Source organism: Ctenopharyngodon idella, chromosome 8, assembly GCF_019924925.1.
Source record: "Ctenopharyngodon idella isolate HZGC_01 chromosome 8, HZGC01, whole genome shotgun sequence".
NCBI lineage: Eukaryota > Metazoa > Chordata > Actinopteri > Cypriniformes > Xenocyprididae > Ctenopharyngodon > Ctenopharyngodon idella.
The window spans coordinates 28,773,279-28,895,174 of NC_067227.1; the positions used below are offsets into that span (position 1 = coordinate 28,773,279).

The following is a 121,896-nucleotide window of genomic DNA, read 5'->3' on the forward strand; positions in this document are numbered from 1 at the left end:
CTCTGCATTAATTTTACACCTCTATACTCTTACTGTACATCATTTGTGTCTATATTTAGTTCTCGTTTGAAATCTTAGGAGAAACATCTGAAACAAAGTTCATACATTGCACATCTCAGCAATGAAAGAGCATCTTCTGAGCAGTCAAATATTCCTCTGGGTGTATTGTGGAAAGAAATGATAAAAATATAATTGTGATTATAAATTCTGTCGTATTTAAAAATAGGACAGATGTTGCATATAAATGCTATAAATAATACACCACAAGCATTAAACACATTGACGGTGGCACAATATGCTTCTTTGTTGATTTGTCAACAGAGGAGATTTTCAGCTTGGATTTGTAAATATTCAGATATTGTACGGAGCATTTGCTCGGAAACTTGTTTGTACTGTTTTGCGGTGATTATGCAACAGCAGCAGGGATGATTCAGCAGTCAAATGTTCACTCATAGATTCCAAACATGCAAATTCTCGCCAGCTATTTGACTCTCATTTTAAAACCAGTTTGCATGCGAGGCACTCGCCTCCATCCTTTGACTGCCATTCATCAAACCAAACTGAGGAACTGAGCTTCTCCACAGTTTCACTCTCACACGCAGGTTCCTATTAGCACCAAAAAAAGGTTTTACTGCCTGATGCCATAGAAGAATCTTCTTTGAAGATAACATGAAATTATTTCAAGAAAAAAGAACCCATTCATAATAAGCTTAAGAACTTGCGTGCCTCTGAAATGAATTTCCTTATCGCCTGGGCCACAAAGGTACGGAGCGCATAGGGGACATGCCGATGGAAAAAAAATAAGAGATGGGAGGTAAAATTATATTTGAATGCTTTTGCATTCGCTCGCAAAAGTATTGCACTCCCCTGAGAAACTTTGCGTTCGCTTGTAAAAGCACTGAAATATAGTTTCTTAAGGAACGTATACGTTTCTCGTGGAACGCAAAAGTTTTGCGAGTGAATGCAACAATTTCTTGAGCAAACTCAAATTTTCTTGGGGAAACGCAAACGTTTTGTGAACGAACGCAAAGTTTCTTGGTGGAATGCAAAAGTTTTGTGAACAAATGCAAAGTTTCTGGGGGAAACGCAAAAGTTTTGTGAACAAATGCAAATTTCTTGGTGGAACGCAAAAGTTTTGTGAACAAATGCAAAGTTTCTGGGGGAAACGCAAAAGTTTTGTGAACAAACGCAAAGTTTCTTGGTGGAATGCAAAAGTTTTGTGAACGAACGCAAAGTTTCTGGGGTGGAACGCAAAAGTTTTGTGAACGAACGCAAAGTTTCTGGGGGAAACGCAAAAGTTTTGTGAACGAACGCAAAGTTTCTTGGTGGAATGCAAAAGTTTTGTAAACGAACGCAAAGTTTCTGGGGGGAACGCAAAAGTTTTGTGAAAGAACAAACTTTCTTGGGGGGAATGCAAAGGTTTTGTGAGAGAACGCAAAGTTTCTGGGGGGGAACGCAAAAGTTTTGTGAACGAACAGTTTCTGGGGGGGGGATCTCAAATGTTTTGTAAGCGAATGCAAAGTTTCTTGGGGGAACGCAAAAGTTTTGTGAACGAACACAAAGTTTCTGGGGGGGAATGCAAAGGTTTTGTGAGAGAATGCAAAGGTTCTGGGGGGGAACGCAAACGTGTTGTGAACGAACACAGTTTCTGGGGGGAACGCAAACGTTTTGTTAAAAAGAACAAACCTTCTTATGGGGAATGCAAAGGTTTTGTGAACGAACGCAAAGTTTCTGGGGGGGAGCTCAAATGTTTTGTGAGCGAACGCAAAGTTTCTTGGGGTTTTACAAAGTCACACTTTTTAATTCGGCAAGTGTTTACTCACCATCTTGTTTTTTCCAACTGGTATGCTGTTCATTTTTCTGTGGAACACAAAAGGAGAATTTTTGATGAATCTTCAAGCAGATCTTTTCAACATTTCATAGAGCATTTCAAAAAGCAAACATTTCAAAAAGCAAAAAACATCAAAGATAAAATAAAAGAACACCATAAAAGTGCTCCACATGACTCTATATCCATGCCTTCTGAATCCATAATATCTTTGTGTTAAGAAGAGACCCAAAATGTAAGATCTCCAAGTCTGATTATGGATGTAAATAAGATTTGAGAGCTTCAGCAGAGAAGACTATACAGATAAAATATTCTTGATAAGAAGAAGGTTACATGTTAAACCTAATGTGCTATTGAACAACCTTTATTTTTAAGAGTGTACACAATCTGTGTGCTAGCGTTCACATGTTGAAGAATATTGAACTTGGTATCCACTAATTTGGCTATTTTGGCTCTGCTCTGGTCATTTGTCAAAGCTTGAGAAGGGATGTGTGAATGAATCAGGCGCTGTTTCCCTCTTAAATCGGCCCACGTCAGGTTTAGTCACAAACCCCTTCGGATGCCGACTGATCAGGTGCGCCTCGGGTCATATGCGCCGCATTGTAACTCATTTAGAGCTGCGGTGTAAACTCTTGAGAAGGTTTTTGTGAGAGGATTAATGAAAGGCTTAGCAAGAACGTTCCCTGCTTGGCCGTGTGTTTCCTCATAGGGAGGGCAGCAGCATTTATGGGCCCACAATGGGATCAGGTCAGGACGCCCCATACTGGGGGGCATGCTGTCCTGGGTTGTATGGTACATAAGAGACAAACAGCAATCAACAAATCAGGCTTATTTCTCTGATAAGATTTACCTTAAATGTTCTGAATCAGAGCACAATCTGAAACTGATCACTGGCAGATAATTTATTATTATATTTAACCTTGATGTGACATGACAGTAGGGTTCCAGAAGTATAATTTAATTGGATTTTTAATGACGCTTACAGTTTTCTTTCCTGACATATATATTTTTGGGTGGGCCATATTGAATGGCTTTTTCAACATTTTTTTTTTTTTTTTTTGCTATTTGCTATTGCTAAATGGAATCAGGTGGTTTGAGAGAGCATTTTATTGGGTAAATATTTGTATACGCCCCCGAGTGCAAGATAAGTTGTCAATATTTTTGGTCTGTTTTCCCAGAAGACTGTAAATATTTAAACCGTTTATCAGCTTTTAAGAGTACACAAGCTTACAAATGACCTTAAAGCTAATAAACATGGACTAAAAACTACAGAGGTCTAATATTGATTTAATGGTGATGATAAATGCATGGTTACTTTATTTTGAAAATAGTGTTTAAACATACAGTGTGTGTGTGTGTGTGTGTGTATATATATATATATATATATATATATATATGCTAAACACGTAATCAAAGACTATAAGCCAACAATTTAAAGGGTTAGTCCACCTAGAAATGAAATTTCTCCCATTAAGTACTCACCTTCGTGTTGTTCCAAACCCGTAAGACCTTCGTTCATCTTCAGAACACAAATTAAGATATTTTTGATGAAATTATGTTGCTTTCTATCCCCCATAGAAAGCAACATAATTACCGTCATTCAAGGTACAGAAAAGTAGTAAAAACATTGTTAAAATAGTCCACGTCAACCTTAATGTTATGAAGCGACGAGAATACTTTTTGTGTGCAAAAACAGAACAAAAATAACGACTTTATTCAATAGTTTCTTCTCAACCTTGTCAGTCTCGTACGCAGTTGACACAGTGCAGCACTTCCATGTTTATGTCCGAATGCCGGCTCAGTATTGGCCGATGCTGTTCACGTGAGCAGCACGACTCATGCGTGTGATGCTGATGCAGGAGCCAGCCAGTAATTAATAATGCAAAGAAGAAATTGTTGAATAAAGTTGTTATTTTTGTTTTGTTCCCGCGCACAAAAAGTATTTTTGTCGCTTCATAACATAAAGGTTGAACCATTGTAGTCACGTTGACTATTTTAACATTTTTACTACTTTTCTGGACCTTGAATAATGGTAATTATGTTGCTTTCAATAAGGGATAAAAAACCTCTCAGTTTTCATCAAAAATATCTTAATTTGTGTTCCAAAGATGAACGAAGGTCTTATATATTTGGAACGACATTGAAATTTCGAAACACTTATGACGTAACAAAGCCTCGTTTACTGAAATCATGTGACTTTGGCAGTTTGATACACACTCCGAACTAGGGATGCACCGATACCATTTTTTAAGGACCGAGTACGAGTACCGATACTTTTTTCTGGTACTTGCCGATACCGATACTACGGAGCCCCGCACATGACATGCAAGAAAAAAAATTAAATCGTGCGCACGATTTACTAATTCGTTCCCTCGATTTACTAAATCGTGCTCACGATTTACTAATTCGTTAGCTCGATTTACTAAAATGTGCGCACGATTTACTATTTCGTTCCCTCGATACCGATGCCTATACATTTATTAATTTCTCTCTCTCTATCTCTCTTTTTTGGCGATGTTGCAGTTTTCCAAGCACAACACAGTGAGACTAATGAATGTAGGACAGCTTCTTTATTATTACTCCAATGAAAAAAGTAATAATTTTTATGTGCTTGTCACAAACTTAAAGAACAAAAATTTCACAGTGTCCAATAACCTTCAAAGGGCATAATTTCCAATATATATAATTGTTGTTATATAAAAAGAAATGTACAAACAAATTAGAAACAATACAACAAATACTACAGAGATACAAATTAAATATTTTTCAGAGACAGTAGGTGTATTTACTATGTATACATTTATTTAAAATCTTTTGTTGTTTTATTAACATTAATGACAAATATAGGCTACGGTCCCCTTAAGACCGAAACCATGGATACTGACACATATCCTGTTTTCACCCAAATGTTTACGTCCACTTAAGCCATAACCGACTGTATTTACGTGAGATACTCCACACGATGGACATTTTGACAACTATGTGTGCATTTGACCATTCAGGCGCAAGGAGGACTGATCGCGCGCTGTCTGAGAGAACTGGGATCGCGCGCAAGAAAGAGAGCGCTTCTGGTCTGTCATTCAACGTGATTCCGCCTATCCCGCCTTTACTAATCGATAACGAATTACGATTGAAAGCATGCATTTCGCAACGTGTGTGTTGTCATTCATTTTGAAGTATTTCCACACCTCTGAGGCTGACATTGTGTCTCTGTGCACGGAAAATTCTGTCAGTTACGTCACGTGAGGTATCGGTCTTTGGTATCGGGGGTATTTTTACGAGTACGAGTACAAGTACATGAGGGGCCAATACTGGTATCGGTATCGGTGCATCCCTACTCCGAACCACTGATTCGAAACAAAAGATTCGTAAAACTTCAAAGCTTCAAAAAGCAGTGTTTTGAAATCGCCCATCACTAGATATTGTTGAATAAAATCATTATTATTATTATTATTTTTTTTTTTTTTTGCACACAAAAAGTATTCTCGTCGCTTCACAACATTAAGGTTGAACCACTGTAGTCACATGAACTGTTTTAAATATGTCTTTAGTAGCTTTCTGGGCATCTGAAAGTGTTAATTATCTTGCTGGCAATGAGGAGGACCTCAGGAGGCCTCACTGAGCCATTGGATTTCATCAAAAATATATAAATTGGTGTTCCGAAGATGAATGAAGGTCTTACGGGTGTGGAACGACATAAGGGTGAGTAATTAATGACAGAATTTTCATTTTTGGGTGAACTAACCCTTTAATTACATCAATTGGAGTGAGTCCTGTTTTATTATTATTATTTAAATTTTGTTTCATGGCTCAGATGTTTAAGAACAATTTCTTTGAAATGCCTATGGAAAAAATACTTCTGGAGCCAAGGCCACAGAGCAAGTGGGCACTCATAGTCAGGCTTTATGTATAGCTCTATATCTTTATATGTTTTAAAAAGAACGCTATCTTTTTAATGGTATTTAAAGCATACTTTACACTATCTACAAAAACACAGATAAAGTATATGCATGTATCCAGTTCAGGAGTCCGTCTTAAAGAAATCTGGACCCCTGTGGTTATAATCACCCCAGATTAAAGATACACTATCAATATAAAACGATAAGAGCGTTATTAAAGTCAGCTAAATGGATTTACAGCTAATACCATTGCAATCTGTCCATCTCTGCTTCTCAAATGGCATCTGCTGCTTGTCCATTTAAAGCAGTTTATAAGACCACCAACTGATATTGCTGTAATCACATACAGAATCTAAAAATCCAGGGAATACCAGGGAAACCAGAATGAATGTTAAAAAAATATTTATTGACAACTGTGTAAAAAAATAGCTTTCTAAACATAATTTACATTGCTAAATCAAAAAACAAAACAAAATCCAAGTTGCAATCATGCCTACTAAAAGTGAAAAAGAAACCATGTAAAATCACTCGTTCCTCAAACATTCACGAGGTCATTTTCTCTAACATAAGCACAGCAGACAGTTTAAATTAGGTGACAAACAGGACTTCAGACTGGTAAGGTTTACCATCAGCAGTTCTCCATGCATCGAGAAACGGAAGTGCTTTTGAGGATTATTTACAACATATGTACACATATCGTTCTCAAAAAGGCTTTAAATATGGTAAAAATACATTTAAATAATTTGTGGGCCCTTCGGTGGTGGAATGAGAAAAACTTTGCTTTTCTATAAATAAATAAATAAATACTTCCACTTCGATCTCGTTTTTTTAAGACACTCCAATAAATATCATTTACACATAAGCCTTGTCATGGAATTGAGTCATCTGACCTAGCTATTTACATTATAAACAAAAATAATATGCAGAAAATGTAGTCTTTTACGTTGTAGTTGCATTGCTTTGTGCATCTGTGACAACAAGTGGTAGTTGTTGAGGGTTACTCAGTACAAAGGAAGAGGAAAAAAGAGTGAGGTAAGACTTTTCATTCTGCAGAGGTTTTGTGAGGTCGATTTGGTTACTCTCTCTCTCTCTGACGTATTAGAGTAAGACCGACAGTTACCTGCCATAACACAGGTAAAGTGGAAGCAAGAAGGTAAAAAAAAGACATCTGGTTAAGGAGTAGAGTGTTACAGTGGCTATTACTCAATTCAAGTTTTTCCACAAAAAAACAAAAAACAAAACAAACCCTTGATCTTTCACAGAAGGCACTAAAATTATTAAGCTCGGCTGATCTGCTTCTTAAAGGAACAGCCCTGACAGCGCACCAAAGCCTCCCATTGTAGCAGATCGACTAGCCGTCATCACAGCACGACTTCTCGCCACCGCTTCGGGTGTTCCCGAGCTCCTCCCTACACTGGCTGCGAAGACCTAGCCACGTCCGACAGCAGTTTTGACAGTCATTTGGTTCCTACGAGCCAGACTTTCGGGACCCTGAGCCACAGGGGAGCAGGAGACGAGAGAGATAACAGATCTCACTAAAAAGTGGACCTCTCCCTTTTTTGGCCTAGCCTAGAACTCCCACCTAGCAGCAATGCTCAAAACAAAAGAATAACATGTTTGTTTTTTTTTCATTTGCACTGCTCAGTCCACAGGTCCCCGGGGGGGGGTTGCTCTATGTCTCTATGTATGCATTCAGATAGAATCATTTGCACACAGTGACTGCTGGGAAAGCAGCAGGCTGATGCTCGTGGCTGATGCTGTGAAGCCTGATGTTGTCTGTAGGGGGCGCCGTGTTCTGCATCCAAGGGTGGTTGATGATGTCCTCGAAAGACGGGCGATCTGCAGGGCGGAGGGCTAAGCACCACTTGATAAGCTGCTGACATTCTGCAAAAGAACAGGATATGATTATAGCACGGCAATAAACGCATAAAACTCCTCGAAGGTGCGTCATATGAACAGGTCTTACCTGTGGAGATTCTCCGCCTGAACAGCACCTGTCCTCGTACGATCTCTTCGTCCTGCTCGAATGGGATGTCCCCACAGACCATGTCGTATAGCAGAATGCCCAGCGACCACACAGTGGCGGATCTACCGTGGTAGCGGTGAAATTTGATCCACTCTGGTGGACTGTAAACACGTGTACCTGAGAACAAAAAAAAAAGAAAAATGCATTTAAATCCATTATTCTGCAACACTCACACTTTTATAAAAAAAAATAAATAAATAAAAATAAAAAAAATCACATAAAACTGCAAATAACCCTTCATTTTATTAGGTGTGGCAGGAAAACGAGGCACTAAACCAAACACTGTAGTAAAAGGTGTGGCAGGAAAAGGTGTGGAGTGTTTGAACGTTATTGCTATGGCACAACATTAATGTGCACAGTCATGTGCTACGGGAGCGTGACAGTAGGCTTGCGCATGTGGAGAAACTGGTTGCCATGTGACTTGTGTTTACAAACTTTGAGTTGTAATAATTCCAATTCCCACCGGCGGGGGCGCCAAAACCACATCCCAGCGAACTGCGTTTTCCCAAAGCAACATTATACAAAAAATAAACAAATCATCACGCTGGCCGATTAATTTAGCTCAACATCGGGTGTCAACGATGAAAGGGGGTCATAATACACATTTATCAACCGAGCAATGCCAAGTTTATTTGATACGCATTTTAAAACGCCTCCACATATAAACACACACCCTTTCTAGATCTTGACAGGGTTCCCAAACCCTATGAACCTCAAATATCCATGTTTAAATATATTCAAAATATATTTAAAAACACACTGAGCAATTTCTACCCTAATTCCTGTTATATTTATATACATTTAGAAGTCATTTAGGCCAATTTTTTTAAAAATTTTTTAGATTTTAATTTTTTTTTATATAAACATTTATATATTCACAGTAGAAATGTCCACGAGGCCGTATTTTAAATTCCTTGGTTGTGCCACGTTTTCCGTGACCGTGGGAACCTTGGCTTGAAGGTCATGCAAATGGCTCTTACCGTCGAAATCGGTGTAAACGGTGTCTTTGAGTAATGCCCCTGATCCGAAGTCGATGAGCTTCAGATCGCCGGTTCGCAGATCGATGAGAATGTTCTCGTCTTTAATGTCACGGTGAACGACGCCACTGTTGTGGCAATGACGCACCGCTTCCAGAACCTGGCGGAAAAAGTTCCTGGCCAGCTCCTCCGGTAACGCGCCCTTCTCCGTGATGAAATCAAACAGGTCCTTGACTGCCTCCGGTCTTTCCATGACGATAATGAAGCTGTCCGGTCGCTCGTACCAGTCCAGCATCTTGATGACGCCACGGAATCCAGTCCCGACCTTCTTTAACAGGACGATCTCCATAGGGACGCGCGCGCCATTGGGCTGGAAACGGAGGACATGTACGTTTTAGCGACGCATGTCGCATTTAACAACACATTTTCTATACAAATAGTATGAAAAATAGTATTGAATACTCACCAACTCTCCCCATTCAGTCACACGATCTTTTGCAACATGCTTGATGGCAACCTAGAAATATAAACAAATGCATCATTAAACAGTGAATATACATATATCATATTATATATTATAGACGTGTTTGCTATACACGTTATATACATTATAAACGTTCACACGGATGTAAACAATAATCATTCATTCAGGAAACCTACCGGCGAGCCATCAGCGATCCTTAAACCTGCGTACACCGTCCCGAAACCACCGCTTCCCAGCACAGAGCCGACCTGATACACCTTCTCGAACGGCTCTTTCTCCTTAACTGTCGATAAAAGATATGATAGATTCATAAGAATGGATAAAAGTCATATAATTAAATAAAAATGCGAAAGCTGACGCACGCGCTATTCCCAGCACTCAGTCTGCTGACGTGAACGAGCCCAAGACCACAACACGCACACACAAGCAAGCAAGCACGAGAATAACCGTCCACTAACCTTGAAGCTGGATTTTCGCCGGCATGTCCACGGTGGAAATGTGAGCAAATGTGTTGAATTTTGATAGAAGCATTTTATAATCCGAAATGAAAGTTCTTCTTAAAGGTTATTCCAATGTTGGGGTCGAAATCCGTCGTGTAGAGATGGATGTAGGGAAGGTCTAGGTGAAGGATCCGGTCTGTAAACCTGTAGAAATCCCTTCTCATCGAGGCTCGATGGGTTTTGATTCTCAAGACGACCCTAAACGACCGCACGACGTCTATTCCAGTTTGGAATATAAAATAAACAAACGATTAATATTTCGAAGATAAATATTATTGTCTGAGATGCGCGACGGACACAAATACCCGGCTTTCTAAATCGTGAAGGAGGGGCAAGAGTCGTTATATACCAGTAGTAAAAGGGAGGGGTAGCTCCAAGTACGTCAACAGTAGTCCCGCCCACAAACACGATACAGCCAATGAGCAATACGCCTGCCTCTGCAGAAAAAGGTCAATCAAATATGAAAATAGAGGAAAACGTAGACGTGGCGGGAATCAAAACGCGCCAAATAGTGGAGGCTTTTTTTTTTTTTGGATGGCGTTGAACCGGCGTGGGGTAGACATGGAGAATGATTCACATGGCTGCGTATATAACAAAGCCCCCGTTGCAAATTCGGAACATTATTTCATAGACGTATGAAGTGTATTACAAAAATAGATGCATGCTTCATACATACAATCTTTTAAAATGAAAGGGAGCTTTAGTACATTTACAGTTTAAAAGTCAATGTGCAACAAAGTTTTCCCTGCATGCAAGGAACACAATCATTTCACATGATCTGGGATGAAGAGACAATAAAGTTAAAAAATAAATTATAAACAGTAAATTTTAAAAAGCTCTGCAGTTTTAATGCAACCCACATTTTCCTTCTCTATACATGAAATAAGCATCATCATCCCACTGGACGACTCTTTTGTTTGTTTTGTTTCAGTCATGTGAAGTAGGTCTACAAAGTGTATATGAAGACCACGTGCACCACATTACCTCATTAATCTCAAATTAGCGCGCAAAGTTTTTTCTCCTATTGGCGGTCAACAGGCTTTATTTAAGTTGAGAACAATGCTGGTTGCTATATGGAAATGAGGCGCATACCAGGCATTCTTTCAAATTGGGTGGCCGGTTTTAAACTCGGCGGCAGGATGTGGGAAACTTGAGATAAAAGACTTGCAGACCCATCCCCCATGTCTCTTGTCCTCTTTTCCCGCGCAGATTATTGTTTGAATGGCACTTGTTCTCCTGGTTTTCTGTATTTTCCCTGCCCTTTGGTTATATGCCTAAACATAAACAAAACAACTGATGTAAACCTATATTTGGGAGGTTTTACACCTGGTCAACTTCTTTACAGAATGTATAGTTAAGTAGTAAAGAACAAATGCCCTCAATGACCCATTTGAGATGGAGAGTAATCCGATCACTCAAACACATACAAAGACACAACCAAGTGTAATTGCATCTGGTTGTTCAGGCCACATATGTAAACTTTACTCCTCCCAAACAAAACAACATCAGTATACAGAAGTTTGTGAGTCCTTCAAATGACACGTGGATGAGACACATGGATGGAGAAACTAAAAAACTCTAAATAAGAATTGCCATATGGGCTGAAGAGGGCGTTTAACAGAATGTTGCTGCCCAGCATTAGCATCATCACGGAAGTGAACTCTGTTATATTTGCATAGCGTGGGAAGATTGTATTTATATCCATTCTGCGGAGACACATTTTGTGGCCAAGTGTAAATTTAATGTGCATATACAATTAGATAGCAACTAATAAAAACATATGAAGTGTCGATAGTAGCCCCAAATAGCCTATATTTTCGAACACTTGAGTCACACTTAAGATATATGAATTTCATTGCATTAGACCAGTATTTCCCAACCTTTTTTCAGTCACGCACCCTTTGAAAGTGTTCAAAAATTTGTGGCACCCTAGTGTTGTCATTATACTGGAATTTCTAACTACAACATCTTGAAAATTATCGATATTCGATACCACGGGGAAAACCTGCCATATCATATAGATATTTTTAATATCAAATTTTTTGTCCATCCATATGCAATCAATAATTTCTTCTGAGCACTGTAAACCCTAACGCTCAAAATAATTAATAGGTTTGAGTAGGGCAAACTCAAATTAAACAAGCTAAATTTGTTTATTTATTGTAACTTTTATGAGTATTTAGAACTTTCTTTTTCTTTTGAGTTCATGAAACTGACACATTTGAAGTAATCTGAATCGTTTCATTGTTTTGAGTTCTATGAACTTTTTTTCTTTTAATTTAGACAAACTTAAATTTACCTGAAACTGAGCTATTTCCCAGCACACTTTGTCATGGCACTTGAAAGGGAGAGTAAATGCTAAAATTAACGCTCAAAATAATTAATTAGTTTGAGTAGGGAAAACTCAAATTAAACAAATTAATTAAATCAAATGAATTTTTATGAGTATTTAGAACTTTCTTTTTCTTTTGAGTTCACGAAACTGACACATTTGAAGTAATCTGGATGGTTTCATTGTTTTGAGTTCTATGAACTTGTTTCTTTTAATTTAAACAAACTTAAATTTACCTATCTAATAATTTAGAGGGGGGGGGGGGTTCTATATTGCCATACTCTTTCAGCAATTGCTATGCTATGCTAATGGTATCAAAACATTGTGTTACCATACCAATTAGCATTTGCTGAATTGGCTATAGCTAGCTACATTTCCACTACTAAAAATATTTGAATTGAGATTACATGATAAATTTAAGTTAAATGTATGAATTAACTTGCTCAGAATTTTCAAGTTGAGCAATTAAAATGTATGAGTAATCTTCCAGTTCTGCTTACTTAAACTTTTAATTTCTTAACTTAAAAACTAGCTTAAAAACTACGCCACGCGTGGCCTTTCCAACATGATTACGTAATGCGTGGCGGATCGCAGAGCTAGAGCAAAACAAGCATTTGTGATTAAAAAGTAAATCAATTTTTATTTTTTTAGAAAATGACCGATCGTTTCACTGGATAAGACCCTTATTCCTCGTCTGGGATCATGTAGAGCCCTTTGAAGCTGCACTGAAACTGCAATTTGGACCTTCAACCCGTTGAACCCCAGTGAAGTCCACTATATGGAGAAAAATCCTGGAATATTTTCCTCAAAAACCTTAAATTCTTTTCGACTGAAGAAAGAAAGACATCTTGAACATCTTGGATGACATGGGGGTGATTAAATTATTAGGAAATATTTTAAACCTATACTGTATTTTCTGTACTGTATTTTTGATCAAATAAATGCAACCTCAGTGAACATATGAGACTGCTAAACTTGCATCAGTATTATAAGTTATAACATTCACTCTATTCCATAAAACTTCAATCACGTTTTCCCTTCCGTTACCATTGTGACAAGCTTGTGCTTCTCAAAAAAGCCAGTGAGTCATAAATTTGCAGATTAATGTGTGTGAATCATAAGTTGGCTTTTGTGCTTGTGTGGTGTTTCTTTTTTTACCCAGAATCCTGTTTTTGTTCAGTTCAATCACAATTGTGGCGCTCAGTTTGATGACTCAGAGATCTTAACTCTCTTAGATGAAGATATGCTCGACTCCCCTGGTGAGCCGAAATGAAGAATACTCAGAAATGCCTTGCTTCAGGAAGCAAAAACCATAGAAATAAAATTGAATGCATAAATAAATAGCACTTCAAGGAACGACAGATAACCAAACGGCGTTTGATTACTATCATTCAGGCAGCTGTCTGTTCAAGATCAGCACAGGCATAAATTGGAGTGCTTTATGCATGTCAGAATAGTGCTCTTTCTTCACATGCACATTAAGTCTTGTACATCATCATCTTACAGTGCACCGCTGGCCCCCAGTGGGACTCGCTCAGGATGATTTAATAGAGCTGGTTTAACGGCTGTGTCCCGCTATAATGAGTCACCTTCTCTTTGCACTTCAGTGCTGATTATGGGCAGCGCTTAGGTAAGAGTGAGAGGCGCTCTGAAATGGAGATGCAGTGGGGGTCTATGTAATATAAAGCTGCATGAAGGTATGACAGCACTGACGTCTGTGGCTGCCTGCTCAGCAGAGGAGAGAGTGACAGCCGCCCGCTGGCCCGGCTCATCTGACACGAACAGTGCTCGCTCTTTTATTAGCCCACGATGATAAAGACGACTCAAGTGCTAGTTTGAAACTTCAGACCCCATTCCTCTTGTATCTTTAAGTGTGCAAATCCCTCTCTCCACCTCCCAGATCCTGATTGGAGGGAGGGACATGAGTGGACTTCAAAGCCTGTGAGAAAGGCTACTGGAGAGCAGGGGTTTACACGGGGTCATCTTTCATGTCGGTAAAAACATGAGGTCAGAGGTCACTGACATACCTGTTCGGCATTCCACGCCCTCCTTCAGGAAATGACCCTCACTTGTCTCAATTTGGGGGGGTTGCCTGAAAGCATAGCCTGGTTTAGGAGAGCTCACAGCACGTCCCAGGATAAATCATTGTCTCTGTTAGGACAGGAGCGCCAGAGATGAGTAATTAAATGAGATGCTTTTGCTCCTGTAATGTTTGTTTGGTTTGGGTTTGATCCTATATGCAAATAACACTAGCCAACAGAAGAGATAGCGGAAGATAACGGATATGACTCATTTAATGTCAAAATAAACATGTTGAATCATTGTCATTGGAAGGCTTTGAATATATGCAGCTAAAATTGAAACCACAGCTGTCAGTCTTCTCCATAAGAAAAATGACAAATAAATCACTTTAATAATTATTAAACTTCTAGACAGCAAAGGGACTAAAATGACAGTTTTGATTTAAAGGGGTCATGAAGTGCATTGTTTTATAATGTTTCCTGGGGTGTACTTATAATGTTAGTATGCTTTTTACATCAAAAGTTGTCATCACTTAGAAATAAAAGGCATTTTTCCTACCCTGATTTTAGCCTTCTTATTTAAACGCTCTGTTTTAAGGGGCATGTCTGCTGTGAGACTTCAGTGTAAACACCCACTGCTGTGATTGGCTAACATCTTTGCCTATGAAATAGCTAAGTATTACTCTCTCAAAAACTTTTAACACGTTTTTACTAATACAGCTCTCAAGGTTAACTAATCGTGAAAAGTATTGATTACAGCATTATATTGCAGTGATGAGCATTGTATCCGATCACAGACATGTTGTTGAGCGCATGAAAGCAGTGATCTCAACATTGAAACTTAATTTCTGCACACTAACGAATGCTTTCATTATAACAGTGCAAACTCGATGTAACTAAGAGGTTCATTGAATAAAATGGGAGTTTTGGCGCAAGTCCAGATCTCAGTCACTGATAAACTTGCACTGTTTGATTGACAGCTCCAGCGATTGTAAAGGGAGCGTTCTTTGATCGCTTTCTATATATAATTTAATCACCATTTAAATAACAGATTATTTTCATCCTGCTAAGAGAAACAACGTGAAGTTGACAGTTTAGTCACTGGTTTGATTTACTGACACATAGACAAAGAACATCTGACTGTACATGAATCATTACAAATCAGATCAGGCATTAGAATTAACACAGTTTCTTACATGTTGTTGCATTACTATCGAGTCCATATCGTAAAAGTCTTATTGGAAAGTCTGCGCTGAAATGTGATTGATTTACCAAAGAATCCACAGTGAAATGTACTGAATACAAATAAATAAAGCTCAACAGAGACATTCACATTGTTGAAAATAAATAACCATATTTCTAGCTTTAGGATCCTTTGAAAGGTAATGTTATTTTTAGTCCTGTATCGCTCTTCTCTCCTCCTCATCTCACTAACATGCCAGTGGGCGGGGCTAACATTGCAATGAAGAAGTAGGCGTTGATTTCTTTTGTGGAGGCGGCGTTTCACTTATAGTTAGGCACAGTCATTTGCTGCGCTTGGTGTCAATAAAAACTTTTATTGGACTAACAAGGAAGGTTTCAGTTCTGAAACAGGATATTCTTATAGTACGATGACCTCTTATATGTCAAAAGCTCAAGGAAAAGTTGATTTCTCAATTCATGACCCCTTTAAGTCTCCTGCTTCTCAGAATTTTTATTTTTATTTTTATTTTTAAGGAGAACGCAACATCTCAAACTATGCTCAGATTTGCCAAAAAACAAAGTCAATATGAATTCAAATATTTCCACATCCACATCTGGTCTATGTCATTATGTAGTATGTGACACTGAAGACTGGAGGAATGGCTGCTAATAATTCAACTTTGCCATTACAGGAATACAATTTATTTTTAATATACATTTAAATAGTATTCACAATATGACAGTTTTTACTTTATTTTTGATCAAATAAATGCTTAGCGTAAGACACTTTTTTCAAAAACATTAAAAATGTTTACGCCTTATTACGCTTACTGTACTCTTACTGTACTATTTTAAGTCTTTTTATAAGAAAATAATGACTTGTTTTAAAAAGGTTTCCCCCTTCTGCCAACTGTCAGTCAAACTGATAGTCCCGCCCCAAACTCAAGCCATTGGTTGAGTCAATGTTGCTGTGCCAGGCTGGTCTCAAACAGACTAATGTTTTGATAGTGCCACAGAGACACAATGTTTACACTTTTCAGGGAAGTCCCCTTTGCGAATGGCTTGCTTGTATTTCCTGATCAATAAGTGAAAGCATTTTTGACAAATAAATTACATAAACCACCTAAGTCTCCATATCTATGAAAGTGAAACAAAATATTCCTCTGGGTCTAAAAATTCACATTATATGACTTTTATGGACAAGTGCACAAGGTTAAGGTCAGGAATGTCCCTCTGCTTTGTGTCCCTGACAGTGTCCTATCAGTTAAGCACTCGTACACAAGCACTGGATGGCAAGCTTTCCTGGCCTCCCTCCCGTTTCAGCAGATCTGATGATAGCCCCTCACTACTGTAATGCTTTTAGAGGTCACAGAGCGGCAAATTACCTTCTGCAATGCGATTCAGATTGGGATGGCCAGGAATTTGCTGAAGCAGTACTAGCGTATGTCACTTCTCTGCTTGGGCAGAAAGAGCGTAAGTGCATTTGTCTGCGTGTATGAATACAGCGGTCACATTTATCTGCTCGCCATAAACAGGTTACCATAATTATCCTTTAGCAAAACAGATTATAAAGTACCCATCTGATATATCATCATCACATGGATATCTACACGTGTTTTTCTGCTCGGTATTTCATCTGACCCATTCCCTCTGTTTGTGTTTGTGTTCGTCTTATTTTTAGTCAAGGGGATTTTTCCGAGTCATTTCCTCGTGATAATAGCGGCCCAGCTGAAGCAAAACACAGACGCTGATCCGTCACCCATTACTCAACATAACCTCATGGTAAAACCCCACATGAGCTGGGGGAGAGCTGTACACTTCCTTTTGATTTGCATCATGAATGAATCCAACTGTCTAAAATGCCTTGCCAAGCAACGGCCAATCACATTGTTTGGCAAAAGGAAGCTTTGTGACCTCACCATATACAATCACAGTTTCAACTCCCAAATGGAAAAACAGATGCAGTGTCTGAACTAGATTCATGCACAGTGATTTTTCCCTTTGCCCTGATTAAGTGATGTAATTTCGGACTGCTTTGACAAAGAGCAAAGCAGAACAATGATCTATTTTTTTCCGTTCAGACCGTCAGAGTCTTTGTCTGAAATTTAAAGCTTTTTTTATTAAAGCCCCCTGGAACTGATTTTCAGGGACATTTTCTTTCTTTTTTAATGTTTAATGGGCATTTTATGTTCTAAACATAAAAAGAAAAAAATACTACTTGACAATCAATTAACTGAAATAAATTCTCAGTCTGAACAATTGTGGCTGTTTTTAAAACTTAGAAACACTACTGTTAAAATACAGTAAAACAGTAATATTGTGAAATATTATTACAATTTAAAAGAACTGTTTTCTATTTGAGTATATTTTATAGTGTAATTTATTCCTGTAATGACAAAGCTGAATTCTCAGCAGTGTTCACACCGTCAATGTCGTAATTACCATAATTTCGAGATGACAATATGTGATGTTCAGGGCTGTTCACGACCTCGGACTGGAAATGATGTGTTTTTATGGCAACACTATCAATGCCTAAATGAATCTGGAGCAGTCAGGTTGTACAGCGGTCACTTGATACAAGTAGGAGCTCTCAGAAAATTCCCAGTTTACAAGTTCTAATTAAGAGTTCTAGAGGACATGGAAGCTTTTTACAAGTTGGAATTTCATAATTACGTTAATTAAGGGTATGTTTACATGACAATGGTGTAAAAAAATGTAAACGTTTTTTTCTTTGTATAGATGACAACACTGTCAAAACGTTTTGCTGTTCACACAGATCCGCGAAAATGACTAAAAGCGCTGTATTAGGCGATGTCACTTTATAAAGAAAGACTACGAGCCCGCGCACATACGCAATCTTTTACAGAACACTCCCGCCAATCGCGCAATACGCATGTTCATGCCGTCACCGTTTTCACAGATTAGCGTTTTTGCGGTTTACACAAAGACGATAACGGTATCGTTTTCAAAAACTTTCACTTTGAATGCCATTTTCAGAAGTTTGTGTTTTAAGGCCAGCTAAATGAACAGTAAATGAACAGCTAAAATGGTTTTTCATTTTTAGTTGAAACCGGTGTCGTGTAAACAGCCCCTAAGACATGGTGTGAACGCACCTCTGATCTGGTCTTCCGTGTCACATGACCCTTCAGGAATCATTACATATGCTGATTTGCTGCTCAAGAAACATTGCTGATTATTGTCAATGTTGAAAACAGTTGTGCTACTTAATTTTTCTGGAAACCGTGATGCATTTTTTCAGGATTCTTTGATGAATAGAAAGTTCAAAAGAACAGCATTTATTTGAATAGGAATCTTTTGTTACATTATAAATGTCTTTACTGTCACTTTTGATCAATTTACCCCAAACTTTTCTATAATTACTACAAAATAAATCATAACACAAACACTAATTGGCTAGTTGCTATGTTAGATTTTGGTCATCGTGATTTTGCCAAGTAAGTTCCTGGATCAACATATTTTGTTGATCCTGGAACAACATTCCTGTCCAGAAATTTAGTCCTAACCCTGTCCCTTCCTCTAAACCTAACCCTACCCATAACTTATCCCTAAAATCAGGTGAAATTATAGGTGAGTAACACTGACGTAGAAGCGCCTAACCCTGGTTGTAAGCCTAAACTTGACATAAACTGTAAACTTGTCTTTTAAATCTGATTGGTTGATTGGAATGTTTTCATTTTGTTCATAGTCCTGTGTATTCAAGCAACAGCTCTGACTAAACCTAAACCTCAACTAAACATGCCTTGAATAGATTATTATGTAATATTTCCACTCTTAGGTAACAGACAAATTCTCTACAAGGGGCATTTTTGCCACTTTTGGTGACAAAAAAATGTTCATTTCTGACTCTGGTTTATGTGTAAAAGAAAGCATATGATTTAAGGCTCACATTTACACTAATTCTAAAATGATTAAACTAAATCTTCAGGGTTGCATTTATTAATGTAAAATTCAGTTCACAAGTTGCTGTTCTCCTTCTGACTCAACATGCCGCCCACCGTACACATTCACAGCCGCGTGCCTACAGGACTCGCTCGGCTATAGGCACAAGAGAATTCCCTGCATGAATGTTTACAGTTTGCCACACTTTACGCCCAACTGAGCAAGTCCTTACGTGTTACCTTTAAAGAGGGTGTGAGAGGTGTATATAAGCAAACACGCATGTATCAAACAAAGGGTGTTCCCCTAACATCGCAGTTCCTTGTAGTAAAAGCCAACTGTTGACTGGTGCTTCTCCAGGACAGAAGTTACACCCAGCAGTCAAATACACATCAGAGCAGCAGACGTCAATGAAAGTCGTGTGCTCAAAGCTTAAAGGGATAGTTCACCCTAAAATAAAGTAATGATAAATTACTTAACCTGGTGTTTTTATAATGCCGTATGCTCCTCTTTCTTGTATGGACCACAAAAGGAGAATTCGTAAAAAATGTCCCGCTTGCGTTCGTCCTGTAAATGGCAGTGAATTGTGACCAGCATTGAGCTTTTTAAAAAAAAGACGCAAAAAATATCACAGAATGATCCCCTGCGACACGTGTCATATGGCGCTTTCCACTGCGTGGTATGACTCGGCTCGGCTCGGCTCGCTTTACTTTCGGTTTGCTCTTCCACTGCAGTTTAGTACTGCTTCAAAGTGGGTGGGATTATAGACTGATCATGTAGTTGCGCCGCCTCTACTGCCGTGGATCTGCTCCTCGGCTATCAACGAGTCTGCACCTTTTTTCAAGTTGCGTGCGACGGTCGTTTAAAGCAAGTCGTTTTTAAAGGTCGCGCGAACAAATGATACTGCGGTGGCTGTTATTGACTATTTAAATCTAACAGGTTTGGTGTCTCGTGTTTTAAATCCAATGACGCTGACAGCGATGATTCTCTCTGACCAATCAGTGATCTGCAGTGTTTACAAGTCACATTTAGTATCGCTGAGTACTGTTTAAGCGAGCCGTACCGTGCCGTACTGAGCTGTACCATGCAGTACCATGCAGTGGAAAAGAGCCAAAAAGTGAGACGTACTGAACCATACCATGCAGTGGAAAAGCGCTAATACATTCCAAGTGTTCTGGGGGTATAATCTATGAAATTTAATGTATCATTTAACAAAAAAATCCTGACTTTGGCCGTTGGTCTTCAGTGCAAGGCTACGAAATGCGCATTTGTGAAACTCTATTAGCACCGCATTTCACTCCATCTCGCCCAGAAAAAACAAACAAGTTGTGAGAAATCAAGATTAACAAATGCGTGACATAAACTACAATGCCTAGAAATCCTAAAAAAAGTATCCATGTAGTTTCTTCAGTGAGTTAAATATCTTCGGAACGGAACTTCGTTTGTCTGATGACAGTCAGAATGACAGTTGACGGATGTGAACGTGATAATTTCTCGTTATGACGAACACAACGGATATATTCACCTCAGAGAAGAAGATACATGGATTGTATTTCGTGTTAATCTTGATTTCTCTCAACTTGTGTGCTTTTTCTGGGCAAGACGGAGTGAAGACCAAAGGCCAAGCACTTTTGTTAAATAATACATTAAATTTCATATTGTATCACTTGGAAAATACGACACGTCACATAAGATCATTCTGTGATACGCTTGTGTCTTTTTTTAAAAAGCTTGATGCTGGTAGCTGCCATTATATGGACGAGTGTGAGCGGGACATTTTTAAAAAATTCTCCTTTTGTGGTCCATAAAAGAAAGAAGGGCATATGGCATTACCAGGGTGAGTAATTTATGATTTAAAGGGTTAGTTCACCCAAAAATGTAAATGTTGTCATCATTTACTCCCCCTCAAGTTGTTCCAAATCTGTATAAGGTTCTTTCTTCTGTTGAACACAAGATATTTTGAAGAACGTTGGTCAGACAGTTGACGGTAGATATTGACTTCCATAATAGGAAAAAAAATTATGGAAGTCAATGACTATCATCAACTGTCTGGTTACCAACATTCTTCAAAATATCTTCTTTTGTGTTCAACAGAAAAAAGAACCTCATACAGGTTTGGAACAACATGAGGGTGAGTAAATGATGGCAGAATTTTCATTTATGGGTGAACTATCTCTTTAGCTTTCATTTTAGGGTGAACTATCCCTTTAAGAAAACTCTTATTGATCTGGAAGGGAAGATGCAGCTATTGGTGCTGGAGAAGTAAACGATACAAATCTTTTATTCGAAGATACAAGCCTTCACGATGTGCGATTGATCGGGGTGGTGTGCTGCATTGAAGATATTGATTAGTACCAGCGGGAGCCATATGCCTCAGCTTCACCTTCCTTTGGGAATTTCATTTTCTTCAGGGCCGTATTGACCTTGCTTTCTCTGTTGTATATGAGTGAATAAGAAAGCACATACTGGGGGTAATGAAGCATAGAATCCTAAATACTGGTGCAGGGTCAAAAGACTAAAGGCCTGTTCACACTAAGAGCGGAAAAGCAAAATGAATCACACACAAAAGGCCTATTCACACCAAGAGTGAAACAAAAAACCACTGCATTTATCCACAAGCTTTAAAGCAAAATTTGACAATACAAATGCCATTTGCTTTAATGCAAAGTAAAACTCACATTAATGCAAAACAGGGATATTTGTTCTTGGTGTGAGTAGGCCTTAAAGGGTTAGTTCCACCAAAAATGGAAATTCTGTCATTATTTACTCACCCTCATGTCTTTCCAAACCTGTTTGACCTTCTTCCTTCTGTGGAGCATAAAAGAATATATTTTGAAATATGTCTCAGTGAAAGTCAGTGGGGTCTAATTTTGTTTGGAGCCCAACGTTCTTCAGAATATCTTTTATGCTCCTCAGAAGGAAGTCAGTCAAACAACAAGAGGGTGAGTAAATTACTGAATTTTCACTTTTGGGTAAACTATACATTTAAAATGAGAAAATTTAGCAAATAAACAGTGGCTTTGGGCAATTTATTCTAACAGTACAAGAACTGCACGTGTGCATCTGCACTTACAGTTCAGAACTTGTCATCTGATGAATGGTGCAAGATGAAATGCGGTGACACAGATGCTAACACTCTCAGTGTCAGAGTAGCAGCGTTCTGAGTTGGGTTAAAGTTTCTGACAGGGTCACTGAAATGAGACAGGCACGGGCCCACATGTGCCAGGCTCGCATCACATGGCAGCCTGACACACTGGGCATGTCACTGGAGAGCTCAACTTCCAGCTATGCGTCTCTGTTCCAAGCTCACAGAGAGTTTCTGCACATTAGCATGATGCACAATTTGTGCTTAATGGAGGTTCTCAGTTATGTTTCACTGAACTATTAACTTTTTCCTCAGATGTTTCTCCAAAATGATATATGAGAAATCCAGGCAAACAAATTAGTACATATTTTGACATACAGTAAGCGTATTAATTAAATGAAATTAAATAAATCTATAATTTAATGAGACACATTTGAGCTCATGTTGAAATCTAAACAGAAAACTAAACTCAAATGTAAGCACAGTTTGAGACTTTTTTGTGCATATTTAGCTCTGAAAACATCATAGAAAATTAAAATAATGCATTTTTTTAAATTTTATTTAAAATAATAAAATCGGTAAAAGTCTCGGAAGTTAAAATCATGCTATTAAAAAAAATAATGGAATTTAAAATTAATAAAATCTCCAAGAATCATGGAAATTAAATCATGCAATATATATATATATATATATATATATATATATATAAAAGATTTTATATAAAATTAATAAAATCTGTAAAAGTCTTGACACTTAAATTCATGAAAATAAACAAATTAATAATATCTAATAATTAAAATAATTAAAAATGTAAAATCTCCAAGAATCATGGAAATGAAAATTACGCAATTAAAATAAAAAAATACAATAAATAAAATGATGGGATTTCAAATGAATAAAATCTTGAAAAATCAGAGATTTCTACATTATAAATAGAAATTATAAATTGACTCTGCTCCATATTTCACTGACTATAAATGGCTTTTTCTCAGAGCAACGTCTTTAAAAAATGTATTAAATAATTAATTAATAAAAAAATTAAGCAATCATAAACACATAAAAATGCTGAGGATCAATCACAGAAAAGTCATTAGCCAAAAGGTGTGAGAAAGAAGAAGACCTAAGAAGCAGGAGACTGATTTGCTTTCCGTTCAATCTCACTATTGTCCAGCAGAAAAAACTAAGATTATAAATAGGTCTCATTTGTCCTTTTTCTTTGTCCTCTCTTAACATTGTCTCCAAGTGTCTGTCCATTCAAACGGGATATAAACACAGCCAGCACGTTGTTCTAACAATAGCAGGTCTAATTACATACACAAACACGGATTTAGAAGTTCCCTTTCTTCCTGTTATCCACCAATCTCCTTTTCCTCCCGCCCACTCGCTGTCCTACGTAACCGTGCAACCTTTCGGAAAACAGAAGCGCTTACAACGGAACAAAGACGTAGGAGCGCTGGAAATTAAGCCCTGTCCGTGTTTACATTCATGACTGTGGACGTCAGCACGAGGACAAGCCACACGGAACGTGATGCATCAACACAGACGAGAGGTTCTGTTGACTTATTAGTCGCATGGAGGATGCACATTAATGGAAGGTGGGGGGGTTAACTGTACTGGAAACAAACACATTGTTTACAGGACCTTGGCATTGACTAGGATGGAGATAGAGAAATCCGATCTGTTAGCACACGTCATGAGTGATCTCTGCTGGTTCTGTCTTTTCTCATCTAATCCAGCCGGAACATCTCAGTCATCTTTGTTCTGACCTCACTGCTAAACATCACAGAGAGCAAACACACAGCAGCTGATTCAAAATTGCTGCCCTTTTGTGACGTCCTGTCATTTGAGGCAACAACCATTCAGAACACCTTGGCAACACCCTACAAACCATTTAGAACACCCCAGCTACACAACACAAGACATTTAGAACACCTTGGCAACCACTTCTCACCCTAGCAACACCCTACAAACTATTCAGAACACCTTAGCAACACCCTTCAAACCAATTAGAACACACCCTAGCAACACCCTACAAACCATTCAGAAGACATTAGCAACACCCTTCAGACCATTCAGAACATCTTGACAATCACCTCACACCCTTGGAATACCCTACAAACCATTCAGAACACCTTAGCAGATACCTCACAAAATCTAGAAATCATTCAGAACACCCTAGAAACCACACAGAACACTCTAGCAACACCATACAAAACATTCAGAACACCTAGGCAACCACCTCACACCTTAGCAACACCCTACAAACCATTCAGAACACCTTAGCAACACCATACAAAACATTCAGAACACCTAGGCAACCACCTCACACCTTAGCAACACCCTACAAACCATTCAGAACACCTTAGCAACACCATACAAAACATTCAGAACACATTAGCAGCTACCTCACAAAATCTAGAAATCATTCAGAACACCCTAGAAACCACACAGAACACCCTAGCAACACCATACAAACCATTCAGAACACCTTGGCAACCACCTCACACCATAGCAACGCCTTACAGACCAGTCAGAACACCTTAGCAACACCATACAAAGCATTCAGAAAACCTTTGCAACCACTTCTCACCCTAGCAACACCCTACAGTCCATTCAGAACATCTTAGCAACACCTTACATAACATTCAGAACACATTAGAAACCACACAGAACACCCAAATCTAGCAACATCCTACATACAGAACACCTTAGCAACACTCTACAAAGCATTCAGAACACCTTGGCAACCACCTCACACCCTAGCAACACCCTACAAACCTTTGAAAACACCTTGGCAACCACCTCACACCCTAGCAATGCCCTACATACCATTCAGAACACCTTAGAAACCACGCAGAACACCCTATCAACATGCTACAAACCATTCAGAACACCCTGGCAACCACCTCACACCCTAGCAACACCCTAAATACCATTCAGAACACCCTAGAAACCATGCAAAACACTTTAACAACATCCAAAATAAAATTCAGAACACCTTAGCAACCACCTCACTCCCTAGCAACACCCAACAAACCATTCAGAACTTTTTGGCAACTACTGCACACCCTAGTAACGTCCTACATACCATTCAGAACACCTTAGAAATCATGCAGTACACTCTATTATCAACATCCTACATACAATTCAGAACACCTTAGAAATCATGCAGAACACTCTATTATCAACATCCTACATACAATTCAGAACACCTTAGCTACACCCTACAAAGCATTCAGAACACCTTGGCAACCACCTCACACCCTAGCAATGCCCTACAAACCATTCAAAACATCTTAGCAACGGATTAACAAATACTAGGAAAGTTTTCAATCCAACTCCAACACTGCAGCTGCACAAAAAATATTAGAAGTATTTTCCTAAGTCTATTAATAGTTGACATTAACTGTTGTAGTAGTGCAGTTTGGGTGTGTGCAAGACCTTCGATACAATCACATTTCAAAAATTACCTTTGGAAATTCTTTTAAAAAAACTGACCTCCCTAAAGACACTATAATTCCTAAACTGCTTTCTGAAATTAGAAGGGATTTTTCAGATGACTGTGGGACATTTTTTGTCCTAGTTTTATGGCAGGTTCTTGCGCGTTATGTAATGCGCTTCTGTGAAACAGCTGCTCGAGAGCAAGAGGGGAGTCTGGCCTTTGCTCTGGGGCAAGTTCTTATCGTGTATGAACTTTCTGCCTCTTCCACACTTGCAGCAAGTTTGATCAGATTCCACATTCCAACACATTCTGCCACTTCCTAGCAAAGCAGAAGAGAGAAAAAAGAGGAGAGTGTATAGCACAGCAAAGGATTATTCAATTATTGATAATTCATGCTGTCTTAATGCAAGCACTGTTAGCACTGCTAAATAATTTCTCTGATTGATGATGATAATGTCTGTCTGTTACAGTCGTGCGTCACGGCCTAAAGTCTAAACAGATGTGACTGATCACCAGTGTGTTAACACATGAGAATATGGAGTGATCATTTACATACTCACTCAAACGATGCAGAGGTGAAACAGACAGATGTTTGGATTGGACTCCAGGGGGTCCCTCAGATGCATCTCCCATGATTCAGACCCACATGCAAAACCAAAGTTGTGTAGCAGCGGCACTCTGGACTCATCATCAACTTTCTGACACTCTTTTTACATAAGCTATATTGAAAGTGAAAAGGGCTATCAAGGTCCAAAACGAGAGTGAGAAGAAAAAAACAAGTTTCACAGAAATAGCTGATCATAACAGAACTTCTTTATATACAAAGTTAAAGCAGCCCGTTTAATTAATAAAAGGGTCAGAAATGGCAAAAATGGTCACATAAAAAAATAATTACCCTAACCCCTAATAATTATACACCCCTAACCCTAACTGATTATATACAGTATGTATACAGTACTGTACTGTATCTCCCTACAATAACCCTACCACTAAACCCATCACACAAATTCACACATTTTTAATAAAAAATAATTTAGTATGTTTATTTTGCATTTTTAATTTCAAGGACATTGGCATGTCCTCATTATGTATGGGGCGTGGCCTGAAAACTGAATACACACCATGATATAAGGACTTATATGCATCCTCATAATGTAGGTCAAACCAGTGCACACACACACACAACCAGTTTGTTGCGTATGGGGCTACATAGCCGCAGACCAGTCAGGGTGCCCATGCTGACCCCTGTCCACCGCCGAAAGTGCCAACAGTGGACACGTGAGCATCAGAACTGAACCATGGAGCAATGGAAGAAGGTGGCCTGGTCTGATGAATCACGTTTTCTTTTACATCACGTGGATGGCCATCGCTTACCTGGGGAACACATGGCACCAGGATGCACTATGGGAAGAAGGCAAGTCGGCGGAGGCAGTGTGATGCTTTGGGCAATGATCTGCTGGGAAACCTTGGGTCCTGCCATCCATGTGGATGTTACTTTGACACGTACCACCTACCTAAGCATTGTTGCAGACCATGTACACCCTTTCATGGAAAATGTATTCCCTGGTGGCTGTGGCCTCTTTCAGAGGGATAATGCGCTCTTCCACAAAGCAAAAATGATTGAGGAATGGTTTGAGGAGCACAACAACGAGTATGAGGGGTTGACTTGGCCTTCAAATTCCCCAGATCTCAATCCAATCGAGCATCTGTGGGATGTGCTGAACAAATCATGGAAGCTTCACCTCACAACTTACAGGACTTAAAGGATCTGCTGCTAACATCTTGGTGCCAGATACCACAGCACACCTTCAGGGGTCTAGTGGAGTCCATGCCTCGGCGGGTCAGGGCTGATTTGGCAGCAAAAGGGGGGCCAACACAATATTAGAAAGGTGGTCATAATGTTATGCCTGATCGGTGTGTGTATATATATATATATATATATATATATATATATATATATATGCCGAAACATTGATCTATTTCTCTCTCTCTCTCTCTCTATATATATATATATATATTTACAGTAACAGTGTTTCTCTATGTTAACGTATGTTTCACTTGGGTGTAAGCAGAAAGTAACTGAATGAGGTGTAGAGAGCTTGAGTAAGCAGTGACATTTAAAACAGCACAGAGGAGGCACTTTAAAATGAGCACATGCACACATTACATACTGTGTGTGTGTGTGTGTGGACCTGCATCTCGCATTCACACACACATACCTCTCAGCAGCACGGGACCGCTTTAACCACTAGGGTGTTATCTAGTTCAAGTTCACAGTGCTCCTTGTTCTCTTTTGACACTCAGGTGAATAACTATTCATTCACACAATTGTTGTGTGTCACGCCACCCCCGGTCCCATAGAAAGACCTGGAGTTTGGCTTGATACAAAGGGTACATGAAAACCAGAAACACTTTGTGCTTCTGTCTTATATGGTTATATATTAGTGCTGGAATGAGAATTTTGGGACGCTCCAAGTATGGAGGGAACAGTATGTCCAGTTGATAGGAGGCAAGAACAAGTCATCAAAGCCCATTGTGTTCTGCACACAACAGATATCTGGAGTGTGAGCTTGAGAAAAGAGTATGTGCTAGACCTAGATGGAATCTGCTGACTTTTTATATATGTTCTGTGCTTATTTGGAGTGAAATCTGCAGAATTCTGTGGAATGGATTTAAACATTGTAAAAGTAGAGCTGAGAGTACTACATACTTTTTGAATGACAGGTGTTCGAATTCTTCAAAGTAGGCCTAACTTGAGAGCAAGCTTACACAATATCAGTCAAGAAGTGATAAGAATCAGCTGAATCAATGGAGGCAACCAGCATGGCACTTAAAGTCAACTGAGAATTTTTTTTCCTGTGCTAACCCAAACAGTATTGCAGTTGGTTTTCTGCTTAAATACCAAAGTTACTATAGTTATTGTTTACAATTTACTTTATATTTATTTTAATACAAGTTCCTGGTGATATCATGAATACTCCATCACTACATGTTATTCCAAAGAAAAAACATGTTTGTCAAATCTCTTATCAAAGTGTAACTTGCTTCACTTCTGAAAAAACTTCAACTGTTCAACTGCCATCACTAAGGCTTCTTATATTTTAAAGGGTTAGTTCACCCAAAAATGAAAATTCTGTCATTTATTACTCAACCTCTTGTCATTCCACCCCTGTAAGACCTTCCTTCATCTTCGGAACAAAAATTAAGATATTTTTGATGAAATCCGATGGCTCAGTGAGGCCTGCATTGCCAGCAAGACAATTAACACTTCCAGATGCCCAGAAAGCTACTAAAGACATATTTAAAACAGTTCATGTGACTACAGTGGTTCAACCTTAATGTTATGAAGCGTCGAGAATACTTTTTATGCGCCAAAACAACAAAATAATGACTTTAATCAACAATATCTAGTGATGGGCGATTTCAAAACACCTCTTCATGAAGCTTCGAAGCTTTACGAATCTTTTGTTTCAAATCAGGGGTTCGGGGCGCGTATCAAACTGCCAAAGTCACGTGATTTCAGTAAATGAGGCTACGTCTTTCGAAATTTCAATGGTTCACCACTGGGGGGCATGACTTTGACAGTTTGATACATGCTCCGAACCACTGATTCAAAAAATATTAGATTCGTAAAGCTTCGAAGCTTCATGAAGCAGTGTTTTGAAATCGCCCATCACTAGATGTTGTTGAAAAAAGTTGTTATTTTGTTTTTTTGGCGCACAAAAAGTATTCTCATCGCTTCATAACATTAAGGTTGAACCACTGCAGTTACATGAACTGTTTTAAATATGTCTTTAGTACCTTTCTGTGTTAATTATCTTGCTGGCTATGCAGGCCTCACTGAGCCATCGGATTTGATCAAAAATATCTCAATTTGTGTTCTGAAGATGAACGAAGGTCTTGCGGGTTTGGAACGGTATGAGGGTGAGTAATTAATGACAGAATTTTCATTTCTGGGTGAACTAACCCTTTAACCCCTCCCCTTCAATCACATGACCTTATTCTGGTATTAAACACCCACTTTCCATGATCCAACAATTCCAGATGTATAAAATGAAGTCCCACCCAACATTTGTCTTGCTAAATACACTTTATCACACAGTAAACTGGCTTGTGAATGTCACTTCATCTTTGTACTTTTTATAGAAAACAACAAAGAACTATTTTGCTTCTTAATTAAAGAAACTTTAATCAGACACAAACTTGTGTAAATCCAAGGAAATATGTAGTGATAAAACAAAGCACTAAACATAATCGCCCTAAGACACATCCCTCATAAACCACATATAGCCCTGCTCTTTCTCATTTTCTCTATGGCCAATAGTGTTCAATAGTGGCTTTTTCTGCCTTTGATTCATTAAGAAAAGAGTTTGTATGTTTAAAAGAAGGAAGTCTGGTTGAAACTGACCTCAAGAGAACAAAGAACCCAGATTGCCTCCAAAAGGAACCGTTTGCTGATTCATGCACAAATAATTTCCCTATCTAATCACTCTCCTCCCTAATGTCTGCAGGGAATGCTTCGTAATGATACAGTGTCCAGAGTAAAACCTCCTTAAATCTCAAACACATCACTCACTGTTACTCACTATTATGGGAAACACATGTGTAATCTTTGTACAGTTGCCAGTAAAGTTCATTGCATTCCTGAACAAAAAAACCCGAAAAATCAGTAAAAAAAAGTTAAAATTTCCCCCTCTAGTTTTCTTTTCTGTGTTAACATATTTCCTATTAAAATAAAGTTTAGTCAGGACACATCTAGTTACCTCATAGCCATGAACCATGATTTGCAACCTGCTGGTTGGTTGCAGAGGGAGCAACATTCTCATTTTAGAGAGCATCTGATTGGATAAAAATCTGTTTAGTGCAGGATGAGTCATCAAAAAGTTTGCTCTGTTTTCCTGGAAAAGAAAGAAAATGTTAGAAAATGTACATTTAAATTGTGTATATCTGCTAAAAGTTAATTTTGTCATTTAGGAGAACACCTGCATAGAGCAGATGACCTGAAAGCTAAAAGACATGGACTAAAAGATAAAAAAATTAAATAAAATAAATAAGCTCTCAAATTGATTAAAATTAATGCACTTAATTAAAACGTTCTGTTGAAATCTTTATATCTGCCAAATATTAATTGTCATTTACGAGAACAAATATATACAGTAGATGTACTAAAAACTAAAAGACATGGACTAAAAGCTCAGATAAATCAATAGATAGATAGATAGATAGATAGATTAGTCTAACCTCCTGCAGAAACCATGTACTTATCTCTGTGAGTTACTTTTAAACATACAGAAAGATATGTTATCACTTCTTTAAGCCTGTAGCGGCAGGTATGTCTTACATAAATTTGTGGAGGGGAGGACAGAACAACCCAGAAGTTATGCTGTGTCCTGGGGGTTTTTTTGCACAAAGTGCAAGTTCTCAGCGATGCAGCATTCAGGTGTTGTGCTCAGCGCACTGTGCTGCAACCTGGGGCCCAGCAGACCTGGAATGCTGCTATTGTTACCGTGGCATTCCGTCGCAACAATTACGGGATTGAGAAGAGTGGCACAATGCGGCCATGCTGATTTATGCGAATCGCAGTGAAGAAAGGAGAGAGATCGGAACCAGGTCAGATCTGCAGCGCGGCGATGACGCAACCAATAAAACTTCCAAGTGTGACAACTCTGTACATGCAATCCTGCCACACTAATATAGTAGATGACCTGAAAGCTAAAAGCTTATAGATAGATAGACAGACAGATAGAGCCAGACAGAAAGAGACAGACAGACTGACTGACTGACAGATAGACAGACAGACAGAACGATAGACAGATACATATAGATAGATAGATAGTAGGGGTGGCACGGTTCACAAAACCCACAGTTCGGTTCGTATCACGGTTTTAGGGTCACGGTTTTCGGTTCTGTACGGTTCTTGTTGTTATTTTTTCTTTTAATCTTTAACACTCCGGAAATTTCCTTCAGCATATGATATATAGCTTATTGGCTTAATTATCCACAATTTAGGATACAGTATTAACATTTTTGTAATGTAATCATGCACTAACTGAATTTGACTTTACTTTAAGCACATTATTGGGACCATCTCTGAGTAAAAGCTAGGTGAGATTTTGATGATGACATGCTTTTCGTTTATTTGGCAAAAAAAAAAAAAAAAAAGGAGAATGTGTATTGTTATCTCTACAGGAACTTGTGCCTTTTTAGCACACAAAGATTGAAATTAACTTGCATTTATCAAACTGCCAACTTCAGTGTAGCTCTTACAAAAAAAAAATATTTTAAAAGAAAAAGAGAGGAACTCTTAAAGCTCTGTCTTTTGAACAAGTCAAAATACTTTAAACATAAATATATATTATAATGTAATAATATAATAGCAAAGGCCATAATCATAAAGTCAAGCATAAGTTTAACCATCTTAACACAAAAACAGTGTAAACAATGCTTCTATTCCCTGAGAGTGAGGATACATTTCTTTCACTTGAAATTAAAGTGCAGTACTTGGAAACTAGAGATTAAAGTGCCACTGTATATATATATTGCTTAAATGCTGTGGACAGTAGAAGTTGTTTCCTAACCGGCTCTCTCCTGTTTGTGCTTATCGACACATTGGCGTGATGTCTTCTCAAATGAACTGTCATATTAGAAGTGTTGCCATTAGCATATTGAATGCATTTTGCACAATGCTTGCACACAGTCGCAGTTCTATCTACTGTTTTATTTCAGTTGTCATCGTAAGTAACATGAAATTCAAAATGTTCCCACACACCGGATTTGAACGACGCGGGCGCATCCGCCAACTCCGGGCAGCCTTCATTATCTCCTCCACTTGCCATTTCTGCAGCACTCCTTACTCCACTTTTACTGTCTATATGTATGTTCGCGCGAAACTGTCTGAGGCGAAACTGTCTGGGCACGGGGCTACATTGTGCATGCGTCGAACCATGCGACGCACACACGAACCGAACCGAGACAAGCGAACCGAACGGTTCGGGTGTTTTTTCATGTACCGTGCCACCCCTAATAGATAGATAGATAGATAGATAGATAGATAGATAGATAGATATAGACCCACCAACAGATAGACAGACAGACAGACCAAGAGACGGACAGATACATAGAGACAGATAAACAGACAGACAGACATATAGACAGATATACAGAGACAGACAGACAGACAGACAGATAGATAGATAGATAGATAGATAGATAGACAGACAGACAGACAGACAGACAGATAGATAGATAGATAGATAGATAGATAGATAGATAGATAGACAGACAGACAGACAGGTAGATAGACAGATACATAGAGACAGACAGACAGACAGATACAGTTGATAGACAGACATATAGACAGACAGACAGACAGATAGATAGATAGATAGATAGATAGACAGACAGAAAGATAGACAGACAAACAAACAAACAGACAGACAGTCAGATAGACAAATACACACATAGACAGTCAGACAGAGATACTTTTACATAATGATTTAAAAGATTAAACATCAGCAGAACTAAATCAACATTTAAACGGCTTTCAAGGAGAAACATTTGCAAAGTGGCATTGAGGTTTTTTTTGTTATGCAATCTTTTCAAATACTTTTACAAACTTTTCGCCCTTGCATAATAAAAACTAAAACAATACAATTTTATAGAACAGAAAGCAGACAGAAAAAGGGAAGAATGTAGTTCCCTTTCTTGGGGAATGTGCTTGAGAACTGGAATTCAGTGTGGGTTAGAGCTGTGTCACAGTGACATACTAACTGAGCAGCTCATTCACAGCGAGTGGGGTTTCAGCTGGTGGAAGTGACTCTATTACGACTGGGGAGAGGGAAGGGGGGAAACTTCCCTGACTCTGTAAACAGCAATGACTGTTAAACAGCTGCGAGGTGCACTTAGCAACAAACAAATGCTTTATCGTGCTGAAAAAAGCCTGCACCGGTCAGAGCTATATTAAAAGGCCATTATGGGGTTAGATGCTGGGATGAGTCATCTGGGTCAATATGGATAGTAAACACACACACACGCATACAGACCATGTGCACTTCTCACGGTCACACACAACTCCCTGCCATAGATACACCAAAACAAACAGAACTGTTTCCAATTGCACACGCGTCCATCAGATGACGGCAACTGTGAATTCAGACCAATTTGAGTGAAAACTGTCAAGAAATGTTCAGGAAAGAAAATATATAATAAGAAAATAAAGATCATTAAAGATTTTTTTTGCATTGTGTCATTTTCTTGACAATTAAGTACCTATGCTTTTTTTTTTATTATTATTATTTTGCATTACACTAATGAGAATCAGACTTTTTCCACACCACTGTCCAAAAGTCTGGGGTCGGTAAGATTTTTTTAATGTTTTAGAAGTAATGTTTCAGCATCATTACTCCAGTCTTCAGTGCCACATGATCCTTCAGAAATCATTCTAATATCCTGATTTGCTGCTCAAGAAATAATTCTTATTATTATCAATGTTGAAAACAGATGCGCTGCTTCATATTTCTGTGGAAATGGTCAGATTTTCAAGAATTCCTTGATAAATAGAAAGTTTACGTTCTACAGAAAAACTCAAATGAGGCGAGTCAAAAAACTTCAGCTGAAATCAAAACATCTGCAGAAAACATTTTTGACTTGATGAAACTAATCATATTTAGACATGATTTCTGCAAACATGTTACCCACAGTAATCATGTAAAATGAATTATCAAAGATATATTAAGTTTTTAGAAATTGCATTCAAAATCTGAGGGGGCATGAATGAATATGACACTACTGCCCATTTATGTGGCATTTTGAGGAATTCATGGTGGGGTTGTGAGAAATGTGCAAAATGTGCATAATGAGCATGTGGGGAAAAAAGGACTGCATCTCTGTGTGTGAGAAATGCATGAAATGCATGTACATGCAAGCGTACATGCATGCAGCTCCTGGAGCTCGGCTTCCATCACCAGATAACAGAATTCACCCGTGGGCTCTGCTCCACCCCAAACAACTATTTTACAACTCATGGTTTCATTAAAGAGAGAGAAAAGAAGATCACAAAAAAAAGAAGAAAGAAATGTACAAACACATAAACCAAACACATGCTGATACATGTAAAAATGACGGAGCACAATGAAATTCCACACCTGAAAATGCACACATCAAAACTCATCTGTCACCACAGGCATGCAAGCTAATAAAAACATCGCAAGTCAATAAGATCTACAGATATGAGTCATTAGCTCTGTTCCTAAACTTATGCTGCCTATTTTCCTACATAAGCAGCTGCCTCAGAAGTCCCATAAGAGTGTATTTGGGTTGCACGCATGTGCTAAGCTAATGCAGCATTCCTCTAATAAGCACAAAGCACAAATATTAGAACAAATAATAAATTTTCAATTATACTGATTTATTTTTAATCAATACTTAATAGTAGCCCTATCATGCTTTTTTGGATATTATGTTTCATGCATTGTGTAATATGGCTGTTTGTAAATGTAAAAGGTCTGCAAAGTTTCAAAGATCAAAGTGCAGATAAATGAAGTTATTGTCTCCCAAAAGAAAGATTCGATTCTGAACTGCCTGGAATGAGTCGTCAGTAATTCCAGTCTTACTTCCTGCTCCAACCTACACAGGTTTGTAACAAATTTGCATAATGCCAGCCTATGGTCTTCATGGGCTGCCCATGAACGATGTCTATTTTGACCCTCAAACACTGTAGTTGTAGCTGAGTTCTGGAAGAGTTTGGTTCGTGTTGTCGACATGTCGAGAAGACGCTGTTTTCAACACTGCCAAAGCAAATCCACTTTGCAAGTGTAACAGACGTAGGCCGGTAAGAGCTGTGAGTGTAAACCTCATTCCCCTGATCTCAAGAAGTGCTCTAGCGACTGACACTAGAGACTGCGGTCTTTAGCCTCCTTGTTAGAGCGCCTGACTCCCATGCTGGCGGACCCGGGTTCGATTACCGCTTAGAGCGGGCGGTTCGAATAGGAGGGGTTACACACGCGCTTCCAAAAGATGAGGACTTGCGCTCAAATTGGCTCGAATGCCATTGTTACTGTTCGTATCACAGTGCTGAGGAAGCCTTCAGAGCTGAAATTCAGATATGGTAATGGACGTTTCGTTTCTGATGCTCACTGTAAGCGGTAGTCAAATCACAACAGACCGGGCCATCTGACCAATCAGAGCAGAGTAGGCTCTCGGAAAGGAGGGGTTTAGAGAGACTGAATCTTTTATCAAACCGTTTCAGACACTGTTAGATAAGAGGAGATGCTGCATTGTATATTAGAAAATTAAAGTGTTTTTTTGAAATTGGATGCATGTAAACCTATTGCAGGAGACCTCCAAAACAAAATTAGGATCCTTTAAAACAATAGCATAATAGGGGCACTTTAAATATATACAACTGAAATATATGTTTATTTATAATGCTTCTTCCGCGTTGGGAATACAGCCTCTGTAGGCAGCTTGCCAGGTTTTGGAAGAGAGCTGTTTCATATCCATGTTTACATGACACTGTTTTGAAGAATCCACTTCCAAGAATATTAAGGATACTGTTTATGGTTTATTTAATTTCTTTATTCCTGAGCATTGCAATGCCAAGAAAACAGGCACAAAAGACAAAAAACATTCGTTTGGAAAGAGGCACACCTGGAGGTGGGGTGAGGTGAATAGATGTTTCAAGGGCGTTTACATGAATTTTGACCGGGAACAAGAGCAAGATGTGCCAAAATGAAAGCTTGACATACGCTAGCACATCAGATCCCCGAGGGCACGGTGAGAAGTTGCACAGGTTGTGTTTTATATGCCAGATCAGAACATAAACTATATGTGTTGCTCAATGCACCACAGGACAGATCCTAGTGCCAATGAAAATACTACAGTCAATGCTATGATCTTTGTGGGTTATGGCATTGTGCACTATGACGCACACACAATTGCCTCATTGGCACTCTTAAAATCATACAGATTCCTGCTGTGACAAACAGGAAAAAGAACTGGAAAAGAAGTTGTTGAAATGTTGCCGTCATAGCAAATCAACATGCCTAGAGAGCTACTGTAAAATTAATGACCGTCCCTTGTACAGTGATGTCTGTTTTAAATGGCCCTAAAAGTTCTATTAAATCATCAAAATATGAGGAAAATATTTTATTATTATTATTATTATTTTAATATTTTAAATATGAGGGAAAAACAAAACACTACACTTGGTTTTAAGGTATTTATCTGAAAAAAATTATTTGGCAAAAAAGGCAAACTACATCTACAGGTTTTATTTTACTATGCAAAAAAAAAAAAAAAAAAAAAAAAAAATGCATAGAAAATATTTGTGTGGAAAAAGCATACACTGACTACAACATAATGAGTTAATAATATTTTGTTGGTGCTCTCTTGTTTTTGCATGTGCTCCTAATTTCTTTGTATGACAGCCTGACTAAAAAATTATGTATGCAAATTTTTGGGATGTTTCATTGCGTTATCACAAATAAAACAATCTCCAAGCACAACTATGCAATATGATTACAAAATCTTTAACCAATTTTAATAATACTTGAATAAAGCACGATGTTGTCAAATTTTCTAGGCTGGACATTTCTTTTGGCCACTGCTGTAGGTCTTGGTTGAAAAAATAAAATAAAATAAAATAAAATAATACAAAAATGGGGTCGTAAGACTTTGAATATTGAATATTATTTTTATTATATTTTTTAATTTTAATTTAATTATATTTTGAATATATATTTAGTAATGAATAATAATAATAATATAATAATAATAATAATAACAATAATAATGTTTATATAATATAATATAATATAACATAATATTCACACTGGGTATGTTTAAGAATTTTTTTTCCATACAATATTACTGTTTTTACTGTATTTTTAATCAAATAAATGCAGCCTTGGTGAGCAGAAGTGACTTCTTTCAAAACAAAAATTATATTTTGAAAATATATTTAGTAATGAATAGTAATTGTATTAAAATTATTAAAATGTATAAATAATATAATAATAATAATAATAATAATAATAATAATGTTTATATAATACAGACATTAACAGAAACAGACATTTTGTGACAACATACCCCAATAGTGTGCATTAAATGGGTAACACTACACTGGATGAGATAAACTTTAAATTTAAATAATAAAACAATAATGAAAGACAAAACAATGAATAAAACAACAAAATGTAACATACAAATACATTGTCATTGATAAATTCTTTAAATTAAATATTTTAAGTATATTGTATTGCAATTTAAAAATTCTTTAAATGTGTGAAACACAACCGTCAAGTTAAAATCTAACTTTTTTTAAAGATATATTTTGATAAAACATTATACATTGTAGCAATATTCAGAAAATAGAAACAACCCTCAAGTCTCTAATTAGTAACACGCACTATTTTAGTTCATTAATCATGTTTGCTGCACGTTTCTATTGTCTGTGTATAAAATATCAACACTGCACTACGTGACCTCTCGCCCTTTTATTGGCTCATAACCAATAAAGATTCTGCGTAACCGAACCAGCATGTAAACATAAGTCGTGTCTACGGTAACAAAGCCAAAGCGACACACGCACACTGTTTACATCCAGGCACCTCTGCTACTCACTCAACAGCCCAGCCAACACTTACAGAGAAATTCAGTGGAAGTCACGGCCCACTGCTTATCTCTCACTGCTTCTCTCTTTTTCTCTCTTTCTGTGTGTCACGGGTTCCAGAGAAGCAAGAAAAAGTTATGAGAAATGAGAAAGGGGGCTGGGAGGGGAGATATAACGGCGCTATATCTCTGGTGTACTGGCCATGTGTGCGCTTCAGGCTTCTGATACCTGTGCAGCATTTCAATGGAAACGCATGGGGCTTCAGTTGTCAGGATTACACACTCGCCACAGTCTGCTGCAAAAAAACATGGAACTGCTTTCATTTAAAGGAAGACCTCAAACACATTTTCCCTTCAATCAGTAGTGCAACGGCCAAGGTTACTCATAACACGGAGAGACATTCCTGGAAAATGTCAAAACCCCTATTACAATATACTATATTTACCCAGGCTAGACTAACAACCTTTCTTCACCTCTACTTCCCCTCTTATTTTATTGGCTTTACAGTGCAACACATTATTAGCTACTTGATACCATGGTCAAGCAAAAGGCTAATCATATTAATTACCGTTATGTGTCCGACGTTGTAAAGAGCGATACCATTGTGCAGCGTTTACCTCAGTAAGTTGACCGAGTGGATCTCTGAGCTCGTGCGAGTGAGTGGAGGCGGGGCTAATTAGCATATTCATAGATCCACGTATACTAAATGAAGCAAGGGTGTAGAGTTACATTCTAGCTATTTTAAGGCATTAAGATTTTTTTTTTTCACAGGAAAAAACGTTCAAATATGTATGTATGTATGTCGAGTTTAAAGGGATAAAATTATTTACTACAGGGGGAATTTAATTGATTAATTGATTGATTTTCATATACTTCATATCAAAATGTCAAGTGAAAACAATAAAGAGCTTGACTTTTTTTTTTATTTCAGTAAAAAAGACAAAAGTATATATTCTTTTTTGAGAATTATAAATAACTCATCCCATGAAACATTGAGAATGACATAATTGATCAAAAACAGTGGTACAAAATAAAACTTGATTTATATTCATATTCATTATAAGTATCAGAACTATATATTTTAAATTTATTGAAAAAAATTTTCACGTTTGGGGTTGGTAAGACTTTTTAAAGGGGGGGGGGGGGGGTATCACACACAGTTTCTGCCAATCTCATGTTAATCTTGAGTACCTATAGAGTAGTAGTGCATCCTTCATATCTCCAAAAAGTCTTTAGTTTTATCATATTTATAAAAGATACATATGCTGTACCGAGTATTTCCAAAAACAGAAGAGTGCCTGGAGGCGTGTCCTGTGAGCGGAGATAGGGTGACGAGCTGTCACGAGCACGCACAACTTTTGTGTAGAGATCGGCTCAAGCTATCAATTGCCAACAAAACAGACATTTGAAGCAGTTTTACTCACCACCTGCGGTTCCGACTCAAGACCCGGGATCATTACCGCTGTGACCGCTCCATCTTTCAGTTTCAAACGATCTGTAAATCCAGCGTAGAACTGGGCCTTGTTTATGAAACCATAAGCACCGATCCTGAGGGCTCGAGCAGCCACTGAAAAACACAAGATATCCATTCATTTTAACCAATAAAAAAGTGATTGCAGCTATCAGTTTCTATGGTTATTTTAATAACAAATGTTGAGAGCGCAACAATGTATTGCGTGAGCACAAAACTCTCAGCTCCACTTAACGCTGGGTTCTTTGGGAAGCAAGGCTATCTTTCCCTCACAACCAAAAACACACTTCTTTGGTGACATTGTTGTGTGACCTGTGCAGCGCTGCCGACGACTTCCATAAAGCCGGACGCGCGTTGATGGGCGTGCTCTTGCTCTCTCGCTCTGGTCGACGTGTGCGTGCGCGCCCTTCCGGGAGAAGTGTCGGAATTCCGACCTTGTTGACATCACTCAGGCCAATACTCGAAAAAAGATCCCGAATCCTGTAAGGATTTGGAAGAGAATTTTTGTCACAGAAATACTCCGTCATTCGTCCAACTCGTGTTTTGAAACTTTGGCCACGTTTAGCATGAGAATCCAACTCTTTAACAGTGTAAATAAGTCAGAATACATGAAATAGCATTATACCCCCCCTTCAATGTTTTTGAAAGAAATCTCTTTGATCAAAATACAGTAAATATTGTGAAATGTTATTACAAGTTAAAATAGCTGTTTTTTATTTGAATGTATTGTAAAATGTAATTTATTCCTGTGACGCAAAGCTGAATTTTCATCATCATCACTCCAGTCACATGTCACATGATCCTTCAGAAATCATTCAAATATGCTGATTTGCTGCTCAAGAAACATTTCTTATCAAATTTGTGCTGCTTCATATTTTTGTAAAAACTGTGATACATATTTTCAGGATTCTTCAAAATGCTGAGTTAAAAAACAACCCAAGTTGGGTTGAAAATGGACAAACCCAACGATTGGATTGTTTTAACCCAGTGGCTGGGTTAAATGCTAGTAGTTTTATTTAACTCAAGTATTGTTTAAAAATTACTGTATTGCTTGCTTAAATGAACCCAAAATATGTTGGAAATTAACATTTATTAATTTATTTAGTAAATCACCTTTTGAATATTATTGTTGCCTCTAGTAATTATGTGTCTGATTTTTAATTTCCAACCTATTTTGGGTTCATTTTAAGCCAGCCATATAGTAATTTTAAAACAATAGTTGGGTTAAATAAAACTGCCCAGCATTTAACCCAACCGCTGGGTTACAAGAACCCAATCATTGGGTTTATCCGTTTTCAACCCAACTTGGGTTGCATTTTTAGAGTGTTTGAGCTCAGAAGATGAAGATACATTTCTTTAAAAAAAACTAATCTTTTGAATGGTATTGTACTAATACATAAGTAGTCATCAGATTCAATTAGGTGGTGATGCAGGATTATGGGTAGTGAAACTGACTAAGCAGACTAGTTAAAAATTGAAAATTCTACACAAGAATTAATCATCAAATTACACATGATGGTAGGTCTGTCTTGAAAAGTTTGTTATGCTAAAAATCTCTTTCTCTATGGAGAAAATGAATGGCTCCAGAACCCTACTGTTGCCCTATAGTCTTGTTTCTCACCTCTGCTGACACTCTATTACTCTCAAATGCCGTCAGCACAGAGGCACAGCAGTGGCAGTCGCGAGTTCTTAGAAACCATTGGTAGGTGATCCATTATAGGCTGGAATCATGGGCTGGAACCGCTAACATTCTTTCTGAAAGAGATCACTTTTCCCATGGTGTCCTTCACCGCCTTTTCTACTCTCCCTCCCTCTCTCTAGGCTTTCTTCTGACCCTGCACAGCTGTCTCCACATCCAAACTTCAGATAAGTGTTTTTTTCCTCTATGAAATATGCAGTCTGAGTCACTGTCTCTGAATTCCAAGGTTTGGTGGGGCAGGACACACGCCAAGCTCTGGTTTTGGGTGTTGCCCATGTACATTACCGTAAGGGACTAATTAGCAGGTCTGGGCCATTCCTGCTATGCAGTACATTTCCATGTCACAGTTTTAATATACTGAAAACAATATTAGACTCGAGAACATACTTTTAGACAATACAAAGTTCAAAAGATATGCCTGTATATCAGGAATCACCCACTTTAGTCATTTGAAAAGCAAATGTGAGACAGCCAAATACTACCGTTCAAAAGTTTGGGGTTAGTAAGATTTTTTTTTAATTTGCCTTTTTTTTTTTTTTTTTTTTGTAATTGATCAAAGGTGACAGTAAAGACATTTATAAAGCTACAAAAGCTTTCTATTTCAGATAAATTGCTCTTTTGAACTTTTTATTCATCAAAAATTGTACACAACTGTTTTCTACAGTGGTGCATTGCTGCCACATGCATATGATTTTTTCCACTCGATTATGTCGTAATAACGAGATGTTATCGTTTTAACAATATATTTTCTCGTAATAATGAGATGCTATGCTATGTTGTTAAAATGACATTTTTCTTGTTAAAACGACATATTTTCTAATAATAACAAGATGTCATTAAAACAATATTTTTTTGTAATAATGGGATAATGTCGTTAAAACGATATATTTTCTCAAAATAACAACATATTATGTCAAAAAACGATATGCTTTTTCCATTATAACGAGATGTATAGTTAAAATGACATATTTTGTACATGAAGTGACAACATGGGAAATAGGCCTTTATTACAGTCCAAGTTCAAAAAGTTGGAGCTTCAAATAGGCTATAGTAAAATAAATTCTGCTGTAGCCTGTATCAATGGCAGTGCTCATATCACATGATTGTTGTGATTTATTGATGTACATTTCATCAAAAAACATCAACCACAGAAATATTAAGCAGCACAACTGTTTTTAACTTTGATAATAATAAGAAATGTTTCTTGAGCAGCAAATCATCATATTAGAATGATTTCTGAAGGATCATGTGACACTGAAGACTGGAGTAATGATGCTTTGCATCACAGGAATAAATTACATTTTAAAAGATATGAAAATACAAAATAGTTATTTTAAATTGTAATAATATTTTACAATTTTTCTGTTTTTACTGTTTTTTTTTTTTTATCAAATAAATGCAGACTTTGGTGAGCATAAGAGACTTCTTTCAAAAACATTCAATATGTTACCAACCTCAAACTTTTGAATGGTTGTGTAAGAACGCTTATATTTAACCGTTGCATCTTTTAACCCACTGCACAGAAATGAAATCATCACAGAGGTGAGTGTCTATGTCTATTTGTAGCACGACAAAACACTTACTGCACATTGTGTTTGAAAACAAAAGGTCTGCATAAACAAGCCAAATTAAGCTATTTATATGCATGATTGAGGGCTATTTTGGTGTTCTTCACCTAGTTAATGTAACGAAAATCTGCATTGATATGGATGCAAATACACTGCATAAAACCAATATCTTGACACATGTGCATCTTTGTCCTGTTTACATTTACTTTAGACATAACCGACTGTCAGACAGTGTAATGCTGGACAAATTGATCTGCGCTGCTCTATCAGTGGATCACTTAAGTAAATGGATTCAATCTGTGCCTTTCAGGCTAAATACATCTCATATTAAATAAATAGAACTATATACATTCATACAAACATACATAATTCAATTAATATTACATGCATTTATTTAAAATTTAAATATACACTACCTTTCACAAGTTTGGAGTCAATAAGATTTCTTAAGGTTTTTGAAAGAAGTCTCTTATGCTCACCAAGGCTGCATTTATTTGATTAAACATACAGTAAAAACAGTAATATTGTGAAATATTATTACAATTTAAAATAACTTTTTTCTATTTTAATATATTCTAAAATGTAATGTTTTTCTGAATTTTTTTTTCAGCATCATTACTCCAGTCTTCAGTCACATGATCCTTCACAAATCATTCTAATATTCTGATTTGCTGCTCAAGAAATGTTTCTTATTATCAATGTTGAAAACAGTTGAAAAAATCGTGACACATTTTCAGTATTCTTTGAAAACTCAAAAGTACAGCTTTTGAAACTGATCGGATATCAGATACATACCTGATTTAGAACCACATATGGATGCAGTCCAAATCGGATGGCGTAAAAAAAATACACATCTCATAAGTGTTTTTGTTGTTTCCACACAAGCAACAAGATCCAATCTATGCCACAAGTTTAGAACATAAAAAAATCTGAATTGAGTGACAGTGTAAATGCGGCCATTGTGACTGCAGATATTTCCTTCTGCTACGGCGAACTAACCAATAACCAAAAGTATATAATAATAAAATAAACATTTAAAAATAAATTTTTAAATGTTCTTAAAAATCATTCACCAAAATGTACTTGCATAATTATTATTATTATTTATATATGTTAAGCCAAATAATTCACCATGCAAAAAATATGGTGGTCAGTACAAACAACATTTATTCTTGTTGGAAATTATCCTAAATTTAAAAGTTGCACTCAGTAATTTTTCCTCATTAAAAATGTTTTAACCCTAATGAAATGTACAGTACATATGAAAAAAAAAATGTGTAAATTGATGCACACTCACACAGTAGTGAGTAGTTTTGTACATGCTTTTTAAAAATGAGGGAAGATCACGCAACCTGTCCATGTTGACAGACTAAGTGACTGATAAATCTGAGGTCAAAAGTCACAGAGAAAAAAAAAGTGACTCACAGCCTTTGCCTTTATCAACATTATAAGAAAGGTTTTCCCCCATACTAAAAGTAGATACGTCTATTTATTTTGCCATATGTATGATTATATGTTCGGTAAAATTGTATTTGCATTTACTGTATCTTGTATGTGGCTGCACACCTGAATTACAGAGGATTTGTATAAGTAGCGGTTTCAGTCAGCACTGAGTTTCATATGGAGGGACAGGAAGTGGGCCAAGCTTCATCAAGCATTTGAGTCACCTAAAATAGTTTCTTATTGGCTTCCCTGTGGTCACCTCGCTGGGATTTCTGTCTTGATCTCTTGCTGCCAAAGTGCTCTCTGGAAACATCCCGCTGTGCATCCGCTGGGTATTTAAGAGCCTTTCTCTCTTCTCAATTTCTCTTCCATTCTCCTTCTCTAAAATGCTTTACCGATACATCAACATTTCCCTCACTACAAGGAAAGAAGTCGAATCATCAGCAGAGATCTCGAGAGGTTCTCAGAAGGCCTGTCCTCAGCTCGGGGTTATCATGTCAGCCGAAAACCACACGGCAGCACCCAACCTCATCCTGTTTCTCACACATCGAAGAGGAGCTCACCGCACATTTCATAACTGCAAACACTTTCAAAACAAAAACACCAGCAACAGCGAGTTTCAGGTTGAGCCATTAGCAGCTTTGTATTGGTGTGCAAGGGGCAAATAAGAAAACAAGCAGACAAACAACCTGTTTACTGAGGCGACATGGCAGGATCTGGGTGGAATTTACATTGAAATGTGACAGAGTGAAGAATGTTACTCAGCATCTGATTTCCTGTGTTTCTAATTGATGCATTATTATACACAAGGGTCAATATATATCATACCACAGTCATTTCTAAGGATCTTAAATCATAGCAGAGAAGCTGTGGGAAATGTTATTGATGAGCTTGTAAAAGCAGCCTGACCTGGAGATAAGGTGAAAGCCAACGAACTGCAGACTCCTGCGATTTTATTGGCAAACGCCTGGAATGTGCTCAGGGCAAGGAGCCAGGCCGCATTAACAGACGGACTGCTGACTTCCCAGAATACCACCACTCTGCAAGTCCATTCCGGAAACGGCTCTCGCTCTATATCTGTGCAGGGGATGAATTAAGTGCCGTGATGTGGTTTTCCCTCTATCACTCACTCATCCTTCAAAAGCCTAGATATCTATCCTTCCCTCCAGAGCTTTGAGAGTTTTGATGCCAGATTTGTAGTGCTCTTAGAGGTGGAAAGAGATCCCAGAGCTCTAATGGGCCGGAGTAAACCACGCGCCACATTCTCAGAATCCACACCAAACCTTGTGTTGCATTTGAAGAAATGAAATACTAGCAGTATCATAACTGAAAGCAAGTGGGAATTGTATATAACAGAGTGTATATTAGGTGGAATGTTTTTTCACTAAAAACTTCTGGTATTCTCCCATAGCAAACTATGGTAGTAGCAAAGTCTAATAATGGTTGATAACTAATTTATATATATATATATATATATATAAATGTATTAAATAAATTTAAAATAAATAAATTTGTTTGCTTACAACTAGGGTAGGTACTTTTTGTTATACTGGTTGAACCTCTTCACATACTGATAGCAATCAATAATAGTGGTCTAAATATAATAAAAAAAAGTGTATATAGCCTGTATCTTCTGTGGAAATCTCAGGGGTTGTTGATATGTCACTGTTTTTAAGAAATTTTTGGCCGTTCATTAACATGACAACGGCGTTTTGGGGGCCTGGAAATGCAAACTTTTGAAAACGATACAGTTATCGTCTCCGTGTAAACTACAAAAAAGCGAATGTGTGAAAACGGTGATGTCATGCGCATGTGTATAGGCGCATAGTTGTTCTTTACAAAGTGACATCGCCAACTACTGGCCTGGCAGCGTAATACAGCTTTTCGCAGACCCGTGTGAACAGGGATCTTTTTGACAATGGTGTCATCTGTAAGCGAATAATTCAAAGGAAAAACGTTTCTGTTTTTAGTACATTGTTGTCGTGTAAACGTGCCCTCAGGACCAAAAAATGTTCATCCAATGTTGTACCAAATGCAATGACAGGATGTCCTACCTGCCTGACAACATACAGTCAAACCAAAATGTATTCAGACACCTTGAACATTTCATTCATTAATACAGTTTATTCACTATAGTTTAAAAAAATGGTAATAAAATATGACAAGATCTCAGAGTTAAACTGTGTCAGAAAAACTGTATCTTAATTATGTCAGATAACACTTTAGCAAAACATGGTCAGGTCAAAGTGTCAGAATAATTTTTGGTTCCAAATTTTTTTATCAATTTTACTGGTAGTCCACTGTATGAAGAATTTTTGGGCATAATATGTCACAGTTTACTTTATTTTGCTATCCTCACTTACATAAATTAAGTATAGTGTCCTGCACCCACTAGTAAAAATATATAAAAAATATAAAAAATGTCTGAATAATTTTTGGTTTGACTGTATGTATTTCCATACCTCCGCACACCCTGCTCGCGATGACATCACACGTCATCAAACCGCAAATGAACAGCAGCCACCTTTTCCAGTTCCTCCTGAACTAGAACAACGAGCTTATGCTGCGTTTACGCCATGTCGTAATTACAAGATGGCAACCCGTGACGTTCTACTCGGTGCTGTTCACATCCACAGACTCGGATTTATGCATTTCACTATCAACGCCGAAATTAATCTGCAGCAGTCAGGTGGTTCATGTCAGAACTCTTTCTAAGTTGTTTACATTCATTATTACTGTAATGTTATGTGCTTTGAGACATGAGGTAATTTAACATCGTCTTTCATGACGCTTTGCAGACTCTGCTCTGGCTGTGTGCGTTCATATGTTTTGGAGGAGGCGTGGAGAAAGCTCTGAAGGAAGGGTGGAATCTTATGCTTTCAAAGCTAGTTTGCTATTGTTAAGCTCAAAGTATATTTAATTTTTGTATACGTATGCTAGCGTACACCCACAGTCGAACACACAGCCTTGCAAAGTATACTTAATTTGACTCGCACGTGTACACAGGCATTCGACGTATGCGCAGTTTCGAGCAATCTCTCGCCACGAGTTACAACCAATGTAAACATCTTTGTATTCTTTCATGCTAGAGTTGTACAAATGAGGGTACTTTCTAACCTCTTCACACAATCTCTCATCTATGTAGGCCTCCATCGTCGCCATAGCTTGCATGCGTTCCGGTCTCTTCTGTTTAAGCATTTTTTCTTTGACTACCTTGTAAATAGACGCCCCCCAGGGGACGGTTGCCACCTTGTGGATAAACTAATCGCCGCAAAAAATTATATGCGCATGTGCGACCTGCACATACAAAGTACGCGCAGTTACAAAAATCCACCGGTGTGCGTACAGTACGTGTGTACTACTCTGATGATGAAATTCATGTCATGCGCACTGTACGCTGACCCTGTGAAGTGTAGTATACTTTAGGCTTTAGCCTATCCGAAATGACCTACCCTAGGTTTAATACTATCACACTTATTAAGACAACATAGAGTATTTCATATTTGGGGGTCATTGCCTAATTTAGATGCAAGCGGATCGAAACGTTGAGAGGATTTGGTTGGGATGCTGATTCGAAAATAAGGAGTCTGGGGTTTGAGCCTTCAGGCGGTTACATTATGGAGAAGGTATGTGCAGGTGGAGGGGTTCAGCCAAATGAAGTCTGAGTCACAGAGATTCCTTCCCCCTCTTCTAGTACAGAGCGATTCACTCTGCAGCAGACAGAAGGAACGGGATGAGCTGTACGGCCTCTGCCACACACAGATACCCAGCTGCTCCCCTTTCACAACTCGCTTGTGATTCAGCGCAGGAGTGAGACACTGTCTGGTGGTTTAGGACTGCGTCTGCTCCTCATGACACGCTCACGCCTTCTGCCAGGCAGAGGGAAAAAGAAGAAAAACAGTGATGAGACACATGATGAATGTAGGACAGGAAGGCCACAGCCAGACAGAGTCTTAGACAGCCCTAAACCACTTTTGCAAATGCAGAGATTTGTTGCGTGCAGGCAAGAGACCACAAGTGTTTGGCATGCAAACAGGTCGTAGATGTTCGGCTTTCGTAAAAGACTTCAATCCTGACCCAGACATTAAACCTTTGCATATTACATATTCATTCTCCGTCTCGCCCTCCTGGCAACATTCAACCAAATACTCGCAGTAATTAAAAACATGTGGTGGTAGGGAGGACTTGTCCGTGCAGATTGGGAAAAGGACAGCAAGTTTAAGCTCATCTAGAATTCATCCAGCTTTGGATCCGGGCCCGGTGTAACAGAAAGCCCGGCCATGAAGGTATCAGCGTCTACACAAGCTCAGGTTGTTTTCTTCCTAGGCTTTCACTCTCATGAACCCCAGACTTGTGCATTTGTGGGAGAATTGGCAGCTGTTTGAGAGACTGTCTGTCTTTGTGAAATGCTGCGAAGCACATTCCACTGCGTCTGTGGTCAGACAGTTGTTTTTATCAGTATTTGGAGGATGAATGGTGGTGGACGGGGTTGTTTGGGTGCCTGGATTTGGCGGATCTGTAAATAGGGGAGGGTTGAGACATCAGGCACCCTGCTAACACTTCTGACAGCCTCAGTCCGTCTGACATCACAGGCAGAGGCGCCACTGACGTCGAGGGTGGTGAAATCTGGCCGAAGAGAAAATAACTCAGATTTCTTTCATTCTAGACTTCTTGTTTCTGGCAAAACAAATATTTGTGGTGCGCTGAGCAAGTACGACAGCAAGCTGCTGGCTATTTTTATGCACTGAGAAGGTTATGTTAAGATTGTGATTTATTTTCCACAAAACAAGTCGCACCGGGTCAAAATTGCATTGTTGAGAGAAGAAAAACACAGATAAGTTATATCTGTATACATCACATTTTATTATTATATTCACAAATAATGTAAAATACATTTAAACCATTTACAAACACTGTAAACATGCATTTTAGTTCCCCTCACTCCACAACAAATTCTTTAAATTTAACAATATTCAGATCAGGAATGTAAAAAAAGTATAAAAAACTATTGGCATGTGGGAAATGGACTATACAGGTAAACTTGATGTTACTGCATAATAAAAGTCGCTTTGGTATAAATCAAGAAAAATGTGACATATTACTGAAAAAAATGGTAAGCTGTGGTCACAGCTCAAAACAACATTAATCCAGTTCACTTTGGAGTTTGTTGCCATTTTAATGCAATTTCCCTTTGTAGTCTCTTGCAAAACAAATATTTGTGGTGTGCTAAGTTACTTGCTATTTTTATGTATTCTGCACATTAAAAGGGTTATATTGCCAACTTAATACAAAAAAATCCAAAACAAAATTACTTGAGTGCACTTTGAACACAGTTTTAAAGTAATTATTCTTTATTTTCTCTTGCAGAGCAAATATCTGTGGTGCGTTATAATTGTGATATAGCTCACTAGTGGATACAGTACAAAACAACCTTTAAAAGCAATTTTAAGTACACTTTTGATGTAATTATTCTCTTGCAAAACAAATATCTGTGCTAGCAAGCCTGCATTTGTGTGTAAATACTAACTAGTGCTCAAGGTTCAAAAGCAACATTAATTCAATACACTTTAAATACATTTTTGATGTGCTTATGCTGCATTATAATCATAATCTCTAATTTATCATGGCGGGGTCACTCTCCTAAGCCGAACAGTATCTGAACTTCAGTTACCTCTGAGGTAATAGCAACACCACGGGATTTAATGCGCTCCTATCCTCTCTAGAGTTCCAACCAAAATAGCACTCAAGCAAATGGGTATTGCTTACAACAACATTAACCCTTACGCTGACGATGTCAGAGCTCAAAATGGATCAGACGAAACACGGTTGTCTCCTGTTCTCAAACAGCTAATTATCTTTGTGCATCTCCTTTCAATTCTCAGGCGCTGTCAGTAGGCCACACACACAGAGCGAGAGTCTTACAGTGACCCATTTTCTGTTAACCTCAATTTCCTGAGCAAAAACCTGCACCAATGCTAGCACTCCTTTTTTTTTTTTTTTTTTCTCCAAGAGGTCAGTGAGTACTGATTAAGCTGGGACCGGTTTGATGAAATGACTTGTTGTGTAATATCACTTAACCTGGAATTAATGCGACCTGTTAAGAGATGAACAAGCGAATAGATAATGACAATAACTGACCTTTTAACATACAATACATGCAGTGACATTGCAAAGGAAATGTCAAAATATCATGAGACGAACAACAAACAAATGCAACATTCAAAAACAATTAAGTTCCTCTTTACTTATTCCTCATTATATATATACTGTACATACACACAGACACACACACACACACACAGACACACACACACGCATACTTGTATATGTGGTTTACGGGGACTCTTCATAGACGTAATGGTTTTTATACTGTACAAATTGTATATTCTATCCCCCTGCACTACCCCTACCCCTAAACCTACCCATCACAGAAAACTATCAGTAAAGCCATTTGGTTTACGAGGACATAGGAAGCATCCTCATACACACACACACACACACACACACACACACACACACACACACACACACACACACACACACATACATATACAGGTGCTGGTCATATAATTAGAATATCGTGAAAAAGTTCATTTTTTTATTGTAAATTATTTTAAAAAATGAAACTTTCATATATTCTAGATTCCCTACATGTAAAGTAAAACATTTCAAAAGTTTTTTTTTGTAAATTTGTTGATTAGAGCGTACAGCTAATGAAAGTCCAAAATCCAGTATCTCAAAATATTAGAATATTTACATTTGAGTTTCATTAAATGACCATCCCTACAGTATAAAATCCGGGTATCTTTTGTTTTTTGAAACCACACTAATGGGGAAGACTGCTGACTTGGCAATGGTCCAGGAGACAATCATTGACACCCTCCACAAAGAGAGTAAGTCACAGAAGGTCATTACTGAATGGGGTGGCTGTTTACAGAGTGAAATATCAAAGCATATTAAATGCAAAGTTGACTGGAAGGAAGAAATTGGGTAGGCAAAGGTGCACAAGCAACAGGGATGACCGCAAGCTTGACAATACTGTCAAGTAAAGCCGATTCAAACACTTGGGAGAGCTTCACAATGAGTAGAATGAAGCCGGAGTCAGCACATCAAGAGTCACCACACTCAGACATCTTCAGGAAAAGGACTACCAAGCCACTTCTGAACCAGAGACAATGTCAGAAGCATCTTACCTGGGCTAAGGAGAAAAAGAACTGGACAGTGAACAGTGGTCGAAAGTCCTCTTTTCAGATAAAAATAAATTTTGCATTTCATGTTGAAATCATGGTCCCAGAGTCTGAAGGAAGACTGGAGAGGCACAGAATCCAAGCTGCTTGAAGTCTAGTGTGAAGTTTCTGAAGTCAATAATGATTTGGGGGGGGCGTGACGTCTGCTGGTGTTGGTCTATTGTGTTTTATCAAGTGCAAAGTCAATGCAGCCATCTTCCAGGAGATTTTGAAGCACTTTATGCTTCCATCTGCTGACAAGCTTTATGGAGATGCTGATTTCCTTTTCCAGCAGGACTTTAGCACCTGCCCACAGTGCAAAAACCACTTCCAAGTGGTTTGCTGACCATGATATTACTGTGCTTTATTGGCCAGCCAATATGCCTGACCTGAATCTATGGGATATTTTCAAGAGAAAGATGAGAAACAGTCGATTCAACAATATACAGATGATCTGAAGGCTCAGTAGTGCCTCAGCAGTGCCACAGGCTGATCACTTCCATGCCACACTTCACTGATGCAGTAATTTGTGCTAGGAGCAAGTCATTTGCTGTAATATGTCCTGCCGATCAAGTATTGAGTGCACAAAAGAACATACTTTAAAGAACTTTAACTTTTCTGTTTTGCAAATCCATTTTTTGATTGATTTTAGGAAATATTCTAATATTTTGAAATACTGGATTTTGGACTTTCATGAGCTGTACGCTCTAATCATCAAAATTTAAAAAAAAACTTTTGAAATGTTTTACTTTACATGTAGGGAATCTAGAATATATGAAAGTTTCATTTTTAAAAATAATTTATAATAAAAAAATGAACTTTTTGATGATATTCTAATTATATGACCAGCACCTGTATATAAAGGGTGGGACAAAATATTGATAATATAAAAATATATCGTTGTCCTTCACCGTGCGATACGAATATCGATAATCTGGCACCAAATATCGATATTTTAATTAATAAAATAAGGTGCTCTATATAGATTTCCCTGCTCCCAGCATTGCTACATCATGGCTTCTCGAGGTGGCTCTCAACACATGAATGATTGAAACGTGAACATAAGTTAACTAGCCTAAGAAAAAGAGGTTTTTAACGGGATGGCGGACAATAGATGCCCCAGCCATGTTTAACTCCAAAGTCTGGAAAACCTGCACTTAACATTTTCACGGGCATTTTGTTTTCATAGTTAGATATTGTGATGTATCATTATAGTATTGTCCAACAATAGGATTGTCTTTAGTGTTAATGCTCCTAAATTTTAGTGTTAATGCTCCTAAATGATGGAATTCGCTACCCCTCACACTTTGTAATATATATTATCTTTGTCTACTTTCAAGACTTAGCTAAAAACGTATCTATTTAATATGTATTTTGGATAATGTGGCTATATGTGGCCTTATGTGTTTGTATTGTGAATGTGGGTGTGCAAATGTATTGTATAGCACTGTGTAAAGCGACCTTGAGCTATTGAAGGGCGCTATATAAATAAAACTTCTTCTTATTCTTCTTCAACATATTGATTATTGCAGAATTGCTGTATCGTGATATTATCGGTATCGTGAGCCATGTATTGTGTATAATATCATATCGTATTGTGAGATATGTTTGTTCTTGGCAGAATAGATCTGCTATGCTGCTGCTGTTATTGCTGCTTCAGCAGAGAAAGTATAGGACTTGCTACTGCCAATACACGACACACTTCTGTGAGCAAGTAAGACATGCCGCTGCTGTACAATATAGCGTACATGAATTACCCTTAGTAGATCTATACAGGTGGAGCTGGGGAAGGTGGAGGGTTTCTGAAAGTGCGCTGCAACTGCTACAGCAAATGCTGACCAAGTATTTGAAGGTTGAGCAGCAAGCTCATTGGCTAATGATACAGCAGGAACCAATAAGCTGTGCCTTAGAGAGAATGATGTGATGGCGAGCAGATTGAGTTAAGCACCTATCAGCCTGTGCCATCTAGAGTTTCATGACAGAACTTTGTGTGTATATATATATATATATATATATATATATATATATATATATATATATAGTGCATGTGAGATCTCATCAGTGAAACTCATCACTCTCAGTCCCTCCCTCAATACACAATTATCTACACATACAGCCCACCCCCCACTACACAAGCTCATGCTGTGCCCACAACGCTGCATGAATCATATATGGCGGTTCACATGGATCCTGGCAGCTACCACCTGCTTTGGCACTGATAAAGCAAATCTTGCCCATTTTCCATAAATCCTTTAAAATTTCTTAAAAAGCATAGAGTCCCCTTTAAGAGCACCAAGTGTGTCAAATTAATTGACACCCCTCATTTTGTGCCCTTTAACTCTTGCCAAATGAAAGCAATCACACTGAGCTCATTGTGACGCCTGCGGTCTCAGTTCATGTTCTCCATATTCTGACCTTTCAGCTCTATACAGCATACTGGTACAAGAAACTACAATGCGATCACTACATTAAAAAACCTTCAGGCACCTCTAAGAGAAAGATTTTCTGACCAGAGCAAAGAGAGAGAGGAGAACTAAGATGCTGGCAGGGCCGAGCATTTGATTCAGACATTACTGTTTCCCAGCCCCCATCCCGAGCACAGTCCGCAGGTCTCATATGGGTAGCATTTGGCTGTCTGAATGTGCAGTTATTCAGCACAGCAGGTTCTCGTGAAAGACTCTACCTGCTGGTGAGATATTATGCATGCCAAGAGGAACACAGTGTTCTATGCACATATAGATCACATTAAAATGTAGTTTTTGATATAAAAATGTTATACAGTATACACAATATTTATATTTTACTGCCACATGTGCAGATTAGGCTTGTGATTGTTCATTTTGCAAAAAGACAAACCATTGGGGTCAGTAGAAGGCCATACATGACATGATTGCATCCCATAATCTTTTTAAAAAATGATGATCACATAAAAATGAATTACATTATTTTTTCCAAAAAGAGATTATGTAATCCCTTGGTGGTATTTGGCCTGAAACACCAGCTATATACCTATAAACAAGAGCTATTGTGGTCACACATACATTTGTTTTTATATTCCATGTATATATGTTTTGCAGTAATGTACTGTATTACCGATTTATGGCGCACCTTCGATCAGTCCAGAATATGGGTTGAGACATATTATTAGAGAGAGGGTTATAAATGACGTTTCATGCTTTATATATATATATATATATATATGGAGAATAATATACACTATTGTAAGTTTGAGGTCAGTATGCTTTTTTTTATTAATACATTTTTTAAATAAATTTTTTATTGATTATTATATTGATCAAAAGTAACAGTAAACACTCATACACTTTACAAAAATATTTCAAATAAATGCTGTTCTTTTGAACTTTCCATTCATCAAAGATTCCTGAAAAAAAACAAAAAAAACAATGTATCATGGTTTTCATGAAAATATTAAGCAGCACAACTGTTTTCAATATTGATAATAATAAGAAATGTTTCTTGAGCAGCAAATCAGCATATTAGAATGATTTTTGAAGGATCATGTGACACTGAAGACTGGAGTAATGATGCTGAAAATTCAGCTTTGATCAAAGGAATAAATTACATTTTATAATATATTTTTAAATAGTTATTTCAAATTCTAATAATATTTTACAATATTACTGTTTTTGCTGTATTTTGAGGAAATTAACACCTTGGTGAACATAAGAGTCACTCCTTGGTGAATATAAGAGCCTTCTTTCAAAAACATAAAAAAATCTTACCGATCCAACTTTTAAATGGGGATGACAAATCAGAATGATGACAAATCAGATTCTCATAGCAACCACCTAGCAACCAAACAGAAACACCCTGGCAACCACCCACAACACCCTTGAATCATGGCGATGACTTTTGCACATGCAAACACCACTCATATTTTAGAAAAACTACAGTGCAATAATTAATGGCCCAAGAGTTAAAATATGCCCTCATTAACCCAGTTACACAAACGCAGAGGCAAATCACCCAGCAGCGCCGACCTACGTTCAACTTCCTTTAACCAAATCACATGGTCAATCTCTTTAAGGGAAAACTGTTCTGAAACCACAGGCATGGAACAACCGGTCTTCTCACCTTAAAAGACCGGCTGTTGCACTCAGCGGCCGATCTATCTGACAGACATCCTCCTCCTCCCACGCCAGTTCTGTTCTGTTCTGTTCTGGCACAGTGCACCTCTAATCGGGGTTAAATTAAGCGTCAGCTCTGCCGTGCCATATACCAGCCACTTTGAGCATCCTCAGCTCTCCTGAGACTCAATGAAAGCTTAAAGTGAAATGCAGGCAAGTTTGTTGGCAGATTATGACCCTATACCATCTGCATCCCTTTGAGATCAAAGCATGCTGCTGATGAATAATGCATGTCAGTGCTTGTGCAACCTATAAGGATGCATGAGGATACAATAAGTGGTACCAACACACCATATGCCAGTAAAAATGCATCCTGGTGGTGGTGGTTTCCACAGCAGTACCTTAGGCACAAAATAATGGATGGAGAAATCTGCAAGAAATGACAAATTTCATGCAAAGTTAATGCAATTCAGCACAGTTTTACAGATAAAACCCATGCAATTCTTGCATATATAATTCCTGACTGATCAATGACATCTTGTTTTATGTACAGTATGTGCTCCATAACATGTGTTGAGGTCAGTTGCTCGCTCTCATGAATGATTGTGCACAGATGGCAGGTTGCATGTGATGTAGCAGCGCAGGCTTTGTTAAATAAAACAGATCAGATGCGCATTCATACACACTGGCAACAAAACAAACACACCATGACTACCAAAAGTCACCTGACGTGGTTTCCTGGAAATAGTGTGCCAGTGAGCGTATGGCTCTTGTATTGATGAGAGCACAGGTGCCAGTATCTCTCTAGGGACACCTTCTGGAACAGTTTCTCTAATTATACATGCGTCGCCATTAAAGCCCTAAACATGATCAATATAGCCATACTAGACACATCCTGGCCTTATAAACTAAGTGAATTCGGTGTTATAAAATCTCAGCTGAGTTGATATTATGTTGAAATCCTAAATAGTGATATGCCAGGCCAATTAAAGGGATATTTCACCCAAAAATGAAGATTTTGTCATCATTTACTCACTCTCAAGTTGTTCCAAACCTGTAGGAATTTCTTTCTTCTGCTGAACACAAAAGAAGATATTTTGAAGAATGTCAGTAACCAAACAGTAAATGATGACAGAATTTTCATTTTTGAGTGAACTATCCCTTTAAAGTGATATTTGGGCTTTGATAGATTATTTATGAGAAAATTTGATTATTATTACATTATTATTCAGATTACCTAATAATAATAATATTATTTAGGTTATCTAATAATTGTTATTATTAATTATTAGATTATCATTTTTATAGATTATTACATTCCTGTAGCTCAAACAGTAGAGAATGCATTGCCAAGGTCATGGGTTCGATTCCCAGGGAATGAAAGAACTGATAAAAATTTGAACACAATGAACACATTCTGTCAAAAAATGTGGATTTTGCTCCATGACATCTGTTGAAGTACTGTGTGATACTGTATTTCATATTATATTATCCACACAGATCTCTAGGTATTGACATTGGCATCGACTAATGCAAAACCCATAATGGTCAACCACTACTAGCTGAAAAGTTTGACTTGGAACTGACTCTCATAATTCTGGTAAACAGAGAGAACGATTTATGGGTGCTTTTGTCAGTTGTACTAACAGGTTCTGGCTTTTGCTTGCATGAAATGATTAGTTGTTCTGGAGATGGATCAGGGTGGTCCTCAACCTCCAATGTCTAAGAAGCTGTTCCACAGAGCAGATAACCATGCTGTGAAGATTTGACATTTTAAAAAAGTTAAAATTTGAAATTACTCTTATCAAAAAGCAATTGTGAATTCCTGCATCCTAAAGTCAATGAAATATTCTACTTAGCTTTATACCTACAAACAAAAATGTGCTTGTAGTTAATTTCTCCTGATACCACTTGACTGCTGCTGAAATGGTAGCCATTTTAAAACTTCTCTCACACTAAATTAGCCCCTTTACTAAAATCTTGTCCTTCAAAGACAGTTAAACTACACTGTAAACCCTAACGCTCAAAATACTTAATTCGTTTGAGTAGGACAAACTTAAATTAAACAAATTAATTCAGTTAAATTAACTGTTACGAGTATTTAAAACTTTCTTTTACTTTTGAGTTCACAGCACTGACATATTTCAAGTAAACTAAATTGTTTTGCCCATGCTTTGCCCATGGCACTAACCCCCTAACCCATGATTGAGTTGAGTTGCAGCAGATTTCTAATTCCCAGCATGCTTTGCATCAGACTGTATAAATGTTGAAATTAAGTGTTATTTTGTGTGTTTTTGCATAAGATTAACATAGGGAGACATAAGTTAGTGTTTAATGTTGTGTTATGTTGGGATTGACAGGGGGTTCTGTTATGTTAGTTTTGTAGGGTTACCATTCTGGTGAAGAGTAGACCGTGTGGTTAGGTTGAGGATGGGCTGCAAAACTTTTAAGACCACATATACTGTATGTTGTTTGATTACATACATGCAAGTATATATTGACAGTCTCTTTGATAGTTATAATAGCATGTGTTTTTTGCTAACTAACATTTAACCAAGATCTGAATGTGATGTTTATGTAAATTAACTATTTGTACTTGAGTGGGGCGAGGCTGAGAACCCTGGGAGCGAAGGAATGCCAGTGATGTGATTGTTAATGAGAGACACCTGTGCACCACACTGGCCTTGCTCCACCTCCACGGCTCTCGGCCCCGCCCCACCTGTTACAAAAAAATTAAGTTCTACCAACTTAAAAAAATAAGTTAGTTAACTTAAATGTTTTGAGGTAATAAGTTTCCTCAAATGTTTTGAGTATTCTGAACTTATTGAGTTTTACAGTGTATCGTGACTGTGGTTATCAAAAATGGAGCAAAAGTGAAGCAGTATGCCATCTCAGTGCTGTCAAACACAACAGGAGCAAAAAACATTCTTACACAACAAGCAAACAACTACTTATGATGCTGAATGTGGCTTTTAAACTTCAAACCCTCGGCTTCCTGCTTACCATGACTGAGCAAAATGACAGGCAGAAGCTACAGAGACCCTAATGTGACATTCGCAGAATCAGACAATATTTATATTGTCAATAACATAAAAATAAAAATATTTAATTATTAAAATTTTTAAATATTTGAAATATACAAAGGGGATGAGGCCATGTTGGGCTGCTTTAGAGAAGAGGAAGAGTTGTTGTAGTAGAGTGTTGTTATCATGCCGTCATTTTACGTCGGACTGCTTCACAAACGAGGGTCAATTCAACACTGGATTTGCACAAAAGATTAACATGACGGCACATGCTAGTCGATGAGTTGAATCAACTCCACAGAAACTACATAAATTTATCAACTAACCGTTCAGAAACGTCCAGTTTCATTCTAAAAGTTGTAACTTCTTCCTGAGTCTCTCCATCAGCTGAAGACCATTACTGACAATCGTTGTTTTGGCTACGTGAGATTCTCCAGCTTTGTTGCTGTTGAGCAACAGAAGCGCGAGCTGTTAAAGCTCCAGACTCTTCTAAAAAAGCGGCGAGAGCAGCAGCTCATTTGCATTTAAAGGGACACACACATAAATTATGTGTTTTTGCTCACACCCAAATAGGGGAAAATTTGACAAGCTATAATAAATGATCTGTGGGGTATTTTGAGCTGAAACTTCACAGACATATTCTAGGGACACCAGAGACTTATATTACATCTTGTATTATATTACACACACATACACCCTGTTAACCCTCAAAGATTAGGAGATATACATATATACATAAACCAGAAATGATAACATGGGATTTTCTTGTCCATATGTAAATATCCATTTGACATTCTGGAACTGTTTACTGATTTTCCAATTTTTTGGTATTAAATTAAATTCACAACTTGAACATAGCTACAGAAATAGGTGTGATGGACACCTATTTTCAGGACTCCTAAATCAGTGATATTTATTGTGAAATAAGGATATTTCCTGAGTGAAAAGAAGCCTTTAAGGCTCTCTACAATATGCAATACGCAGAGTGTTTGCAAACATTGTGGGCCAATTAGAAAAGACCTGTTATTCGCTTCCAGTTGATTTGCATGTGCGGACTGGGCAAACCCTGCTCTGCCTCTTCACAGGAAGGGGATTCGAAGTGACAGCGATGAAATTCTGCAGCCACTTGCCCCGAGATGCATGAGGGCGTAATGCAGAAACAGCTTGGTGCTAGGGGGGAGTACAATCATCACGACATGCTGCGAGAGCCGAGCCTGCCTTTCTCTTTGCCTCCGTTCCTCAGGGACGCTAGCGTTATGCGCACCTGCTGGATTTTCACTCTGTAACGGTGACCACTGTCATGCTCTATTCCCATTAAATTACATGTCCGCTGCCAGCCAGATGAGCTCTGCTCAAATCCCAACCCTCTTAACGGCTGTGACTGTTGTCAAAATGCTGCCACAGTGTGTCAGGCCCGCTGCTCAATGAATAATGAAGTACTTCACTGCCTCCTTCCAGCAGGCCGTCAATGCTGGTGTCAGCAACTGTAAGATGTCTTCATGTGACGCTCAGCGGTACAGGTGATTCTTGGAAAGGGCCATGCAATCAGTAATATGCTTTTTATGTTTGAAAAGCATGGACTTCTGCAAGAGCACTAGCAGAGTCATGTCATTGAGCAATGTCATGTCACTGCGAAAAGGTCATGCTGTTCATAATTCTGCTTTTTTTATGTTGAAATGCTGCAACAACACATGCATATGTGCTATATTTCCTGGTGCAAAACTAGCACACTTCTAAATCAAGCAACTTAGCTATTTTTTGACAGAATAGTTCAAATGTTTACTAACCCTTGTGTTGTTTCAATCCTGTATTATACATCTGTGAAATATTAACATATATGTTCCGGTAACACTTTATTTTAATGTGTCCTTGTTACACATGTTACATGTATTTACTATAGTAATAACCATAAATTAGGCATAATTACATGCAACTAACCCTAAACCAAACCCTAATCCTACCCTAACACTAAAGTAAGTAAATGTACTTAATATTACTCAGTACTTATATGTATAATTACACAGTAATAGGGACACATTAAAATAAAGTGTAACCTATGTTCCTATGTATAGAATATCTGACTTTGTTTTCCATACAGTGAAACTGGATGATTTATACTGTAAAGATCCTTGTGCACCAGTTAAAACTAAACTATAAATGTGTTTTAAATTGATTCAAATCAATTTGAATCAAGGTAACAAACGCAGAATTGCAATTCAAATTTGAATGAAAGGAAGCAGAATTAAAGGGTTAGTTCACCCAAAAATGAAAATTATCATCATTAATTACTCACCCTCATGTCGTTCCACACCCGTAAGACCTTCGTTCATCTTCAGAACAAATTATGAGCTTGACGCAGTAAACAGAGTTCAGCGCTTCCATGTTCACGTCAGAACGCCAGCTCAGTATTGGCCGATGCTGTTCACGTAGGAGCTGGCCAATACTGAGTCGGCATTCGGTCGTAAACACGGAAGCGCTGCACTGCGTCAACAGTGTAGGAGACTGACAGGGTAGAGAAGAAATTGTTGAATAAAGTTATTATTTTTGTTTTGTTTTTGCGCACAAAAAGTATTCTCGTCGCTTCATAACATTAAGGTTGAACCACTGTAGTCACATGGACTATTTTTACAATGTCTTTACTACTTTTCTGGACCTTGAATGACAGTAAATACGTTGCTTTCTATAGGGAATAAAAAAACTTGGATTTCATCAAAAATATCTTAATTTGTGTTCCAAAGATGAACAAAGGTCTTACGGGTGTAGAACGACATGAGGGTGAGTAATTAGTGACAGGAATGTCATTTTTGGGTGAACTAACTCTTTAAAATGAGTTCAAATAAATTGATATAACTGCAAATAACTAGAAAAGCAAAACACATTTCAAATGTTGACTTTAAAAATCCTTATTTTAAAGCTGTAAAAAAAGTTTAAGAAGTCTTATCAACAGAGAAAGGAAGAAATGGCACCTATAGAAATTTGTACAGTATGTACAGTAGATTATACACTTTATCATATATAATAAATAAATACAATGAAAAACACTTCAGTTTGCATCATCTGTGTCAAATATCTTTGAATTTAAATAGAGTAAATTCCACTTCCTGTTATTCAAATTCAAATTAGCATCCTGTGTATTTTGGGCAATTCAATTTAAACTCACACGCTGCATCCGAAATCACGTACTGTCTTAATAAGTACTACATCTAAATTTGAATTTACTTTGCGACTGTTAAAAAAGTATGCTTTATACAGTATGAATACGGGTAGTATGAATGAATTTCGGAGGCACAACATCCGCCATGTTGTTACTGTCATGTGACCTACCAGCGTCAGTTGCGTCGCTTCACTGCTATTCATAAATCCTCTCCCCTGGCCTCATGGGATAGTAAAGTGTCCATCAAATGTGCACTTCAGAATCTCAGAGGAAGTAGTAGGTCATCATCTACTGTTTTTCGAATGCTATGTATTCGGACATACTACTCTTTTGGCGTACTATTTTTCGCATACTATATATTAGGGAAGTATTTGATTTCTGACGCAGCGCAACTCAAACATTGAGAGTGATACTTGTAATATAGCGCTTGAGTCATATGGACCAATTTCACAGTAGTTTTATAGTGTGTTTTTGTCCTTGTAGTTGCTTGGCAGTATGAATCAAGGTATGTGTTACTAAATATACACATTACGCAGGACTACATTTTTGTGGTCAACTGTCCATAGATCTTATGAAATGGATGTTGAGGAGGTGAAGAATGAGAGATGGAGATGAGGAATGTTTCACGCCCCTGTGAGCCAGCGGGTATGGATGTAATGGGGGTTGGGTCTCTTGAAGATCTTCAGTGGACCACTGAGGGAGAGGTTTGCGTATGGATGTGGGAAATAGGCTGGTGAGTGTGAGCGAGAGATTAATGAGCACAGAAGCGTTGATAATGATAATTAATCTCACAAAGGACTTGATTCATGGGCTTTTGTGCTCTAGTTAGTAACATGTTTCACTGGGGAAGTTCAACTTGTAATTGCTCAATTATTTAAAATGCGAGCCCTTATGCTGAGGGACAGTCAAAAGCTCTGTTCCAAAACCTAGTGAGAACACTTCAGGGGTGTTTCACACTTGGCAGGTTTGGTTCGATTAAAATGAACTCTGGTGTGATTGCTCCGTTAGTGCACTTCATTTGAATAAGTATGAACGCTGCCTGGTGCGTACCAAACAAGCGGACCGAGTCCCCTGAAAAGGTGGGTCTCGGTCTGCTTCCAAACAAACTCTGGTGCAGTTCGACAGAAATATGAATGCAACACGGACCAAAGACATCTAAAGGAACCCAAAAACAGAACATTATGTCACCAGATGCAACCCTAAAAAGACAGAATGCTGAAGCATACCTGTTTTTTCTCAACATAGGAGCTATGTTGCCCATTACAGTTCAGTAAAGGTGTCAGAAACACTGTCTCCTGGCAGTAGATCATCGTTTGTGTGTAATAGAGGAATTCCTGCCTGTTTTGACTCCTTTACGCATTTTATAAACTCTTCACGAGTCCTCAGCTGGTCCCAATACCATCATACGTACGCACATATAACAAGCGCATTTAGCCCAGCACACAGCATTGTTTCGGATTTCCGGAAAGTTCCATTGCAAAATAGTTTTTTTTTTGTATCCTTAGGTTTGGTCTTAAAAATGACAGTGTGAACGCTAAGCGAACCAGGACTACATGTATTGTTTTCAGGTTTTTTTTGTTTTTTTTTCTCGTCCAAACCAAAAGAACCAAGAGAACTTAACTACAAGTGTGAACACACCCTAAGACACTGTCAATGTGCTACTGATGCTAAAAAAAGTAGTAGGTGACTATATTATGCAGACTACTGAGGGCAACTTATTCTGTAAAAATCATAAAGCACAACTGCATATATTCTCTGGAGTGAGAGCAATCCCACAATGCACTGCAGCAAGATCAGAAAAAAGAATTACAACTTTTTTAATATAAATTATAAAATAAATATAGAAAATAAATGCAATATTTTATTTTAAAATTATTATATTTCATTTAATACCAAAAAATAAAATATCAATAAAAATAAAATTGTATTTTATAAAATAAAATATTTTACATTTACAATTTACGGCTTAAAACGTCACATATTTGTGAGAACATGAAATAAAAAGTCTTTTATACTTTTGGAGCTGGGGTGTGCCAACTTTTTCTTTATTTTTAAATTGTAAATATAACAATTACAATAATAATACATTTAACATATTTTTAAAATTATTTTAGGAGCAATCCTGTAATTCATTACAGCAAGATCAGTTATATTTTTTAAAATATAAATTCATTATTCTATTATAAATAAGATATAAATATTTTATTTGATTTAATACCAAAAATATCAATAAAATAGCATTTTATTAAATAATATATTTTATTATTAATAATAATAACAATAATAAATTATATAAAATAGTAATTGTTATTTTGGGACAATTTTTTATCACATTGTCATAGCAACATGCCAATGTCAACTCTACTGAAGTCAATTCGAGTCTTACAGTCAGGCAGCACACAGCTCACAAGTTTTTGGAAAGGAGCTTAAATGTTCTCTCAACACAAGCATTTCCAAAGTCACCTAGAAAAATAAGATAAATGTTTGCATATTTCTTTCTGTTCTGGACAAAACCAGCCACGATGATCCCATAAAATACCTCTCTAGTGAGGTGCGGTGCTTTAGCGGGAACACAGCGAAAAGAACACAGTGATAAACAAGCTCATTCTAATGGAGCAAGACGTTCTGATGAATTTGGAAGGTTTTCTTGTTCTCAAACTCTGGCGTCTGTCACAGGGAGAAAGGAACACGGAGAACCACCACAGGATTTAGACAGTGATAGAAATCTGTCTCTGTACTGTTTGTATTCATAACTGAAAGAGTGAGAGTCCATTTGAGTGAGAAAACCAGAGAGAGAGAGAGAGAGAGACAGAGACCAGCAGGGAAGCAACTATAAAATACAACGAAGAAGCTTTAACAAGCATCCTGCTGTTAGACATTAAAGTTCTGTCATTTCCCTTTTCTTTAATTACAAGAATTTATGAAGGCCTGGAGAATCTTAAGACCTGGGCAGCCAGTAAGCAAGCTAAAACTACAAATTATCAAATAATCAAACTAGCTTTTACATTTTATGCAGTTGCTAAGGTGTTCAGAGTGGTTTTGAGCAAATGTCTACGTGGTTTCTATGGTGGTTGTTTGTTGCACCAAGTCTAAATGATCTTTTTGGCCATTTTATCATCCATAAGTTAAAAATTTTGAGTCAAATATTTTAGAAATGCAATAGCTCACCTTTACTGAACAATTTGAGGTATTATTCATGACTTTAGCACAAATAGTTATGCAATAATGTTTAATACTTATGGTTAAGTATGAGCAGTTGCAATACTGATGAACAGAACACCACTAATTACAATATAAACATTAAATCTGCTTCATCAAACGTCAATCGCTAAACCCAAAATAAACTCCCAATAATTGCACTTGGGTGGGTCAAAAAACGCAAACAGCCATTTCAGTCTCTGCCTGAGGTTATGTAAGGACAAAAAGGTCTTACACTGTGTTCTTTTAGAACAAAACTATTCGGGAGAGGATTACCCACACACACCTGAATTCAACCCACCATCTGATGGTGAATATTTATGCAGACCAATTATGGCAGGAAAGCTGGTTCTTCTAAATGCACCTGTTATAACATCTAGCCCTACTTTCATCAGTCAGATGCTGGAAGTGTGACTCAGGTCCATGTTTTCCAGACACTGACTGAGGGGATATCATGGCTGATTGGCCCAGTGTGAGACCAGCAGGAACTGAGATCATCATTAACTCAAGGCTCATCTGAGGTCAGTGGAGGCACGGCCTTTGTTGCTATTTCTTCATATCTTGCTCCGAACTCAAGGTCAGGTCATTCAAAATAGATTTACGACAACTGTAAATTTCTTAACTGATTAACTGAGATAATTCCCTCAAAGGGGATGTTTCTAAGAAACGTTTCTGCTTTTGAGAAACAGAAAAGGCATACACTACTGTTTAAACATTTGGGGTGAAAGAAATACAGTAAGGAAGCATTAAAGAGGTCTTATTATGCTTTTTTACATTTTCAACTTTCTTCAGTGTGTTGCTGTTCGAGCATGAAAAATGTCTGCAAAGATACAAAGCACAAAGTCACTCCAAAGGGAGTTATTCTCTATATCAATAAGCTGTTTCTGAACTCCCAAACATACACGTCACAATATTGCTCATTTAAATAATTCCTGCTCAAGGCAAGCACAAAAAAGAAGGCAAGGCCTGGTTGAGTTGCGTTAGTAGCGTGTTAAAACTTGTGGCTATGTTAAGGAGCGTGAAACATGCTCGAAGTGGTTGAGCAATCACAACACACTGGTTTAGTCGTCCAATCAGAGCTTATTGCGATATTCAAAAGGAGGGGCTTCATAGAGATCGGAACTAAAGAGAGTGTAACTGACAGACTGGGAAGAGAGGTGCTGCAGCAGTGTAAAATATGAGAAAAATAATGTGCTTTTTGAACATTCAAGCATGAAAACCTATTCTAGCAGAGCGCAAACGCAAAATCAAGACTTTGAAAAAGGGCATAATTATGGAAGCTCATTTCTGCCATTGAATAAAAAATAAAAAAAGGTAGTTGCTACTTTTTATCTCACAATTCTGACTTTTTTCTCAGAACTGCGATATAAAGTCGCAATTGCAAGTTATAAAGTCAGAATTGCAAGATGTAAACTCGCAATTCTGACTTTATAACACGCAATTGCAACTTTATATCACACAATTCTGACTTTATAACTCGTAATTGCGACTTTATATCTCACAGTTCTGAGGAATTGTGAGATGTAAATTCGCAATTGTGAGAAAAAAAGTCAGAACTGTGAGATAAAAAGTTGCAATTATCTTTTCTTTTTTTTTTTTTTTGATTCTGTGGCAGAAACAAGCTTCTATACATAATAGGTCCTCTTTAAATTGATAAAAATTGATTTAGAAAATTAGATAAAAAGTAACAGTAAAGACATTTATAATGTTTCAATTTCAAATAAATGCTGTTCTTTTGAACTTTTGGTTTCCACAAAAATATTAAGCAGCGCAACTGTTTTCAGCATTGGTGATAATCAGAAATATCAATTCCTTAATCAGCATATTAGAATGATTTCTGAAGGATCATGTGACACTGAAGACTGGAGTAATGATGCTGAAAATTCAGCTTTGCCATCACAAGAATTTAACATTTTAAAATATATTAACATAGAAAAGTTATTTCAAATTGTAACAATATTTCACAATATCACAGTTTTACTGTATTTTTGTTCAAATAAATACAACTTAAATTATGAGAGGAATGGTGGTTCTGCTAAATGTTTGTTCAAAGCATCCCCAAACTTGGTCTAACAGAATTTTCATTTGATTTTTATGAACAATTACTGTGTTTTTAGAATATGTTTATATATTCTATATATAAATTTCCACAAAGATCTGTTTTTATGTCTGTTATTTGTTGACAGTGGTGTCATGAGTGCAGAGGTGACGGGGTGTGTTGGGTGTTTTGGAGTGAATCTGTGCGGTTGGGTGTGAAGTCACACAGTCTGAGTGGATCACAGTGAATCACAGCTGCTGTCTGAACATGTTCATCATACTTCACACCTTCCACAGCTGATATGTCACTCCTGGCCTTCAATCAAGTGTCTCATAGGTCAGCGGTCTACATCTGAAGGCTTAATGGAAGAGTTCACCCAAAAATAAAAATTCTGTTATTGTTTACTCACCCCTTATGTTGCTCCAAATCTGTATGACTTTCTTCTGTGGTCCACATTGGCTATTACTGCAGGGACAAAAACAAAACAGAGACAAATATCTTCTTTTGTGTTACGCTGAAGAAAGTAAGTCATACAGGTTTGGAATGATATGAGGGTGAGTAAATGATGACAGAATTGTCCTTTTTGGGTGAACTATCCCTTTAACAGCAAAGCCCAGAACACAAACAAATACACACGTACTGCATCACGCATCCTGCACACGTAATGACCTTTCTATTTTATAAAGCCATCATAATTATGACCTCACCTTAGACTAACCTTAGGCCTCCACCTCTAAAGCCTTAAAGTCAACATGATATCAGAACTGACCCTGGTGACCTTCTTAAGAATTGCTCCTGGTATTATTGGAGCATGATTCATCAGTGCACGTCATTTTGTTTTATGCCAATGGTTACGTAGGTTGGAATAATTAATATTAACCAATAAAAAACAGCTTACGTTTCATGAGCCAATTAAATCGCAATAGATCAAAAGTCTAATAGATGAAAGTCCAAACCTAGATTACATATTTTCCACTGGATATTTAATTGTGCATGTTAATTTAATCTATTTTTACATTTAGATTACCTTCATCATCATCTAAAGGCCACTCAAAGTTAATATATAAAAACACTTTAACAGAAAAATTGTTAAATGTAATCTTTACCAAAACTCAAAATGAATATCAATTTTTCATACTGTACATTATAATTCATTTGTAGCATTTAAAATAATTTTAGGGTTTTTTTTTGTGCTTTAAAATATTATAGTTTTATAGTTTATATAGCTTAGATAATAAAATTATAATATTATATAATTTTAATATCTAACATTTATTGGTTATCTGCCATAACCAGGGTTATTATATTAAACTAAATCTAAAACAATAAAAAATAAACTTAACAGAAAATATAAAAATAAAAACTAATTCAAAATATTATTAAAAACTATAATAGTATCTCAATGATAAAATAACGTTGGCCATAACATGGAAATAATTATCGGTTTATATCGGTTTTGGCCAGAATTTTAATATCACTGCTTCCTGATATTAACGTTTTATATGTACTTATGGTCAACTTGTATGGTGCTTTTTTGAAATTTTGTGATATGAATGTAAAATAATGACAAAATGTCCATTTGTGTGGTGTAATTGCCATTTCACATTTCGGAAGCCATTGCATGTTGTACGCTGCACCACATGTAACTGAACACGTAAGGACCTTTCTACCACAATTACTACCCCTCCCCCCCTTCAGAGATGAGAGCATGAGGTCAAGATGGGGCCGTGGCGTCGTTTCCATGGCAACCCTGCCAAAGCCATTTGCAGAGACAGCGGCTCGATCAGCTAATTGAAGCAATCACAGAAGAAACCCGACTGCTGTGCCAGATCAGCTAAGCGTACCCTTCCCCCATCAGCGCAGCCCCTCCCCCAACTCCCTCTTTACTCACAATTCAATCAGCCTCCATAATCCGTCAGGAACTCCAACTAATTCACCCAGCGTGGGGTTTTCTCAGTCATTACAGAGGAGCTGATTGGAACAGGTCTTCCGCGGTGCTTGAAACTTTAACTGTGCGTGTAATGGAGAACGAGAGGAGAGACATTTTCCTTTGAACCCACTAGGCAGGACAATATTTATAGAAGATGTCAAATGAAAGTGAAAGAAAGATAAAGGCTCTGTTTCAAAACCTACTGAGATACCTTCTAAAGTCCACTGCACTTTTTTTCTGTCCTTTACGATGTTGCTTGTCAGATTGTACGACATGACCTAAGTGAGATCTCGGGTAAAAGCCACAGTAGACTGAACAACATCAGCGATCTTATGTCAGACTGTACGATATGCTTTAGAAATCATTGGACTTTGTTCAAGAATGACATCACGACTGGGTGTTTTAAATCCCCAATCAGATTGCTAAAATTATATATTATATGTATTATATACACCGATCAGGCATAAAATTATGACTGACAGGTGAAGTGAATAACACTGATTATCTCTTCATCACGGCACCTGTTAGTGGGTGGGATATATTAGGCAGCAAGTGAACATTTTGTCCTCAAAGTTGATGTGTTTAGAAGCAGGAAAAATGGCCTCCAAATTCCCCAGATCTCAATCCAATGGAGCATCTGTGGGATGTGCTGAACAAACAAGTCTGATCCATGGAGGCCCCACCTCACAACTTACAGGACTTGAACGATCTGCTGCTAACATCTTGGTGCCAGATACCACAGCACACCTTTAGGGGTCTAGTGGAGTCCATGCCTCGACAGGTCAGGGCTGTTTTGGCAGCAAAAGGGGGGCCAACACAATATTAGGAAGGTGGTCATAATGTTATGCCTGATCGGTGTATAATATATACAGTGCAGCACTTTCAGGTTCTACGTCAGAACGCTGACTCATTATTGGTCGGCTCCTGCGTCAGCATCACACACATGCGTCGTGCTGCTCACGTGAACAGTGTCGGCCAATACTGAGCCGGCATTCTGAAGTAGAACCTGGAAGCACTGCACTGTGTTTACTACGTCAACAGCATAGGAGACTGACATGGAAGAGAAGAAATTTTTGTTTGTTTTTTGCGCACAAAAAGTATTCTCGTCACTTCATAACATTAAGGTTGAACCACTGTAGTCACATGGACTACTTTAACGATGTCTTTACTACCTTACTGGGCCTTGAAAGTGGTAATAACGTTGCAGTCTATCGGAGGCCAGAAAGCTCATGGATTTCATCAAAAATATCTTAATTTGTGTTCCAAAGATGAACGAAGGTCTTACGGGTTTGGAACGACATGAGGGTGAGTAATTAATTAATTAATGTGTTTTTTTATTTTTGGTTGAACTATCCCTTTAAAGCAGCATGCTAAATGAAAAATAGAACTACATTAGTGATTGATTACATTCAAATGTGTTAGTGAGTTCTTCAGTATTAGCGTGACACTAAAATACATGCACTCACTAATATTAGGTAAAACAGTCAATTTTTAAATTACATTAAAACATTTTTTAAAACATTTTTTCATTCTAGGATGGCCTTCTCTGTGAAGGATACATAGATTTGTCCAAAAGAAGCAGTTTTAGAAAGCAATTATGCTACAGACATTTTGGAACAGCCTTCTCAGAATGCACACTTATATAAATTATTACAATGCTGCCTACTGTACACAGGCAGTTCACTAGGTTATAGAATAGAGCCACAGAGAGAGTAAGTGAATGTGAGCGTTTACAGTACTGTATGTTCAGATGACAAGATGTAGAAGAACAGACAGCTTGTGGGAGCATTATTAAAGGGTTTGAAGTGCATCTGTGTGCATGCTTATTACTATGTACGGTCTGTAGCATGTGGTTTCTTGTGTGTATGCATGCATGCTAAATGCATTCTGAGGGTAATTACTGTGAGAGCGTGCATGTCAGCAGGAGTCCGAGTGATTTTGATGGTCTGTAAATACGAGTGCTTGCGTGCCGCTTTCAGAGGGCGGCTACTTTCATGCCAAAATGCTTCAGAGATAAATGCTACCACACAGATTCTTCCCATCACAAAGTTATCCTTATGGCTTTTCAACAGAGAACGGTTAAAGAAAAAGAAAAGAAAAATATATTCTATTCTAATTAGCAAATGCATCACATATCAATATATATATATATATATATATATATATATATATATATACACACACACACAGTATATTTATGCTTATAACTACGATGAAGGCTGCATGCATTTGATCAACTGCATTTATTTACAATATAACAATACACTGTATAACAATACAGTAAGAACAGAACTCTCGGGAATCGATAATGGTATGGCAATTGATATTAGGATGGTAATGAATATGACAATGTTAATGTATTTGGTCTTGGCAGAATAGATCTGCTACGCTACTGCTGCTGCTGCAGAGCAAGTACTGAGACTTGCTACTGCCAATACATTCACAGACATTGCTGTGAGCATGTAAGACATGCTGCTGCACATGTAACATACATGAATTAACCCCCGTAGCAGATCTACACAGGTGGAGCTGGGGAAGGACTATTTTGATTATTTTTTTTTTTTTTAAATGTATTTATTCCTGTAATGGCAATGCTGAATTTTCAGCATCATTACTCCCATCTTTAGTGTCACATTATCCTTCAGAAATCATTCTAATATGCTGATTTGCTGCTAAATAATTACTATCCATTATTCACTGCTTAATATTTATTTTTTATTTTTTTGGAAACTGTCATGCATTTTTTCCAAGATTCTTTGATGAATAGAAAGTTCAATGAACAGCATTTATTTGAAACAGAAATGTCTTCACTGTCACTTTTGAACAATGTAATGCATCCTTGCTGAATAAAAATATGAATTGGTGTATCACAATTTACACACAAAATATTAAGCAGGAAAACTGCTTTCAACACTGTTGATAATAAGAAATATTTCTTGAGCATTAGTGTATTTTATATAAAATATAGCCATCTAAAAATAAAATAAAAAATATTACAAAATAATGATAGGTTAATACATTCTATAAAATTGATAAAAAATAATGTACAAAATAATGTAAAAAAAACAAAATAACAAAATAGAAAATTACTTCAACCAAAATTTCCATTTCAATCCTCTAATATTCATGAAGCATAAACATCATACTAGAAACGCCATACTAGAATGTGTCATTGGCAGAGACACTGAGTCTTCTATCTGGCCTCCATGATTTTAAAGCTTCTTTGTAGCATCTCAGGCTTCCTCATCTTCCTTCTCCTTTCTGCCCCGCAGGTATTCAGCTGAATGAATTGGACAGGTTGACTTGAGCAGAGCTGTTGTTATCTAGTGCAAGCACATGTCTGCATGTGGACAACCCATCAGTGTAACCACTGGAGCGGCAGCCATCTTATCACAAACACAACCAGCGCTGCTAGGGCTTGTTCTTCCTGTGTTTCCACACTGGACCCCAGTGGTCACGTTAAACAGATGTGACTGAAGCATCTCGGCTCTTGACACCTCTCTTAAGGTCTGAGATTATGGGACTGGGAATTAGACATCATCCTTCAGAACTGACTATCAGCCCCTGACACACCGTTCATGTTCTGTATGGCATGATCATCTCTCTGCGTGTGTTGACATGACATTAAAGCTATTGTGCTTTATTAATCCCTGAGAAATCCTTATTAATCTTTATCTAAGTTCAAAACCTCCCCAATCCAAAAGTTCCCAATGGTCCATCTTTTGTCAGCACTACTTACACAAGTGAACAGGATATGTACTTTACCACAACTATTTCTGATTACTGGATTTAAATTAGGAAAAACAATGCACTTCCATTGCTAGCTGATACCCGAATCAAATTAGTTGAAATATTTAATCATTGAAAACACAAAAGGCAAGGATCTGAGTTAGAAGTTTGTGAATGACAGGCATTCAAAATTTGAGGAAACTTGTAGAAATTTCTGCGGAACTCTGCGACCAGATATTCATTGTCGGTCCATGGTAAATATTACATTCATATACATTATTGTTCAGTGTTGTGGAAGCTACTAACTTCCTAAGCTTCAGGCTGCTCATAAAGTAAAGTAGAACTAAACTACAGTCAAGCCACACTTTTAAAACAGCAGTTAAAAGGGTTTACTATATAAATATTAATAATATAATATAATATAATATAATATAATATAATATAATATAATATAATTGTGATGGGTGGCTGTATCAATGAAGCGTACGACGAAGGATAATTCCAGGAAATAGTCTTTTAATCCAAATACTAGGAAACAGGCAGGGAAAACTCAGAAAACAACCACTTTACATAGAAGACACAGGACAAAGAACTGAACCAAACAGGGAGTATATATACATAAAACAAAACGAGGAACTAATGAGCTAATTAACAAGCAACAGGTGAACTGAATGAAACTGACACAGACTAGAAACTAGGTTACAACAGGAACAAACACAATGAAACAAAGCATACTCCTGACAATAATATAATATAATATAATATAATTTTCAGTAAGAGCTGTATTTATCAGGCTCTCAACAAAGCTGCATTTATTTGATCAAAAATACAGTAATACTCTGAAATATTATTTGTAATTACATTTACAGAACACATGAGCAGCACGATGCATGCATGTGATGCTGACGCAGGATCTGGCCAATAATGAGCTGGCAGTCGGACGTAAACAAGGAAGCCTGCACTGACTTCACTACGTATGACAACCGTTCAAATTGTTGAATAAAGTCGTTATTTTTGTTTTGTTTTTGCGCACAAAAAGTATTCTCGTCGCTTCATAACATTAAGGTTGAACCACTGTAGTCACGTTGACTATTTTAATGATGTTTTTACTACCTTTCTGGACGTCAAAAGGTGCAATGAGGTTGCTGCCTATGTGTGGTTCAGATATACCCTCGGATTTCATTAAAAATATCTTAATTTGTGTTCCGAAGGTCTTACGGGTGTGGAACGACATGAGGGTGAGTAATTAATGACAGAAATTTCATTTTAGGGTGAACTAACCCTTCAAGGTCTGATAATTCATGTGTGAAAATGACTGTTGCCAAAAACATATAACATGCTAGCAATCACTGTAATAATGATCCAATCATAGACTCTTAAGCATTTGCCCATTTAAATCCAGCGACTTTTTTGGGGGGGCAGGCAGTATATATATATATATATATATATATATATATATATATATATATATATAGCAAATTATAAATGAATGATAAAGTGCTGTGAGTGCCAGAGCGGGAACACACGTAAGGCTGAGGTTTATGTGCAAGGTGAAATGTGATATGCAGCCACGACATTTTCCTCACAGAAACTCCCCATCTGCTCAATAATTCACACACCGTCTGCCCAATCGGCCTCCCACAAGCCATCAGTGCCAGACGCGGTGACAGACACCAGAACAGAAGCGGTTCGGCACGGTGACTGATACACAGGAAGTACTGTGGCCCCAGGGCGGAGTCAGACCGCCACTCAGGGCACCTCCATGACGTGCACTCCCAGCATACCCGTCTCTGACATGCTCTCCCGCTCCCTTCAGCTCTATATATAGACGTGCTCTGGTTCTGTCCACCTGCCAGGGAGTCTAAAAATAGCAGCCTTCTCAATTTCCTTCACTCCAGCTCCACACTGGGCCGGCCGATCAACTTTCAAACCACAGTAAGAAGGAGGCAGAGATGGCAGGATGGAAAGATATACTGATATCCTTGTAGTTTTACATGTCTTTCACACATGTCCTGCAGCGATGTGGTTTATGTGGATAACACCATTAACCATGATGGCCTCCTTCAGGCTGTTCACTGTAAATCACATTTTATAAAATGGATAGTTCTGGCTATAAAATCTGACTGGATGAGCCTTGTTCATTGTAAATCACTCTACAAACACCTGTCACGCAGTTTGTTGAGGAAAGCATGGTCCAGAAGGGTTGTCCCTATTCTCTTAATGAGTAATAGGTGTGTTTTGGGCGTAACATGCAATAAACCATGAGTCTCCTCTCCATGCGCTCGCGCCATGGCAGATTCGCTATTTACATGCTGGAATTTGCAAGCGGAAAAACTGAACGCTTCTCTAGCGAGGAAACGGATCTTCTCGTGCGCAAGGTTAAAGCGCGCGAGCAGACCATCTACGGGAAAAGCCGAATTCCACCAAAGCATTTTTATCTTTATGCACACAATAATAATCTTTTACATTGTAATCCTTTTATTTTTAATATTTAATAGAGTGTACACACGCATATAAGCACATATTACTAAAGTGCTGGGACACACCAACCTGACGTCAAAGAACTAGCGGCAACGAAAGCCGACGGTGTTGTCGCCTTAAGTCGGCTGCGTCGGGGAAAAAATATGTGCTTGAACACACCAAAAGAACTTCAGCCGACTGTCAACTAGCACACATTCTGCGCCTGCGTATAAAGGAGATAACTGTCTATTTAAGCAGATATATTTGTCTATATTCGCCATTCAAAAAGGGAAAGCAAAACTAAGACTGCATGTATACAAACCATAAACAAAGCAGCACTTGCTAACCGTTTTGAATATCAATCACGCTGATCATGTTCTTTATTCCACTCCACTCATGAAAATATTCGTGCATTCGAGTGCTCAGGTAAGATGACGTAAAATTAGAACACCTTCTGTCTGTGCCGTCATGACTTATTTGCTTGCTTTCATAACTTTTGCTCATATTCTCATGAACTGACTCGTTTGCTATACTGAACAGCCAATCGGAGTTCTCTCTCTCTCCAATGGCCCGACGCCGATTCAACATGTCAAATCGGCTGAAAAAAAGCCGTCGAGGACCAACTTCAGCTGATGGTGTGGAACACACTGAGAAAACTTAGTCGGCCGACACACAAAAACTGCCCGACGGCCGACCGTCGGCTTGGTGTGTTCCGGGCTTAACGCGCTCTTTAAATAACAACAACAACAACAACAACAAAAATATTGGGCCATTGACTTTAGACCAGGTTTCAGTTGGTCAATGGTGCAGTCTATTTCAGTTGCCTCAAAATAGCAATGAGGTTCATTCTCATGTGTTACGCAGCATGTTTGAGCTTCGGGAAGAGGTTTGTTCTCAAGCGGCAAGCATGTTCAATTGAGCTTCTGTTTATGTTCACTGATCAATGTTTATATGTGAATAAAAGCCTAAATTCAATCTGTTTACCATCATATAAAGTGATTGAGTCTCTCCAGAAAATTTGGACTAAACCGCTTAATTCTTATGGATTAGTTTTACGATCTCTTTATGAACTTTTTTAAGGGTCAAAGTTTCAGCTGCATAGCTGTCAATGGAGAGACAGAAAGCTCACAGATTTCATCAAAAAGATCTTCATTTGTGTTCTGAAGAAGAACAAAAGTCTTACGGGTTTGGAATGACATGAGGGTGAGTAATTAATGACAGAGTTTTCATTTTTGGGTGAACTATCCCTTTTAAAATCAAAGTGAACTTTACAGTGTTTTATCATATTGCTGTTGCAGTCATTTTATAGAGGTTGTACGCCACTTGAGACCATGCAGTAGATATTTTCCCATGGTAAAATCAGTGTAGCTTCTTGATTTATTCTAGCGTTAACTTCAGATGGAATGCATGGGTTTTTGAATGAATATTCATGAATAGTGAACATGAATATTCATTAAAACAGGTCAAATGTCATTGAGAATGCATAAATATGCATTGTAAGCAATTACAGGGAAATGGAAGATTTACTCAACAAGAATGAGAAGTGTTGACTCTGTCCTCACTGCATAATGAAACTCCACAGTATGTATGAACAACAGACTTGCTTCCTTGTCCAGCTGCTCTCTGTTTGTTTCTAAGTTTGCCTATATGGATGTGTTACATAAGCAGGTGAGGGAGGATAAAGAATAAAATCACAGAACATTCCCTGTCCCTAAGGAGGTACATTTCCTTCTTCCTGATCTCAGTGTTCCGTCCACTGCTCGTAAGCAGAAACAGGAAGTCAACAGATGGTCAAGCGTTCCATTTCAACAGGAAAAAATGCCTATAAAAGATGTCATGGCATTGGCACCACATACTGTAGCAAACAGCCATTGACCATGAACCCTCTGAAAAACACACAAGCTAAAAATACATATGAGTTAAAAATATGCCCAGAGTTTACTGTAAATGCAAAGCAGCATTTTCCACATAAGACACATTGCTTGTCAGGATCTGGCAGATGAAAGAAATGCTGCCCTCAAAGAAATGTCTCTTTTCATTCTTGAAATAACATTTCATATTCTGGTTTTTACATTACTTTTCCGAAGGTCTATAGTTACCAAAAGCTTCTGTTGTCTGTCGGGAAAAGGCTAAAATGACAAACATGTTAAAGTTTTGTGTCATAAAAAAAACAGTACAATGAATGAATAAAGTTTGGACAATTTTACAAAACTGATCTAAAGATTTAAGCTTATATATGATTGAAATTAATTAATTTAAGTAGAGAAATATAATTTCTGCTTTTTTTTTTTAATAAAAACTATATATTTTTTTTTACATTTTTATTTAATAATTAAAATGCTAAAATAAAGATTAAATATTAGACAATTGTGTTTTATGTAGTAATTTTATAATTTTTGGTCACAACATAATTAGCATTTGTTATATTATACTTTTATGTTATATACATTTTGGAAAATAATAATAATAAAGACCAAAATGTAAAAAAAATTGACTGCAAGTATACATAACCCAAAACCTCATATTTTGCTTTATTAGATTGAGAATAATATATCAGTATATTATTGTTGTAGCTGTAGGGCAGTGGTTTGTATTGAGCTCTGTAACACACACTACTAATTTAATCTCATACAATCGAGTTCACATGAACCTGTTTGGTAGTACTTCACAGCTAATACATACAAGACAATGCTTTTTAAGATCTACTTGTGACCACACAGATAATTTGAAGCATTTATCTAAGCTTACGACACTGTCAGGCCTCACCGGCTTAGGGCTGTTCAACATAGGTTAGAGGTTACTTTACGTGTCACTAAAACACATTAACCATGTTTGACAGACAGGAAGAGGTGCATTATGGATCGGATGGGAATCAAATGAATAAACCAGTAGAAGGAAGTGCTGGTTACATTAAGATGTGTTCAGGACACACAGCACTTTTAATACAGCATGGAAAAGAATCAATATCACTGCTTCCTGGAGCAGGATTGTGCTATTCACTGGATAAGAGAAATCTGATGCTTCCGTTTGTTGGGTTCCCTGGTGTGCTAACATACAAATCACCAGCAACATGGATGCAGTGTGGTTGAAGAGGATTATAATGGGATATAGTATCTGAAATGACATAAGCTATAAATGAAGTTCCATGATTCCACAATTGTTTAACATTAATGAAACAGACAGACTACAGGCTATATTAAGACCTACTGTACCACACGTATCTAATATAATGTTACACATCAGAGGCCCTATTTTAAGCGCATGGTCTAAAGTGCATGGCGCAAGTGCACTTAGGGCGTGTCCGAATCCACTTTAGCTAGTTCAGGGTTCCCACTCTTTTTCAGCGATCATTTTCCAGGACTTTTCCAGGACATTTTCAATTTTATGATAGCAGGAATAAAAGACAAGGATCACACTCTAAAGTAATATATTGCTCTCTAAGTCTTTAAAAGCGTAGCTACAGTTTGTTGCCAAAACTTAACTATAAAATTAGTGACTTTATAATCTCACAATTCTGACTTTATATCTCACAATTCCTACTTTATATCACAATTGCGAGTTTATATCATGCAATTCTGACTTTATATTTCGCAATTCTGACGTTATTTCATGCAATTGCAAGTTTATATCACAATTATGTAAGCTCGCAATTGTGAGAATTTTTTTGAATTTGTGAGATAAAGAGTTCCCTTTTAAATCACTGCAGCACAATTTCACGAAGTTCTGCAATGTTGTGAAAAGCAGTTAATAGCATTAGCTAACTGCTGCAAGTGGCAACACAAGACTAAACACTATTGAAAATAATACTCTCACATGTCAAACCTCAGCATTCCAGAACATCGCACTTTCTGTAAGTGATTTCTGCAGGTAATTGTTTTTGGCCAGTGATAAACTCTTTGTTCTTGGCTAAGAAAAAACAGGACAACAACAAGATTTTCCAGGACATTTTACATTTTCTCTCATTTTCCATGTGTTTTCCAGGACTGGAAGGTTTGTCATCAATTTTCCAGGTTTTCAAGGTTTTCCAGGATGAGTGGGAACCCTGTAGTTTAATGACAGGAAAAATGGTCGGCGCACCTGGTGCATGAAAGGGTTGTCCCTATTCTCTTAATGAGTAATGGGTGTGTTTTGGCCATAACGTGCAATAAACCAATCAGAGTCTCATCTCCCATTCTCTTTAAAATCCAGTTGCGCTCGCGCCATGGCGGATTCGCTGTTTACATGGCGGAAATTGCAAGGGGAAAAACTGAAAGCTTCTCTAGCGAGTAGACGGATCTGCTCATGCGCGAGGTTAAAGCGTGCGAGCAGACCATCTACGGGACAAGCCAGATTCCACCAAAGCATTTTTATCTTTATACACACAATAATCTTTTACATTGTATTTCTTTTTTTTATATACAGTGGGTACGGAAAGTATTCAGACCCCCTTAAATTTTTCACTCTTTGTTATATTGCAGCCATTTGCTGAAATCATTTAAGTTCATTTTTTTCCTCATTAATGTACACACAGCACCCAATATTGACAGAAAAACACAGAATTGTTGACATTTTTGCAGATTTATTAAAAAAGAAAAACTGAAATATCACATGGTCCTAAGTATTCAGACCCTTTGCTCAGTATTTAGTAGAAGCACCCTTTTGATCTAATACAGCCATGAGTCTTTTTGGGAAAGATGCAACAAGTTTTTCACACCTGGATTTGGGGATCCTCTGCCATTCCTCCTTGCAGATCCTCTCCAGTTCTGTCAGGTTGGATGGTAAACGTTGGTGGACAGCCATTTTTAGGTCTCTCCAGAGATGCTCAATTGGGTTAAAGTCAGGGCTCTGGCTGGGCCATTCAAGAACAGTCACAGAGTTGTTGTGAAGCCACTCCTTCGTTATTTTAGCTGTGTGCTTAGGGTCATTGTCTTGTTGGAAGGTAAACCTTCGGCCCAGTCTGAGGTCCTGAGCACTCTGGAGAAGGTTTTCATCCAGGATATCCCTGTACTTGGCCGCATTCATCTTTCCCTCGATTGCAACCAGTCGTCCTGTCCCTGCAGCTGAAAAACACCCCCACAGCATGATGCTGCCACCACCATGCTTCACTGTTGGGACTGTACTGGACAGGTGAGGAGCAGTGCCTGGTTTTCTCCACACATACCGCTTAGAATTAAGGCCAAAAAGTTCTATCTTGGTCTCATCAGACCAGAGAATCTTATTTCTCACCATCTTGGAGTCCTTCATGCGGGCTTTCATGTGTCTTGCACTGAGGAGAGGCTTCCGTCGGGCCACTCTGCCATAAAGCCCCGACTGGTGGAGGGCTGCAGTGATGGTTGACTTTCTACAACTTTCTCCCATCTCCCGACTGCATCTCTGGAGCTCAGCCACAGTGATCTTTGGGTTCTTCTTTACCTCTCTCACCAAGGCTCTTCTCCCCCGATAGCTCAGTTTGGCCGGACGGCCAGCTCTAGGAAGGGTTCTGGTCGTCCCAAACGTCTTCCATTTAAGGATTATGGAGGCCACTGTGCTCTTAGGAACCTTAAGTGCAGCAGAAATTTTTCTGTAACCTTGGCCAGATCTGTGTCTTGCCACAATTCTGTCTCTGAGCTCTTCAGGCAGTTCCTTTGACCTCATGATTCTCATTTGCTCTGACATGCACTGTGAGCTGTAAGGTCTTATATAGACAGGTGTGTGGCTTTCCTAATCAAGTCCAATCAGTATAATCAAACACAGCTGGACTCAAATGAAGGTGTAGAACCATCTCAAGGATGATCAGAAGAAATGGACAGCACCTGAGTTAAATATATAAGTGCCACAGCAAAGGGTCTGAATACTTAGGACCATGTGATATTTCAGTTTTTCTTTTTTAATAAATCTGCAAAAATGTCAACAATTCTGTGTTTTTCTGTCAATATGGGGTGCTGTGTGTACATTAATGAGGAAAAAAAATGAACTTAAATGATTTTAGCAAATGGCTGCAATATAACAAAGAGTGAAAAATTTAAGGGGGTCTGAATACTTTCCGTACCCACTGTATATATTTGGCATGTTTGTGTGCTGCTGCGCGTCCCTGTGTGTGTAATAAGCCAAGTGTACGTGCATTGTGCCCCCCCTAATAGGCGCATATTATTAGTGCGCTTTAAATAACAAAAAAAAATAAATAAATAAAAATGCAGCATTTACTTTAGACCAGGTTTCAGTTGGTCAATGGCACAGTCTATTTCAGTTGCCTCAAAATAGCAACGCGCCAACAATGCGCCTGAACACACCGCGTTTTCAGACCAGCACGCCCATGGGTGCACAAATGGGCGCAAATGCATTTGCTATTTAAACAATGTGGCGCAAGACGTAAAAATGATAACTGAGTCGGGCTGAAAATAGCAAAAAACACTTGCGTCGCGCCTGCCGCCGCATTGCGCCAGGTGTATGATAGGGCCCCAGATGTTTTTTCCCCAACAGTTAACGCAAACATTATCTGATCTGTTATGTCTTTTGTTCACTAAAGACATTACAGATAATGTTTGCATGAATACTCTGCCAATTCTGTGTATATGTGTATATCGGGATCGCACGCTGTCTGAGGCGTCTTTGTGCGCACACTTCGGATCTGTCAGTCAGCGTGAGTAAGATCATTTTGTTTACATCATGAGTTTGAAAATCATTTTCGCTATGAATATTCACAAGGTTGGAATGCTGCGCTTTACAACGATACCAAACTTGTGCTGAGGAAAGCGAGAAGTCGAGAAGCGAGCAGAGAAAGATGCATTTTTCATGGTCAAAGGAAAGGTACTCCTCTCAGAAAACATACAAATAAAGATATTTTTAGATGTTTAATTGCTATTTGGAGCATTGGGATCGCTATACGAGGGCTTAATGAACTCATTTTTGTGAAAACCTCAATTTCGACCAAAATTGACATTTTTCACTTGTTTTGCCTGTAGCTCGAAATTAGCCTGTGCGCATTCCGACTCATTTTGCCAGGACGGGTCACATATTTACTTATTTTTGGACCCGTTCTTCCCATCCTGACTATGAAAAACCACGAACAGCTGCTATGAGGACGCAAATGGTTCCCATAACCAAAGACATCTGCTTAAAATATAATAGCAGAATAAAAACATTCACACGATCTAGACTCAAAGACTGAATATGCTGTATGAATATACAGCGTGTATCAATGTCGACCCTTAAAGGAATAAAGGATTATTTCAAATCTCCATGGAAAGCTTCCGTGACTGGCTGCCAATTACTACAGACAATAATTTGATTTAATTTCTTAGTTTATTAATATGAATGAGAAATCACAATTAATGGTGCTGCAAAAAGGGTTATTTTGTGTAGTAGTATACATAAAATATACCTTCTACTTGACAGCGATCACTGAAATAGGTGTCTTGACAAATCACACTTCTTTGTGTGACAGTCTCAAACTCTATAAAGAGTTTGTTCTTTTTTAGCCAATCAGAAGTTCTCTCTGCGTGTGAATAATTTTGCATATTTGAGTTAGAGGGTGGGGTTTTGGTAAGAGGGTGTGGTCTAAAATATTGGCCTATTCTGAGACTGGTGTCATAATCAGTTCATGTCATGACCAGCAGTAACGAATAATCAGATATTTCTCAACCTAGAACAGTTATCCCACCTCAACAGAATAATTTGTTAAACCCTCTAACCTGCATCTGCTAGGCTTCTGTCATTTTCACATAACTGAGGGATGAAGATGACTGTATAAGCCACAGATGTTGTTCATACGTTCAAAATAGGCTGGAATGTTACTTTCAAATAGCATTTCAAGAGAACAATTCAAAAGCAAAACCCAAACTCAATCCCCAGTCGCCAAGAGCAACACAGACACATTGTCCGACTGTGACAACCAGCGAACACGTGCCACAGTATCTCCTCTGTCAGTGGCCACAGAGGAAGAACAAAGGAGCGTTAAAGCCTGAAGCGTGGCCTCTCTTGAACAGTGTAATGTGAGGATAAGAAAACCCCATAAACCCCACAGACAAAAACATTAGAGAGGCTGGGATTGCCTCTGTCTGCGGACACGTTGCCCCCAGTGCACCACCAGGCTTTAAACGGCATTCGGTCAGGCTTCAAAGCATAGATATGCCATGACATCAGCACAGTCGGTTTTGGCTTCTGAACAAGGTGCATTCTGGGGTATTTGGCCATTAATAGCTAGCAGCTGAGATGATGTCTTCTGAATGCAGGACTGAGTGAAACAGCTGTTGTGCGGAATGACAGACAGGGGCAGTTTGACCGTAAGAAATAACACACAACCCCCATGTTCACCCGTTTATTTTAAAGGAATGTTTTGGGTTCAATATAACTCAAGATATATCTGTGACATGCTTAATCAAAAAAATGATTAGTTCATCACTTTGCAAAAACTGTTTGCAAAATTGTGTTTGCAGGAGTGTTATTAAATGAAAACTATATTAAAAGAACTGGGAAAAACTGAAAGCATGAAACTAAACTAAAATATATTTAATAAAAAATTTTAGTTTTGATGGTCATTTAAATGGTATATTACAAAAACACTTACATATCATTAAAAATGAAAACGCCACTAAGCTAGCAATAATACAAGACTTAAAGGATCAGTTCACTTCAGAGTTAAAACTTCCTGATAATTTACTCTCCCTCATGTCATCCAAGATGTTTATGTCTTTCTTTCTTCAGTCGAAAAGAAATTAAGGTTTTTGAGGAAAACATTGCAGGATTTTTCTCCATATAGTGGACTTCACTGGGTTCAATGGGTTGAAGGTCCAAATTGCAGTTTCAGTGCAGCTTCAAAGGGCTCTACACGATCCCAGCTGAGGAATAAGGGTCTTATCTAGGGAAACGATCGGTCAATTTAAAAAATAATAATAATAATAATAATTTTTTACACATGACGTAATCACGTTAGAAAGGTCACACGTGAAGTAGGTAAAAGTACAGATCCAGTGTCTACAAAGTGAACATGCAAAGATTAAGCCAAACGCCCTTTACCAAAAAAACTTTCCAACGTGATTGTCATGCGTGGTGGATAGCAGAGCTAGTGCAAGATGAGCATTTGTGGTTAAAATGTATATCATTTTTTTTTTTTTTTTTTTTTAGAAAATGAACAATCTTTATTCTTTGTCTGGGATCGTGTAGAGCCCTTTGAGGCTGCACTGAAACTGGAATTTGGACCTTTCACCTGTTGTACCCCACTGAAGTCCACTATATGGAGAAAAATCCTTTAATGTTTTCCTCAAAAACCTTAATTTCTTTTCAACTGAAGAAAGAAAGTCATGAACATCTTGGATGACACAGAGGTGAGTAAATTATCAGGAAATTTTAATTCTGAAGTGAACTAATCCTTTAACTTTTACAGCTCTCAAATAAAATAATAATAAAATACTAAATTTTTTAAATAAAAGCTAAAAACAATGGCAACACTCAATTGTAGTCATGCACTAGCAATGGAAGTCTTAGGGGAAAGATATTGAACTGCAATAAATGTTAAAATTTCAAAAGTATGGGTTAACATATGACACAATATCTACTAGATATATGTAATCTTTCTACTTCTGTCTCATACATGTAAAGTTGTTAAACCCAGTAAATCTTAGGATACCAGAAAGTAACTATTTGCAAAGAAAAATATTTACCTGCAGGAATTCCATTAATAAAGTATAACCAGAAGTTTATCTGCCTATGAATCACACAACAAAAAGGACAATATGGAATAAGTACTTTAACAAAGATAAGCTGCAAATTTCTGATTTTAAACCCTCCAGAATGCCTCATATACTTCCACTGTAAATGCATTAATGCAAACAATTTTATTTGCTTTTACAGACTATTGAAATAATTGTCTTTTGTAATCAACATGTGCTCTTAACTCGAACCCAGAACATTACTTTAAAGGTTATTATTGAATATAACGTTTTAGTGGTAATACTTTACAATAAGGTTCATTAATTAAACATTAGTTAATGTATTAACTAACATGAACTAACCATGAGCAATACATTTGTCACTGTAATCTTTGTTAACATTAGTTAATGAAAATACAGTTGTTCATTGTTTGTTCATGTTAGTTCACAGTGCATTAACTAACGTTAACAAGATTTTAATAATGTATTAGTAAATGTTGAAATTAACATTAACAAAGATTAATAAATGCTGTATAAGTGCAGTTCATTATTAGTTCATGTTAACTAATATAGATAACTAATGTTAACTAATTAACCTTATTGTAAAGTGTTACTGTTTTATTGATATATTTATTTGCAGCCTAGCCAGTTGCCCTGATGTCAGAGGTTTCTTAGGTCTGTATTGTATTTTTACTAATGTTTGGAAAACATACACACACATAAATACTCAGAACCATGAGCTGAAAATATGGATTCTCTGTGCTATTCTAGGTTGATGGAATATTGTTAATGGACTGAAACACAAAGACTCTTAGAAAGGGCCATAAAAATTGATTTTTAATAGGTTTTTATGACATTCTCATGAAGCATCGGTGCCTTTGAGTGACACTATTTCAATAAATTTCATGTCACACCTGATCTGAAGCCCTCTGAAGGGGAAAGAGGAATTGAACAGGGCCATAGGGAAGACAGGAATAACTGAGCATTATGATTGGATAACGTCAATTAATGAATATTTGATTTTTTTCGTTTTCATTAACACTATTGCTACTGATGACTGCTTTCCATTTGCTGGTGTTTAATAAGACGCCGATAAAGCACAGAGGAAATGGAAATGAACTGACAATTTCTATTCCGAACACCCACTATGAAACACCCAAGTAAAAACAACCAGACTCATATAAAAATGCCACATCTGACATAGTTACAGCTTCAGGCCTCAGATGCTGCATGGGCACATGCCAAATGTGGCATTTTTATATGAGTACAGGGTACAAAATCAACTGCCAATTGTGAGCAAATATACAGTATACTGTATATAAAAAATACAAATTTACTGGCCATAAATATTGTATGGTAGATTTCAAATTTCCGCTTCTTGAACATCACAAGAAAGAACTATGATCGGTCACTTACATGTAGGTCACACAAAAATAGGCAAGACTACATGTCAAAACACAAAAAAAAGTCTAGCTATATGAGACTACATTTGACATCATAGGCAATAAATCTTGCTAAGTAAACACATTTATATGTGAATATTGATTTACCACTAATGAGATGATTGCATGAGATACAGTGAAAAAACACTGTCATCTATTATCTCTTGCATTTATGTGTAGAACAGCAAAACCCAGTATTTATGTTGTCATAACATTAGCTGGTGATCAAACAACCTAAATTGTCACATTTCTACCATCACCATACACACCATACACCCCCTCACACATGCAGTGCTAGGTCTGTGTTCATTGTAATGGACCAGGACACAAGTATCGCCTGTATGTTAAGGTCATCTCTGAACACAACCACACTTCCTGTCCTCCCCCACAGCCTCCAGCAGGCTTTGAGTATCCCTCATCCTCACAGAACGGGCCTCCACAGCATCCATCCGCTACAACCGCAGTCACGAGGGAGCCGAGCAAGTGGCCACTCAGCTTCCTGTGTGCTATTAATACTAAGCGACCTCTCTGCTAGTTCACACACACATATGCACACACACATGTCCTCCGAGGATTGCTAAAGCCAATCGATATCTCTCCAGAACATGCTGAACACACTACCTGCCATGTGAGAGTGCAGAGGCCACGAGTCAGGGCACAAGGTCTGATCCAAACATCCTGTTCAGTGCCACAAAGTCACAATCAGAAAATAAATGAACTGAGATTTTGCATATAGTCAAGTAAGTCAGTATTTCTTAACGTGTGAGTCCTGACCCAGATTGGTAATTGAGGTTATGTAACCCACTGATGAGGCTTTTTATTATCCTTCTTCCTTATTTTACCATGGTAACTGTACACACACACAAAAAAAATAGTGTAAAAACAATTTTCACTCAGAAATTGCTAGTAAATATCACCAACAATTACTAAAAAATGGCAAGTAACATGGAATTCAACATGAAATTTTGAAGTAGAAAGACTGAAATAGCATTTTCTTGTGAAATGTACTCCAATAATCTTAGGCCCCTTTACACTAGTGCATTTTAGTTTTAAAACGCATAAGTTTTGATACGGTTATGCCTGTCGTTTACACTATGTCAGCGTTTTCGAACCTCGAAAAGGGAGACTTTCAAAGACGCTGTAGACCCTGTTTTAGTTTGAAAACGCGGGGGTTGCATTTCTTTATATATAAACGGACCAAAACTGAGACTTTTGAAAACGATGGCGTGGCTGCCCACATTCGCTCTGTGTATCCTTGGCGACTGTGTAAAAAATAACATTGAGACTGAACTGCAATCTTCGCTGGCTTTGTTGTCATTTTTAGCAGCCATTGTGCAGTTAAACTCTGCTTTTTTAATACTGCAGCTGCCTATATGCGCAAGAGGCAACTGTTTACACTTGTACGCGCATGCCCAGTGTGCATGAACGGTCATGTGACATGCGTCGTGTAGTATAAACGGAGATTGTTTCTGAAACGCTAGAGTAGACGAGGATCGTTTTCATTGTAAAATGCCTTTTTGAAACAAAAACGCACTAGTGTAAACGGGGCCTTAGTTTCAACTTTTATTAAAGGGATAGTTCACCCAAAAATGAAAATTCTGTCATTTACTCACCCTCATGTTGTTCCAAACCCGTAAGCCTTTTTCGTTCATCTTCGGAACACAAATGAAAATCTTTTTGATGAAAAATATTTTTGAGCTTTCTGTCCCTCCATTGACATATACGCAACTGACACTTTGACGCTTCAAAAAGTTCATAAAAAGATTGTAAAACTAATCCAATATGAATTAAGCAGTTTAGTTCAAATTTTCTGAAAAGACACGATCGCTTTATATGATGAACAGATTGAATTTAGGCTTCTATTCACATATAAACATTGATCTAAACAGTTCTTTTACCCTAATTGATGGAATGTGTTTGGAACAACTTGAGGGTGAGTAAATGATGACAGAATTTTCATTTTTGGGTGAACTATCTCTTAACACAATGGGTCTCATTCACTAATAATGGCGTACACTATTTGTATTTATATGCATATTTGAACTTCTCACGAAAACTTTCCGCCTAATTCACAACACGTGTGTATGCACATGAATTTATTTTTAACCTCGTTCTAATGTTGATGAATTCAGAGTATTCTAAATGAGCGATCGCGTGCTCAAGGTAAGTAATTTACATAAAATACACACAAACCATGTCCATATAAGTGCTTTCCGCACACCCTTTTCTTTGTCACTCTCAGGAAACAGGACGCTCTCTAAAGACGCGTTCTCACCTGAGTACAAATGCAATAAACACCTTTTATACAGACATTACAGACCTGTTAATAGCCAGATGTACATACGTGTATCTGTGTCTTTATGTAGAGCTACCTCACAGCTTGAGTTATTTAACACAGCTTTTCTTACTCTTTACAGCTCTCTCTCTCTCTCTCTCTCTACACACACACATATATATATATAATATATTTAACATCTATATTTATGTTTAAAATTTCATCTTAGGCCACCAAGTGTTTCCTAATATTTCCCAACCCTGTTCCTGGACGCACACCAACACTGCACATTTTCAAACTCTTCCTAATCAACCACACCTGATTGAACTCATCAGGTCATTAGTAGAGACTCCAAGACCAGAAATATATGGGTCAGATGCCTCCAGTAACAAGGTTGGAAAACACTGCTTTAACACAATAAGAAATAACCAGAACCTCTGTGAGACTATCGCAAGTGCAACTCTATTAGAACTAATGAAGAGCTCCTGGCAGTGAACCCTGAAGATTACTTGCTTTTGGAGAGGAGACAGAAGAAGACAAAACCCTTGCATGGAGGATCATTAACGAATGAAAGTCGTGCTTGAGCTTTGCGTCTGTAAACTCAACTCTGTCACAGTATGTGAACGTAAGCGCAGGAATGTGACGTGAAGAACGCTCCCTGCTGCTCTCCACATTACAAGGTTTTGCAGTGCATGTTAATGCGTGTGTGAAAAAGCTTGTCCATGCGCTCCACATCAAAATCTCTGCTCAGCGTGAATGAACACAGAAAAAGATTGCGTGTACGAGAAACCACAATCACGTAGCCTTGGGTCTTTTGTAAGGGTGATGCTGTGACCGTGGAGAGGAGCACGACGTAAAAGATGCTGCCGTCATGGGCGCGTGATGCTGCTCTAGAGCGGGGGGAGGACAGAAGCGGAACAGAACAGCCTTCTGGTCATTTCTGTGCCAGTGCAGAGGGGGTGGGTAGCACTGCAGAGGAGCAAAAGGACTGATTATAAAACCTGTCTATGTCACAGAAAAAAAACCAGTTCCTCTCGAACAGCGCTGAGCCCGTGACGCAGATACAGAGAGTTCTAGACTCCTGTCTGACGCATACTCCAGCCTAAATACAGGTTAACGCGCTGCAGTCTGATTCATGACCGCGTGAGTGTGTGTATGGGAGTGGAGGAGAGTGAGAGTACATCCAGACAGCCAATCAGAGAGGAAGAGTCTACTATCATCACCACGACTCAAAACAACAACATAGACGTTTGCCCATATTTGGACATGTTCTGAGTGTATGGTAATACAAAAATGCAATGTATAATATTTGTACATACAGTCCCCAAGCAGTTATGAGTAAAGTTATTGAGTAATAATGAGTGAATATATTTAGACCATGGAAGCAAATCAGATGTATTAAAAATATATAGTAAATATTCATAATGAGTAAAAGTAACTTCAACAAGCAAGGAAATTTGAACAATCTCTTCTTAATCTGAATATGGAGATTAACCATACTTTTCTTTATGTTTTCAAAATATTTGTTAGAACTTGTACTAATAAATATAATAATTATGTACAATAAATAAATAATATAAATAAAATAAATAAATAAACAAGTACTAGACTAAAAAATCAATCAATCAATCAATCAATATCAAGAAACAAGCATTCCTTTTATTTATTTATATTATTAATTACTTGTCTTGTTTTCGCTTTTTGGTACATTTGTTAATTTGTTAAACCATGTAATGCTTAACACTGGAAAACAAAATGAGCAAAAAAAAATAAAAAACCGATACAGTTAAAAAAAAAATGATATGATTTAAAAAACTGTTAAATTATGCCATTCAAAAAGGATTTTTTTTCACGGACGGAAAATTTATTGGACATGTTTGTCACAATATTTTGATTTTTTATGACAATGGCATATTACATAATGCAAGTCATACATCTATACTTCCATGCAAATATCTGAGCTATGTTTGAAACTGCTATAACAAACAAATACACATCTGTGATCGCATTACATCTGTACTATAGTATAACCACATCACTGCACGGCCTCTCATGACTTATTGCTTTAATGTTTACCTGAGCAAACCAATCCAACACAGGGTCGGTTGTGCGTGTGCAGCTATCAAAGCTTAAAGAATCATGACACCGCTGGTCAATGACAATTATGCGCATTTGGCGAACTGCTGGCCTGGCTGTCGTCACTGATGCGATCACATGTGATAGATGCCAAACCCCGTGACCCCATCTTTCTGTCAGAGAAACCTACATCCCCAGTCACATGCACACACGCTCTGACACATCCTGACACTGAACCCCTCTGGGTCCCTAATTATCCCTCTGACCTTTGACCTGAAGCTGGATATATCCACCTTCTTCACACTGAAGTGAAGTAATTTTCTTAATTTGATTGTCTAAGAGAGAAAATCAACATGACTATTTGCTTTCTAATAAACAGTGTTGGTCTTATGCATGTTTCTGTGCATGCAATTTTGTTTTCATAATCTTAATGTAATAATTTTCAGCGAAATATTATGTTTTTACATTATGAATGTTTCAGTGTTTTGCGAATTCTGTTTTTATGTTAACTTTAGGTATATTTTCACCACCACAAACCTTCAATGCACACACATACACACTAAACTACTAAACAGTAATAAACAGTAATGAAATGTTTACATTTAGATTTTTGTGCATTTACAGATACTGTTCTCAAAGACTTTATATATATAGAAAGACGGTGCACTTGTATTATTATGAATGGGAGAAAGTACAACGCACAATATGGCGGAATTAGTCCCGCCTTCTAAATAAGAGCCAATCGCCGATTGGTAAAGTAATCGCGTCGCTGCAACTGCCGTTAGAAGCTCCAGTTCCTATAGAAACAGTCAGACGCGTGCATCTTATAAAAATGCAGTTTTTTGTCATGATTTTAGAAATAAAGTTTAGAAATAAAAATTTATGAGACAGTTGTTGTCAGATTTTATTGGTGATTTCAAATATGAAATTCAATTGCAAGCTTGGTGAACAGCTTTGAAGAATTTGATGTTTCCCTATTCAAAGAGATAGGAGCTGCACTCGCATGCCCGAGAGGCATTTCAAAGATGGCCGCCAAGTGAAATGACTTGTCTTACAGGGACTTTGCTGTTATCCAAAAAGACTTATATGGCATTTGAAGGTAAACTATTTATCATTTCACACATGCCCTGGAAATCAAACTCATGGCCATAAATAAAATGTTTTTAATGTGTTTCTTTTAATCTCTACAAATTAGGTGATGCAAATATTGGCAAGAATATGGAGAGTTTACATTTTGGAGCCATAATTAGGCTATAGGGAATTATGAGTTGTTTTCATATACATGCTTTACTGTACATACAGTACAGGGTCATGGGAAGTTTTTACTGCAATAATGTAACAGAGAATATGCTGATAATGAATGAATGAACGAATGATGTAGCGAACAAGGGATTTGTTATGTACTTGGCAAAATTAAATAATTAAAAATAAATAATTGTCAATGGACAAGCATTCTTTTAATTTATTTATATTATTAATTATCATGTTTTGCTTTTTGGAACATTTGTTAGACACTGTATAATATGGAAGCTTGTTTCCACCAATAAATAAAAAATAAAAAAGGTAATTGCGGCTTTTTATCTCAGAATTTTACAGAATTGGGAGTTATAATGTCAGAATTATGAGATATAAACTCACAATTGCAGGATATTAACTCGCAATTGCTAGAAATAAAGTCAGAATTGCATGTAAATGTTTTCTGCAGTATCTTAGGGGCCGTGTACACGACACCATTTTCAACTAACAACTTTTTATGTGTTTTGGTTGTTCATTTACTCAACAATGGCGTTTTGGGAGCCTGAAAACGCAAACTTTTGAAAATGCCATTCAAAGTGCACGTTTTTGAAAACGATACCGTTATCGCCTCCATGTAAACTACAAAAACGTGAATTTGTGAAACAGTGACGTTCACAAATTTTTCTTTACAAAGTGACGTCGCCATCTACTGGCCTGGCAGCATAATACAGCATTTTTATTCGTTTTCACGGATCCGTGTGAACAGGGATCGTTTTGACAACATTTAACAAAAGAAAGACTTTTCCGTTTTTTAGTAAACCGTTGTCATACCCTTAGTATCCTAAGACTGAAATCCATGTAGCCGGTCAAAATAAACCCTGAGAGGGTGACCTGACACAGTGCAGAGAGGTCTTATATGTCTGTAATGAATATGATTGCTTACATACATGTATGTATTTCAATCTCTCTCTCTTTACACGCTAATACACCCACCACCACAGCCCTATCAGTACATACATACAAGCACACATCTACTTGCTGCAGCCATCCAAGGTCTACACTTCAAAAGCAGGCTGCTATTGGACGCAGAGTGGGTGGGGCCTGCTGCAGTGGCAGAAAGGAGGGGGAGCGGTCGTTTGGGCTTCCCCATATGAGCAGGAGACATGCGGTGGGTCTCCCCTCCTCCCACGCACAACCAGAAACCATGAAAATCAGCCCTCATTCTGACACATCTGCCGTAAAGAAAAACATCCGTAGTGGTTCACATCACATTTTAGACAAAAAGCTGCAAGCTATAACGACAAATCGAGTGCTTTGAAAAAGTGCCATTTTCTGTCAAATTATTCCAATTTCCGTGTGGGATGAAGGAAGGAAGGGAGGGAGGAAGGAAGGAGGGAGGGAGAGTGGGAGGGAAGGAATAAACAAGAAAAATAAATAAATAAATAAAAGAGCACCAAATGTAGAGAACAAGTTTTTTTTCCTCAGACATAAAATAAAGTATAAAAAATAAAATAAAATACAAGAGTACCATAAAAAATAATAAATAAAATACCAGATGTAGGTATTTTTCAGGGATATGACAAAATCAAATAATTTTAAATCAAAAGAAAATAATATTGAATAAACAAATAAATAAAATATGAGTTCCATAGCAGACAAGCAAAAAAAGAAAAAAAAAAGAAAAGAAAAGAGTGCCATTTGTGCCATTTTCTGTCAAATTAGCCCAATTCTCTTGTGGGGTGAAGTTCCCACTGCGTTAAAAATAGCAGAGTGATTCGGTAGACCTCACCCAGTTATGTATAGTTATGTTTGCGTGTAACGTGACCTGGGCACCGACAGCTGTTAGCCGCAAGCGCTAGCTAGTGTTACAGCCCACTGCGCTCTTACTCAGCGTGGTCCAATTTAGAGGGAGACCTTACACCTTAGTGTAATGACAGCTGCCAGGGAACACTCTCGGGGGAGCAGTGGATTTGTGTTTGGTGGGGGTGATGGGTTCGAAGAGCACATCTATTTCATACTTGACCGTGCTAGTTGTACGTAAGCAGACCAGCCCCGGTGGAAAAGCACCAGCAGCGACAGGCAGCTGTCAAACGCAGGGAATTCCTGCAGACTTAAATGTTGAACGACATTTAAGGCTGTTAATCTCGATGTATCGAACCCTCATTATTCAAATGCGACAGGAGGTGTTGCCATGGCGAGCCTGGTTGACGTGGGACTGTCAATCACACCGTCGTGTCCTGCGATATCAGCAGTAGCGATGACATTTGGTGGGGGAGGGGATGAGGAAAATGTGCATGCCGGAATGAAAGAAGGGGGGCAATTAGGGAGAGAAAAAGGATTGTTCAATTATACATGATCCATGCGGGTCTAAAGCAAACGCTCTTACACAAAGATCTAACATTATCTCTGTGAAGCTAAAATGGATGGTAGAGTTTATTTCAAACAGATGTGAAAGATGGTCAGTGTGTTAAAGAGGCAAGAATAAGGCATGATAATTGTCTCACAAATGGATAGCAGTTAAGATGAAGTGGGCAAATGTTTGGAATTGCTTATATTGCTGAGACAGCTAGTGTCCACTTAAACTGATACTCCCACACACACAAACGTAGAGGAAACCGTGTAAAGAAATCAGCATGTACATGTCTATCTTCCATGTTAAACTTAGCCTAAACAAACATTTAATATTGCTCAAACAACATTAAAGGTGTTGTAAGCAATTTAAGCCATTTTTTAAAACTTATTATTAACATTTTGCAAACGTCAGCAACGTTTCTCTCCAAAACCCCACCCTCTAAAGATATGTTAGCAAACCCAAAAACATGAAAGTTTCTTTTGAAGACTGCTTTGCAAATGTTTTCTCCTGTCACACACACACACACACACACACACACACATATATATAGGCACATATATTATATAATTTTAATGTTACTTTTAAAGCCCCCCTAAAAATCAAAATTTAAATTTTTTTAGCTTTTAGTATGAATGTGCTAGCCTTAAGGTTATGAATAAGCTAGTGTGTTCCAAAACAATGACAAAATTCACATTTAGGAGACATAAGCAAATAAAAATTAAAGTCTCTCACTTCCGCTAAAATGCATCACGGATTTTCATGACATCACCGCGGACTTCAGCTTCTCGTCAAATATTCTGTCCAATCAAATGCTCTCTAGAATCTGAAGTCTCTCTAGAATCTTTTCATTAATCATTTTGATGTTACGAATAATAGTAATAGTAATGACAGTCAAGACAAATCTTGGAGTGTTTGGCATGGTAATGGATACGGCAATGTTGGTATGTTTGGTCTTGGCGGAATAGATCTGCTATGCTGCTGCTGTTTTTATTGCTGCTGCTGCTGCTGCAGAGCAAATACGGGACTTGCTACTGCTATACAAAATAGCATACATGAATTACCTGTAGCTGATCTATACAGGTGGAGCTGGGGAAGGTGGAGGGTTTGTGAAAGTGCGCTGCAACTGCTACAGCAAATGCTGACCAAGTGTTTGCAAAAGCAGCAAGCTCATTGGCTACTGATACAGCAGGAACCAATCAGCTGTGCTCTATAGAAAATGATGTGATGTGCCATCTAGAGTTTCATGACAGAACTTTGTATCTTACTAGGCTTGCTACGGTAGTCGGTGTTACTGGCGTTCAGTCGCAACACCGGTTTCATCACTTGCCCACCGCGGCACCAAGGCATTTTTTGTTTTTTGTTTTCAGTTTAACGCATTAAAAATATTTAACGGAATTAAAACAGTATCCGTTTTTCTGCGTTATATGATCAAGCTCTTATTCATGCAAATGCTTTTAAACCATTCAAGCATGACAAAAGAGAACGCGCTGTCTGTGAATGTCCTGCCTATGTGACACACACAACGCTCGCCAGTATTGAGTTCTCTTCCGCGCTTGAACGAATCATTACACACACAAATTATGCCAAAATGTCCATTTTGGCGAGTGTCCTAATAAGAGCCATCTTCAATGAGTTAAATTAAGTCTTGAATGAACGTAAAGATTTGTGAGAAAACGTGTCAGATCCGCGTCGTGTGCAGCAGCGGCAGATCTTAAAGTGTCATTAATGTTAATCAAAGAACAAAGGTAAGAGATAGAATTACTCACTGCTCTTTACTAAAGAAATTAAACGTTCTGTTCCTTATTTATTTGGTTCCAGAGTTTCCAGTTTGATTTTCAGTTTTTTATATAAACATTAAGTTAGCCTATCTGTTATTATTAGGCCTAGCATGGTGTCTTCTTACTCATTTTGTTAATAAACGTTCTATGTTTAATAGAAGCGAGTTTGTCGTTGTCGTTTTGTTGTTGTGTTTTTCAGTAAGAACAATAACCCACCATTCAAAATTGCCGCTAATTTGAAAGTGAAAGTAAAATTCACACAGCCACACACCGGGATTCATAAGCGATTAAAAAAAAAAAAAAAAAAAAAAAAAAAAAAAAAGAGGTGGAGGCCCCGCCCCCCGGTGACACTGGTATTACCAGTGTTGTCACATGTTGATTAACCGGTAGGAAAATCTTCTCACCATCACCTATATCTTACCTAGCCTCAACAGGACAGACCAGGTTTCTGATTATGCATATGCATTGTTGGTGCTTAAACAGTCACACGTTGATGCAATCGTGTTGTCAAAAAATCTTTCGAAACAAGTTGCTTTTGCAGCTTGGTTTCAATAAACAGATGGGGAAGGAACCTGCCAGACCGCCTTCTGTATTCTACCTATGAAGAAAGTGTAAAACTCTTGCAGTTCAAAAAGCTTACACTAAATCCTACGCCTTCCCTATTCAACTTACGGAAAAAGCTTAACTGACGTGACGCCAGTTCGTTTTTTTCGTAATTTGAATATGGAAGGCGCTCTGGCGGAAGCTAGATATTTTACTTCAAAACTTGTTAAATATGGATATTTTTTTACACAAACACATCGCTTCGCTTCAGAAGGCCTTTATTAACCCCCGGAGCCGCGTGGAGTATGTTTATGACGGATGGATGTGGATGGATGTACTTTCTTCAGCTCATACTCGATCCCGCTCACTGCCATTGTAAAGCTCAGATGTGTCAGGATATTTATTAATATATCTCTGATTGTGTTCATCTGTCACAGTAGGTCTCAAACACCAGGCGAAACAAAGAAGAGTAGATGAATACAGGCTTTAATGATAACACGTAGGAATAACACAACCATACAAGGACGAGAACGGACAAGGAATGAGGATGAACACAGGGCTTAAATACATGTAGCAAACAAAGGGAACTTAAAGAGATAATTAGACACAGGTGAATCAAATGAACTAATGAAACAGAATGGGGAAAACTTGGTCACAGGGAAAGTACAGAAACATGAGGATTTGTAACATCATCAGAAAGAAGAAAGACATATACACCTAGGATGGCTTGAGGGTGAGTAAAGCTTGGGGTAATTTTCATTTGAAAGTGAAATAATCCTTTAATACATGTTCCTGATCATACTGTAAAGAATTCATTGCAGGATGTTATTACAAAAACAAAAAACGGTAACACTTTAGGTACAGGGAACACAAATAAACGATTAATTATGACTTTTCCCTCAATAAACTCGTAAGTGTTAGTAAGTGTAACGTTGTTCATAGATACGGAAAGAAGGAGGCGGGAACCGGCGAACGGTAAACACAAACACTCGCGTCACCGGCCTCGCGCCGTTCCCTCACGGCTCGTCACAGTAAGGTAGTTGTTAAGTTTAGGTATTGGGTAGGGTCATACAGAATAAGGCATTAATATGTGCTTAATAAATACTAATAAATAGCCAATAAACAATTAGTTAAAAGACCCTAAAAGACCCTAAAATAAAGTGTTACCCAAAGAAGTATTTGTCTTTGTAATCTTTAACCAACATATAATAATCTAAATTTCCTCTCACACAACTTTCCTTTTTCACTGACATCACTTTGGCTGCACAGACTATTGTATAATATCTTGCTCATTGTTTTAGTAACCTCACATACAGTCTGGCCCAACATTCTTTCTTGTTGACTATACTGTTTCAATTGAAACCGCATCAAATTACAGATGTAAAAATGGGTTGCAAAAATAAATTCATGCCAATTTTAACCACTAAAATCTTAAAATGTTTTCATAGTACAATGAACTCTTCTGTATATCTTAAAAGATAAATGTAATTCCTCAAAAAATGACTCACTTTAAATGCTGATTATTCACAGTAACACCCATGACTAATGTTTATCAGAAACATGCAGTTCTGACTAACATAATGGATTTACAAAAACAGTAACACTACTAGCACCACCGCTGCTCAGTTCCTCGATATCAAAGTGTAAACCAGGAAAGTGTTGTCCACATCCCTTCCAATTCCATTCATGGCAAGTCTTCCAGACGATGTCATTATTTCACTCTGAAAACAGACTAAGAATAACACAGCTAACAAGAGAACTGAAAGGGTCCTTATATGGCCAAAGAGAACAGGGCTTTACGCCAAACCCAACATTAGACCTCCGCAACTCTCAGTGCAGGGGGCCGGTGCTCCAGAATGACTCAAATCAGGGACCGCGAGCCTGTGACAGGGGGAATGTGCCGCTGGAATGCGAGGATCGGGAACTCAGTGTGAGGGACACGTGAAGCCTTCTGTCTTAGATAAGTTCATGTGTGACTGTAACTCCAGCCCGTCCTGTGATTCCAATGTGATGATTACAGAAGCGGTCACAGAAAAGCTGGAGTCACATGCTGATTATTTTCGTAAACACTGATTTAGAGAGCACCGCTCTGTCCACGTCGAGTCTGGATATGGTTACTTAACAAGTGTCGACAGCTTCTAAAATGTTTGTATGAAGCCTGAGAGGTTCAACCTTTACAGATCTACTAAAACCCTAATCCAACTCAGCAGCCTCAAATATAGATATATAAAGCTAGAAAAAGATCAAACTTTAATTAAAAACATTATCTCTTGATAAAAAAAAACCCTGACTAGTACACACTGAAAAATTACTTCCAGCAAAAATACTTCAAATCCCTAAAATGAGACAAAAGTTTCTTCAAGCAATACTCAAATGTAAATATCAGTTAAAAAGGATGAAATATGAAATACACGACAAAATAATGACGCATAATTTGTAGTGATAGCTATTTTTGAAGCACTCATGTGCATCTTATACTGAAAGCACTATTTTGCTTTGGTGTTGAAGAGATGGAGGAACATAGGAAGAGATATGTATTATTCATATACTGTGGTATGTACACTATACTGTAAGGTATATCAAAGAATACAATGGAATAACCATTCTAGGGTGCGTATCCCAAAAGCATCGTTAGCCAACTAACGTCGCAAGTTCCATCGTTACTAACATAGTTCAACGATTTGGTGTTTCCCGAAAACATGGTACAAATAAACATTCTAAAACAGCATCGCAAACTTGTGTGTTCGGAACGACATCTCTCGAGCTGTGGTTAGAAGCATAGTTTCTTGTTTTTATGACGTGGACGTAAGAAATCGTTATCTTGAGTAAAATATTTAAAGAAACATTCTCTGAAAATAGATCTTAATATCTTATGAATTGTTGCTTCTCAAGTACATTTATCTTCTTTCAAGGATTTTTACTTAACATAACTGGAAAAACAAATAAAAAATGTCACGAAAATGTCATAAATGTCATGAAAATTCAATATCTTTCCTGCTGACCCCCCTGCAGTACTTTCACGGACCTCTAGCATAATTTACCAAAACGAAAATTCTGTCATAATTTACTCAATGTGTATTTAATAAAAAATATTGTATGATTATTTGTAGAATTATGACAATTTTTGCACTTCCATTCAATATTTCAAGTCTTCTGAAGTCATACGATAGCTTTGTGTGAGGAAGACTCAAATTTGGCCTTATATATACCTTATGTAGCCCTGCCTCTGTTCTGTTTTTTTGCTTTGTATTTCCAGAGCATGAAGGTAAAATCTTATGGATTTATGAATGAAACACTCGTTTTAAAATTGTCCTGGTCTACTCACATTTATTTATTTTTTTAGATTTATTTTTGGTGTTTTTGCTTTCATTATGACAGGACAGGAAGTTGATAGGAAGCAAAGTTGGAGAGAAATAGGGGGACAGGATCGGGAAAGGTCCACAAGCCAGGACTCAAACTCGGGATGCCCGAAGCGCAACTGCGCTGTATGTCGGCGCGCTGCCCACGAGGCTATTGGCACAGACAGACATTTGTTGTGACATCCGTTTCAAACATTACAATACTCATGATACCTTTCGTTAACTCTACAATAAGTAAATCCACTTCACCAGCTAATTACTCTTCTACAGCGCTGCCATAGAAATATACAAAGCTACTGCAAAAACAGAAGTTTAAAGACAAAATTCTAAAGATGGCTGTGTGCTTGTTTCTTTGGCGCATAAGGTCTATAGCTTAGAAATCAAAATCAAAGTTCAGTTCAATTATGGTACTTTAAAATGTGTCACAATCATCACAGGTTCTCATCTGTCTCATCATTGCTAGCATATGTCATTGGGAAGACTTGCAAGATGTTGCTCCATATGGGTTTGGAGCAACATCAGGGTGAGTAAATGATGACAAAAGTCATAATTGTTGGATGACAATGCATAAGATCTTGTTAGATCTTCACCAGAGCTCAAGTACCTGGAGCTGTGCTCAATCTCAAGCTATATTTCAATGTGAATCTACAAGGCAGTCCTGCTGCAACCAGCAAGTGATGTTATCTTGAACTTCAGTGTCACCACATACTGATACTTCAGATGAGATGCAATCAATATCCTGAAACGTAAACATCTGCATGCCTTGCTGGCAGCAGGGCGGGCCGGATCATTCCAATCTACTTTGTGTCGAGACGCTGTACCCAAACCCAAGGTTTGTTAGCGAATGCACAAGGCTAATCCTGCACTGACAGACCTCTGAAGGTGTCATATCTCTATTTCCATAATAACGTGACTCCCAACACCTGCCCGGGTGTCTCCGGCGCAGCACAGGCTACCCCTGCGGATCACGTGACGAGTGTTTCTCATTAGCTGCGGCCTGCTTGATCTCCCAGCACGACACTTTGGATTCACCATAGCCTCTGCTCCTATAATCACAGAACACAGCTGCCAAAACAATTACAGCTGTGCCAGGAGACCTGAATGTAAATATCAGGACCTGTTGAAAAGGATGAAATATAAAATACACAACTGTATAATGAAACATAATTTGGGGTGATAACCATTTTTGAAGCACTTTATGTGCATCTTATTCATTCTAAAAGCATGGTTTCATTTTGATCTAAATTTTGAAACGGTTTTGGTGTTGAAGAGATGGAAGAACAGATGAAGAGATGTGTGATTATTCATATATCGTGGTATTGACACTGTAATGTAAGATACATCAAATAATACAATAAAAAGGTCCAAATGAGTGTGAAAAATGAAAATAATGTCATTTATTATTAACCCTCATGTCATTCCACACCCAATTTCAAAACACTGCTTTGAATCTTTTGTTTCGAATCAGTGGTTCAGATTGCGAGTCAAACAGCCAAACTGCTGAAATCACGTGACTTTGGCACTCTGAACCGCTGATTCGAAACAAAAGATTCGAAGCAGAGTTTTGAAATCGCCCATCACTAGATATTGTTGAAAAGTCATTATTTTGTTTTTTTTGGTGCACAAAAAGTATTCTCGTCACTTTATATTATTAAGGTTGAACCACTGTAGTCACATGAGCTGTTTTAAATACGTCTTTAGTAGCTTTCTGGGCACTGAAAGTGTAAATTAACTTGCTGTCAATGGAGGCCTCACTGAGCCATCGGATTTCATCAAAAATATCTTAATTTGTGTTCCAAAGATGAACAAAGGTCTTACGGGTGTGGAACGACATGAGGGTGAGTAATTAATGACAGAATTTTCATTTTTGGGTGAACTAACCCTTTAATGGAGAGATTGCAAAGAAACATTTGTTGACAGATGAAGTAGCCAACTGTACTGGATCTGACAGCAGCTGCATCACAGACCAAAAGTAAACGATTTCATAATGCTTTGTCTGTAAATTATGGTTTTATGGATTATGTTTTCAAAACACTTACTCATGTGCAATAGCGAGTGGGCGTTGATGCTGTTTCCTATGCAATGACGTTAGCCAATCATAACAGTGGCCGTTTACTGACAAGCCTTAAAGGAGCCACACCTTAAAAACGGACTGTTTCAGACAGAAGGTCAGGATGAGGGTTGAAAATAATTGTTTTTCCACATATGTATTTGTTTTTTGTGTACAAACTTTTTTAACATTACAAGTGAACATATTAAAATAATTAAAAAAATAACAACAACATCCATCCATATTTGTTTACATTAAAAGGAAAAGAGATAATCCAGGATCTTCTTTTCCATTCCATAGAACATGAGTTCTATTACAACATGATTATGAGAAATAATGGCAGAATTTCTATTTTTGGATAAAATATCCCTTTAAATTCAAAAAAAAAAAAAAAAATTCTTCATTGGGGTTTGAGTCTATAACTCTCTTGACACTCATATTAGAAATAATCTTTATTATATTATCTCCTTTCCTCATTCCCACTGCCCATAAGACAACAAGGAGCTGCTGTCAGTGATAATTATCCCTCTTCGCCCCTCCCTGATGAGCGTTAATACATTAAACAGTCCCATTTCATCCAGCTGCTACTGTGTGCTACACCTGCGATTGGACGTGCTGTAAATTTTATGCTCAATATAACGTCCAGGTCTAGCCCCACACCATTATCTGTAATCTAATTAGAATTAATGACACGGCTGATGATGGATGCCCGGCTATCACAGGCTGAAACGGCCCTTTGCTGCTGATCTGTGTTAAGATGAGCAGCTCCACACTGATCGCCATGTCATAGGCAGAAAAACCGACAACATTTTATAGAAAAATAGAGGCATTTTGTGGCCCATCACTTGTCATGACAGTTGTGAAGTAGATAAGTGTGTGAGGATAGTAATGGTGGACTCTGAACAGGTGGATCGGTCCAGGTGTGGGTTAACAAATCTGTATTGTTTTATCAGGTACAACTGGCCCAAGCAGGTGGAAGTGTGTCAGACACCAAAGGGTGAAGAGGAGCAAAGGATCCTGGGAAGATGAACAGGTGTTAAGTGACAGAAAGAGAACAAGTGTAGGTCACAGGGCAATGATGCTGGAAACGACAAATGTTAAATTGATGTCGCTTTCTGGTTGTGCAACAGTGCGTGACTAATGTAGAAACAAGGTAAGAGGGAAATTAAATTTAAATGAACAAATCACAGACTAAAGCTCTATCCCAAAATATAATCAACTGACTTGCCGTCTATTGCCTACATAGGCAGCTTCCTTTTTAAGGCAGCATCCTAACTGAAATGGAACCTCATAAATGGCTGATCTAAACAACTCCATACAGCACACCAATGACACAGAACAAAGCAAATAGAAGACTGTCGGAAGCTAGTTATTTTAGTTTTAAGTTTTAAATATAGATATTTTTCTTACACAAATGCATTGCTTCACTTCAGAAGGCCTTTATTAACCCCCCTGAGCCGTGTGGATATCTTTTATGACGGATGGATGCACTTTCTTGGGCTTCAAAATCTCATCCTCTATTCACTGCTATTATAAAGCTTGGAAGAACCAGGACATTATTTAATATAACTCCGATTGTATTTGTCTGAAAGAAGAAAGTCATATACGCGTAGGATGGCTTGAGGGTGAGTAAATCATGGAGTATTTTTCATTTTTCTGGGAGAACTAACCCTTTAAGTTAGTTTTAGTTCAACTAATCTAATTAAAATACAAACTTAATCCAATATATATTCCCTGAACGCAAGTCGTAAAATCACAACATCTTCAACATATTTCATGTTTTCAGACACATACTGTATGTTGAATTAAGTTTACTTATTCTTACCCCATTGGCAAATTGTTTTGTCTTGTTCTACATATGAACTTCATTACATTTAATTAAACTAAATCGGTAACACTTTAGTATAGGGAACACATATAAATTAACTACAAATTTTCCCTTAATAAACGCCTAATTTACTGCTTATTAATAGTTAGCAAGTTAGTTGTTAAGTTTAGGTATTGGGTAGGATTATGAATGTAGAATAAGGTCATGCAGAATAAGGCATTAATATGTGCTTAATATGTAGCCAATATTCTACTAATATGCATGCTAATAAGCAACTAGTTATAAGACCCTAAAGTAAAGTGTTACCACTAAATCTAGTTGAAATATAAAACATTCAAGATATAATGTCTCAGTGCCGTAGTATGTCGTATGGCTGCTTTCACAGACAAGGCTTAAGCCTATAGTCCCAGACTAAAATGCATGTTTGAGCTGTTTTAACTGAAAGCAACTTGTATTGACATATCTTAAAATATGTCAGTGCCATTGTTTTGTTTCAAGATGTACACCAGTAATGTTTTTTTCAAAGGCATGTTTATTAAAGCTACTTAAATGTCCTAACTGAACTAAGGCCTAATCCTGGCTTAATCTAAGCCTTGTCTGTGAAATCGGGCATTAAATTTTACACTACATCTTAAGCAATTTTTTTTAGTATTTTACAGGAAAGCAAGACACAAATACTAATTAAAATGTTTTTTTGCCATATTTGATCAGCCTATGCATCAGTAGCGTGTCTAATATACCTTGAAATGTTATTTACACATGCAGGTTTTGGAGCAAAGCCTATGTAATCATCAATAAACAGACCGTTTGTCACGATTCATTAAATCTGTTATACGACAGCAAACTTTCTAAATCCGCCCACGCTTTCATACACACACAAGCTCACATGCACAAGCGCACATGTCACATGGCTTATTTAGTAAAGGTTAAGCATTAGGAAAATGGTAAATTGATGAGGGTGACACTATGAATACTGTAGCCCGCAGGTCTTTTGTAAATCCGGTGGCCTTTCTCAGATTCCTTTGAATCACAACTGAAGGCCTTTTCCTCTAGAGCACATGACTGCCCACTTCCCACGGGACGACACAGCACATGTGTAAGCGGTGATACCCTGCAGCCTGTCAAACACACTCACTTACTCACTACAGATCGCATGCATGTGATTGCGACGTGTGTGTTGTTTAGCAGCTGCTCTGTTCTCTCATATGTTTGACGGCGACATTCCCATGTGAGCATTTCTCATTAGCCAAATTCCGATAATCTTCAACACCGCTCTAATTGTGAAGGAAATCACATGCCACACGGATCTCTGTTTTGAACTGGGGCATTTCTGCACAGCGCTGATATGAAATATGAGATGAGATCTATTTTCACAAGTCCCCTGTGACACGATTCTTGACATCGGGGTGGCCCACTGACAGTTTGATGGAAATCCCAAGACAAACTTCAACCTTTAAATGTGTCGCATTTAATGAAGGATCTATTCAGATGCAGAGTCTTAAAAACAGTTTTAGATGACCAAATCTTGATTGATATGGACTGAGCTGAAGGGTTCAATGGGGGCGACTGTAGTTAACAATAACAGGAACAGGAACCCATCCCCCTCAAGACACAAACACACACACAGCTCATTATTGCGCTGGGATTAGGGTTTGGGAAGGGCATGGGGACAAGGAGCAAAAATCATTAGTGTTCTCTTTATGAGCACACACACAAAATGGGTGTGAGGATGCCTTAAGAAAAAGAATAATTAGTCAGATTAAACAAACATTCATTTTTGCCATAGTCACAAAAAAAATAATACACAAGTGCTGTAAAGATGTCAGTAATTTTGACGCTAAATCAATGTGAAAATGCTACAGTAAATGCTAGTAAATTGGGTAAACTGAATTACAGTCAAAAATTTTTAATTATATTTAAGGCAATAAAAAATATATGACCTTAAAATGCACCATTTCATGGCTATTGTTAAAATGTTTTATAAGAAAAACATATGAATTACCTTATAATTTCCAGAAGTCTCTGTGTGACTCAGAGACATTTATATAGATAAATGTGGCTTATGTTAGTTGTGTACAGTAGGTTATGTCTCAGTGTTTAATATTACATTTCATTAATGCAGCTAATGTTTATTAATGCTATTTTAATTATTCAAAAGAATAGTTTTACATGACAATATAATATATGTGACCCTGGACCACAAAACCAGTCATAAGTCGCACGAGTATATTTGTAGCAATAGCCAACAATACATTGTATGGGTCAAAATTATCGATTTTTCTTTTATGCCAAAAATCATTAGGATATTAAGTAAATATCATGTTCCATTAAGATATTTTGTAAATTTCCTACCGTAAATATATCAAAAATTTATTTTTCTGAGTGGATATGCATTGGTAAGGACTTCATTTGGACAACTTTAAAGGTGATTTTCTCAATATTTTAATTTTTTTGCACCCTCAGATTGGATCTCGGCCAAATATTGTCCTATCCTAACAAATACATACCATACATCAATAGAAAGCTTATTTATTCAGCTTTCAGATGATGTATAAATCTCAATTTTCAAAAAACATTGAAATGATGACATGGTTATCATACGTGACTCTGGACCTCAAAACCAGTCATAAGGGTTTATGACTGGTTTTGAGGTCCAGGGTCACATATGATAACCATGTCATCATTTATTCTTTCTTATGTCTTTATAAACCTGTATTACTACTTCTTTTATGGAAGGAAGAAAGAAAGAATGGAAGAAAAAAAGAAAGAAAGAAAGAAAGAAAGAAAGAAAGAAAGAAAGGACAATTTTCATCTGTTTGTTCAAGCTGTTGTTTGAAAAGTTTTCATAATGGTATGAGTGTAATGAGAATAAATGCAAATATTAAGTCACTGAAATATGAGTAATGTGACCAATGGCACCAATTCACTCTTAAAACACTCAATTAAAACTGAATGAAGTGCTTTTTTCCTTAATGTGTCCAATTAAACACTAATATGTTTTATGTTAAAGAATATGCCATGCAAGTGAAGCAATAAATAGGTTTCATTAAAGTCAATTTACCAGGATTCAAAAATGTAAATGTTACTGGGACACCAACATGGAGCTCATTAGACAGGAGAAAGTGGTAAATTGTGGAAATGAAAAATAATGAGGGAAGATATTGTGCAGTGATGCATGGGAGTAATGCCACAGGGGACCGTAAAGGAGAACGCATATGGGGATGGAGAGAGAAAGGAAGAGGTAGCCGTCACGCTCTCATCTCTGGCCCATCTTTTGCCCTCTGTGAGACCCTGGTATTGTGCACCGCTGATATAAGCCATTGTGAAGGGAGCCAGTGGCCCTCCACTATAGGTTAAGCACTTCAGATACACATTGTTACAAGTTAATGTGACCAGTTAAGTGATCTATGATGACCCCAAATGCTCACTCTCTTTCTTTCTCTGTCTCTGTTGCTTTTCACCCTCACTCTCTGATCTTTCGCAGTGGTGAGGGGTGGCCACACAATATGCTGCTAAGACCTTTTAATAGGCTTTTTAAGAGAGTTCTTCAAAAGATCTGACTCCACAAATAGGATTGCTCCTGAGGAAGAGGCATTTGGGAACACAGAGAAGCCTATATGATGATGAGAATGAAAAAGAATCTATAAAACATATGTAATACTGGACTGTAAAGGCAGATTATAAATTAAGATTGCAGAGTAAATACAATGTGCATTTTTGTTAGAATTTTTTCTTATCTCATACAAAAAGTTACCACTGTGTTACCATGAGAGGTAATACCATGGTACTATATATTCACATATCATGGTATTTACATAGTACTCCAAGGTACTTCAAAAAAATCAAACCAGGAATGCATGCATGCCACAATGCTAAAAGTGTAAAGAGTGGTTATTAATTGTAATGCTAATTCTAGGTAGTTGCTGCATGTTTGCTAGGGTGTTCTAGATAGTTTCTAGGTTATAGCTATGGTATTCTGGGTGGTGGTTGAGACCCTGAGGTTGCTAACAAGTTGTTAAATGGGACTACAGAGGTTGTTGGGGACATTAAACATTACACCGAACAGGAAAACTCATCTACTCACAGCCTCATTGTGTTTATAATCACACTCTTGCAAACTATTATAACTCAAACTTTCAGGGAAAATGTTTTATAAATGCAGACTGAAAGAGTTGACGGAAGCTTAATGGTGGTCATGTTGAAGTCATGTGACTGTTGTGTTAGTCTATAGCCTACATTTAGCTTTTTACTTCTGGCAATTGTATTTAGGCTTCGAAATTCATAAAAGTTGTGGTCATTTGCGAATATTATAATGCTGAACAAAACATGTAAGAGTAATAAACTTTGTTGTCATAGAGCTTATTTTCTCCAATAATCCAAAAGTCAATGAAAAAATTCTATTGGGTTTTTGTTGAGGGAACCAAAAAATATATTTATAAGTATATATATACTTAATGTAAATATTATACCTAAACAAAATTATTTTCTTTCCACACACACTCTGACCAATCAACTCTCTCTCTGTCATCGTGACCTCCCTCATTCCACAGATCTGTATTGAAGGGCAATGGCCGTGAAACAGCATTGAGGAGTGTGTGAGCGTGTGTTAAAGGAGTATTGGCGGGAATTCTGAGAGAATGAAGCCTGTGAGAACCAAATCTCCCCACCATCCCACCTCCCATCATGCTCTGCTCCCTCTCGCTGCATGGAGACAGACAATGCTGGCAGGTGGTTTGGTCTCCTTCAAAACTGAAGGTCTTTTCACTGCTTGGAGGCTGAAACTAAGCATTTTTGTCCTTATTTGATACCAAGTTTTGCTCACATTCTTTACAGTTAACAATATGGTTAAGAAATATCAAAAATTGTATCTTTCTTTCTTTTCTGATGTCATGACACATGACACATGACACATCGGCTGCACATTTGAATCAAGTCACTGTGGAGTGTAAAACTGGCTATTTATGATTCAAAATATGCAAAGAATACAAAACCAATCACAATTGAATACGCAAAAAAATGTAATTAAGAAGAGCAATTGAAATTCAGTATGCAAGTAGTACAATCGAACATTCTATTAACAAAAATTAATATGAAATGATTTACAAAAAGTTTGAATGGAATATGTACATGAAGCAATTCATGTTTGATTAATTGCTGAAGTTTAATACTGAAAGTTTGAACCCTAATTGTTGAAGAATATTAATATAGTGGTTTCAAGCACCAATTAATATGGGATCTCCTTTAAATAAGAAGCTTTCAAAATCTTTGTCATATTATTTTCATTACACTACATTACCACTGTTTTATTATGTAAATTAACTACAGCATTTTCCATAAACTGGTTACTATGGTACTTTAATTTAAGGGAAGGCATTTGTCATATGCTAATCAGAGGGATATTTATACATTTTGCTATTGTAGAATTGTTGACTGCAAAAAATCAAAATAGGTTGTCAACTAAGCAGAGAGATTGCAAAGCAGATTTCTCCTCGCATCACAACGAAAATAACTTAGTCATTATGACTAAATCAGGATGCACGACACCAACCTCTCATCCGTAATTAATGAGCCCGCAAGATCAGTGCCATAAACAACAGAGTTTGTAGCAACAAGAGACACAAGAGGCGTGAGGAATCCATTACAGATCCAAAACACTGTGTAGTGTTCATATGTATATATCTGGATATAAGTGCTTTAGCTGAGTGCTGTCTATAGCAGCATCATCTCTGCTAGTCCAGCTCTCTAATGAGACCAGATTCAATAAAAGACACTTAGAGGTCCACGGCCGGAAGAGACAATGCAAATAGAGTTTATTCTCAGCCTGGATGTCTGGTTTTCTTGGAAAGCAGAGATGAAGCAATCATGGCTGTGATGTTTATTTGATTTAGGGCCCCTCTTGCTCTCTTCACCCACTCCCAAACATAAAGAGAGAGAGAGATACACGCCTGTCTGTGAAGAAAAGCGGATAAAAAGAGCTGATTGAGTTTGAAAAGAGAGCGCTTTATCTGTTAATACACTTATGATATATGGATGAAATATATTTACAGCACTTTTATGATTTTGCAATCTTTCTAACAACTCCCGTTATGTTTCTTAAAACCCAACAAAGCGTATGATCTTTTTTTTATTTTACGATTTCACACAACCAATTCCCTATTCAGTTAGTTCAAAAGCATCTGGAATTCCACAAGGCCTGACATGCATTATCAAATTCAGTTTTTCATCTTCTTTACAAGTCTTCATTTCATTCACCCGCTCTGCTATTCAAATCACAGCGCATTAGCGAGCAGCGGCTCTAAGAATGTGCTGATATCCTTTGATAGCTGCCCCCTGTCACCCCACTCCCTCCGGTTTTCTTACCCGCTTTTGTGTCTCTGTGAACTTGGCCTCTTTGGAGGCCCTCACAAAAGCATCCTGAGGAGCGAGGGTCCCGCGCCACACACAGAATGCAACCCACTGACTCGGTGTGAGACCAAAACACACCGACTGGTCTCTGCTCATGCACTGACACCAATACGTCACACAATAAATGAATGCCAGGTTTTTTTCCCCCCGTTAGATTGTACAGATGCTTTGCATCAGTTGAACTCGATGCCCCCAGAAGGACAGTGGCGCCAATAAACATCCTTAAACTGCTTAATTAAAGGTAAACTAATTTAGAAATAGATTTGGATATGCTTAAAAAGATTTGCAGAATTAAATTAATGGTGTATTTTCAAGCTACGCACACTATTGTAATGGGTGTGTATAGCTAGGCAATAAGATGGTAGACATGATTTTCCCTGCTCTTTTCAATGAATATGTAGTAATAACACTAGATAGCAATGCAAAAAAAAAAAAAAAAAAATCTTAAACCGTTATAAGGGTTTTAGACACTTTACAGAAGGTAAGGATGGGAGACCATCTTAAACCAGCTAAAACCAGCAAACTAGCTTTGGCTGATTTCTGCAGACTAAGCTAAAACTGAAAACTGCAAAAACAGTGAGAAATTGGATGGATGGATGGATGGATGATGGATAAATGGATGGATGGAATACAGATGGATGGATGGAATATAGACAATGGATGGATGGATGGATGGAATATGGATAGATAGATAGATAGATAGATAGATAGATAGATAGATAGATAGATTGATAGATCGATCTTATAGGCCAAAAACGTCCACCAAGAGGTCAACAAATATTTCTAACTCTGGTGGAAAATGCTCAACTATAGTGCAAGAAGCTATGGTGCAAGAAGGCATTACAAACATTATAAGTGGAGACAAAATGCTGAAAAAGATTAATTTGTGTTACATATAATTTGTTGGTCAGGGCACTTGGATAAAGCTTGGATAAAACAAAACAAAACCAAGCAGTCATAAACAAAGGCTAAACTCTTGTGAAAACTTCCTACTTTGTTTCCTTGGCTCTGACCCCATTCATCCCACCCACAATGCCCTGTTGGAATTCCTAATGGGTGGGAGGGTGAACTCAAGGGGAGGGTTGGGGCTCCCGGCAGCATTCCGCCACAGAGATTCCAGCCAATGGCTCTAGATTGGAGAGGAGGAGACAAGAGGAGGGGGGAGTTCAGATTTGGGCCGGGTTTTGCTAGCTTCTTCCCATGAACCTCATGGACATGGTACACCAAAGACAGCGTGCTCCCACACACTGCAAAACAGAGACCTGTCAAAACCAATTACGGATGATTGGGGCGTCCAACGAGACCACGGACATAGGATGAAATTGGGGTCATAGAAAGAGTTCAGAGAGGCCGTTCGTGGAACCAATAGGTTACAGAGCACCTCCTGTAGCTTTTTGTCTTCCTCAATCCATGTTTGTCTTTAAGACACCTTTCCATTAAGAACAAATGTGTCATGAAGAATCAAAGCTAGATTAAAGAAAATGGAGGAAGATTGATTTAATGACAACTTGAAACGCATCGTCATTTTTCAATCTATGCTCTACGCTTCTATGTCCTGATCATCCTGAACTGGGTTTATTTAATTTGGCAACTTACCAAATAAATAAATAAATGGACATAAAATAGTAATTTCAGTCAATAGAAGATAAACTGAGTCAAAATGATGTGGGAGAAAAGAGAAAGTGAAGTAATGAGAGAGATGTAACTTGCACAGTAACTGTTAGAGAGAGTCAGACTGGTAACCCGAAGGTTGCGGGTTTGAATCTTAATAGCGCAAGGAAATGACTGAGATGCCCTTGAGAAAGTCACCGAATCCCCAATTGCTCCCTGGGCGCCACAGCAAAATGGCTGCCCACTGCTCTGGGTGTGTGTCCACGGTTTGCAGTGTGTGTGTGTGTGTGTGTGTGTGTTCACTACTCACAACTCCTAATATGTGTGCACTAACTTGGATGGGTTAAATGCAGAGGACAAATTCCGAGTATGGGTTACCATATTAGGCCTTAACATGTCACTTACTCGCTTAGGCCTATAATATTTGAATAAAGGGCGAAGATGTCAATTTTCATTGGCAGGACATCACTTTTGGCCACTACTGTATTAACTTTTGCCGAGGAGCAATGATAATAATTTAACCAGTGTGAAAGAGCATTTCTCAGAATGCATTACCTGTATTTAATTTAATTGTATTACAATTCAGTGAAATCCTCTTTCTGTCATTCCAATCCAAATTCCAAATTTCAACTTCCTATGGGAAGTGGCCATTTAAATACAAACTTATGAACGGAAAGGGAGCCAATTCTTTAATTCTGAATTTTTCACAACTCTGATTCAAACAACCATTACAGAACACGCATGTCAGCAGAATGCTGCAATTAACCAATCAAAATCAAGTATTCCAGAGAGCCGCATAACGAGATCTCATGAGGCATATAAAGATAACACAGACCAAATGAGGTGGGATATGAAAGTAACTCTGAAAGAAAACTGACACCTTTGCGCTTTCAGCATCTGAAAAAGGGGTTGACCTTCCTCATGAACCTTAACATGAGCAAAGCCAAAGGGATTCTTAAAGGGCAAGAGGTACTGACACATCAACCACTGCCACACATAACGTCTTAGTAAAGATATTAGATGTCTAAAAAAATAAAATCCTGCATAATCATGAGATTAACTGATTGCAAGATGTTGTTTTGTCATTAGTTAGAAAAGTAGGAAACAGAGCCTTATAAGGGAATGTGGAAATGTTACAAACAATACTAACATGAAACAATGCAAGGATTAAAGGACCTCACTTCCTTCTCACCGGTGTCCTTTTCAGCATGGAACAAATAAAACAAAAAAATCTTTGTAGCTACACACTGAATGACAAATTCAGAGCACTCTGAGATGAAGCCAGATTCACACGACCTGTACCGTGTTGATGTGCCAAGCAGGCACAGAGTTCATTCGCTCTACAGCGCCATCTATCGATCAGCCGAAGCATAGAAGGGCCTGTTTCTCAGAACTTCCTCAACAGGAATAACATGCTTGGAATCACTGGCAACAAACGGCCTGTTCTTTCCAAATTACAGAGTGTTTTGTTCTCGTGATGATCATAGAATGATTATAGTACTTGTCGGTCAATGAATTGTCCTTCGGCTTATGATGACTAACTACAGTGGTCATGTGGGCTACACATCATACTGGAGGACTCATCACACCAAGAGGACTGCTTGAAGATACATGGAGATAAAGCTATAAAACAGTGCTTTTCTCAGGCATCAAGAAAAATAATGCTAGATGCAAATCATAAATAATATTAATATTTCACAATATTGCTGTTTTATATTGTATATTTGATCAAATAAATGCAACCTTGTTGAGCATCAGAGACTTGTGAGATTCAATTTAGACATGTGTCTTCAATTTAGTACAATAAAAAAATTCTAGTAACCACTTGATTTCAAACGTAAAATCTGCGTCCTGAAGCAAAACCCGTTGAGAAGCACTGCTCTAAAACACTTGAAGTGATTATAAAATGCTTGAATGGTGATGGATACTATTTCCAAATATAACACATTGATGCAGTTACTTAAGCTACTCTGCTTTCCTAAACGGCTGTGGGAGTGGGAGGCAGGGTTAGGTAAGGTGATGGTGATAGATTTGATGTATTATATCCCAGAATGCTCTGTCTGTTTCAGCACAGTGCAGGGTTTGGGTGGCAGCCAGACTCCAATGTTACCATGGGAACCATTTACTCCAGTCTAGCATCACAAGAGCATTTCAGCCTTTTACTACAGGATGAACCAGCAAGACAAAAAAATACAACATGCTTGACCAAAGTGTACAGCTGCGTGTTTAATTTTTCAATTTCCCAAATATGGTCAAAGGTCCATCCCAGATGCCTAAATTCCCCATAAATTCCAAAAAAAAAAGAGAGAGTAGTTCTCGGAACAAACACGGTCATATTAGACAGGAAGGAGAATTCCTCAGCAATTCCACATAATTTGTTGAGTGTCAGCAGAGGGATGTTATCCTCTCTAAAAAAAACAACAGGGGCCATGGACCATGATGTACAGCAGAGCGAGGGAGGGTGGACAGAAACATTACTAGAAAAACATGAAATATTCGGGAAAGGACACAGACAATGATCTAAAAGTTCATGTGCTCATGAAGTTTGAAATGTGATGACTAAGAATTAGACTAAGGCAATTACTAGATTGTGTAAATTTAAAGACCAGGCTTATTATTATCATTAGGTGTGATGTAGCGCTCCCTGCTGGCAATACTTGCAACAAATGAATCATCCCCACAGACAAAAAACAAAAAAGCTAAATCACTGAGAAAAAAATTTTTGTGTGTCTGTCTAGGTAAACTCTACATTACAGGGACAAAATGTCCACACAAAGATGGCAATATATAAAATCTTTGTCCTTGAGGGGACATTTTTTAGTTACCCATGAGGAAAACAGCTTATAAATCACACAAAGTGATATTTTTTTGAAAATGTAAAAATCATTCCCATAAAATATGGAAACCAGGTGTGTGTGTGTGTGTGTGTGTGTGTGTGTGTGTGTGTGTGTGTGTGTAAATATCCAAAAATCCTTAAAACAAGCAACATTTACTTAAGTAGGTAACACTTTATTTTGATGGTCCTCTTTAGACATTCTGTTGATTATACTTTCATGTCAACCAACAGTATTACTAGATTGCCTGCTTAAATACACTATATTTTTGGTCCCCCAATAGACATTCTACTGACTTCTACTGAGTACATGTCAACTTATTCTACTAACCCCTTTTTCTACTAACCCTAACAGACTGCTAATACTCTAATGAGAGTTAGTTAGCATGTAGGTGCAACATTACTTATAGTCAACAGAAAGTCTAAAAGGGATCATTGAAATAAAGTGTAAACCTTAAGTCTTATTTACAGAGAAATCTAGCACAGAGAAATCTATTTCTTTTTCCTTCACTATTGCAGTGATTCTCAACCTTTTTGACTCCAATGCCCCTCATTATCCAAAACAATATTCAAAGGCCCTCTTGTCTAAACTGATATGTACAGTTGAGCTCAAAAGTTTACATACCCCTTGCAGAATCTGCAAAAATGTTAATTATTTTAACAAAATAAGAAGGATCATGAAAATCGCATGTTATTTTTTATTTAGTACTGTCCTTAATAAACTATTTCACATAACAGTTTTTTACATAAAGTCCACAAAACAAAAAATTTATAAAAATGACCCCATTCAAAAGTTTACATACCCTTGATTCTTAATGCTGTCTGGTTACCTGGATAATCCACGACTGTTTTTTTGTTTTGTGATGGTTGTTCATGAGTCCCTTGTTTGTTCTGAGCAGTTAAACTGAGCTCTGTTCTTCAGAAAAATCCTTCAGGTCCTGCAGATTCTTCAGTTTTCCAGCATCTTCTATGTAAACTTTTGAACAGTAAACAACTGTTATGTGAAATAGTTTATTCAGGACAGTACTAAATAAAAAAAAATAACATGTGATTTTCATGATCCTTCTTATTTTGTTAAAATGATTCACATTTTTCTAGATTCTGCAAGGGGTATGTAAACTTTTGAGCTCAACTGTACCTCTGGTACTTCTGGTGTCATAAAAAAAAACTAAATTACAATATATATCAGTTATATATCTTATATTTTTTTATTACATTACATTTTTTATTATTATTTATTTATTTATTTGCATTTTAATTAAGATTATCTAAAAATAACTAAATGTAAATAATTTTATGATTTATTGGGGCCCCTTTGGTAGAGAACCTCTGCCTCTTTTTTTTAAAACAAAAAAAATGACAATATTATTTTATAAAATAAAGTAATCTTGTTATTGTTTAGATGTTGTTTTGAGATGTTGTTATATTGTTCATTATGTTTAGATATTTATAGTAGGAAAAAATGCAAAAATACTGATTGATAAAATGGTTTTGGCAACTAACACTTTCATGAACATTTAAAAAAAAAAGTAGGATAGGATAGTTCACCTAACAAATGGGGGAAAAAAAAAAAACTAGCATAATTTACTCACCAGTTCTTAGAGGAGAGATGTTTTTGAAGGATCTTCGAGCAGGTCTTTTCCACAATGAAAGCTAAGGTGACTTTTGCTGTCAAGCTCCTAGAAGGACAAAGAAACAGTCTCAAGTCTTCTTAAACCATACAACAGCTTTGTGTGAAGAACTGAAATGTAACTTATCTCACTATGAGCTGACACAAGGATGAGTAAATAATAACAGAATTTTCTTTTTGGGCTGAAGAAAACAATAAATCAACAACCAAAACAAACAACATAAAAACTGCATAGAAATATATCATGCCATTTATATCTGTATGTGCATGAATCATTGTATACAGCAATGTAAAAATGTGTTTAATATTATTAAAAAACTATGCTAGAATCATCAAGGATATGGGTGTGATAACCAGTGAACATAGTACACCCTAAATGTACTGTTGATCAATTTGGATAAAAGTGTCTGCATGCAAACTGTTGTGAAATCAGAATGTTAACAGGAAATGGTCTGACTGGAAGAGTTTGAACAATCACAGCCAAGCAAAACAGAAAATTGAGTGCAGCCCAAATAATGTTGTAAACTTTTGGCAATAACAAGTAAATTCACTTGTACAGTGTCATCCCACTCGACATTTCTGACCTCATCACTTATTTCCTATCGGGCGGTGTAAATACATCCCGCAGAGACTTTCTATTGTTTGTGAAATATGTGGAACTGAAGTGTAGGTGGAGCGAGAGGGTCTTTTCCAGTAAAAGGCCGGTAAACTTCTTCTTTCTGGGTAACCGAAACTTTCATATTTCACTTTCCCGACATCATGTAAACTTTCACTGAATGGGCTTCCTCTTTTTGAAATGTCATCATCAGGTGATACCTGGCCTAGAAGGGGAAGGAAGAGAGGAGGCCACAAATTTAGTTCATTGTTTTGTTTTTTCATCAGATTCTTGCCAAATATCATGAGGTGAATTGGCATTAACACAAAAAAATGACCATCACTGCGTCCGAAACTGCATACAGTATAGTACAGACGTTGGCAAAATTGTTGGTATCCTTGATAAATCTGATCAAAGATGACTAAAATAAATCTGCATTGTTTATCCTTTTGATCTTTAATTCATAAAATTAGCAAAAATCCAACCATTCATTGAAGGAAAAGAATTGAAAGTGGGGAGAAAATCACATCATGAAATAAATGTTTTTCTCCAAAACACATTGGCATGAGTAAAATATCTCTGATGTATATTCCCATTCATATTTACATTTTTTTTTAGCACACCAGGGTGATCATGAACATGAAATTGTCCAGCCATGACTTCCTGTTCCACAGGAGTATAAACATGAGGAAACACAAAGGCCAAATTCCCTTAATCATTCATCACAATTTACACAATCAGTAAAACCAAAGAATATAGTTCTGATGTGCAGCAAAAGATTGTTGAGCTTCACAAAATAGAAAGTGGCTGTAAGAAAATAGATAAAGCACTGAAACCCCCCATTTCCACCATCAGGGCAATAATTAAGAAGTTCCAATCAACTAAAGATGTTACAAATCTGACTGGAAGAGGACGTGTGTCTAAATCGTCCTAATGCACGGTGAGGAGGAAAGTTTGAGTGGCCAAAGACTCTCCAAGGATCACAGATGGAGAATTGCAGAGATTAGTTGAGTCTTGTGTCTTAGAAAGCCTAAAAAAATGATCAAACAGCACCTACATCCCCACAAGTTGTTCGGGAGGGTTTCAAGAAAAATCCTCTGCTCTCATTCAGAAGCAATCTCCATCATATTCAGTTGTCAGACAAGACTGGAACTTCAAACGGGACCGGCTTCTATGGTCAGATGAAACTAAAAAAAAGAGCTTTTTGGCAGCAAACCCACCAGATGGGTTTGGTGCACACATGGATAAAAAGTACCCCATGCCCACGGTTAAATATACTGCTGGATCTTTAATGTTGTGGGCCTATTTTTCTGCTGGAGGTCCTGGACATCTTGTTCAGATACATGGTATCATGGATTCTATCAAATACCAACAGATAAAAAATCAAAACCTGACCGCTTCTGCTAGAAATCCAATAATGGGCCGTGGTTGGATTTTCCATTAGGACAATGATCCAAAACAAACATCAAAACCAACACAAAAAAGTGTCACTGAGCACAGAATGAAGCTTCTGCCATGGCCATCCCAGTCCCCTGACCTGAACCCTAAAGAAAATGAGTGGAGTGAACTGAAGAGAAGAAGCACCAGCATGGAGCTGGGAATCTGAAGGATCTGGAGAGATTCTGCATGAAGGAATGGTCTCTGATCTCTTGTCAGGTGTTCTCCAAACTCATCAGGCATTATAGGTGAAGACTCAGAGCTGTTATCTTGGCAAAAGGAGGTTGCAAAAAGTATTGATCGAAAGGGTGCCAATAATTGTGGCCAACGTGTTTTGGAGAAAAACATTTATTTCATAATGTGATTTTCACCCCACTTTCAATTCTTTTCCTTCAATGAAAGGTTAGATTTTTTTCTAATTTTATGAATTAAAGATCAAAAGGATAAACAATGCAGATTTATTTTTACAGTCATCTTTGATCAGATTTATCAAGAGTACCAACAATTTTGTCCACGTCTGTAGGTACTACATCCGGCTTGAAACTTACTTTACATCGTCAAAAAAATATGTTCTATATAGTATGGCTGCACCCGAAATCGCATACTTCCCTACTATATAGTAGGTGAAACACAGTATGTGACAAATTAAGTATGTCCGAATTCACAGTAAAAGAGCAGTAAAGTGACGTAACTGACACTGGTAGGTCACATAATAATGACAGAATGGCGAATGTAGTACGTCCGGATTACATTCATACTATATAGAATGCACTTTTTTTAGCGGTTGTGAAGTAATTACTTATTCAAAATAAGTACCTACTCAAGAGAGTATGTGATTTAGGATGCAGCCTTTGAATGTGTGTAGTATGAATGAAATTCGGATGTACTACATTCACAATGTTGTCATTGTCATGTGACCTACGGCGTCAGGTCCGTCGCTTCACCGCCAATGGGCAGTCGTGGCCTAATGGTTAGAGAGTCAGACTGGTAACCTGAAGGTTGCAGGTTCACCCCCTCAATCAATCCCTGGGCGCCACAGCAAAAATGGCTGCCCTCTGCTCTGGGTGTGTGTGTCCACAGTTTGCAGTGTGTGTGTTCACTACTCAATACTCCTAATGTGTGTGCACAAATTGGATGGGCTAAATGCAGAAGACAAATTCCGAGTATGGGTTACTATACTTGGCCTTCACATGTCACTTTCACATTCACCTTCATTCATAAATCCTCTCCCGTGACCTCATTGGATAGTGAAGTCTCCATCGAATGCGCACTTAAAATCTCTACTTTTCGAAATACTTATAGTACTTTTCGCCTATACTGTTTTATGAATACTATGAATTCGGATATACTTCTCAGCTCACATACTGTTTTTGCATACTATATATTATGAAAACAGGCATATTCAGACACAGCGCATGACTCTGATTGTTGGTAATGTCAGTACTCATAAAAGAGTAGGCAAAAAGTACCCGGATGACCTACTACTTCCAGCAAGATTCTGAAGTGTGCATACAGTGGACACTTTACTATCCCATGAGGCCATGGGAGAGGATTTGTGAATGGCAGTGAAGCAACTTAACTGACACTGGTAGGTCACATGATAAAGATAGCATTACAAATGTAGTACATCCGAATTACTTTCATACTACACACATTCATACTACATAGAACATACTTTTTTAGCAGTCGTGAAGTAATTCAAAATAAGTACCTGCGCAAGATGCAATTTCAGACACAGCCTGCTCTCAGCTCACATTTTTGCTGTAGTACACCAGCTTTTCCATTGTAGTGGTTGGTACACTAACATAAGGTGCATTTCTGCCACCTACTGGACAGGAGTGTGGTGCAAAAAGTAGAGGAAAAGGGGAAAAAAATCCTTAAATAAATAAACAAAAAAGACTGTACCTAAAATAACATAAAAGTCTATTAATCAGACCAGTTAACCTTAAATATTTAATCATCTTAAAAATAATCATTATAACAAAAAAAAAAAAAAAAATCACATACACCCAATGACCCAATATATTTGACATATTGCTATATATCTTGCCATTATTATCACCTCATATAAAGGATGATTCAAGAAAAATCGAATGACATAATGTCACAAATGCTTACAAATATTTAGGTGATATTCTACCACTGTTCATGTTCTGCCACTAGATGACACTGTTGTTGTTTTGTACTGTATTTAAAGCACATGAAGTTGCAGTCTGCATGTGTTCACAAACTGTCAACAAGGGCAGCTAGAAATGATGGATGGTTAATATTATCATGTTTTTTTCCTGACCCATGCTGCCTATAAAAAGTGCTTGTGAAAGTGTAAAGATGGCACGTATACCTCTCTAAATAGAAATATCTGTTAAACATGTAATGGGCTTGGTTTTTAATGATCATTATCACAGATCGTTAACTTTTTATATGATATAGTGAAAGCTGATACAAACTATTTTCCGGTCACTGATGGGTCTCCACAGTGAGACTCACGGTCACAAGACACGGTATGAACATTACTGATCTCCCACTGCATGATTGATGGAGGACAGCTTATATGGACTTTTACAGATATATTGAAAATGTTATGCAAAATCTTATACAAAATATATAAAATCTTATAAGATGTATAAAATGGATTTGCAAATGTCCTAAACTGTATTAAAAATGTCCAGGTATAAAACTTGTAAAAGATAAATGCAGGCCTGTATGAAACATATCTAACTAGCTATTAAAAAAATGTGTGTGAAGGAAATTTACACGTATCATAATTGTCCATACAACAGTTTTACCATCATTATTTATCATTAGGCTATACGTATATTAAAGTCAGCATAAAACACATGTTGCAATAGTCCTTTCTTCCCTATTGTGACATGTATCCAAGTGAAATGGCTTCTTGAACAATAAAAAATGTAGGGCGGGACTTTATTATGTCTATCGGGAATTGATTGGATTGCTGTGGTTTGCTATTTGTGGATCTCATTTGAGTAACAGGTTGTCCCGCCCTCACGCCAGTAAACATGTCATCAGAGAAGAGATGTTGCTGCAAGATGTCGGGTAAGTTATTTTTTATTAAAGATTACGAGGACACATTAATTTTCAAAAAAAAAAAAGAAAGATATGCATGGATAAATCATTTATAATAAATACTGCAATTTTCCATAAAACATAAGAACTGGCAATTTGATTTCTTGGTGACTTTATTTAATTATATTATTTATTAATTTGTGAAATTATTAATAAATTACCAATTTATGTTCATTTTCATTTTTTCCACAGAAAATACAAACAAATCCAAAGTCTGTATAGTCAAATTCTATTAAACAGTAACTTGCTGTAACTTTACATTCCTCTATACAATCCCTCACACTGTCACTGAAAAGGCTGTGACTATCAGGACATCTTAAAGTCATCTGAACCATCATGAGTAAATATTTGAGCAAATGTAGTTTTTACTGTCAAGGATACACTGTTCGGTTTAATAATGTGAGTTGTCCTTTCGTACTCCTGCTGTCATCGCACACAGATCT

The 121,896-nt window shown here is 37.5% G+C and overlaps 1 protein-coding gene and 2 long non-coding RNA genes across 7 annotated transcripts; all 3 read right to left on the minus strand.

Moving 5' to 3' along the window:
- Positions 1–6,112: 6,112 nt before the first annotated feature.
- Positions 6,113–10,100, minus strand: pim1 (Pim-1 proto-oncogene, serine/threonine kinase). The gene is made up of 6 exons (XM_051902059.1): positions 9,673–10,100; positions 9,391–9,497; positions 9,197–9,247; positions 8,734–9,100; positions 7,694–7,870; positions 6,113–7,611 (listed from the first exon to the last, which is right to left on the minus strand). The coding sequence occupies exons 1-6, from the start codon at positions 9,743–9,745 to the stop codon at positions 7,430–7,432; spliced, it is 957 nt and encodes a 318-aa protein (XP_051758019.1). The 5' UTR covers positions 9,746–10,100; the 3' UTR covers positions 6,113–7,429.
- An 11,199-nt stretch (positions 10,101–21,299) lies between these two features.
- LOC127517019 (uncharacterized) lies at positions 21,300–120,702 on the minus strand. 5 transcript variants are annotated; one of them, XR_007931164.1, is made up of 11 exons: positions 120,081–120,702; positions 116,922–117,158; positions 116,300–116,386; positions 115,538–115,683; positions 67,604–67,659; positions 40,070–40,237; positions 39,711–39,853; positions 30,437–30,571; positions 26,234–26,392; positions 25,138–25,992; positions 21,300–24,982 (listed from the first exon to the last, which is right to left on the minus strand). It is a non-coding gene; the product is annotated as an uncharacterized LOC127517019 (long non-coding RNA). The 5 variants fall into 5 exon arrangements; XR_007931165.1 differs by having other exon boundaries at positions 21,300–25,387; positions 25,444–25,992; positions 120,081–120,701; XR_007931163.1 differs by having other exon boundaries at positions 21,300–25,331; positions 25,388–25,992; positions 120,081–120,701.
- On the minus strand, positions 37,632–39,702 carry LOC127517020 (uncharacterized). Its single transcript, XR_007931167.1, has 2 exons — positions 38,855–39,702; positions 37,632–38,581 (listed from the first exon to the last, which is right to left on the minus strand). It is a non-coding gene; the product is annotated as an uncharacterized LOC127517020 (long non-coding RNA).
- Positions 120,703–121,896: the final 1,194 nt, after the last annotated feature.

What these genes read in the sequence shown, in the direction of transcription:
- pim1 (XM_051902059.1), bottom strand. Translation starts at nt 9,745, where the DNA reads ATGCTTCTATCAAAATTCAACACATTTGCTCACATTTCCACCGTGGAC. An exon ending in GGCGAAAATCCAGCTTCAAG is followed by an intron (nt 9,498 to 9,672) that starts GTTAGTGGACGG and finishes TTTTATCGACAG; the next exon opens with TTAAGGAGAAAGAGCCGTTC. An exon ending in GGATCGCTGATGGCTCGCCG is followed by an intron (nt 9,248 to 9,390) that starts GTAGGTTTCCTG and finishes TTATATTTCTAG; the next exon opens with GTTGCCATCAAGCATGTTGC.